General features: G+C 35.3%; 9 protein-coding genes across 25 annotated transcripts; 7 read left to right on the plus strand and 2 right to left on the minus strand.

Annotated features, from left to right (window-relative positions):
• Positions 1-5,119: 5,119 nt before the first annotated feature.
• LOC141619201 (ATP-dependent RNA helicase SUV3, mitochondrial) lies at positions 5,120-20,327 on the plus strand. 3 transcript variants are annotated; one of them, XR_012531619.1, is made up of 17 exons: positions 5,128-5,364; positions 7,211-7,332; positions 7,424-7,614; positions 7,932-8,072; positions 9,320-9,442; positions 10,041-10,118; positions 11,721-11,889; positions 12,155-12,267; positions 12,727-12,807; positions 14,798-14,863; positions 15,842-15,906; positions 16,669-16,767; positions 18,256-18,301; positions 18,397-18,513; positions 19,611-19,702; positions 19,794-20,076; positions 20,156-20,327. XR_012531619.1 is itself a non-coding variant. In XM_074436227.1 (15 exons), the coding sequence occupies exons 1-15, from the start codon at positions 5,201-5,203 to the stop codon at positions 19,897-19,899; spliced, it is 1,674 nt and encodes a 557-aa protein (XP_074292328.1). In that variant the 5' UTR covers positions 5,129-5,200; the 3' UTR covers positions 19,900-20,217. The 3 variants fall into 3 exon arrangements, 1 of the variants encoding a protein (XP_074292328.1); XR_012531618.1 differs by lacking the exon at positions 16,669-16,767 and having other exon boundaries at positions 5,120-5,364; XM_074436227.1 differs by lacking the exon at positions 16,669-16,767 and having other exon boundaries at positions 5,129-5,364; positions 19,794-20,217.
• A 3,707-nt stretch (positions 20,328-24,034) lies between these two features.
• LOC141619121 (VAN3-binding protein-like) lies at positions 24,035-31,453 on the plus strand. Its single transcript, XM_074436147.1, has 7 exons — positions 24,035-24,554; positions 26,279-26,386; positions 28,932-29,370; positions 29,973-30,194; positions 30,282-30,331; positions 30,782-30,839; positions 30,969-31,453. Exons 1-7 carry the CDS (start codon positions 24,213-24,215, stop codon positions 31,181-31,183), a joined length of 1,434 nt encoding a protein of 477 aa, XP_074292248.1. The 5' UTR covers positions 24,035-24,212; the 3' UTR covers positions 31,184-31,453.
• Positions 31,454-33,940: 2,487 nt separating this feature from the next.
• LOC141619122 (protein LIFEGUARD 4-like) lies at positions 33,941-37,669 on the minus strand. Its single transcript, XM_074436148.1, has 4 exons — positions 37,103-37,669; positions 36,175-36,288; positions 35,136-35,293; positions 33,941-34,296 (listed from the first exon to the last, which is right to left on the minus strand). Exons 1-4 carry the CDS (start codon positions 37,347-37,349, stop codon positions 34,090-34,092), a joined length of 726 nt encoding a protein of 241 aa, XP_074292249.1. The 5' UTR covers positions 37,350-37,669; the 3' UTR covers positions 33,941-34,089.
• A 4,996-nt stretch (positions 37,670-42,665) lies between these two features.
• LOC141622544 (EPIDERMAL PATTERNING FACTOR-like protein 4) lies at positions 42,666-43,489 on the plus strand. Its single transcript, XM_074438578.1, has one exon. The coding sequence runs from the start codon at positions 42,858-42,860 to the stop codon at positions 43,161-43,163; it is 306 nt and encodes a 101-aa protein (XP_074294679.1). The 5' UTR covers positions 42,666-42,857; the 3' UTR covers positions 43,164-43,489.
• Positions 43,490-48,075: 4,586 nt separating this feature from the next.
• LOC141620985 (uncharacterized) lies at positions 48,076-48,588 on the plus strand. The gene has a single exon (XM_074437717.1). It carries the CDS (start codon positions 48,076-48,078, stop codon positions 48,586-48,588), a length of 513 nt encoding a protein of 170 aa, XP_074293818.1.
• A 5,503-nt stretch (positions 48,589-54,091) lies between these two features.
• LOC141619203 (DNA-directed RNA polymerase III subunit 2-like) lies at positions 54,092-82,174 on the plus strand. Of its 6 annotated transcripts, none has more exons than XR_012531620.1 (39): positions 54,092-54,305; positions 58,227-58,310; positions 59,116-59,237; positions 59,911-60,003; positions 61,569-61,641; positions 61,741-61,831; positions 61,919-61,971; positions 62,977-63,041; positions 64,405-64,510; positions 64,598-64,708; positions 65,873-65,932; positions 66,611-66,643; positions 66,718-66,768; positions 66,898-66,996; positions 67,159-67,218; positions 67,303-67,392; positions 68,806-68,907; positions 68,979-69,089; positions 69,199-69,315; positions 69,910-70,026; positions 70,271-70,351; positions 73,023-73,127; positions 73,204-73,284; positions 73,371-73,502; positions 73,626-73,670; positions 75,002-75,079; positions 75,281-75,420; positions 75,509-75,599; positions 75,901-76,010; positions 76,361-76,496; positions 76,567-76,697; positions 78,004-78,129; positions 78,208-78,263; positions 79,187-79,257; positions 79,801-79,885; positions 79,960-80,063; positions 81,229-81,357; positions 81,589-81,853; positions 82,041-82,174. XR_012531620.1 is itself a non-coding variant. In XM_074436228.1 (38 exons), exons 2-38 carry the CDS (start codon positions 58,236-58,238, stop codon positions 81,637-81,639), a joined length of 3,381 nt encoding a protein of 1,126 aa, XP_074292329.1. In that variant the 5' UTR covers positions 54,141-54,305; positions 58,227-58,235; the 3' UTR covers positions 81,640-82,174. The 6 variants fall into 6 exon arrangements, 3 of the variants coding, with proteins under 3 accessions (XP_074292329.1, XP_074292330.1, XP_074292331.1); XR_012531621.1 differs by having other exon boundaries at positions 54,105-54,309; XR_012531623.1 differs by lacking the exon at positions 62,977-63,041 and having other exon boundaries at positions 54,129-54,305.
• Positions 82,175-82,442: 268 nt separating this feature from the next.
• LOC141619204 (protein TIFY 4B) lies at positions 82,443-87,288 on the minus strand. Of its 10 annotated transcripts, none has more exons than XR_012531626.1 (8): positions 87,006-87,288; positions 86,773-86,891; positions 85,618-85,760; positions 85,211-85,301; positions 84,944-85,109; positions 84,351-84,414; positions 83,529-84,265; positions 82,443-83,370 (listed from the first exon to the last, which is right to left on the minus strand). XR_012531626.1 is itself a non-coding variant. In XM_074436236.1 (8 exons), the coding sequence occupies exons 1-8, from the start codon at positions 87,142-87,144 to the stop codon at positions 82,892-82,894; spliced, it is 933 nt and encodes a 310-aa protein (XP_074292337.1). In that variant the 5' UTR covers positions 87,145-87,288; the 3' UTR covers positions 82,443-82,891. The 10 variants fall into 10 exon arrangements, 7 of the variants coding, with proteins under 7 accessions (XP_074292337.1, XP_074292336.1, XP_074292334.1 ...); XR_012531625.1 differs by having other exon boundaries at positions 84,944-85,106; positions 85,618-85,790; XR_012531624.1 differs by having other exon boundaries at positions 85,618-85,790.
• A 4,895-nt stretch (positions 87,289-92,183) lies between these two features.
• LOC141619126 (uncharacterized) lies at positions 92,184-103,205 on the plus strand. Its single transcript, XM_074436151.1, has 19 exons — positions 92,184-92,211; positions 92,889-93,234; positions 94,415-94,654; positions 95,032-95,095; positions 95,201-95,330; positions 95,428-95,548; positions 96,254-96,502; positions 96,579-96,663; positions 98,152-98,254; positions 99,302-99,427; positions 99,581-99,694; positions 99,812-99,930; positions 100,045-100,132; positions 100,243-100,335; positions 100,443-100,532; positions 101,064-101,183; positions 101,273-101,364; positions 102,144-102,201; positions 102,911-103,205. Exons 2-19 carry the CDS (start codon positions 93,042-93,044, stop codon positions 102,986-102,988), a joined length of 2,163 nt encoding a protein of 720 aa, XP_074292252.1. The 5' UTR covers positions 92,184-92,211; positions 92,889-93,041; the 3' UTR covers positions 102,989-103,205.
• A 1,049-nt stretch (positions 103,206-104,254) lies between these two features.
• LOC141619127 (uncharacterized) lies at positions 104,255-106,646 on the plus strand. Its single transcript, XM_074436152.1, has 2 exons — positions 104,255-106,220; positions 106,346-106,646. Exon 1 carries the CDS (start codon positions 104,503-104,505, stop codon positions 106,069-106,071), a length of 1,569 nt encoding a protein of 522 aa, XP_074292253.1. The 5' UTR covers positions 104,255-104,502; the 3' UTR covers positions 106,072-106,220; positions 106,346-106,646.
• The last annotated feature ends 975 nt before the right edge of the window (positions 106,647-107,621 follow it).

The raw sequence follows: 107,621 nt of genomic DNA on the forward strand, positions 1-107,621 counted from the left end.
GATTTGATTAATATTAACTACACTAATTATTGATAAGAAGAACATGCTCCTCTAATTAGACTAATGGGGTATTTATAGTGAAAATTAGGGAGGATGCATTAGGGTTAACTAAGGGCTAAACTAGTAATTACACTTTTTAAGTTGAGCAAGGAGACTCGGTATTCTCCGAGAGAAGGGCTTCTCTTATCGTGGCTTGAAGAATGAAAACGTCTTTGCATCTTGAAATCCGTGCGGATGGGAGTCGGGACGGCCGGATCTGGGCTGGAGAATCCGAGCGGACCCTTGGGCAAGACGCTCGGATTGGCGAGGGGGAATCCGAGCGGATTCCTTTGAGGGACGCTCGAATTGTGCTTGGGCGGACGGACGGATTGTGTACAATCCGTTCGGATTGTCTGGCAGCATCTTTTCTTCTTCTTTTCTTCCCTTTTCTTCATGAATTCCTTGGGGATTTCCTTGGGGACTCAAGGATCATTTCTCAACAATGCTCTTCTACTATGCTATGTACAAAGGCCTTCTAGTCTTGTCTCTCCTTGATGCTTGGTCATTGAATACGATCAATTTAGCCTCGTTTTGCCATGAAAATGCAAGATTCTTACTCCTTTCCTACCAAGGGATCAAAATCTCAAAGAATATGCAAAACAAAGAACTAAAGATAAGAAATGACCCAAATAGGCACTAAAAAGCATGGAAACAATGGTAATTCGGGGGCTAAATATGCGCCAATTATGGTCACATCACTTGCTAGAAGCAAAAAAATGCGGATCTAATAGTATTCTTGTTGCTGAAACTCTCGCTTTAAAAGAAGGCATTTTGGCAGCTAAATACTTAGGAATCTCGAAATTAATTGTAAAAGGTGATAATTTATGTGTTATTAACTCAATACGTAGTACTTGACAAATTTCTTGGGAAATTTCTAGTATTATCAAGGATGTAAAATTAGATCTTTAGTTCTTTGATGAAGTGATAATTAAACATTGCTTTCGTGAAGCTAATAAAGTTGCCGACTTTATGGCTTCTATTGGACACTCATGTCCAAACCTCTCGATGTGGTTTGAAAGCCGGTGGCTTCAACTTACCTCTATCATTCGAAAGGATGAGATATGTTGGTCCTATTTATTACCTAATCAAAAAAAAAAAAGCACCAAAGCCGAGTATATTTAGATGCCAAAGCTTGTAAACAACTGTTTTGGCAGAAGAATTTCTTGCTAGAACTTGACAAAGAGCAAGTTTAAATACTACTCCCTCCTATTCTTCTTTTTCTTCCCCTTTGGATGGGGCACAATATTTAAGGAAGTGAATAAAGAATGAATAAAGGACTTTGGTGGGGTTTGTTGAGTGGAGAGAGTGTTGAATAATTAGTAGTTAAATAAGATAAAGCATAAAGTTAATTGCTCCCTCCAAAAAATAGAACAACATTAGTACATGTTTAAGAATGGGATTAAACTGTCCCATTTAGTACATCATTAGTGATAATTATACAAAACAAGGTTGTTTAACAACCATTACATATGGAGACATGCCTCCATTTAACAATAATAAACGTTTTATTAAATCTGGACGTAAGATTAGTGTCTTCTTACACTAATTACAGCTAATTAGGCAACACGAAACCAAAAAAAAAAAAAAAACGGGTGATTAATCTAGACTTCAGATTTGATGATGGGTTTCTCCATTCTTTTCAACCAAGTTGGTTGTCCTTCACACAAAACCCAAGTGTCAAAGTAAGTACCTGACTGCAAATAGCCTTGATTATGAAAATTTGGCTCCAAATTTGGCACCAAATTTCAAATAAGGAGCCAAATTTCACTAACATTTCATTTTATGCGCCCAAATGTTTTCAAATATGATGCAAAGTTCAAGGATGATATAAATAGAAAGGATGATCAACTAAATTCATTTATTTGCATAGAGCCAAACAACAACTTTCTTACCATTTCAGAAACACAACAAAAACATTCTCAATAAATGAAGACAAAAAATCTGGATAATTTAGAAAGATCAAGAATATGTGATCTTTTTCTAGAAAAAAGCAGTGGTGGTAAACCAAAGCATGGTTCAATGTCAGAAATAGCAGCACAATTTGGGGTTTGTAGAAAGACAGTGACCGACATTTGGAATCAAGCCAAGAAGCAGCATATTGCAGGGGATGGTATCAATGTCAACAGCAAACTGAAAGGTAGAAGAATGTCAAGCAGACTCACATTTGACACTACCAAACTAGAGAATATGGAGATGGGTAGTAGGACAACTCAGCATGGAGTTAGTGAAGGGCTGGGTGTTAGTCAATCAACAGTAAACAGATGGGTGAAAGCAAAGCTGATTGACTCACATACAAATGCAGTTAAGCCTCTATTGACAGATAAGAACAAACTTGATAGATTAATTTATTGTCTTTCACAACTTCAATATGATAAGCTTACTAAACAATTTGTTTTTAAAGACCAAAGTAATCTAGTGCACATGGATGAGAAATGGTTTTTTATAACAAAACCATCTCAAAGGTTTTATGTAGGCAAAAAAGAAAAAAGACCCCATAGATGTGTTCAATCAAAAAGATTCATAACTAAAGTCATGTTCATGTGTTGTGTATCAAGACCTAAATATGGTCCAAACAAGGAAATAATTTGTGATGGAAAACTTGGTATATGGCCTTTTGTAATGGAGGTACCAGCTAAGAGAAAATCAAAAAAGTAGTGCGGGGACATTAGAAACAAAGTCTATAGACTCAATAACTAAGCAAGTCACCAAGGAGATGTTGATTACCAATGTGTTGCCTACTATTAAGGCAAAATGGGCAGCTAACTACAAAAAAATATTACGATACAAAGCAGGATAATGCAAGACCTCATCTAACTAACAAAGATGCAGATTTCAAGAAGCATGGACAAGCAGATGGGTGGAATATTCAATTTAGTTATCAGCCTCCTAATTCTCGATTTAAATGTCTTTGGATTTGGGCTTTTTAGAGCCATTCAAGCTCTTCAAACAAAAGAAAAAGTCCAAGAAAGTTGACGAGCTTGTTGAAAACACGGTGAAAGCATTTCTGAGTTAGAATCTTTGAAACCGAACTATGTGTTCATTACATTGCAAGCATGTATGCTAGAAATTATGAAGCTAAAAGGTGGGATTGATTATCCGATTGCCTCATATGCACAAGTCAAAACTGGCAGCACAAGGTATACTACCTGAATATCTAATGGCGATGCGAGAACTAGTGAAAGAGTGCATCACATATGTACAAAATCTTGGTTATGCAAGCTCAATAAGTGAATTGTTGGAATCAATTAGTCTTGCGAGAAAATATTTCAGAACTAACGAGAACATGCGGGTTCCGTAATGGCCCAACAAAGTGAAAATGATCATGTTGGTAACATTCTCAAGAGGGTGTTATTAGTAATGCAGTGCAGGTTGAAAATTTACAACAACAAATGGACATTGACATGCGTGCATAAATCAGAAGCAGATGAAGCAAGTTTTTTGGAGTAAACAAAAGCATAACAGAAGCATATGAAGCATCCAACTATGAAGCAGAGCAGACAAGTTTTGAACAAGTGAAGATAAGCATACAGTAGTAAATCAGAAGCAGATAAAGCAAGTTTTTTGGAGTAAACAAAAGCATAACAGAAGCATATGAAGCATGCAGTAGTAAATTTTAGGTTGTTTTGAACTTTGCATAAGTTTGTATGAACTTTTGGGCACATTAAGTTTAATGAAATGTAAATTGGGCAGTGCTAATTTGGTAAGACTTCAACAGTTTGGAATCAGATGTGGACATAACCAACAACACTCCTTGCATAGCCTGCATCACAAATTATTGTGGTGGCGTAATGCATGGAATGTGTTTTATGCTCTCAAATAAGATCATTGAGCAATAACAAGGTCAATAAAAGGAGTATAAAACCCATATTAGGCAACTTATATCATCACTAGTCCATATAAAAAAAAAAAAAAAAAGTTAAAAGAATCAGGGAAACAGAATTAGACCTCCCCAAACAAAGGTAACGGTTGAGAATCAGGGACAATAGTATCCCATTCCCCATAGGTGTCAAGAACAATATCAACAGATTCAAGTATGTCCTGACTATAACCAGCAACATCAACATCATCGTCATCTGCAGTAACTCCATCTCCCTTCACATCATCGTCATCTTCAAGTTCTAGGGCAAACATAGGCCAATATTTTGACAATTCCATCAAAAACCAACGACGATGCTCTTTGGTTTCACGCCTCTCCACCATCTTCTTCATTCTTCTCTCAGAATCAACCCGAACAAACTCCGCCATTTCTTCCCTACGTTTCTGAAAATCATCATCGATCTCAGATTCAAGCACCGCAACACCACAATCAGTCACAATATTCCCATCAACATCATTTCGAATCACACCCTTCAAATCTTCATCAACTCGAACAAAATCATCATCAACTCGAACAAAATCAACAGTGTTGTTGAATAAACAAGGACCGTCTTCATAATCCGAGTCAACAAAACTCAGATCTGCTGTAAACTTCGAAAAGTTTTCAAATTTATGGCGATTTAGGTATAAATCCATTGACATGGTGATTGATTGAGAGAAAGGAGAGTGGGAAAGTATGGATCAGTGATGAGGAATAAGGTTTGATGAGAATCAAATGAAGAAATGAGAGAAAATGAGTGAGATTTACAGAGAGAATGTGAGAGGCGATGGCGGAAGAGAGAGAGGAGTTCTTAGGGTTTCTGATTAGGGGGGGCTAAATATGGCGGGTGTCATTAGGGTTTTATGATTAGTTGGGCCGGATTACTATTTGGGCTGGGATTAGTGTTAATGGGTGGGTTAAGTAGTTGGGTTAGTAGTTGGATTAGGAAATAAGTTGATGGCATAAATTGTAAATACTAAAAAGAAGTAAGGATAGAATGGTAATTGTATAGGTGAAAAACTTACCATAATAGGAAAGGGGAAGAAAACCTGAATAATCCGTTTTAGGAAATAGGGAAGAAAATAGAGAATAGGAGGGAGTATATACGTTATGGCCAAGAGCAAGGTTTGGGCTCAGTAACCGGATTCATACAATTAACCTGAGCCAACCCACACTCTAGTCCACATTTAAGATCCAAGATCCAACCGAAACTCGAATCGACCCGGCCCGACGTACAAGAACCTCTACAATCAAATTAACCTTACAACGAACCATAATCGCAAGAATCAACATTTTTATACTCTCATGGTTCGAACATTTTGCCGCCGCCTGCGCCACCTTCCCGCCGCCGTCTCCGGTGGCCGGCGCACTTCGCTCGTCATCATTGTTCTACCAGATAATTATCGTCATTCTTCGAGAAACTTCAGCAGTTCTTCCAATACATCAACTTTTGATTTCACCGATTTAACGTATGATTAATCTCTTGCTTAATTCTTTTAATTAAGAATTCGAAATGTTTTCCTTAGTATTTTCAATTTAATCGTTTGATTGAAGAATATAGTGTATGTTTGAGCACAATTAGTTTTACTTAGGTTGAAATATTCGTGTTGTTGTCCATGTAATTTAGCATTATCTTGCTTAATTATTGTAATTATGAATTAGAAATGATTTTGGTAATATTGCTAGTTTGTTTTTGATCGATTTTAGTTTAATCGCGTTGATCGAGGTATTTATCGCCAAATTGTGTTTGAGCACATTTAGTTTGATCTGTTGAGCTGTTCGTGTTATTGTGCATGAAATTTAGCATCTGATGTATGATTAATTGATTATTCTCTTGCTTAATTTTTGTAATTAAGAATTCGAAATGATTTTTCGTAATTGTTGTTAATTTCTCGTAGTTTTTTAGTTTAATTGTTCACAAAATCTCATTGAAGACGGCACGTATCCGTCACTTTGGAGTGACGGATACCATTTCCTCTCACAGATGACCCAAATAGAGGAGAAAGGGAAGCACATGGGGTGCCCCCACCTTGTCCCCCCTATCCGTTTTGTGAGTGACATTACCTGTCACTTGCTCCGACCCGTCTTCAACAAGACTAACTGTTAATTGTTTTGTTAAAGAATTTATTGTTAAGGTGTGTTTGAGCGCATTTAATTTGATTTGTTGAGCAATTTGTGCTGTTGTGCATGTAATTTAGCATCGTGCTTTTAGTTGAGGTGTAGTGCTTGTTTGTGGTGTTTAATTTAATCTCTTGACGCTTTAATTTAGGTTCGTTCATCGATTTGTGTCATTGTGATATGGACCTATGGTGTAGACATTGTTGAGTTTGCTGCAATTCGATGATGATATACATAAAAATTAGTAGTAAGGTTCACTTGTGGTAGTTGGTAACGCTATGTTTAGATTATATGCTTGAAAAACATTCTGCGACGTTAAGAATGTTTCAGCTGAGCATCAGTAGTAACTAGTAAGTTTCGCCTATGGTCTTGTGGTAAGTGGTAAGGTTATGTTTGGATTATATGCTTCAAAAACATTTTGAGACGTTAAGAAAGTTTCAGCAGAGCTCTTTACATCTTTGGAATACAGATTTTTTTTTTCTTAAAAAAAATCTAAAAACTTTTAGGAAAATATCTACTGATCAAACATCAGTATGGTAATGATCAGGCAGTCTTATCAAAAAGCGCTTGCTTTTGAAACTCGTGTCAAGAGAAGTCCTTTGTTGACTTGATTTTACATTGGAATACAAGTCTGAGTGAAAAATGTGTACATCTTTCTTTGTTCCCTTGATTAAGTTAATTGACAGTGTTGCTAATGGGTGAACAAATCAAATAAAATGTGCTCAACTTGAATAGCTCAATGAATCAAATTAAATGTGATGCATCCTGTGTCGTAGGTTTATGTTCATTTCTCTTTTGATATTCTGTAGAGACTGTAGAGAGCTATGTGCTTTTTTAATCATGACAAACAGAGATTCAGTTGGTCTAGTGAGGTCAAATGAACGGCCCAATTGAGTAGTCAAAATTAAAGCTGTTTGTTGAGAAACTATCTATGTCTTTGAAAGTGACCCTACTGAAGCCTTCCGCTACTTTGACATTGCTGCAATATCCGAGTTGCAAAACTCTGTCCAAATGATTTTTAGAACTAGATTATTTGATTCTGTTGACGGAGTTCTTCATCGAAAATTGGTTTCAGTTACATTCTGGACGTAGGTTTACCTGTTTATCTTGTACTCTGTGCCGTGAAAAAATGATTTGGTTTGAATTTGAGACTACAATAATTTTTACTGGACTTTTTTTTCCCTTTTTTTTTTCCAGCCGGCCTCATACATGGTACCCAATTGCTCGTAAGAAGAAGCGCAACGTTTTTCTTCACGTGGGGCCTACAAACAGTGGTAAAACATACCACGCTTTAAAACGTTTGGAGTGTAGCTCATCAGGTATAGAAGCTCAATTTGTTAACATTGATGGTAGTTGTTAACATGCATTTAACAATGTTAAGAATCTTTGCTTATGTTTTACATTGTGCAGGCGTATATTGTGGCCCTTTAAGGTTATTAGCTTGGGAAGTAGCAAAACGTATGAATAAAGCTAATGTTCCTTGCGATTTAATCACGGGACAGGAAAGAGAGGTAGTAGAAGGCTCTAAGCATATTGCCGTGACTGTTGAGATGGCAGATGTGACAACGGACTATAAATGTGCTGTTGTTGATGAGATTCAGGCATGTTCACTACTTACGCGTTGTTTCATTTTGGCATTTTTCTAATACAGGCTAATGAAACTATTTACTACCCTAATTGACCGAATGGAAAAAAGGTCTTCTGGCATGTTTTTGGGCACGTGAGTGTTGATGGATTCCGTGTTAATTCCTCTCTGCCGTGAATAAATAAACCTTTTTATTCCTCATGGTACAAGAATTGGATTCTCAAGGAACTCCTTTATTTTATTTTATTTTATTTTATTTTTTACGTGGAGGCATTTGATATACAAAGCTATTAGGATTATTTTCCTCAAAGTTAGCCATTTTCTTGTTTCCAGATGTTGGGCTGTAAGACCAGGGGGTTTTCCTTCACTCGTGCTCTTTTAGGACTCGCCGCAGATGAACTTCACTTGTGTGGAGATCCTGCTGCTGTACCTCTTATTCAGGAAATATTGAAGGTTACTGGGGACAATGTGAAGGTGATAATCTTATTCAGATATTTCTGATACCATTTTTTTTAAAAGTAAATTTACTTATAATTACCACGAGGCCAACAAATAAGGTTTTCAAATGAGTCAGCGTACCTGAACCAAATTAATCAAGTTTTTACCAGTATTAGCTTTTCTGTATTAATTTGTTGCAATAATTAGAAACTGGAGGAGTAAATTATCATGACATCTGAGAGATTGTTCCTTGTTGGATGTAGACAACTACACTGAATAAGTGTGGGAGCTTCTTCAATGGAAGTTCATTGTTCCTTTGGCTCGCATTCCTGACTGCTGAACCCCCCTCCCCACATTGTGTCAGTGTCCCACACCGTTGCCTCCTTTCCCGTCTTCCTGCAGTCTTAAAATTTTGTAGGAAATTGTGACGCTCGAAGGACCCCTTCTTGTAATGAGCATGTTGCCTTAATGTCAGTGCGGTTGACCAATCCTTCCCCTTCTTTCTTGTGATTTTCCTGGAGGCTTACACTGTTTTCTTGTGAAAGCAATTCAGACTGTAGCTTCTCGCCTTCTGGGATTCTCAGTTTTCATAGTCCTATACCGGTTCTGGAAAAACCTGGAAGCCCTACTATTAACTTATTGTATTAAAATTAACGTCGGAGTTAAATTTGATCGACCTCAGATTTTTACTTTGGAAGGGAAAGAACTCAAGAAGGGGGAGACCAGCAAACCTCTATGTTTTTCTGATCAAGTTCTTTTGATCAGTCAGCCAGGTAGTTTGTAGGACTATATAATAGTGAATACCTAGAGCCAGTCAGCCAGGTAGTTTGTAGGACTATATAGGCGTTGTGTTAAAACTTGGACTCCTACATTAGTTCAGCCATGATTTTATTTTGAAGGCAAACAGGGTATTAAACCACATAATGTTGGCCAAAAGTTGTAGCAAGCATTAAATGGCGTTACTTTGTCAGGCATATATCAGATTATGTTCCAGCGTTAGGGAGGAATTACTGAACATTTTTCTCGGCGATGCTGTCTCTCTTGTCATTTAGTCGTCCTTAAGTTCATTGGATTAACATCACGAGAAAGTTTCATCAACAACAATTATAGTTTCCAGAGGCGGATTGTGGGTTAATGCCTCATAAACGAGAGGAAGAAGATGATCTTTAACGTATTCCTGAATGCTAGTAAAGTTTGATTTAAGTTTTTGTTGACCTTCTCTGTAACTGATAAAAGTATTTTCTCTTAGTTACTCTAATTTGCTAGTAATTCTTGTAGTGCAGATTGAATATTACGACAGGTTATTACCGCTCGTACCATTGAATGTGCCACTTGGATCTTTCTCCAACATAAAAGAGGGGGATTGTCTTGTTAGCTTTTCTCGTCGTGGAATATACGATTTCAAGGTGAACTACATGTGCATTCTCCTCTTGTAATGCTAATGATCATTCTAGTATCGCCCTTAGGCGCTGAAAAGATTTGTAAAAGCTACAAATTTGGTGTACCTCAAAAGTTTCTATGTTTCTGTTTATTTGTCTTAAACTTGTTCAAAAGTATCTATATCTGATTGATTAAGGGAAGCTGGTTTCTGCATGATATGCGATAAATGGTTGATATATTGATGTTTCCCTTTCCCATATTTTGTAAAATAATAGCCAATGGATTTGGTGATCTGCAGATTATGGAGTTTTCCGAAGGGTTTCTGTATTTTTTTTCCCTCTCTTTAGCAATAGTCATTTAAGAAAAAGTGAATATCCTTTTGGATATGTACATAGAATAGTGAATTTGTTGATTCATTTTTCAGATAATGTTAGTTTATAATCTATACATGTACAAGTGAAAAGCTTTAGTGGTACTTCTTATCACTTCTTCACAGCGCTGATTGAAAAATGCTTTTAAACATATCAAATGGCTAGTATACCTGTTGCATATAGTTTTCTTCAGTTGTTCGGCATTTCTCAGTTTGGCTTACGTTAAAAATTGTTTTCTCTCTTCTGCTGACAGAGAAGAATAGAAAGTGCGGGACAGCATCTTTGTTCTGTTGTTTACGGTTCACTTCCTCCAGAGACTCGTACACGACAGGTAACAAATAGTAGTTCTTTTGGAATTTTATGTTTTATGCAAATCTTTATCATCTGAATGTTCGGCTGTGTTCCTTGCTTATCTATGTTACTCCGACACGGATACGAAGTATCGTATCCAATACGTATCGGAGTATCCGACACGTGATTTTGAATTTTAATAGATACGGGAATACGGTCAAAGGAGTATCTTGACTTTTTTTTAGACACGGATACGATACGTTTTATATATATTTTTTTTATTATATTTGAGAAATAAATAAAAATATACGGAGTACTTTATAGTGTATTTTTTTGGTTTTATACAAGTCTTGTTATAGAGTATACTACCCATATCTCTCTCTATTAGAAAAAGAAAAACTATAAAATACTATACAATAGAAATTATTAAAATATTATTACCTTTTATAGCTGTGTATCATTAACCCAACTACCCACCTCCTGCCCCACACTTCTCTTTTAAAAAATAAATCCCTAATATTTCTCCTTTTCCACGCACACCGCTCTCCCTCACACAAAGATCAAGATCAATCTCTTTCTCACACCAAAGATCAAGATCAAGATAAGATCCTTTCCATACATAAATATTAAAATATTACAGTTAAGTCTTGTTTTTCCATCAAAATTAATATCAAGATCAAGATGTTTCCATTGTCGTTGCCGTATACGTATCGTGTCAGTAATTGGCGTATCTGATACGTATCCCGTATTGTATCCCGTTTCGTATCGTATCGATACGGAATACGCCACTCAACAAACTTGTCCGAGTATCATAGTTGCTTACAAGCTAGGAAGCATGGACACTCTTCCCAACCACTTACAAATATGATGTCAGACATTTTAGCACAAGGCTGGTGATTGCTTTTGTCTCGTAGTGGCCTGGATAAAGCTGATGATATTTTGAACTGAGTTCTCAAAATTTAGTGTTGATTATTGAGATAGTTTAACATAATTAGAATCATTTAAAAAATATTTATCTAAATTTGAGTGCTCGGTGAAAGACAAGATGTTTCTTAAATTCTTTTGAACATCAGTTTATTACTCCTTATTTCTTATCAGTTTTTACTTTATTTTTTTCAGCTTTTTTTAGTTTTTTGTATACATTTGACGCAAGCTCATCTGAAATCAGAAATGGTGTGTATATTTGTGGGAAAAAAAAAAGAAATCACAAGTGAAAGTAGATAGACTTCAAACATGGGAAATCAACTCAATTACAGATTGTAAGAACTGAGTTTTAACGCACTTTGTAAACCTTTTAAAATTAAGGCCGCATTGGCGGAAACAAGTTTCATTTCATCCGCCTTAAATTGATACTGTGATTTTGCAATGTTACTACATCCGTGACCGATACTGAATTTGCATATCATGATCTCATGTAAACAGGTTTCTGATCCTGAAAGATGGATTATAGTTATAAGTCAAAACTTGCCCATCATGATTATATAAATAATGTCTTGTTTGTCTGGTGAATGCAGCATATTTGTAAAAAACACCGTTAACTGTTATACATATTATCTTTGTTTATAACCATTATGATTATTGACACTCAAATTTGGCCTTCGCACGAGAAGAATTCGAGCTCATAATTTACGTCTAAATGCAGGCAACTCTCTTCAATGATGCTGCCAGTGAGCTAAATGTTCTTGTGGCTAGTGATGCAATTGGAATGGGTCTTAATCTAAATATTTCTAGAATCATATTTTCGTCGCTGAAAAAGTTTGATGGCTTGGAGACACGTGATTTGACTGTTCCAGAGATCAAGCAAATTGCAGGTTGGTATTTGTCCCTGTTGTCAGGGTTTCGTGTTTTCTTAAACTTACCTTTCAACTTTTGCAAATTTTCAATTGTAGTATGAGACACCAATATGAGAAGTGAGAACAGTGATTAAGCCAATAACGAATGTACTTCACTTTTTATTAGATAATTTGGACAGTTTATTATAAAGTTGGCTTATACAAGCACTTCAATATTATGCTTTGTTTCTCTTGTAGTTGTCTTGTAGTTTTTTGTGTCTGAGACGGTTTTGGATGCTTGTAGGAAGAGCTGGGAGGTATGGATCCAAGTATCCTGTTGGTGAGGTAACATGCCTGGAAGCTGAAGATCTGCCTCTTCTTCACTCATCACTCAATTGTCCATCACCGGAGCTAGAGGTGAGTAGTGTCTTTTACAGCTGCAGAAAATGTACATTTATGGGGTTTTTGTCATAAAACGCGTAATAGCGTCACTAAAATATTTGTTGAACAACTTCTTGAATAGAAAGGCCTTTCATTTAGCAGATCTATTGTGCTTTAGCTGGTTCAAAATTTCCGTCCTTTCCCCATGAAGGCAATGACTCACTATTCTTTTGGCTTTGAGATAAAATCAAAAGCAAGTTGGCCCTAAAACCATTTTTCATACTAAGTCACTGGAAACAACTTTCCTATTATCATGAGAGCAATGTTGCATTTTTTTTATTGTTCAATCCCCCCGGCCCCACCCCTGCCATCATTGGGGCAGTTTCTCTTTTGAGCATGGAATTGATAATGAGCTGTTACAGTTTTTTCGCAGTTCAAACATATTCTGCCTTTTGATCTCACTTACTTATACTGCATATGCTGTATGATTGACAGCGTGCTGGACTATTTCCTAGCTATGATCTATTGCTCATGTACTCCAGAGCTAATCCGAAAAATGGCTTATACCACATATTGGTAGGTTACCAGCTATCTTCTTCTCTTGGAAGTATTTTTATTGGTCTCTCAATTGTTTATAACATTAACGTCTTGTTATTGCAACTGCTCATATGCATGGAAAGTTTGCTTCAGATTATGTTACCTCATAAACCAAACAGCAGAACTTGAAAATATTTTAGAAACAACTACTTGAACAGGTTTTGAGATCACGATTGGAAGTCTGAAACCATTGTAATACTGTTGAATACGATAGAAACAAGTACATGAGATGCTGTGGGATTATTACTCTTTTGTGAGAACATTAAGGGCGTTTGGTTGGGGGTCTAAAGGAAAAGGAAAGGTAATGAAAACTCCCCATTCCCTTTGTAGTTCTTTGTTTAGTCACTTTTCCTTTACCCTTTACCCAATAGCCAGAAAAGGGATTACCCCAAATCCTTCTAAGTTGATTCCCCCATCCCCCCGAAGGATATCTCATACCGTTTCCCTACTATTTGAACACCCAAGTCCACCATTGACACTGTCCACCAACACCCACTGCCTTCTTCCATACCAGCGCCACCACCGCTGGAGCCGCCTTCCTCCGGCTAACACTCTTGACCACCTCAGTCCAGCCCACCAACTCCAATTCGTAACACCACACTAATAACCAAAAAAACCCTCCCATAACCCTCGAAATACCCTCCCCCATTAGTGTTTTTGGGGGTGGGGGAGGGTGGTTCGAGGGTATGGAACTCAATGGAAGTCGGTGGTGGTTGCCGGATAGCAGGAGGCACCGGTGATGGAAGTCAATGGAAGTCGGTGGTGGGCGCCGACGAGAGGTGGCAGGGGGCGACATTAGGAGGTGGATCTGAGCTTGTAGTGGTGATTATTTAATATGGGTTGTATTTTTTTTATTCCATTACCTTTTGCAACCAAACAGATCCCTTTCCTTTCATTTCCCTTTCCCATTCCATTTCTCATATTCTAACCAAACACCCCCTTAGTGTTATATGGCTGGAAACCAGAAAGGCACCACTTATCATCAACTGTTTTTTCCGCTTTGGTATATAGAGTTTTATTATCTTCTTGGGAGATTAATGTCAATCTCCCACACGCATTGGATATAACCAATCGACAAGTAAACCGTAAAAGTAAATAACTGCAAGCAATAATCAAATGAGACGGTATTTAGGGTCAAACCCAAGGCTAAACCCTCCAAAAAAAAAGGAGGTAAACTCCCTAGCCAAATAGACGAGAATCCTTTATATTGAATAGTACCACTACAACGCAACCGTTTTCGAATTATATACTAATTCGGAACCCATAATAATATAAGATAACAAACTCTAGACCTTCAATAATACCGGTCACCTTGTTTGATTGTATTTTGTGAGATGATTTTCCAAAAGATATGCATTCGTATATACAACATTGTGAAATGACGTTAGATTATAGTATCATAAAGCCATCTCACATTATACACAAATGAGTTAAACAATTCATTTGTTTTCACCAAATGTTAAAGCATTTTTCACGTAATGTTAAGCAAATGCATTATCATTCATTTAACACTACTGATGTTACATGTACATCATCAATAATTGTACATGTAACACTTGAGAACTTTAATACCTTGTAAACCTTGGGTTTCCGGGAATATGCAAATGCTGAATGTCCCAGTCTTGGATTTAGACTATTGTATTTATAATTTTAAGTACTTAATGTCTCTCATGACCTACCAGCTATTTTACAAACACCCTTATTTAATTCATAGTTATACTTTGAGGGAATCTTGTTCAAATTACTGATATATTAATATGCAAATGCTACAAGTGTCATGTGGTGTATTTTTATTGATCTCTGTCTGTAATTCATCATGTTTTGTAGCAATGAATTACGGAGTTTGATACTGAAGAGATTCACAACTTTTGTTGTAAAATATTCTGTGATTGTGAATAGTAACATCGTATATTAATCCCTGTACATTGTTCAGCCTTTCTTCCTGTAATGTTGGTTTTTGTCTTGGCAGGAACACTTCTCAACAAATTCAAAATTGTCTTCAAGCTATTTCATTTCCGACTGTGAACAATTGCTGGTACCTAAATTAATTTTTTGCTCTTTCATTTTTGAGGATGTGTGGGAGCTCCAACAGAGCAGCTTCCACCGTCCCAAGTCCCAACCTCGGATGTGGGTCTGATTTTATTCAACCCCAATCAAGTGGCTGTGCAGGTTTATGATATAATATTTCTAGGCCTGTAGTGGATGTAGCAAAAAGTTAAAACTATTTTTCTTCTGGCAATTCTCAGTGATGTGCTTGATAATTTCATGATCCTGAATCCTGATGAATATATTGAAAAAATTGTTTGTTTTCCCTCCTTCAATTTGAAGTACAAATCACTAAGGCAAATTCTAACCCTTCAAGCTCTTGTGTGAGTGTGTGATCATATGGAGCGTCACCTGCTCCTTCTCATTGCTTTTTTCCATTAAGTTTTTGAAACTTGTCATACAACATCCTCTGTAAAGTGTAAACATAAGTAACAAATGTATTAGGGACTTCAAAGTTTTAATCTAGAAATAGGGCTGATGTTGTCTTTAACTCTTCAGTTCAGCGTATAATAATGCTTTTTGCGCTACTAACCCCCAAATCTCCGCGGCTCCATTTGGTTATAGCTACGATTCTTGAATATTGCACCTACATGAAACCACTGTAGTGGATTGATGTCAGACCTATCTTGGTGGCTATGATCTATGGACATGTCATGAGGGATTGAGGGGTATGTTAGAATGCGCCTCTTAGATTGTGGCTATGATCTATGGACATGTCATTACAACCATATCAATCAAATTGTAAAAGCAGTCATTTTATGACTGTGCTAAGAAGTATAATGTTTGTTACCTTAGAATGTTATTTGGATACAATTTTTGTACCCAGGTCTCTATTTAAGTATTTCTAAGATCAGCTTTCTTATCCGGAAACAGAGCCAAGTTGCAACCAAATTTAGTCTGTTTTTTACATTATGCAGTATTGTTTCTCTAGGAGTATTTTACTGCTAACAAAAGCTTGCTGATGCAGAAAGTAGCTGCTATCATTGACGAGCTGCCTCTTGGTTTGCATGAGAAATACATCTTTTCTATAAGGTATCAACTCTTATACACACACTCTTCTTAATTGTCGGAGGTTGTTTGATATTTTTGACCTTTATTTACACTGAGCTTGCTCTGATCCTTTCCTTTTAAAAAACGAAGTACGCAAAACTTAGGGTGCAAATAAACTACAAAAGCTAAAAGGTTCCAAGATTTTTGTTTGCCCACTGTGTTCACCATGAATATTGATACTGGTCTCTGGCTTAGGTCTGGCTTGGATTCAAAGTCTTATACTTTCTTGTCTTGTAAATATTATTCCCTTTATTCATGCCATTTCCATATGTTTGATTAAAATATACCTCGCATATATTCAAGTATTCAACAAACATCTGGAAATGACATGAATGGAGGGTGTATTCATAATTCTGAGTTCTCTGGAAGTATTTGCACATCTGTGATGTGATCATTACATTCAACTGTCACCAAGTACCCATTAGGGACTTCTTTTCTTTTGATCAGCATTTGCCAACAGCCTCGAAATCATTGTAATTCCCTCAGTATCAGTTCATCTAGATCTAAAATTCTAGATATCTAGCCGCATGGGAAGAATCTATGAAATTTGGGGCTGATTAGTGTCATCGAATAACAATTTTGGGCTGTTTTTTCCGAACATTTTCAACTGGGCCTACACGGCAACCTATATGGACGCTATTATATAAGATTATCGTTGTGGAAGAGTAGTTTAGAATTTTAGATGTGCACAGCAGCTCCTCGCCATATGTTCTGGCCCCGTATAATTTTCTCTCATTCCTTTAGGATCATCTTATCACCTCCCTCACATCATCAATGTGTCCAGAGGATAACTACCAGCATTAATTGTGGGGCAAGTGAGGAAGGATGAACAAAGTTTATCAGGTAAAGTAAAACTCGTATAATAAAGTTTGATTCTTAAGGTCATTTCTTGCAAGGGCTGAGTAATTTGAGTCCCAGTTGGCATCAGCCATGATTGATTGCACTCTGAGCACTGCACCTTATCGCTCAATAATTACCAGTCACCCTCTTTACTTCCTTTCAGATTAGTCTTCACACTTTCCTTTCTAATCCATTTCACAGTTTGCCTTATTCCCTTTGAGGTAAATAGGTTAATCCTACTTAAACTTGATATTTACAAGAATTATAACTCTTCGATGCCCCATTTGCATACCCCTTGTCACTATGTTACTAAAAATGCCACTCAGTTCTTACTTGCATACCTTTTAGCACTTTTTGTGTCTACTTGCATACTTTTCATCGATCTTCCTTTCAGGGAGTATATGTTAGTCCATATTGCACTGAGAGTTGCAGTTGAGACTTGAGAGATGATGAGTATGGTGAAATAATGGAAAAAGATTGAACCAATATCTAAACTAGAAAAATTAGATGGTTAGAGTTATCATTAAGGTATATATATGACTTATGAGAAGTACTCAAATTATTTTCCTTCTTGAATGGCCATTTTCTAGAAAACCAGAAACCACATGCTTAGCGTATTCGTTGGGAACTTCTTAATAAACTTCGTAAGGCACATACAACCGACGCACGCTTGTGCTCAGAGAACATTTGTTGGCTGTGAGACCAGAGACACAGAGAAATCATTGGTTATTAGTTATTTCTTCTAGCCGACAGCAGGTCCTGGGCTTCCAACACTATTGTCAAGTCTGAGAGTTGCTCGTCCTACAATTCTTGAAAATTAGCCTCAGCTGTTACATTCTTTTTCTTATTTGTGTGATTCATTTTCTTTATGTATCTTTTACATAGTGAGAGGATAGTCTTCAAGTTCGGCCTTGTCTTACTGATGTGTGCTAATTGATCAGTATCTTTATCTTCATTGAAAACTGTCACATCACGATCTATATTTGAAATAATAGAATTAATGCACATGTTTGTATCACTCTTTCCATTTCACTCTGCTAGCTTTATTGTTCAATATCTCACGAAAAAACACCAGCAACACACTAATTGAGTAAAAATAGATACTGTTTTATTTGATAGTCTTCAATTCCTGTCTTACGGCTATGTGCTAAATTGATTAGTGTCTTTATCTTCTCTAATCAAATAATAGAATTAATGCACATATCGTTTGTATCACGCTCTCCATTTCACTGGGTTAGGTCCATTGCTCAAAATTCTCCATTTCACATATAAACATTTGAGTAAAATATATTGAGTACTTTCTTTCAGGTCTGATGCTCTCCTATAAAATGTTAGCATTTTTGTAATGCATCTTGAACCTTGACAGCCTGTGGTCTGCGGCACTAGTGTGTACTATTTTTGGGCTTCTAGCATAAACTTTGGTGTTTCGACTAGTCATAAAACATATTGTAGATACAATGCCTTCATGCTCTGCCTGTTTTCTATTTTCAGTCCAGTTGATGTGGATGATGATATTTCGTCACAGGGACTTGTCCAGGTAAATTGTTCTGTTTAATGTTAAATTGTTAATACATGCCAGTTTTACCTTTAATACGTTCAGACTTGAGTAACAATGTTCCCTTGAAAAAATAGTTCGCGCAAACCTACGCAAAGAAGGGTCTTGTTCATCTGAAGGAAATTTTTACACCTGGGACACTAAAAGTGCCTACGTCACCAACAGCTCTCAAGGCGCTGGAATCCATTCACAAGGTGAGAATCTTCTCATGATTCAAATGAACTTATGCTGTTCACGGAAGACTTCTTGATATGCATCATCGCACTGGCCTTCAATTTCATGTAAAAGATACCCCGGTGTAAACTGAACTATTAACTCCGACTTTTGATAATCCAAACTATGGATGGTCTTCTTATAATACTCCACCAAACTTCATTTAATCTCAAAATAAACTGAACTATTAACTCCCATCTTCTGATAATGACTAGGTGATCGACTGCCTGCTAGTCAGGTCACTACGCTTGTTTTTTCCTATGATAGTAACAATATACTCCAAACCACTATGCTCACTACCTTCTCGCCTTTTCTGACCACTATACACCATTACTACATGCACCCCGCCTTTTTCTACCCCCTGTTTCAAACCACCACTCAAGCAACCTACACCGACTGTCGTCGTCCATTTCTCCTCTTTCATGCACACCTCTTCCCTTCAATACCCAAGACCACCAAATACCGACCAAGAGACAACCTTCGCCTCTCCCCATCAACACCGGAATTGCGCCACCATGAGGGCCACCTCATGACCGACGGATATGACAATCTCACCCATGACTGACGGAAACCACCATCCATGACAACCCTCACCGCCTGTGTACTCCGACGCCATTTACATCAGATTCCTCCTGCAACCACCTTTCTCATCAATGGACTAGACCTGGTTTGGGTTGTGTCGAGGCAGCGTGAGGGTCGAGACCCTCGTTGCCGCTGTCCCTAATCAATCGCCATCATGTATCGCCTCAATGATGCGTGTTTCTGAACTCTAACCCCCAAATTGATTTGGCGGAAATTTTCAATTAGGGTTAAATTATTTAATATGGGAAAAATGTCATTTGGGATTTTCTCCGTGTTCGGTAAAGCGGGTCTGTGAATACACATCGGGGTGGTGAGTTTGAAGGTGGTGGTTGTGGTCTGTGAATACACCTCAAATCATTTTTTAACTATAGCTTAGTAGTTGTTAGTTGTTTTTTTGTGCCAGATTCTTCCCAAATGTATGGCAGCTTGGCAAGTACCACTAAAATTTAATAAATTTACACTAAATTGTATATTTGTATGCTGCACTTGGTTGTAGGTCTTGGAGCTGTACGTATGGTTAGGTTATCGCTTGGAGGATTCATTCCCAGACCGTGAGCTAGCAGCATCACAGAAGTCTATTTGTAGCATGTACTCAATTTCATATCTTAGTTAATACTTCGCATTCCTCGGGTATATTCATATATATTGTAGTGACATTCTGTTCCAAATGAATTTGCAGGCTGATAGAAGAGTTTCTGGTGCAGCACGGTTGGCAGCAGCCAAAACCGAGACTTGTTACAGAAAAGCCATCTATTGCATCGCATCGTAACAGACGAATTAAGTAATTAACTGATAGTTATTGCTGGAATACATCCAGCAAGCATTCATTGAATAAAGGACCAACATACTTTATTTGGAGACGATAAGCGTAAATGGAAATCAGAACGCCTTCTTGCTAATTGAAACGGAAAGCAATATGGGTGTGAAGATATGCAACGTTCCCGGTTCATCACGCTACATTGGTTATTTTGATAACATCATACTGTACACAACTTCATTTGTTTGAACATTTTGTTTTCTTGAGTTTCTTCATTTACATAGAAAATTTAGTTTACCAGCTAATGACATTCATTTTTTTTATATTAAGTAGGAAATTCTTGTATTATTATAAGTAGTTTTTAAGTTAAAAGACTTGTAATTGTAACTAACCATTATGTGTACTTGAACGAAACATGATATTAATAAATTATGTTAAGATTTTTGTCAATCAACAAGACAGCCACCGTTTTGCATTAGCGACAGAACCAAAAAAAACTTGATAACACTGTAAATTTTATCTTTTTTTTAATCAGGGAGGGGAAATTTCATTAGCCAAATCAAGTCCCGTTAAGTCAAGAATAACACTCGGTAAGATATATCTCAATACATTTTAATAATGTATTTGCATTACCAATCGTTGGTTGGCGCAGTGGTAGCATGGGGTTGCGCTTGGTAGGGAGGTCTGCGGATCGATCCCCCACAATTGCGATTGGGAGGGGTTTAAATACCGTAATCCTTGGACACGCCCCGAAATCCGGATTAGTCGGCCCAATGTGGTTCGGATTACCGGATGGTTTAGACCAAAAAAATAATGTATTTGCATTTGAACACTTATTGGCACTCAGCAAAAAAATCCAAATAATTCTCTACAAATTCTTTTTTAGACGGACATATTTGTTTTAAACTAAAATGAGTTAAATAGGATGAATGAGACAAGAGTACTTAATTGAAAGTGTGTTATTTTGATCTTGCTTAATCTTGCTTGTGGTCTTTTCAAAAAGACCACGTATAACCGCTCAGCCACTCCCTCTTATTTTGATCGATTGTGAGAGGTATTTGAAAAGACCGTCTACAATGAGTTCTTGTGAGAAATCTTTCAGTAAATCTCTCTTGTGACGGATCAAATATCACTTATATGGGTATATAAGACAAAAATTAGAGTGCCTAAAAAATCACAAATGATTTATCTTTATATATCCATGTGGGTATTATTTGATCTGTTATAAGCTTATGACGAATATTGTCAGTCACACCAATGAGATTTTGTGAACAATAGGTCTTGGTATAGACGGGTGGGGCGAACAGATGGGTAAAGACCTCTAATAAAATGAGTTGGGGGGGACACGGTGGGGCACCCTCATCTGCTTCCCACTGTTGAATGTAGTAGGCAATGTTGTAAAGTTGAAGTATAGAAGACCTTTTGTCTGAGTGATAGATTGCATAGAGTAGTAGCGTTGTACTCCGTATGTGGAGAGTAATAAATACGTAGAGTGTATATAGGTATCAGAAATTCAGAATTCAGAGCCGTACGCCGTCTATAAAAAGCAAATACATGTATCATGAACAGAAGAAGCCTATGCTATTGCCTAATCTTTACAGATTTTGAACAGATGCAATAATCTTTCTATTTAAGTGGTTTTTATGATTGATTGATTTGGAGGTTGCAAATTGCACTGTCTTTATGTAAGCTCAGCCTAGGCTCACTGATCCATGTTTTGGGTTTACAAAATCCAATGTACTAACTTATTGACTTAAGTTGTACTTCCTCCATTCAACTCCACTCTACCACTTTGCTTTTTCACGTTCGCCAACGCGTGTTTTACGCGGTAAATATTGTTAGCTACGTATTTGCAAAAATTATAAAAGTTAGATATTTTTAATGTACTTGTAAAGACGAATCAAACAAGATCTCACACGAATATATTTTTACTTATGTATTGAGAGAAAATCGAGATTGAATGTGCACACGTAAATAGTGTCGAAAATAGAAATAGGTAGAGTGGAGTTGAATGAAGGAAGTAGAAACAAGCTATGAGTTACACTCGGTGTTAAGTGTCCTTTGTGACACCGCGAATAAAAACGTTCCACGTGTAAAGGCAATGAAATACCGAGTGTAACTCTAGCCTTTTCGAGTGCACAAAATTTCATTGAAGACGGCGATATCCGTAACAAGCTTGTGATGGATACCATTTTCTCTCACAAAATACCCATGAGATATGAGTGGGGAAACACATGGGGGTGTCCCATCTTGTCCCCTCTCCCTTTTTGTGAGAGGTCTTCAACTTGTCAAGATGCTTTGTTTCGAGTGATAGAAGACTTTAGTCCATGTTCTTTTACACGAATTCTTATTTAAAAGGGCGCTATTTGTCTTAAACTTAAGACGAATTAAGTAGTACTGGTTCTTTTATACTTAAATTTTCATAATTTTTTTTGCCTTGAACTTATAAGAACTTAATTTTTTAAAACTTAACGTATGAATTCTAAATTGAATTTATAGGAGCTAAAATTACACTTAATTTTTTTAACTGAATTTATATAGGAACTTTACTCATAGGATCTACATTTTTCTAACAACAAGTATCATTGAAGACAATCATATTCGTCAGAAGCCAAAAACAGGTTAAGTAATTTCCAAATGGGTAGATAAGACAAAAGCAGAATGTCTAAGGAGTAACATTCTGCTTTACAAGTTTCATACTTGAGAGATATGGATTGAATATCCATATCATTTCATAGTTGTTTGGGTTGGTAATATTTTACTCTAGGAGGAAAGGATTTGAAAACTTTTGTGGAGACTTGGAGTCTGGAGAGAGTAGGGAATGAGATTTTAGGAGTTGAAATAGAATTAGAACCATCAAGTATCTAATTTCATTCGAAAATTATCGAACTACCGCCAAAATATACTTCCTATAGCTCAAATCCATCTACACCATTACAAAACAGTTAACCAATAAATCATATTTACAAGTTTAAATCTTACAACATGTGGCTTCAAAAAAGCAGTGTTTAACCAATAGGTCTTGGTATAGACGGGTGGGGCGAACAGACGGGTAAAGATCTCTAATAAAATGGGTAGGGGGGACAAGGTGGGACACCCCCATGTGCTTCCCACTTTATGGCAAATGGATATTTTGTGAGGGAAAATGGTATTCGTCTATACATATGGACGGATAGTGTCCGTCTATAATGAGAATTTGTGGTGTTTAACTAGCATGGTGATACTAAATAGTACAACACATTTAAAACTTTTATGTAAACATATGTAACATGTTATCTTAGGTTGAAAATCGAGTTTCTATATTGACATAATTCATCAAGCATATCCAGAAAACATTTTTAGTAATCATATGAAATAAATCATACTCCGTACTACTATATATCTATAAAATTAAGGAAATTTTGCCAACTAATTAGATGCTCGATTTAATCTACTTTCAAAATGGTCCCCCATCACTATCATTCAACTTAGAATAATGAGATGATGTCACCGATGGATATCACATTCTCACATACAACTTGTATGATCTATTAACATGATCGATCTTACATAAGAGCATCTAATAAAGTGATACCAAAACTCAATACCACTCGGTAACGCTTAACATGCTAAGCTTGCTCATTTTACTCAACTCCAAAAATGGTCCCCACCTCACTAATCTCCCTCCACTACTAATAGCAAATTTTAGCAATTGTGAAAATGAGACTAATCCATCAACAAAAACAAAGTAAACAAATGGACAAACTGGAGTATAACTCTATAAACAATCCAAATAAACAACCTCCCAAATCACAAATTCCTCAATCCCTCAACAACAACAACAACAACAAAAACATCACAAAATTACAACAAATTTTCTGACACTTTTGTCCTTTATACATACAATTATACTACTATCTCCTGGTTTAGACGGTCTGAAATAAAACGAATCATATATCACTATTTCTTTAATAGAATATAATCATTTGATGATAAAATGTTATAATTAAAGTTGTCATTTTTTACTCTAAAAATAATAATAATATTTTATCAAAAAATAATACTCCGTAGCATTTTATCGTGAAGTGATAACATTTAGTCGGTCTTATTTGAGACGGAAATAAGAATGTGGGTTATACCATTCCTCCCTCCCTATAAAACCCACCCCACCACTTCCACACACCACTCCACTCCATCATTCCTCTCCTCAGTACCTGCCAAACCCACTCTCTTTAAATACTCCATTTCATTCCATTCCGACTCCTTAAAAAACCACAACGACCTTCTCGTTCTCGTTCCGATCTTCTCTCCAACCTTCTCGAACAATTAATTAATTAACTAATTAAATATAATTTATATTACATGGACCGAGGAGTGGCAATAGCTGCCGGCCGGGTTTGGAAACCCGAACCGGTTACAAACTCGGATTTATTATTTAAACCACCGGAAACCCCGAAAGAACCCATGGAATTTCTTTCAAGGTCATGGAGTGTTTCCGCTCTTGAAATTTCTAAAGCATTGGGTACACCTAATATGTTTCTTTCTAAAGGCGGTGGCGGCGGCGGTGGCGGAAGCGGTGGTGTTGGTCCAATTTTGGAAGATATTATCGGAGAGGAGACGGTGACGGGTGTTAGTGGAAATCCGTTTGCATTTGCTTCTTCTGAAACTTCGCAACTTATTATGGACCGTATTATGTCTCAGTCTGTAAGTTGTTTTTCCGTCTCAATTATTTGTTTATCTTTTTTATTGACGGTTTTATTAAAAGCTGTATTGTCTGAGTTATTTGTATATCATTTTTATTGACGGTTTTATTAAGCTGTATTGTCTCAGTTATTTGTTTATCATTTTTATTGACGGTTTTATTAAGCTGTATTGTCTCAGTTATTTGTTTATCATTTTTATTGACGTTTTATTGAGTTGTTTTGTCTCGGTTATTTGTTTATCATTTTTATGGACGGTTTTATAATGGATTGTACCATGACTCAGTCTGGAAGTGTTTTGTTTGTCGCGGTTATTTATTTATCTTTTTTCTTTACGGGTTTATTGCGGACTGTATCATGTCACGGTCTATAAGTTGATATCTACTTATGTTCTGAATTTGGAAAGATAATTTGTTGTGTTGGAAATTTACTAGGAAATTGACGGGTTTTTTTTGACATTTTTGTTTGGGAATTTATCTATCTGGAAAATAGTAGGCATTAATTCCAACTTAAATGTTCAATACTATGTTTGGTATGAAAAATTGTTGGAAATATTTGTTTTTCTGCGAATTCTTGTATAAGACGGCTTTACAATTATAAAGTTTATATAGATTATAGGGAATCCAATTTTAGGATGCTAGAGTGGATTGGTTCGAATTAGGAAATCTAATTAAATTTTATAATTTCAATGTGTATAAGGAATGTTTTGAGTCTAGAAGCTTACAAAATCGACAAATATTTAGGCATTACGTTTGGAATAAATAGAATTGATAAACAACTTTATAACAAGACAGAGTTTTCGGAGTCGGTCTTATATTTATTTCTTTTTTTTTATATAATTATAAAATATAAATATGCTCAAATACGAGAATACGAACTATTTTATACTTTCTCCCATCCAGACCAAAGGCACGTTTTGTTATGTGTCTTTAGTTACATATTATTAAAAATTATAAAAATTTGATATTCTTATAACATTCATGACGATAAATCAAACAAAATCTCACATGACTATATTTTGTCTTATAGAATAAGAATAATAAATATCAAAGATTCTCTACGACCATGAATAGTGCCAAAAAGCAACGGTAACCTTTGATCTGGATGGAAGAGAGTATAATCCTTGGTATTTTTTAATCAAATTTAAATAAATGAATAAATGAGTCGGAGTGAGTAAACTAAAATAACTGTTCTGAATCATAACTCGTCTCGTAAAAAGTTCATTTCGGAATAATATCCCAACAACAAAGTCATACCCCCCACTAAAATGAATCATCGAGGATTGCTATCTACCTCCTCTCCCACCTTCTCCCTTTGCCCTCTCATTATTGATTAAATTAATATATATTGTGTGGGGTCGGATGACAAGTGAATGAGGCTAAATATACTATATTTAAATCGGTTATTAAAGGAGAAGGTAGAAAACAGAAGGTAGATAGCGATTCATCATAAGATAGAAATGTCAAAGAGAAGGTTGACAACTCGGAGTTTATGATGGAGTGGACTATTTAAAAGAAGAATGATTAGTAATTGATATTCTGATGCATGCTTAATTGTATTGTAATGTAATCATGAGTTATTGAATAGTGGAATACTGCATGCTTATGTACATTGGAGTAAAATCTAATACACTGTGATAACAAATGAGTGGTTTTTAATTTTTACATAAAAAAATCGTCTTATATTATGAATTTATGATACCGTCTTATTTTACAATTTGTGAAACAGCAAGATGTATCACCGAGGACATCCGGAAGACTATCACACAGTAGTGGCCCACTTAATGGCTCCTTGACCGATAGTCCTCCCGTCTCTCCTGAAGTCGATGATTTTAAGGTCCGTTTCCTCCTCTTCTTTTATCCTTAACTTGTACTCTTTTTGTTCGAGACATTTGTGTACATGTGATTAAAGTACTCATCATCTCAAAACGTAATCTTACATTAAACGAACTCTTGTTGTGCATGTTAGATTGAATCTATCTTTCCTGAATTCGATCATTTATTAACCTTTGAAAAAAGAAAAATAAAATGCTTAGTTGTCCTTTATTAATGCACTTCATTAATTATTTTCTACCATTAAATGACATGTACAACCCAAATCGACAAATAAGAACGAAAAATTTGTTTCTCTGAAACGATTTTAATATGAAACGGGTATTATTACTAATTTATTATTAGTAATCGTTTTGTTTGTTCAATTGGTCTCTCTTATCTATGATCTTTGACTCGTTTAAGTTCGAGACAGACACATTTCCGTATTAAACAAGAATTTGTGTTGTTTAAATATCTTTAAATTTTGTTTTATTTAGAACCAAAAGTCAGAAATATTGTCTGATGGTCTCTTTGGTGACAAGCACGAAAACTGACGAACTTAGAGTACAGGACGATTTCTTAAGATACTGCCCAATTTCTCTCTCCAACTTTCATCTTTTTTTGTCTTTAATTATTTTATTTATTTTTTTCAATTTATTTATATATTTTAATTTACTTTATCAGAAAAAAGTGAAAGGGGAGTGCGTTTTGCACTCTCACCTAAGTAAAAATCCAATGATTCTTTGCTTTCAGTCTTTGGTTTTATCCCAAAACCTTCTATTTTTGTGTTTTTTTTTATAACTGTTTTCCATTTTTTTACTGCCCTTTGAAGTTTCACATGTATGGCAAACCCTTTTTTACAAGGAAAGCTTGTGTGATATGGGCATTTATGTTTACATGGTTGTGGAAATTTTGTACTGTTGATTGATTGAAAGGTATCTTTGCAAATGGGTGTCAATTTTCATAGATGAAAATACTGGTTATTGTGCTAGTACTTGTGGCCATTGTGTGCATGGAATTAGTGTTTCGATGTGACTAGTGACGGAGTAAGGATTTGTGGTTAAGATCTTATTTACGGTTTTAAGATTTTAACCTATGTTACTCCGACATTTCACTTAGCTGATACTTCACTTAGCTATCGTGTCGCGTGTCCGACACCTATCGCGACACTTCGACACTTTTAGCAAAAAATTGAAAAATTCGCACAAAATTGCTGTATTTGACGTGTCACACGGGTATCGGAGAGTCGGGGTAACACAGTTTTTAACAATAGTTGTAATTTTCTCAAAGTGACCCCGATCCATGACCGAGTTATGAAGGTTTTGGAGTTTATTGCGGTTGCATGTAACCGTGTTTTAAAATGATATTGACTGTATTTCGAGATTAGGACGCATAATCAATATTGTGACCGAAATCAAGATTGAATGATATGATCTAGATGGGCGAAATAATAACGCATTTAATTAATAGATTCTAAGTATTTAACTTATAGAGTCAAATTTTAATTGAGATAGGGGGGACAACCTTTGCTAGTGATTTGTCACCGGACCCGTGTGATTGTCCCGTGAAATTATGTATGCGCGTGTAGTTCGTTAATTAATAATAATAATAATAGTGCAATATATTTAACAAAAAATAGTTATTTTAATTGAGATGAGTGTGACCGCCTTTGTTAGAAATCTGTCATTGGACCCGTGTGCATTGATCACTTAAAATTGTATTATGCCGTGGAATTATGTCTACCCTTATAGATCACTTATAACAATATTTCGATAAAGCGAAAAATGGACATTTCAGAATTAAAATGGTCCATGAAATAATTCACTGTAAAATGTGTTATTTTAGAGGGGTCTGAGATGATTTGAGGTATGAAATTGAAAGGAAGAAATGTTTACGTTTTGCTGTATAGAATTGAAAGAATGTTGTGACCACTTAACACTATTGTTTGCCTCGAGATAAGCATATACTGAGATGATACAACCAACTTTTGACATCCATTTATTACATACCATTGAGTTGGGTTTGCGTGATGTTAACATATACTCTACTGTATATATCTCTGGTTTTCAGGAATTCAGTGCGTGTACCTTGTTAAAGTATAACCTATTTCTTGTTAATTTCAGTCAGTTTGCATTTATAGACCTTCATTATTACTTCCATCTAATGCACATATCTTCAATAGTAATTTGTTTCATTTGATTGGGAGTTGTGTTTGTGGTGAAATCGATGTTGTAACGTCCTAACACGTCAATATATGGTATGCAATATCTTTTTCGAGCAAAAACGACCCATGAAAGCATCCCAAGAGGTTGAGTCGAGGGTTCCGATTCTGTGTCACATATAGATATCTCTTGAAATTTTACTTGTAAAAATGCGCAGTTGGTGATTTCACTAGAATCGAGTGTAGATAGATCTAAAATCTGTACCATATTTAATTATTGCGTGATGTAAATAAAACTTAGCCTTTAGAGAGTTAGAATTTTGCTCATTTAAAAAGTTGTCACAAAAATCGTGTATTGGAGAATTACAGGCTGCCATCATTGATTCTTTTTCTTTTGGCTGAAATGCAGTACTGTCGCTTCGGCAATCAAAACAACACCCAGTACAGATCAAGTAATCAAAGTGGTCTTAGCAGTGGTGCGGGAATGGTTCCTGCGGCGGGTGGAAAGACAGTAGGGAGGTGGCTCAAGGACAGAAAGGAGAAAAAGAAAGAAGAGACCAGGGCCCACAATGCACAGGTGCATGCTGCTGTCTCGGTAGCTGGGGTTGCAGCAGCAGTGGCCGCCATCGCTGCTGCCACTGCTGCCTCATCTGGTTCTGGGAAGGATCAAGAAGCGGCAAGGACTGATATGGTGGTTGCATCTGCTGCTACTCTTGTGGCTGCTCAATGCGTTGAGGCGGCTGAAATTATGGGTGCAGAGAGGGAGCATCTAGCTTCTGTTGTTAGTTCAGCCGTCAATGTCCGGTCTGCTGGTGATATTATGACTTTAACTGCAGCGGCTGCGACAGGTATTTTTGTTGAATCAATAATGTAGTTGATTACTTCATCTTCACGTTTAGCTGCAGTACCTTTGTTATTGATGTACTAAAATTTAGTTTGGTAGTTATTCGCTCTTGAATTTATTATGCGGGACATAGAGGTACCGCTTTTAAAGTTCTAATTGATTAGTTAAGCACACGCTACGTACTCTGGTTATGTCATATGACTTGGGTCGGATTAAGTCAGCATCAATATCATCCATGACTTGCTCTACCCCTAAAAATATTAACTGGTTCATTTTATACAAATTTCGTGTGAAAAACTTCACTAAACCGTTATCCTCTATATCCTAGTACCCCCGGTTAGGTCACTTCAAAGTTTCTCCTCCGTTGTTTTATGGATCGTGTTGTGTACATGCTTTTCTCTGAGGAAACGCTAATGATGAATGATAGGTCTTTGGAAACAATTTCTTTTTAGATATACGAGCCAATTATTGATGCAAATCATTTCAATCTTGATGAAATACAGTTCTTACAAAAAAAAAAAAAAAAAAAAAAAATTATCATATGCTTTTCTCATTCTAGAGCATTATTGTTGAAATCTGATGTATTTGGGGAAATGTTGTGTACAGCGTTGCGTGGGGCAGCAACACTAAAAGCAAGAGCCTTGAAGGATGTATGGAACATAGCAGCCGTGCTTCCAGCTGAGAAAGCGGCGGTGTCTGGGAATAATGGCAGTAATGCTTCTAGTTGCAGCCACAGTGGCGAGCTTGTTCCTGACGAGAATTTTCTTGGGATCTGTACTAGAGAATTGCTTGCCAGAGGTTGTGAGCTTCTGAAGCGCACCAGAAACGGTATGTGTGATTATTATGATGCTTTTAGAATGCTTCAAACTTTTTTTTAATTATTTTCTGCCTATCAATATGCTATCGCATGTGCAGGTGACCTTCACTGGAAGATCGTCTCTGTTTATATCAATGGAATGAACCAGGTACGCTTACTAACGTGATTTTCATTACAGTACCCTACCCGCGTCTTTTTCTTATATTATGCCATAACTCTGAACTCGACGAATAGTTGTTATATTAATGTAGCCGGTAAAAGAGGTCATATGGTACAATATAGAAGTTCCTTTTACTCTTTATTCTCGACGAATTTCTCTTTAAAGCAAGGATCTTAGTTCTTTAAGGACAAGTATATTGAAACAGATAAATGTAACTTGATTCCTTAAAAAGATGATTAGTTGATGATTTCCGATATTGATTAGTCGATGATTTCGGATTCAATCCAATGTAGTAAGGCAAAGCTTGAGGAATATCTTTTGTTACTCAGAAAAGCAAACAAAGTTTAAAGTAAAAGTAAAGCAGTTGGGATCAAAGTTAGTCAGTCATCATTGTGATCTCCATTTATTTTAACTGCTCTTTTTGAATGTTCATTGCAGGTTATATTAAAGATGAAGAGTAGGCACGTTGCTGGGACCATCACTAAGAAGAAAAAGAGTAAGTTTTTCTTTACTTTAATCTTTATTTCATCCTTTTCATAGGGATTTGAGAAAGCCAAAAAAAAAATAGTCTTTAATTTTAATTTAAAATCGTTTCGTTTTATTCATTTTGTTTTATTTTCCGTAGATGTGGTGATTGAAGTCATCAAAAATATGCCGGCCTGGCCCGGCCGTCACTTACTCGAGGGTGGCGACAGTCGGAAGTACTTCGGACTAAAGACGATTTGCCGCGGTGTGGTTGAATTCGAGTGTCGTAACCAGAAAGAATACGAAGTTTGGATCGAGGGCGTGTCAAGGCTTCTAGCTTTCTCGGCCGAAAGGAGCAACCGAAACCGGATCTAGATGATGATGCCTAGTGTGTAGTAGTATTTTGTGATAAATGTGATATCTATGGAACTTATGGGTTATATGATGGATGTTTTTTGCAAGGGAATTGGGTATAGTAGTCAAAATTAGGGTTTTAGGGTTTATTGGTAATTGGGGGAGTCTTGGCACTAACAAAATGTTTTGAATTTGGGTGGGGCTTATTTAAGGGTGTTTTTTCTATCCTATGTATAAAGTAGTAACTAAACAAAGAAAAGTTTATGCAATGAGCTCTTCTTTGATCTAAAATTCTAAAGTGTGACGGCCAGTGTGGCCACATACATAGCACTATGGTTCAAATTTTCTTCCTCGATAATATAATCAGTGGTTGAGACGCCTTAAAATAAGTTGTGAATCTGTAATTTTTGAAATAATCTTTAAAATCACCATAACTTGTGAATCAAATGTGACACGTAAAATCGTTTGAATACCATGGTGAATCAGTTGTGACATGTGAAATCGTTTCACTTTGAATATCATGGACGACATTCATCGAACTTTGTGAAAATGGGTCTCTAGGGACCAAGGAGTTGATTTTCTAAGATTTCAATCCGATACTCCCACAAATTGAAATGTTGGGAGTCGGATGTACACAGCCTCATCTTTGATTAGCAACACAAAAACGTTCTTTTCAGATGACTCAAGATGAAAATTACGATAAAAACTGCATCAAAGTACTGAGACTGCACAATAGAAACATTTCGATCCAACCCAATCTAACAAAAGCATGAATAAAGCTCAAAAAATGCAAAGAATTGATCTTTGATCTTCTTTACTGCGGATCTCATCAAGTTTCTAGGTTAGAATTAAAGTGATCATCACTGTAAAATATGTGAAGGATCAAAAGTTTAAGGTAACATGTGATTCAGGATGCAAAGTGTTGTGATAAGGTATAGAGGATGCAAAAGGAAGATCTTGGACTAGGCAGTCAATAAAGAGTAAAGAAACAGACAAAACCATAAATATTATTCTTCCTTGATCTTTATTTTATGCTATGGTGGGCACACATTATCTTAACACCAATTCTCATTTGTGATGGGTACTATTCCGTCACAAATACTATTCACCTTTGCGACGGGCCAAATGTGAGCAGTTTATGAGAAAATGTGACCATTTTTTTAAAAGTAACATTTTATGAACAGTACTTGAGTGGTTACATTTTATCAAAAAGTGGTCACATTTGTCCGTCGCAAATTATGACCGTCACAAGGAAGAATTGCTGTTATCTTAATACTCCTAGTACTTTAATGCAAATTCTCATTTCAGACGGGTGTTATATGTCGGAAATTAAAACCATAAAATGATACTCCCTCAGTCCTTCATTTTACACATGTTTTTCCCATTTACCTTTTTAAGGTCAGAGTTTTAGAGCTTTGATCATGTATAAACTACAAACTATATTATTTCATAATTTAATTAAGGGTAATGCTAAATACAACTCAGTGGGTTGTGCAAAAGAGAAAATAAATTCTTAATATATGCATTAATTGTATTGGTTAATATGTAATTTAGTTCTTAATTCCTAAATTAATACCCAAATTAGAAGGTATTTAATGCTTAAATACAACCAACTGGGTTGTATTTAGCATTACCCTTAATTTTTACATAGTTACATTTCATAAAAAAAAAAAAAAAATCTTTCATAAAAAATTATTTTCAACCGGTATATATAATGGAGTATATAAGTGGATAAAGCGATGGTTAAACTGCGCCAAAGAGTATATAAAGTAATTGGGAGTAACGTGTGTAAATGAAGGGAGGATCATTTTTTTACGATAAAAATGTGAATATTTTCTAACAAAAAGTTGTCGGGAATTTATTGTTAGAAATTGACAATTATATAACCTTAATCATATTCTTCCTTGTCATTATTTTATGCCAAGCTGGGGTCACATTAGCTTAGTACTTTAAATGGTTAAGAGCCAACTAAATGAATAATCATGATTTCAACTGTAATCTTCCACTTAAATGTCACTTTCTATCTAATCTAAAAACTATGAAAATGGCACTATTTATGACTAGAATCCTTATAATAGAACAAAAACTAAACTTATTGAATTTGATATTGATTGGATAGAGATAATATTCTATAAATGTTATTATCATTATGTCATTATGTTAGTAGATAACACTAAAAAGACAGCACAATAATAGTGAGAAATCAAAATCACAAATACTTATGTAAGACAGTTTTACACAAGTTTTCTAAAACGAGTTCTTTTAATATCTTTAACCCACAAGCGTTGTTATGTAATGATCTGTTTTACACTATCTTTACGTAAAACACGTGGCAGTTCAGGAAGCCACGGATATCGCCGTCACAAATGAGAATTTGTGATGAATTTATCAGGCAATCTAGATTCTATGTATTGATACTATTTCCTAACATGCAACACTTGTGCCAAGTCAATAAATCTAAGAGTAATTTTATATAATGGGTTTTTCTATCATGTGCCCACTAGGCACATGTTAAGAAAACCAAAAATGAAAATAATTAATGCTATTTTTATGGGTAAAAGGTAAAGGTGGTTATTTATTTCAATTTTCCATGAAAATAGCATTAATTATTTCCATTTTTGGTTTTCTTAACATGTGCCTAGTGGTCACATGATAGAAAAACCTTTATACAATTAGTTAGATTTTTTTTTAACTAGACGAATTTATCAGGCGATCCATATCGATCCTACTTCCTACTTCTTATCATGCAACACTTGTAAGTTGTAAGTTGTAAGAAGTCGAATAAAACTTATTAATCTATATACAACTCTCTCTTTAAAACATTTTTACAACACAAATTTATTTGAAACCGTTAAAATTAATAAGAGAAAATGCACGAAATTTAATGTAAAAAAAAAATGTAAAAAAAATGCATAAAAATAGACTAATTAATTATCAGCTCCTTCTAGTATAGCAAGCAAAGCAAGAAAAAGGTTGATGATGTCCAAATAAAGAGAGACTGCAGCAGGTATGTATTCGTCGTAACTGTAACGCTTGATCAAATTATCTGTGTCGTATATTATGTACCCTGAGAATAATATTGCTGCTATGCATCCGTATATCATCAATGAGATTTTTCCAAGTGGAATAAAGATCTGCACACGGAAAATAAATATCATGAAATCGTCTCATATTATATGAATTAGTGCACTCATTATAAAATCGTCAGCGGATTTTGGAGTAATTAGTAAGGGTGGCTGGTGTTTAAACTGCTATTTTATGTGTGAATATTTAAGACTCAAACATTAAGTCAAGGAAGGTCAGGAGAAATTTTACAATGAAATGTGAAAAGTTAGCGGGGTTGGACCCCTCTCGATATAACTAAGGTCCCCCACTGGTCACTGAATGCACCGTTTTTCAAGTGATTATATTTACATTTGGACTTCAAACAAATTAAGATGGAAATAAATATTTTCTTTAGAGATGTATGATTCTTGTTAAGGCGTTTAAATGATGTGTGTTTTTTTCCGGGCAACAGTAAAGATATAATGTTTACATACTAGCAACACGACTCTCAAAATCATACATACATATCACATTACTGAAAATAAACTATGTTTGTGTAACGTTGTATGCACAATTGTTGAAAAGGTGTTTAAATGATTATTTTTCTTGTTTAAATCCAATCAATTGTTTTTGGTAAGTATTTGGCTCATCGATCAGTAACTCAGAAAGTTACTCGGATATACCCGTGACTCCGTGAGAGTACAAGACTATGATGTTGTGTCATCATAATGTTATTACCGGATTATTTTACCTATACCTATAAACTGACAATGTTTTAAGAGACGGTTACAATTTTATTACTCTGTACAAATTGTTATAAAAGACCCTTCGCAATTTCAACTTATACTTTTATGAATAAAAGTTACCGTCATTATGAGACCGTCTTATATGAATATATGAGATTAATGGGCTCGTATGTGAAACAAACCTGGATGAGCATAAAAACCATCAAGACCATAAAGCCAGCAAAGAGGAATGGGCCAAGGAAGCTGAAGTCTTGTCCTCTTTTTGCAGCCCAAAATGTATAACAGGTTAGACTTACTACAACTACGCATGTCAATATTAATGCCTCCAACACTATTCTCCCTGTTAATTCAGCCCCAAAAAAAGAAGTCAAATTTCAAGTTACCACCTCAAAAAAATCACCAATAGTATTTTATTATATGGCAAAACTTATTTTGAACCAATTTAGAATTAACAAGGTAAAAAAAAAAAACGGAAGAATATTAATCGATTGTGTAAGACTGTTGTATGGTACATCATTTGTTATTATTGTCATCGTCAAATAATAAGTTGTATAGCATAGTTTGAGTTTGTCATATACTACAAGTCTATAACGGTCTTATTTAAATATTTGAGCGAACAATCATACTAAGAGACCTTTAAATTTTGGTTCACTCCAAGTAATAACATAACAACTACCCCCTCCTAGTCACCAGGATCTTTACGTTGTTTTTTTTGTATGTTCAACAGGTTCTTTACGTTTTCTTTTTTTGGGTCTAAATAAATGGTTAAACAATAAAAATACTCTTTAAGAGTCACCTGCGCATGTAAAGCCCTAAAAATCGGCATCAAAAGCAAATGTAGAGAATTTGAGGAATGAGAGGGAGAATTACCTTACAAGTACGAAATGTTTTAGTCCGTAATTAATACGGAGTATGGAGTAGTGAGAATGTACTGTTCCGTCTTATTCATTTATTTACCTTTTTTATTCATTGAGATGGTGGGTTTTTTTAATCAAAGGTAAATAAATGATTAGGACGGGGAGTAAGTGTTTAATCAAACACAAGTTATGTTTAACAATGACATAATAGTTGAAAGTAAATTGCAAGAAACTTTATGATTTACAGAACTACAGTGTGTCTATACTTAGCAGTAAAGTCACTCAAATACCAAACAATGTAGCAAGAACAACAATTACTGAAAACAATTGTTGAAAAAGAAAGACTATGTGATTTCTTGCTTACCTTTAACAAAAGCACAACTCATACCAACACCAAATGCAAGTGCAACCGTGAATAAACCAAGTAGTATGAAGTTAATCGGGTGTCGCTTCATAAACGCGTACAACGGACACATTACTGTCCAAAACAAACAAACAAACAAACAAACAAACGAAAATCAGTTAATTAAACGAAGAAACTCGTCATCTCAACAAATCAGTTTAACTGCTAAAAATACAAAAACGCGAATTTTTTTTGGGGTGCAAAGGGAGCTAGGACTAATTTAATACTGACGGGATTTGAACCCAGGTCATAAACACCAGTTTACATAACTTTATCAACTAAGCTAATTGTTTGCATTTGCAAGGAACAACAAACTAAGAGCTAGACCCTAGACGACGGTACGTCTAGTAGTAACACCTAAGAAACACACATACGTACGTAAATTGGCATCTCGGAGTTAGAATTTTCGTTTTATTAACAAAATCTGTTAGGGAGTTAAATACCATGATTCCATATGCGATCCTATTCCCTATTCCCTAACATTAAAATCAATGTCGTACCTTTTCCAAATCGCTCAGTTTTCCGAGAACTACAATTTAAAAAAAAAATTGTCGCATTTGGATTCCGCTACTAGGAGTTATTGTGTGTTAAAGTTTTTCGACCGAACAAACTTTGAGTGAGCATATCTCCTGGTCACGAATTCCAAACTCGTCAAACTTTTTTTTCAAATCGTAGTACTCGGAAAGATGATTGATTTGAAAAAAAAAAAAAAATATTTACTTTCTGAGTTCGTAAACACGAGTTATTGCCTCTTTAAGTTTTTCGGATAAAAAATTTGGGTATTTTGTGCAAAGTGGCCAACTTCAGGGTACCGCGTGAATTATCCGTAAAATTAATTAATGTAAAAAAAAAATCAAGAAATCGAAAATAATAGGAAAAAAGAAATTACTTATAATTGGAGAAATAAGAATAACAATGTAGATAGCAAGGCCGGCACGAGTGGAAACCAAATAATGCGATATCGGACGAACAAAGATGACGGTCGCGGCTACCGCGGCCGTAAGAAGCATTTGAATAGAAATAATTACGTAAACTTTTCTAATAAACGCCCATCTAAATTGTGGATTTTCCAACATGTTTGGATATAATTGGTCACCGGTTACGCCGGTCTCGATGTCTCCGAACCCTTTCGCCATCGTTTTGAGAACTGAGAAGATCAAGACAATGTAATTTTTTGTCTAGGGTTAATCTTCAAGAATTGGTTAATGGTTAATATTATGGAAATTCTTGATTATTCTTCGAGATTAAGATTTATTTATTAATATTGTGATTTGTGATGATTATGGATAATTAATGATATGAAAGATATTGTGATTTATGAGGAAGGAGATGAGATGAGTTGTGATTTGTGAGATTTTTGGAAGGAAATTTGTTGTGAATTGTCAAGAATTGGAATTGGAATTGGAATGCAACAAGGTTTGTTAACAGTTTTTACGTTATAAGAAGTTGCTATTACGGGGTGATGTTTGGTGCGTGTAAGCTATAAACGAATTCGGCCCGTTTAGGAGATAGAAGAATTTCTCTCGTAAGATCAGCCCAAAACATAAATGGGCCTAATTAGAAGTTAGAATGACCTTCAAAGAAAGTACATGAAGTTTCGTCATCCGTTTAGCTGATAAAGTCATGTGAGATTGAGAGGTAATACTAACATATACTCCGTATAAAAAAGTCTAAGAGATTCCCGATTGAAAAAAAAAGTCACTCCCTCCGTTTCAGTCAATAATTTACACTTGCTTTATTTTCCCTCACAACATAAAGCAAATGTAAACTATTCACTAAGATAGAGGGAGTTTTTGTTTTCAAACTAGAGGTTATCATATGAACCAAGCCCATTGGCCCGACCCGGCCAAGCCCGCTCTTTGAAGGGCTTGGCCCTTTTATTTTAGCCCAAAAAAACCCAATGTACTTTTGGGCCAGGTTTCAGCCAAGCGTTTAGCCCAAATCTTGGCCAGGCCCGACCCATCATTATTAATTAAGGAATATTTTTTTTATAAAGTTTGTTGAAGGAGCACGTTATAAATAATTCTATAAAAACTCATGTATATTATTGAGATTTAAAAGCGATGTTTACGTAACATAAATCATACGTATCTACTAGACATGATTAAGCATTCAAGTGTGTCGATGGTTGTCTTTATTACTATATTTTTGTAGATTAATTCATGTGCACTTCATCATACATTTTACGATTTTTTATACAGTGTGTTTTGAAAGTACTAGTTGAAGGTATTATTGTACTTATTTAGTTCGATAAATCGTAAATTTTAGGGCCCAAAAAGCCCATTTAGACCCAAAAGCCCGATTTAGCCCATTAGGGCAGGGCTTGAGCTCGCTAAATAGGCCCTCTCATTTGGCCCGACCCAACTCAGCCCGCACATATAGACCATTTTTGTCATCCCGACCCAACCCAAGCCCGCATGGGCCCATGACCAACTCTAGTTCAAACTTCAAAGGTATCGCATGAATTTTCCACTATTACAAAATCAAATATAACGCACAGATTACCAATTTACTACTTCCTTCGTTTCAATGAGTTGTACACGTTTACTTTTTTGGCATTATTCATAAGTAAGGAGAATTTTCATTATAACTTTTTATATATAACATAAAAGATAGTCATGTGAGATCTTTTTGAAATTGTCTTATCGAGTACGTTATTAATATCAAACTAGTAGAATTTGCGCGGTTTTTTAGATAGGAATATTAGAGAATTTAACAATTATACTATTGGTATTTAACTACATTTGAAATTTAATTATAAAATTTACTATTAATAATATTTTGTATTAAGAGCTAGAAAAAAGATTGTTCAATACTTTTACTCCGTATAAGATTGTCGAAACCAAAATTATTTTATTAACTTTGTTTTTAAAAAAATATTGTTTTTAATTATATCATTATATCTACTAAAGCCGTTATATAAACTACTAAAAAAAATTAACCAAAATTTAAGTTTTCATATAATATGGAGCAAAGATATATATTAAGTTAAAGGGTAAGAAAAAATATGTCATAAGTTTTTCTTTTTAGAAGGAATAACAATTTATGAATACTCTACGTTTGTATCAAAAGATAGAAAATAGAATTAATTAAAAAATGTTTCCTAAAACATGTTCTTGGCCGTAATGTTTAGTTTTAAAAATAATAAAAATAAAAATATTTCTACCACATTGTACATATAATTAGTGCAATTTCATATATGTAATAAAATAAGAATATCATATTAATATGTCTATACAAATAAAAAAAAATATTATCCCATTTTTTAAATGGTATAGAATTATTTATGTATGAAATTAATCAGTATGGTGCACTTGATATTATGAAGCCATTTATAGTATAAGTCAAAATTAATCAGGATGGCCCAGTTGTATATATGATGTTAGAAGCCCATTTATAGCCTAATTCATTTAGGCGGGAAAACTTAAAGATCTCTTATTCTTTTAGTTTAAGGGATTTTTATAATTTTTAGTAATATGTAGTTAAATTAAAGATGTGATTAAAAAAAACGTGTATTGATGTACGTGTATAAAGCAAACGTATATAACTCATTGGAACGGATGAAGTATAACGAAAAATTCACATTATATCCTAAGATTTATCATTTAACACGATCTTTTAAAATTCGGGAAATAAAATTAAACTGGTCCTAATTCGTACTCTATTTACGAATTTAAAAAATGACGATTTTCACCCAATAATAATATTCCATAAACCTATAAAAACACAACAGTACATACTATAAGGGTCCACATAGTAGAGGAGACAGCAGTAAAAGAGTCCCATACTCTCACAGTCACACACGTACGTAAACACACGGGCGATGTGCTGTCACTCTGCCATCTATTTTCTCTCTCGTGTCTTACTCACTTTTACCCTTCTTCTTTAACCTTTATTACTACTTTTGCCACTTTCCCTTTTTATTGCACATTTACCCGGACTAGCCACCTTTTTCTCTTCGGTTTTTTACTATTTTTACCACTCTAGACTTGCAAATAATTGGGTCTTCTAGTTGTGGTAATTTTGAGGAGCAAAATGTACAGGACGGCGTGTTACAGTAGGTAATTTTCTGTACACCTACTGTGTACATTGTGGTAGGCTTGCTATTTGGTCTCGCGTGTGTATAGTAGGGGTAGTTAAATTAAATTTAATTTCAAAGTTTTGGGTAAAATTTATGGTGTGATGTCACCTTAGATATTACACAAATTCTTGTTTTAGATGGATACTTTTGGTCTTATTTGTTAGACGGATAAAATGTTGCCATTTTTTTAAAAAATGTAACCAAATGATTCACAAAATGTTATGACTAGAGGTGTCATTTTTTACCCTAAAAATGATGTGAACAATAATGGTAACATGTTATCAGAAAATAACAATATTTTATTGTAAAATGATGACATGTTACCCGTCTTATTTCAGACCAAAAGCAATGGTCTTAAGAAAAACGGACCGTAGATATTAAGGGTTTTGCTAATTTAGACCATCTCCAAACAGAAGGTCGAGTTAATCGGATCACCAATATTTTTTCTCTTAATCACATCTTAATTATCTTGACCACTTTTACCCTCCCAAACAGAAAGTCACGACCTAGGTCAGCAATCCAATCATTTTCCAGTTTCCAGCCAATGAGAGAGCGTCACCTACTGGATCACCATACTCAACCAAATGTCCCATTCCCTTTGTTTTGACGGTTGTCCTTTTTTTTCTTTCCAACCAATGGGAGAGTGTCACCTACCGGGTCACCAACTCAACTGAAGGTAACCAATTGACCCTAACTACTTCAAGGTCGCCAAAATCATCCCCTTAATCCTAATTTAAGGTGTCATTAAGGTGACTTAACAAGGTCACGACCAAGTCGGTGACCTTGCTTGGGGATGGTCTTAGGAATACTTCTAAATTTGTGTAATTGCAATTTTGTTTTTTGGCAACCATTAAACCGGGTTAAGATTACATTTTTATAGCCCTTTTAGATAGACTATAAGCTCGGTTATTACTTATTCCATTTCAATCAATTCTATACATTTATTTTATACACGCGTATCAATGTCCGTTTTATTTTGTTCATATCTTTAGTTTCAAATTAATAAAAATTATAAAAAATTGGTGTTCATAGTGTACTTGATAAGACAATTTAAACAAGATTTCATATGACTAATTTTTTATGAATATATTAGAAGTTGTATCGAAAATTTTCCCTACTTATGAATAATGCTCAGTAAATAAATATATAAAATTGATTGAAATGGAGGAAGTAAGACTTAAGAGTAAATTTGTAGGGGTAGTTAATCAAAGTTTAGGGTAAAAATTTGTGGTGTGAGACTGCGATATCACCTCAGATCTTATAGGTTTACTAGCTTAGGAGTACTGTTAGGTAATTATCATCGTTTAGTCAAGTTAACTTTAGTTCAGAGCGTCATCACATAACATTTCATTTTGTATGATTTCACATTTGGTAAGCTATTACAAAAATTCATATATTTTGTTTTCGAATTAGTTTTATTAAAATAATGATTGGATAGATCAGAGTTGACTCAACTTTAAACTAATACATTATCAAACCATTACTCGAGAAGTCATCGATTTGATTATTAATTTTAACATCATCTACTAACTCAAATTTAATTTCCAATACATTAGATTGAATTTCTTAAATCGGATCCACTTCTAAATTTCAACTATCTAGATCGAACTTCTCAAATCGAATCCACTTCTAATTTCAACTGTCTAAATCGAACTTTTCAAGTCGGATACGCCTTAACCATCCCAACCCTAATCTGAAAAATTCTTGTGTCCTCCAGGAGGACAATACTCCTTACCCTCAAAGGCAATCTACCAAATAAAATATTATAATAACTTAGGTGTAAGGAGTACTGTCTTCCCAAAGTACACAAGAATTTTTTCCCTGCTCTATCAAAACTAAAAAGTATCCCAAGTCCCAACTTTCAATCAAAATCCCAAATGCGTAACAAATTGCCCAATCAAGTACCCACCATACATTACCTACCTACCCAAATTCTAAAGCACACTAGCAAAGTACTCCTACCAAGATGAGAAAAAAGATTCTACATCAGATGTACTACCTCACATTTAATAGCTTTTTGAGTTTTTGTATATTTTTTTTGAGTTTTATAGAGAGTGTAAATTACATTTTAGCTTTATGATGTTAAAAATCAAATTTGTATAAGCTTATATGTAATTTTTTTGAGTTATAATGTAACTTTTTGAGATTAATGTTTAAGTAATTGACCTCAAAAACTTTATAATAAAACTCAAATTTTTTAAATTAAAACCCAAAAACTTTATCTTAATGCTCAAAAACTATACCAATCTGATGTATAATCCACTTACTCAAGATGGAGTAACCGAGTAACATGGTAAATTCTTAAGTTTACCTTGGCATGTTTCACATTAAGCACAATCAATTGTGGGTCCCATTAACACCTCCTCACTTTCCTGTCCAAAATATTAGCAAAAAAAAACATCAACACTCTCATGTCCTCTCACTCATAAAGCATCTGTCTTAGTCTTTGACTTGGACTCACAATCTCAAATTCCAATTATTTCAAAACAATTCTCCAATCTCACAACAATCATCAAAAATCCCACTTATTATATCATTATTATTGGTTAATTTTACCAATTTAATGGGCCGGAACCGATACCGGTTCTCGGCCGCTATCTTATTAGCTGCTCTTCTCTTCATTTCTTTCATTCTAATGACAATTAAAACAACCCCATCTCATCGAGCTGGGATATTGAAATCTCCCAGCTCGACGAGACGGGATCTATTGGGGCCGGGTTCGGCCCCACCTACTTGTAGATCGAAATGTGGGAAGTGTACGCCTTGTAAGGCGGTACACGTACCGATTCAACCGGGTGTGAGTATGCCTTTGGAGTATTATCCTGAAGCTTGGCGATGCAAATGTGGTAACAAGTTGTACATGCCTTAGGATAAATACTTGTACTACTAGTATAGCAGCTTAGTATTATCGTTATTGTTATCGTTATTGTTATTGTTATCGTTATTGATAAAATGATAAGATTGTACTGAGAAAAATAGTTTTTTTTTTTTTTTATTATTATTTTTGTTGTTGTTTTTAGATTTGTAGATGAAAGTGAGGTTGGTTGCAATGAATGTTGGTTTTGTGTACGCAAGATTTGATGAGGAAACAAAATCAGCAGTGCAATTAATGAGTAGTACTGTGTTTCAAGTGGTATTAATTAATGTGGATTTCTTGTAAAAAAATAAAATAAAATAAAATAAAATTAATGTGGATTCCTTGTGTTTATTTTAGATATTTTTAGTGCTAGCTAGTTAGGATCATGGAACATCTATATTTCGTTCATTATTGAGTTATGTATTTTTGGAATCGGTTATACTTTTGTTTATATTTAAGATATTTAGGAATTGGGTCCTTGTTTATGGACTATGGTGGGTATTACTATAATACTATTGTTGTGGTATTATGATTGTATAATATCTATATCGTGTTCATTGTGGAGTTATGAGTTATGTATTTTACGAATTGATTGGTTATAATTTTGTTCATAATTAAGAGATGGGATATTTAGTGCTAGCTAGTTAAGATCATGAAACATTTATATCTTGTTCATTTTTCAGTTATGTATTATACGATTTGTTTATACCTTCGTTTATATTCGAGAGTTGAGAATTATATGTCATTAGGAGGGATGGCGCGATGCTAATGCTAATATTCACGGGTCCGTATTTCTGGTGGGTATTATTATAATATACTACAGTTGTGGAATTATGAATTTGTACCATCTACATCTGGTTCATTGTTGAGTTATGTATTTCACAAATTGGTTATGTCTTTAATTAAGTCATTTTTGAGTTTTGTATTATACGAATTGTTTATACTTTTGTTCATATTCGAGAGTTGAGAATTATAAGGTCAAAGCCTCATAGGAACGCGATGGCAATTGGCAACATTCACGAGTTCTTATTTCTGGTGGGTATTATTATAATATACTATAGTTGTGGAGTTATGATCATGTACCATCTACATCTTGTTCGTTGTTGAGTTATGTATTTTACGATTTGGTTATATCTTTAGTCATATTCGAGAGTAGAGACCTCGAGAATCATAATGTCACCAACATAATGGCTTAATTCACGAGTCCTTATTATTTCGTGTAATATTACTATATAAAACTATCATTGTGAGCATTATGATACTTAACATCTATATCTTGTTCATTGTTATGTATTTCACAAATTGGTTATATCTGCAGTAATAATCAAGAGCCAATCGAGAACTCGAGAATTATAATGTCACGGATCCGTGTTTCGGTCGTGTGTATTACTATTTTTGTGGAGTTGTGGCATTAGAAGTGCCCTATAGAAGTAGGTTGTTTTCAAGAGTAGATTAGGAATGTTGTTTGCATTGCTCTATTTCTATGGTCACTTTAGGACCAATGCAAAGAATCCAAACGTGGGTGTTATTGATCTTAGCTTAGATTCCTAGTGCCTTGGTGACAACTACCAAATGAAAAAGATTGTAATGTGAGAAAGACCATTCCCTAAACAAAATAAAGGTGCAACATCTGTTGTCGATTTGCATCCTTTTTTTGTTGCTACATCACAATCACTTCCTCATCATTGCATTGTAATTTTGGCTCAACTTATTTGAATTAAGTTTATTTCATCGAACCGGTAATTTATAATTTAGAAATCTGATAATGACATTGATTCAAATTGATTTTAATTTTGCGCGTATGATTCGAAACAAATGTATGCGGTTTACGCTTGACTAATACAGTACTAATGAAAAGACATACTAACTAATTGTATAATGTTATGCGTTGATCAAAACATTAACAATACAACAATATTCTACATACATTTGAGCATTTGCTTAACACCAATATTTATATCTGTTTTTTATTAATTAGTTTATCTTAAGACGGATATATGTAACCGTCTTGAGGTTAGAATTTGTGGGTAATTAGTTTATCACAACAATATAAATGTGATAACTGAAGTTAAAATTGAATATTTGACTAATACCTTTTGCGCAGAAGTAGTGATTAGCCCCCATAACTTTCATCAATTGTGAGATTAAGCCCTATAACTTACAAATGTAGCAATTAGGCCCCATAACTTTGAGTTAAAGTGAAATTGAATCCAATTTTTCAATTTCCAATCAAAATTGCACAAAAAAAATCAATTTCATCAATTTATATAATGTATCAATACAATAAATTTTTTATACATTTATAAATTGTATAAAATTTATTATACGTTTTGGAAAAAAAAATATTTGAATGAATTACATAAAATTTATAATTTGTAGAGAAATTTCATATGTATATATCAATTATATTAAAACTGGTAAAAATATTTTATCTAAGAACTATGTTAATTAATAAATTATATAAATACTTTTAATATATTAAAAATTATTTAATGTACAATGAGTCTAAATATAAAATGATTTAATGATATATTTATGTTAAAATTAAAAACAGGATTGAATTTCACTTTTTGTCAAAGTTATGGGGCCTTATTGCTACATTTGTAACTTATGGGGCTTAATCTCACAATTGGTCAAAGTTATGGGGCCTAAGCACCACTTTCGCGAATACCTTTTGTAATATATTTCAATTCTCTTCCCTAACTTGGTCATTCTCTTTATACTAAAAGAATACGGGGTCGTTCGGTTCGCTGTTTAGGAATGAAATGGATTGGAATGAGAAACCAATGAAGTATGAGGTTCAAACGCCATACCTTTCAAAACTTGTTTGGTTCATTAGAAAAATAAACATAAAGGTATGAAGTTTGAATCCATAGGGAGGAGACGAGTATGAGATTTTAAGGGGTTGGAATGGAGCTAGAATCCATTGAGTATCTAACTCAAATGCTCCAACCAACCATTGGAATGAATCAAATCCATTTCAATGATGCCAACCAAACACCCCCTAAGAGATTTTCAATATTTTTCCGCCTAAATGACAACTACTCTATAATTGGGTTTCATTATGTCATATCTAAAATTGGGCCATATTATTTAATTCCATGTACGGACTAATAAATATATAATTCTAGCCCATTTAAAAGTGATAATATTTTTTGATTAGACATATTAATAGAATATTTGATTAGACATATTAATAGAATATAATTGTATTGATTATAAGTATGATGTTAGAGCAATATTTTACTATTATTATTTTTATAAGTAAATATGATTACAATAATTCTTAACGGTTAGTCAGTTATATTACGCCTTTGGTGGATATAATAATATAATAACAATATGATATGCTTTGTCGCACACCTAATCAAAGATAAATACCCTAAACACAAATGAATGTAGTAATAGTGGTCGACTACAAGGAGACGAAAGTTGCTAAATAAGTTGGCTAAAAAATTTCCTCTTGAAATAAGTTTAGAAATCTACATTATGAAATTAGATATTTTATGTATTTGTTATCAAAATTTTCGTATAGAATTATGTGATTTTTTCAAGTATTATTGTCAATTAAGTAGTAACCTAATGTACTTAACCTACTGCTTGAGATAACTCATACAAACTAAATGCACAATTGTTAATAGTGTAATAATATACTAGTGTAGATCCCACGCAAATGCGCGGTAATTATAGACTTTTTAATTTTTTGTATATTAGTTATAGATTTTAGATTTAGATCTCACGAATTTAAAAAAAAAAAAACTAATTATACCCCCTCCTATTCTATATTTTATTCTCTATTTTCTTATTCGGTCATTCGGGTTTTCTTCCCTATTTCCTTTTTTGGGATGATTTGTGTGATCGAAATTTAATGATATATGAGGAAGTGTGTTTTGTGTGGTCCAAATTCACCTTGTTATTTCTTGTGTAAAAATGGAAGGAGAAGAAAATATAGAATAGGAGGGAGTATTAAAATTAATCAAAAGAATTAGTTTAAAAAAAAAAAAACTTTTTTCGTCACAAAGTTAATAATAGGAGATACAATTATTATGTATGAATTATTTTAAATGGAAAATTATTTTAATAAATGAAAATTTAATTTGTTTCCATATATAAGTTTCAGCACTTTTGAGGGAAAACATTAGAGAAGTTGTATTCTTTTACTATATAGGAGGATTTTTACTTTTAAAATTTGCACCTCATTAATATTTATCAGTTCACTCCATTGTATTTTGATATGAAACAAAAAAAATTAAAATGAAAAAACTAACAAAAAAATTATTTAAGTTGTAAATTTTAATTGTCGGGCTCTGTTTGGTAAAAATAACTGAAAAGATAGTTGAAAACTATAAAGATAGTTGGAAACTGAAAAGGTATCTGAAAACTAATAAACTAACTGAAACCTGAAAAGGTAACTGATAAGGTAGCTGAAAATTATAAACCGATAAAGTAGCTGATTATATAAAAAAAAATGTTTAACAAACTAACTGAAAAGGTAACTGATTTTGATGAAATGACGTAAAAGGATATGATAATAATTTAATTGTATAAATTTAAGGGGAAAAACGGAAAAACAAATCAAATTAGTTATCTAAAATCTCAAATGCTACTCTATGTAGCATTTCATTTCAGGTAGCTTATTTGGTTAAATAAGCTACTTGGCAAACGCTTACAAAAAAATAAGGTACCTGGAATTTTGGTCAAATAAACCTTTTTGACCAAATCAGGTACCTGAAATATCTTGTCAAACGAAGCCTTAGTGAATATTTTTTTGTCAAGAAGCTAATAGTAAGCAAGTGTCAAGTTATTCTCTAGAGTAATAATTATTGCATTACTGAAAAATTTAGCAACTTATCAAACTAATAGCGTGGTCTTCGAGGGTGGGCGAGTCCGGGTGGAGCAGATTGTGCGTAGGGTGGATGATGTTATGGCGGAGATTGCGGGGAACGGAGAGGTGATTAGGGGTCGTGAAGGTGTGGGTGGTGGCAGGAAGGGGGAGACTAACACGGGGTGGAGGGCACCGGAGAATGGTTGGGTGAAAATCAATGTTGATGCGGATGTCAAAGAGGGAGTTGGTGTCGGAGTTGGGGCAGTTTGTCGCAATGCTCAAGGCAAGGTCTTATGGGGTCTGTCGCACAATAGAAATGAGGTGTGGGAACCACATGTGGCGGAGGCGGTTGCGGTGTTGGAAGGGCTGGAGGAAGCTGTGCGTGCGGGCCATGACTCGATTATCGTGGAAAGTGATTGTTCGCGCGTGGTGGATGCTCTCAAGACAAGGAAAACGGGTCGAAGTAGTTTCTTTCTAGTTATAGACGATATTTTTCGTATTTGTTCTTCTTTTGGTAATGTATTTTGGTCGCATACTAGTAGAGTAAACAATGAGGTTGCTCATGCTCTTGCGCATGTGTCACCGGGTTTAGTTGGTGAAACCGTGGATTGATCAGTTGCCGCCAGTAGCTGAATCTTTGCTTGTTTCGAAGTAATGAATTTACCCAGGTTGGGTTTCGAAGTAATGAATTTACCCATAATGTTAATAAGCATTATTGTAAACGAGTGACTACGACTTATTTACAATACAGCAATTGATTGGTTAATTATTTTCTAAATACTTATTAACATTATTAAATTGTACATATTCGTAAATCTATATATATATATAAAAGAGAGTTTTTTCGAGCGATCTGAGAGCGTCCACATCATCAAAAATAAATTTAGGAAAGTATAATTTTTGATGTAAAAAATAAAGTGGAGAATCTTTTAATTATTATAGTATGTATATTTCCTAAATTATATTCAAGTGATATTTCCAATTTTTATATCAAACTTTTACATTTCATTTGTCAAAAAAAATATTGTTAAAAAAATTATGAAAATAATATAATTAGCTTTGTGGTAAAAAATGCTATCATTAGAGTATAAATTTCATATTATTTGCACATATTAAAGATGGTGTACTTCTTAATACGAAAAATTGTGTACTTTTTAGTATGTTTTGTCCCACATTGAAAAATAAGTAGGTGTGGTGAATATACTACATATAAATAGTAGAATTGTCCCACATCGAAAGATTAGTATAAGGTGGGTGATTCTATAATTATAAATAGGAGGCATACTTGGAACTTAGGCATCAACCCAAAATTTTTTGAGTCTCTTAAGTATTGTCTTGGAGAGCTCTTAAAAGTTTATATCATTATATTTTCTACCTATAGATTTTATATGTCCCACATTGAAAAATAATGTAGATGTGGTAAATATACTACGTTTAAATAATATAATTATAATTGTGTTAAAAAAATTCTATCATTAGAGTATAGGATCATATCATTTGCACATATTTTAATTATGATAAAAAATAAATAAAAAACAAACGTATGAATATTAATAGATAATATAGTATTTGCTTATTATTAAATCGGGTTGGATGTCGAATTAGGTTAAAAAAATATGGTGTACTTTTAAATATGTTATTCGTCTCACATTGAAAAATAATGTAGGTGTGATAAATATATACTACGTATAAATAGTTAAATTGTCCCACATCATAAGATTATCATAAGGTGGGGTGATCCCATGATTACAAATAGGATTTATCCTTGGAACTTAGGTATCACCCCAAATATATTGAATCTCTCAAAGTATACTTATTATATAAGAGACTTTAAACATAATCTTGAATTAAATATTAAATTTTTAAAGTTGTAACATTTTTTTTAGGTGGGAGAAAGATCGATAAAATGGTCAATATTATAACGGAAATTTTTCATGGTACCCTCGAATTTTGTTAGATTACACATAATACTCCTAATTTTAAGTTTGTACATATAATACCCTTGTGTTTACTTTTTTCATAACGTCGTTACTCCTATGAGTAACTAGATGAGTAATTGAGCATGCCATGCTATTTGTGTTTTGTTATTTAGGTATTAAATGTTAGTTTATTAAATAAAATATGGATTTAAGAATTACATGATGAAGTGTTTGTGTAATAGATAACAAAATTAAAGAAAAAGGCGTCAAAAGTCATAGGAGTAATGACGTTATGACGGACGTTGTCAAATGGTATTCTGGGAAAAAAAAAGGTGAACACAGGGGTACCATTTGTAGAAACTTAAAATTAGGGGTACCATGTGTAATCTATCAAAATTCAAGGTTACCATGAGAAATTTCAAATATTATAATGATATAGTTAATTAAATTTTCATTTAAAAGAGAGAGATATTCGTACCAACAAAACAATAAAGAGGGTATTATTTTTTAATTGTTATTTTATTGTCACGCCATCAAACTTAACGTCTATTTAACAGCCTTTATATTAGGGGGTACCATGGGAAAAAAATGGAACTTCAAGGATACCATAGGCAGATTCTTAAAAGTAGGGGTAACATGGAAAATCTGACAAAATTAAGGGGTACCACGGGAAATTTCCGTATCTCAATTATGATAAAAAAAAATGAAGAAAAACAACGACAAATATTAATGGAGAGTACTTGATCATATTATTAAATTTAAATATAACTATTAGATATAATGAGTAACAATTAACCGTATTCGGGATCTGGTTGAATGTCGAACTAAGTGCAAAAAAGATGGTGTAATTATGAGTATGTTATTTGTCCCACATTGAAAAACAATGCAGGTTTGATGATATACTACGTATAAATAGTAGAATTGTCCCACATCAGAAAAATAATCCAAGTTTGGTGAATATATTACTTATAAATAGTAGAATTGTCCCACATCGAAAGATTAGTATAAGGTGGGGTGATTATATGATTATAAATAAGAGTTAACCCACGTATATATTAATCTTTTTTTTTTTTTTGAAAGAGATATTTTAATAATATGTAAACAAATCATTAGACATAGAATATAAACATTAAACCCTTATATTTTTTTTTACATTATAAATAAGTTAATTACCCCGTTGCAACGCACGGGCATTCAAACTAGTTTTGAATATGTTCGGGTTGGGCCGGTCCGGGCATAAATTCGGGGCGTAATAGCGGCTCAAACCCGGCCCTATTATATTGAATTGGGCGATGGGCGGCTCGATTTTCGGGCCTAAAATCGAGGCCCAAGCCCGGGGAAAAATCGGGCTGGGCCGAGTGGGGCTAGCAGGCATGGGCCATATGATCAGCTCTAAGTAACACACATGATTTTATTTTCCGGGTTAGGATCCTCTCCATTTTCTTCTCTCAACCCCATTTAATAATAATTTCCTTTATAAGTTTCATTTTCCATTTAATATATATATATATAAAAGAGAGTTTTTTCGAGCGATTCTAGAGCGTCCACATCATCAAAAATTAATTTAGGAAAGTTTTATAAATAATATTTTCCACATAAAAAAAAAAGTGGAGAATCTTTTAATTATTATAATATCTATATTTCCTATTTTATATTCATGAGAAGTTTCTAATTTTTATATAAAAACTTTGACATTTCATTTGGCAAAAAAATGTTGTTATAAAAATTATGAATATAATATAATTAGATTCGTGGTAAAAAATGCTTTCATTAGAGTATAGATTTCATATGATTTGCACATACAAGTATTAAAGATGGTGTACTTCTTTTAATATGTTATATGTCCCACATTGAAAAACAATGTTATTGTGGTGATTATAATACGTATAAATTATAGAATTGTCCCACATCGAAAGATTAACATAAGGTAGGTAATCCTATGATTATAAATAGGAGTCATCATTGGAAAAAAAGATAGATCTGCATAAAATTAGTTGTTTAAGAAAGCTTTTGTGGGGCTTACCATCGATGGATGATCGATGGAAGCCCCCGAATAATAATGGAGGCTAGGTTTTTAGAGAGAGTTTTTTTAGAGAGAGATAAGACCGAATATGGTCGCTTTTCGATATTGACGTACGTAATTATCCCTAAAGCATGTTTACAGTTGCAAAGCTTGGGGGTTCTTTTGTACTTAGAAGATATCGTAATTCGTAAATGCAAGGAATAATCAAATTGTAAGTATAGTCGTATGACATACTATCTACTTTATCAGTTGCCATGAATCCATCACAATGAATCAGTAATGGTTTTTGATCAAATTGTAAGTACAGTCGTATTTGACATACTATCTACTCTATCAGTTGCCATGAATCCATGAGAATGAATTAGTATTGGTGTTTGCTTTGATTACTACGCAATCATTGATCAACGGGAGTATGGTGGATAAATATTAATAATATTGTTCTCAAATTTTATTGTAAGACCGTTGTATGTACATATCTACGATAAATTAAAAAGTGACCACTTTTCACTTTTTAGTAAATACTATATGATTTAATGTTCGATGATCAAATTATCCATTAGAGAAATGCATAATATAGAAAGGTAAACAAATGAATGAGACATGTAAGAGAAAATGGTAAACAAATGACCGGAACAGATAAAGTATGAATTGGCTCTTATTATTGATGTTTCAATTGGTTACAAATTAGAAATGTTTATTTAAGAATCTGAACAAGTGTAATTCAGTGGAAAGAAAGTATTGTCTCTGGGCTAAAAGAAATGCTAGGATTTTCATGGAGCACAAGAGATTTATTGAGCAATTATAGTAAACCATATCAAATATGTAATTAGTGTAAGTAAGCATACTACATAGAAACTTTCATGTAAAGTCACATGAGATTGTAAATAGTTTAAACGGCTACTAATAGTCACAAATTTTAAACATTACGAAAGACTATACAAAGATCAGAGAAATTTTGGACCTATTTCTATTTTAGCTTGCAAATTTGTGAACATAACAGTATTTAACGAAAAAAAAATTTGTTAGGGGTCGTCCTTAATGCATAGCTTGGCAGTAAACGTAGCAAAAGGGTAACCGAGTCGGTTTCAAGTCGAGTAATTTCGGGTCGAGTATTTAGGGTTAGCAAAAGTTCGGGTCAGGTCAAGTTATTTCAGGTTTGGGTTATTTTTGGATTGATTTGTTATCAAGTTATCAAGTTATTTGGGGATGGATAAACATTTGGGTCGAGTTAAATAGAGTCATGTTGATTCGGGTTTCAGGTCCTTTACTCGGGGGCCAACTTCGAGTCAAGTTTTTGGGTTGGGTCAGTAAAGTCGGGTAATTCATAGAATTAACTTTAACTAAACATATTGATCAATGTATTAGAATGCGTGATTCAATTAACACACAGTAGAATTGAGTCCTTTCATGACAGGAATAAAGTTTGTTATAGTATGTATTCAATATCGTTGTTTGCTAAGTAAATTATGTTTTGGAAGTATAAATAATGCCCTTAATTGCTCTCTTATGTAGCCATAACAACATGCCAACCCTATTCTTGCTTATCGTTAGTGTGATTCATGCATACAAGCTTTTTTCTATTATCATTGTATTCGACGAAATAAGACATAAAACGATTTGTGGGAAACTTTTCTAGAATACGACCACAATTTTGGTTATCATTAAGTTAATAGTTATACTCTTTATTCGTATTAATAAGTCGCAGTACGTCATCGTCGTTTGTCTTACAATTCCCGGCTCTTGGATAATCGTTGAGTACATACGGCAATCAATGAGCAAATCAATTCGCATCTTCTTGGTTCATATTTAATACGAGTTATTTCAATTGGCCAAACAAATTAAATATCAATTGCTCCGATGATCATGGATCATTCCGCGTTTCTGCACATATTTTAATTTTGTCAGGTGCGCTTTACCCGAATATAGAGATAGATGGGGAATGCAACTTATATAATGTAATAGTAGAACACTTAAGTTAATCAAGAAAGAGATGGTTAAGATTGAAAATTTTGGTTATACAAACATTTTTCAGTCACTACATCATACATGATTGAACATTACAAATAGGCCCGTGCATCGCACGGGCATTAAATCTAGTTTTATGAATAAATTTAGAACCGTTGTATATTTGAAGAAAACAATCTTAACCGGTATTAGTATGGACTCGAATTATGGACTCATATTTTACTGTCTTTCTTTACCAAAATCCCATTTCTTTACTTAAACCCAAAACCCCCACCCCTAAGCTTTAACCCTAAACTCACCTCTAACCATAAACTGAGATTATACGGCAGCCGATGACGGTAGTGACCGGCGAAGACGACGACCAGCAAGAAGGATAAATCCCTCTTTTTTTTTATTCCTAATTCGAATCCATCAATTATTTAGTAAGTATGATTTTAATCTTTTTATTGTTTTTAATTTCATATGCTTATTTGAATTGAATTTCATACGAATTTGCTATTCAGTTTTCTATTCAAACGAATTTGCCCTTAAATTAGTATTGTATTAATTTGCTATTCAATTGATATTAATTTGTTCTTAATTTCATATATTTCGTTTGATTTTACTGATGATGATTTGTCGAAGAGTGTGCTAGTTAATGCAAGTGAAATCAGTGGTGTTTGAATTTTATTTTTGCGTATACCTTTCCAATTACAAAAAAAATGCATCAATTACTCTAGAATCTAGATAATTGTCCTCTTATTCTTTTGGGGTAAATCCAGTAGAAGAGTAAGAAGATTATTTGTCTTAAATTATATACTTTATTTTCAATTCTAATTTCTGGGTTTAATAATTACTCATGTCAAGTTTCTTGTCATTATTGTCACTTTCTGGTAAATTTATTGGTTTTTTTCTCCTTTTCTGGGCTTTTCAATTAATTATGTGTTTGTTATTATTCTTTTTTGTTATTAAAAATGTAAATATTGTTATTGGACTTTAATATTTATTGTTTAGTATATTTAATATTGGAAATCATCGAACAATGTAGAGGACATTGTAGATGGACTATCCTGACAATAGTCATAAAATTTAATTACTTGAAATAATTGTTGTAATTATAGCTACTTGAAACCGATTTATTATATACGGAGTATACAAATGAAGACTTGATAGAAACCAAGTATAATGCTGTGTTAATTCCCATATAGAACATGGGTACTGAAAATCAGGAAATACAAAATGTATTTTTTTGACTTATTGACTTTCAACCATAGAGCGACACATAGGCTTTGTGGTTGTTGCTTTAATAAATAAGATACGATATCAATTCTATTAAAAATCGATCTGTAGTAGCCTACACACGGTAGATTGTCGTGAAAACTAAGAGGGTGGTGGCAAAGGCCAAAGGGTAGACAACTTTTTTTTATATATATGGTGGCCGAAATTGGTAGTGAGATAAGGATAATGTCATAATTTGGAGTGGGTATAATGCAATTCTTTCGTGTAGCGGAAGAGGCTTCGTGGATTTTGGGATGAGCCATGTCGGGTTTTGAGCGAGTGGTTTGCTACTTTCGCTTAAAAAATAATATCTACCATGAGGGGTTGTGGCCTGATTTTAATAGTGACCAAAGGAGTGGTGGTCGAATTTTAGTAGTGAGATAATGCAATTTTGGTGGTAATTTGGCCAAGAGGCTGGTGGCCAATAATTTTGGCGGTGGTTGACCAAAGGAGTTGCGGCAAAACATTAATAGTGGGTTTGCTGCAGTTCTTGGGGTTGTGTAAGGTTGAAGAAGATTAACTCTTAATTAAGGCGTTAACTTTTATCAAGAGCCTCACCCTACCACATTTGAAGACCATCTCAATCAAAAATTTAAGGTTATGATCGACTCAATCAGTCAATGAGTGATCATATATCTTATATCTTGTGTCATTGAAATTAAGAAACCGTTGCTTAGGAATTAGAAGATGAGTTTTTAAATTCTAAATTTCCAATTAAAGAAGAAAAGAGTTGGGAATTCGGGTCTTAGAAAAAAAAAAGAGGGTAGAGAGTCAGGGTGAGAAATTAGAAAAGCATTGCTTTGTTTTTACTAAAATAGATATTTTTTTTCTTTTCCTACCATTATTATTATTTTAAAACTCTGAACAATGGCCCCTTTCTAGCTTGGGTCCTAGGCCGCCGCCCCTCCAGACGCCCCTCAGAACCGTCGTTCCGTATAGTTTTGGTATTACAGTATGGTGAAAAATTGGTGTTCCGTTATAATATGATATGATATGACAATTTTGATTGTTGAGTATCACGGATTGCTGTATGAATAAATTATAAGTTTATGGACTAGGGGTTTGATAGTGTCGTCAGTCCGAGTTTTGTAGTAAAGGATGGCGAAAAATTGATGATATGACAATGTTGATTGTTGAGTATCACCGATTGCTGGATGAACAAATTATAAGTTTATGGACTAGTGGTTTAATAGTGTCGTCATTCCGAGTTTGGTAGTAAAGGATGGCGAAAAATTGATGATATGGCAATGTTGATAGTTGAGTACTTGAGTATCACCGATTGATGGATGAACAAATTTTAAGTTTATGGACTAGGGGTTTAATAGTGTCGTCATTCCGAGTTTTGGTAGTAAAGGATGGCGAAAAATTGATGATATGACAATGTTGATTGTTGAGTACTTGAGTATCACCTATTGCTGGATGAACAAATTATAAGTTTATGGACTAGGAGTTTAATAGTGTATCATTCTGAGTTTTGGTAGTAAAGGATGGTGAAAAATTGGTGTTTCGTTGGAGTATAATATAACATGATATGAGAATGTTGATTATTGAGTATCACAGATTGCTGGATGAACAAATTATAAGTTTATGGACTAAGGGTTTAAAAGTGTCACCATTCTGAGTTTTGGTAGTAAAGGATGGTGAAAATTTGGTGTTCCGTTGGAGTATAATATAAAAAAAATGATATGAGTATGTTGGTTATTGAGTATCACCAATTGCAGGAATGAATAAATTATAAGTTCAATGGACTAGGGGTAAATAATGTCGTGGTTCCGAGTTTTGGTAATAAAGGATGGTGAAAAATTGGTGTTCCGTTGGAGTATAATATAAAATGATATGAGAATGTTGGTTATTGAGTATCACCGATTGCAGGGATGAATAAAATATAATTCTATGGACTAGGGGCTGCGTCGTTCCGAGTTTTGGTGATAAAGAATGGTGAAAAATTGGTGCTGTGTTTGAGTAAAATATGATATCACAATGTTGATTATTGAGTATCACCGATTGGTAGTCCTTTCCTTCAATTTTGCTGGATGATTCTCCTTTACATCGCACATTTTTGTGGATAATAATTAAATGGCATATCCTTGTAAATCGTACTTCCTCCACCCAGGGTATTTGTTTAGCTATTTTATTTTATGGTGTCTCATTCATTTGTTTACCTTCTATAATTACGAAGGTTTTTGATGAATAATAATTTGATCATCCAATTGCACTATTATCCGCTTGTCATCCGTTAACAACAATCACAAATGCTCCTATCCTCTCTCCTTGGTCTTTGTGTCAAAAGTAAAGGTAAACAAATGACCGGGACAAAAGAGGTATCTAATTGATAAGTGGGTGTGTTTGGTCGCTATAACTTGTGGCTGCTTTGAAATACAAGTTTAATCATTCTTAAAAAGGCTGGTAAGTTTGGCTTTTCAATGGAGGGGTTATCTTACTCAAATTCCTTACCTTTGAACTATGTCGTCTGTTAGCATTTTATATTCTACATGGGCTTATTGTTGGATAATTGCAGCATAAAATAATCATGTTCAAGTTTAGGATTTGATTGTATGAAACTTTGACAATTTAGTTGATACACAATCTAGTTGTTATAGTTCGAGATAGTATAGTTCGACTATATATAAAGAAGGCTACTCACGATAGCTTGGTAGTATTATTTGTTCTCTCTCTTTTTGTGCATGGGCGTCAACCGATGGTGTCTTTTAGTATGTGGGCGTCATCCCGTAGGTGTGTTTTAGCATATGGGCCTTATCCTATTTGTGTTCTGTGTAAGAATACGATACCCACAGAAAGATTAAATTTGATTATTTTAGTACGAAGTATTTTTATTTCAGCAATGAGACTGTTGTAGTTTGCAGATTTACATGTAACAAGGCCATTTCAGACATTTATACGGTTGTTAGTTAGTATTGAGTTTTGACAGAAGTGCAGGTAAACATCTGTCAATAAAAAATAGTTTTTATTTTATTTTATTATTCTTTTTAACATATTTATCGGAAGAGTCTTGAATTTTGTGTGTTATGTTACACAAATAGACATATTCAGCTGTATTAATTTTTTTTCTTTTTTCTATCGCTCAGTAAGTCAGTATGGACCAAGAATTTCTCTGCGCACCAATAAAATCATCCGTGGACAAATTTCAACTCATTTCTGAATTCTTGAAGGTAACCGTCTTGGAATGGGCAAAAAGGTCTTATGTTTGTGTACTTTGTGGATTATTTTATCTTGTAATTGGTTCCCAATAATCGTGTATCTTGTAGAGTGTCATATAAGTCATCCAAAAGATGGAGGGATTTGTTATTCCAAATAATTAAGGGGAACACAAGTAGTAGATAGATTTTCATTTCCAGTGGAGCCAATTACTCAATATTCTTGGGTGTGTATTATGATGGAATAGTCAACTGACTTCTATAACTGGCGGCACTTATTTCTATTGTGGAATAGCCATTATTTGATGCATGTCTCAAACCAATTTGCAATTTTGTATTTTGGGTCATGTGGAAACAATCTTCCAACCTCCCCATGTTGCTATGCTAACAAAGGTAAATTTGCTTACATATGATCCCCTTTGCCTTGCGGTTTGCGGGAGCTCTTAAGACATTAAGAGTAGTTTAGTAGTTGTAACATGACGTGAATACAGTTTATCATATACTCCATTGAAGATGAACTATTGCTGCGTGCTGCGATATCATCTCAAATACCTTTGGAGGATTTTTTGACAATCCATAAAATGACAAGTTTATTTTTGGAACACTTGTAAGGCCGATCCATTATTTGAAGATTGCAACGGCTGGATTGATATTGTACATTCTCGTTAATTTAATTTTTGAACTTCTCACTACCTCTTTTTTTTTTTTTTTTTTTTTTTTTTTTTTTTTTTTTTTTTTTTTTTTTTTTTTTTGTCTAGGAACCGTTGTTATGTAAAAGGCTGAAAAGAAAGCTTACATGGATTTTATTGTTTTTTTGTAGGTACGAGGATTAGTGAGAGAACATTTGGAGTCTTTCAACTATTTGGTTACTACTGGGATACAAAAGATTGTTGAAGTTAACAATGAAATCAGAGCATCCACTGATCCTAAATTATACCTTAGGTCTCATGCTTTCTCTTGTAGTGTTTTTGAAAATAATGTTCTCTCTAAATAATGCCATTACAGTTTTGATGTTCGTTCGTGGCATATTGTTTCTAACTTCCATGTCAGTGTCATCCTGGAGCTATCTGTTTAAACCCCCCCCCCCCCCCCCCCCAAATAGCTAAATGTCATTAAGTTTGTTTGATTGCTGTAATCTAAGTTTTGTATGGAACATGAATGTATCATGTACTAGTGTTATCTTCCTGTTCAATCTGTTCAGTTGTGCGTATTTTATTTTTTTGATTTTGGAAATTCCCTCATCCATTGTGTTAAAGAAATTGAAACATCAATTTCCTTATAATCTAATGTGAAAATCGCAAATGTTCATGCGGTAGGACTTCAATGCATTAACTTTTGAGGCATTTATATGGTGTAGCAGATAAAAACTGAAAGTATTGCGGTAGCTTGTGCATGTTGTTAAAGGGAAGGTACTCTTAAAAGGTTGAAAAGCTGAGGGTGATGTACAAAATATCCCTAAATTTTTTGTGGTTTGTATAATGTTTGAACTACCTGAGTAGGTCACTATTCTGATAATGTTTTCACATTTTTTTAAAATGAGTCGCATATTTTTAAGTGCTTTATTTTACTTATTGTGTGGTTTGATGCACTAAGGTTTCTTGTTGTAATATTGCAGGTTTAAAGGCGTAAAAATTGGTAAACCCTCAGTTATCTCAAATGGAGTTGAGGTGGATATGTTTCCTCACTCTTGTAGGCTCTCGGACCTAACGTTAGTACTCTTGGGCCTTGTTACCTTCGTGCATAACAATTTTTGTCGTGTTTAAAGCTAATGGATGTTAAATTCTGATCTGATATGACAACATTTCTCCCGTATGATTGATATTTCCCACTCGATTACTCGTGCATGTTTTTATGCATATGCTTGCCTCAACTATACTACATTTTCATAATTTGGGCTAGTCTTGAATTGATTTGGTAAATTTCGATTTTCTGGTGCTATCCCCTCCCCCTCCCCTCTCCGCGTTATCAACTACTCTATAATATCAAACTCATATTTCACCTTATGTAGCTTTTCTTCGGTCTCGCTCTTTGTATCATTATTTTGTACCCGTGTATCATTGTCTTGTTACCAACTCAGAGATAATTTTCTAGATGCATCAACATTTTGAGTTTTTTTTCTAATTATTTCATTTGCAAATGCTTTTTTTTTCCTTGTATGGCTGCACATGCAAGTGATGCAACGCGACATGTATTTCCACGACATTCATGTTTTGAATTTGTATACCTAATTGTTTGACAATGAAGGTTCACTAATAGTTTTCACTTTAGCCAACTTGTTTTTGTAGCCACATTCCCATCAAATTCTCAGCCATTTTGTCTAGTAGATGAAAAATAGCAAATAAGTCAAAACCTAGGATATCGTCACATATGAAATAATTGTGCCTATTTGGTTATGTTTCTGAAAATAAGAAGAGACTATTTACTAGTGGATGGTGGTTGGCATGTTGAGGAGTGATCCTGATGTTTTCAGGTTGGGTGACTCCATAATTAGGTTTTATTAGAAGTAATGAAAGGTGGCAGATGCTATGTATTTTATAGAGTTGCGTAGTATGAATGGAATAAAGCAAGATGGCTCACTAAAGTGACTGCGCTTCTTTCTATTGCGAAGTACGTGTCAGTCGATGCAGTTTTCGACGCAATTTTCATCTTGGGTCATTCGGAAACAGTGTCTTTGTGTTGCTAACACAAGGGTAAGACTGTACGTCCAACCCCCCTTACCCCGCAATTTGCGGGAGCCATTGAGGCACTGAGGTATTGTTGTTGTAGTAGAGTTGCGTAGTGAGATGGTTATATTAAAATATGATTTATGTATACCCCCTTGTCTCCTAATAAGATTCACCCTCTCTTGGACACAAGAATTGAAGAAGGTAATGATGTATGGATATAAATGGAAGCTGAAAAATATGTGAGGTCACAAGAATCACAAATAACAGACCAAAAAAGGAATAAAGCAAAGTGCGAGGCTTATCTTGAAACAGCCTGAAAGGAAACTGTGAACCTCACTGGCAGGGAGTAATTGTTTCCTGACCTTTTGTTATGTAGAATACTTTATTCCTGAATTTGATTCTATTTTTTGCTAATGTGAATGGTGATTTGTCACGGACGAGCAAAAGTGTATGTGTTTGAATGGTGACTTCTTGTAGTAGTTACATCTTGACTTAGTATTTTGGGTCTATGTGTTAATCCTGTATATTGGCTAACTTGATGGTTATTCTATATGTTCTGATCCCTGGAATTAATCTTCAAATTGTTGTCATTTGTTTCCTGTACCAGCTATTCAGCACCTATACTAGCTCATATAGAGTATGTATATGGAAATAGTGGGAATTTGGAAATACGTGAAAAGGTATGTGAGTTATGTCTGCTTATGTAGTGCATATATGCATATTATTGAGTATTAACTACAACCATCATGTTTATACTGATGTTAATTTACCTGTGGCAGAAAGATGTAGTGATTGGACGAATGCCTGTGATGTTACGCAGTTGTTGCTGTGTTTTATACAACAAAGATGAAGAAGAGCTAGCCAAACTCGGTTAAGATTTGTTTGATTTTCTATTTTGCAGTTTGTAGTTGCAGTATTTTCCCATGATTCTCATCTTTTTTATTTTCTTTTCTTTAGGTGAATGCCCACTTGATCCTGGAGGGTACTTTGTGGTGAAAGGGAATGAAAAGGTATTTTAATCTTCTTATTGGTATATAGTACATTTCCATATTTCCAATGAGCTCAAGACTCCATACTCTTTGGTTCTGGATTATGATGGAATAAATTAAAATGGCTCACTAAAGTGGATGCACTTCTTTCTCTTGGAAGTAGTAGTCCTTCGAGGCAGTTCTAGACGCTATTTTCATCTTGGGTCATTCGGAAACAACCTCTTTGTGTTGCTAACACAAGGGTAAAATTGCGTATATCCAACCCCCCTCACCCCGCAAATTGCGGGAGCCATTGAGGCACCAGGGTAATGTTGTTGTTGTACTGGTATATAGTACGGAGTAATCAGTATGGATGGAGGCTATAGAGCTGATTGTGAACTTTGGCCTTATACTTGAATCTGTATTTTGTATCCTAGTTGACAAGTTTGTCATTCTTGAACTTTGGCTATAGGTTTCCTGCTTCTTATTATCTTTAATTGGCATTAGTCACACCATACAAATTAGGGCGAGGTGAAATTTTTTGGATGTGAAATACTTTCCCCTTGCATAAGGGAGAGTGAGTTGGTAATTACCATTAAGAAAAAATGGCATATTCATTCACGTGTAATTTTGTTTAACGAGAGCGTTGAAAGTTACTGTTTTGGTTCTTCCATTATATGCGGATGCCAAAAGAATAAGAATCTTTGCTTCTTCGGAACATTTGCTATTATCCTTTCCAAGGTTTTGAATGTGTTTATACTTACTATTCTTATATAAATCTGTTATTAACTTTGTTTCTTACAGTTTCCGCTATCTATGACGTCTCATGCTCTCTGTTCTCATATTGCACTAAACCTCACACTGATGGATTTTAAATAAGTTTCATGTCAATCGACCACAAATCATAGTGGGACTAACGGCTTTTTTTTAACTTTCTCCAGTGTTCCGCATTACCAAATAGGCAAATACTGGATCACGTCATTTAATTGTTATATTACTTTTGTTGCATAATGGTTGTCTTCATGTCATCCACATTTTGTTTTGCAGGTGATTCTGATCCAGGAACAACTTTCAAATAATAGAATAATTATTGATGTTGATAAAAAACAAAAGTACGTATTTTTTACTAATTTGTTTATTCACATACATGTATTTGAACTCTTCTCTATCGCCTGGATTTAATTTTATCTAGATGCAATTAGACTTTTGTAATGTTACACATGGAACTCCGTTTAGAAGAATTAAGATGGGTGAAAAAGAAAAAGGAGAATTATAAGAGGAAGTGGCCTTTCTTTGTGAGGGTCTCTTTTGCTTCTTGACTTTAAATTTCTGAATCAAAGTACGAAAAAAATGAGTTGGTCTTAAAAGTCAATCAGTGCAGCACTGCAGCCTAAGGTGTCCGCAGCGCTATGTCTAAAATATATTTTGGTATTCGTCACCGTGGTGCTGGCCTACATTTCAGTTTTTCATGAACATATATGAGTGGGAGAAAATGGTGTGTAAGCTATTGCACTTTAAACGAGCTTGTATATACTCCTGTATACACTTTTTGAATTGGTATATGAATTATGTCTGATTATTTTATTTTATTTTTTGTTTGTGATTTTGAAGAGCTCATTACCAAATTTTATTAATCCCAATAGCGGGCGGGCTGGTATGTGGAACAGTGGCGGATCTTGGAGCAAATGATAAGGGGGTCAAGTTTAATTATGTGTGAATATTTAATATTAATCCTTGAGCCAAAGGGGGCCGGATGATAAGTTTACACAGAAATATGAAAAACAGCGGGGGTCGCCCCCCCTCCTGCATAACTAAGGTCCTCTGATGTGGAAGACCTGTATCCGGAGAATGCATACACAATTTAACATATTCAATGCATATCATCAAACCCTGTAATTTCTTGGAAGGTCTATAAGTTTCAACTTTTAAGGAAGAAATTGAGTGAACTATGGACTGTGTCTCTTGGTATCCTATGTTGACACTTCAAAATGCACTAATAACAGATAATAATATTTATAACTGGAACTTTTTTTGGTTTACACCTCAGTGCACCATTTCCGTTGGGTCTATGACTAGTATGTTCTAGCTGTGTGAGAGAAGTGTTCAATTTGGTACACTAGCATGTAAAATGGTGGAAGTACAGCGTTTCTCGCTTTATTTGTGCGGCAAAGTATTTGCAATGAGCAAAGCTAGGATAAGCAATACTATGAAGCAGCCAGTTACTTAGATGCTGGTCGACAGTCTAGCACAGATCATCTTCATGTGACGCAGTTTGCTCTATGTTAGTATGTTGTTGTAACATAACTGATCAAAATACAGTTTGACTGTCACTATTTCTTATTTTGTCTCCACTCCTGTCCCCTTGGTTAAAATACAGTGTGACTAATTCAGAACCTTCATTTCCACACCTGCAGTTTTTGATGTAACCTATAATTGTTTTTCTTTTGACATTGGCTTCATATTTGTTTTTGTCAGTTTGATTGCATCTGTTACAAGCAGTACTGCCACCCTAAGGAGCAAAACTGTAATATTAATGGAAAAGGAGAAAATATATCTGCAACTAAATAATTTTCAGACAAAGGTAGTGTCTTCATGCTGTGTATAAACCTTACCCTGAAGTAGTACCTCTGCACGTGATGGTCTATACCTTATGAATTTTGCAATATAGGTTCCTATAATGGCAGTGATGAGGGCTATGGGAATGGAGACGGACCAAGAAGTTGTGCAAATGATTGGAAGAGATCCACGCTATAGCAAGTTACTCATGCCGTCAATTGAGGTAACGTCAAATTGTTGAGAGCATGTTTTTACCAATGTCAATAACTGAGTAACTACGGAAAATTCAGTAATTACCTTATTGCCTTTATTTGAAGTCTTGTGTATATAAGATCAGATACTCACTACCGGATTCGCTGTGAGTACGTCCTTACCAATTCGCGATTCGCTCTTATAGAATGTGTGTTATATGTATTTTCAGTAAGCAACATGATAGAATTCGCTTTTAACAATTCACGATTTGTTAACCATGGTCACATGTAATTCTTGCATTCTAGCCATAGATTACTAATATATGTAGACCTGTCAAAACATGACCTAAACCGTAAACCAGACCTGACCCAGTTTTTAGGGTCAAAGACCAGTAAATCTTGACCCGTGTCCCGAAATGACCCGAACCCGAAATAATCCGTTATTTTAGGGTCGAAACCCGAGACCCGATGGGTCAAAGTCTCAAAGATAAATTTAAACATTATTAAAATATTAATATTTTTACAGAGTGTTATATTTGAAATAATAAATATAAAATATAATTATTTTAATATTTTTAATTAAAAAATTAATTTTAAAGTCAAATTTATATCACTTTTATATCATTAAATAAAAAAATAATTATAAAAATAATGAATATTATTAATCTTTTATATGGTTTAATTTTTAAAAGTATGTTCTTTTGGCTGAAGAATGATTAAATAAAATACGTCATCAACTTTTTCGTGACCCGTATTCTGACCCGACCCGCATGACCCAGACCGGGTCACGACCCGTTTGACAGGTCTACTTATATGTGACCCGACACTAGGCAGCAATAGAGGAATCTAATATTGAAGTGTATATTCTCCGCTTTTCCTGGAGCTGAAGTCCCTATTTTCTTTCGCTTTGGGATAAGATGGAAAAAAGCAAAATGGCTACCAAAATGTCGTTAGTTTTTTGTTTTGTGAAATAATAGACGTCTGGTGACTGACTTCCCAATGCAATTTTCATCATGTTCGTCCACTCACGCTGTAACATCTGCTTTCGTTTTCACACAAACGGATGGGGCTGAGTACATTCGACCTCATACTCCTCCACTGAGGTGGATCCTTTGGGGCATTAGGTTAATGTTGTTTTTTCCTCCCCCCCTCTTCCCTTTTCCCCTTTTTTGATATCATATATGTGGGTTCCTCAGGAATGTGCAAGTTGTGGCGTAGAAACACAACGGCAGGCTTTAGCGTTTCTGGAGAAAAAGGTGTGTAATCTTGTTTATGCTCAAGAGGGCTTTAAAGATCTGCGTGTAAATTTAATTGCTTTGAATTATCTGTTAGTTATGTTCTCCAGAATTATCTCAGTGTGCAAATTGGTTGATTGAGAAGTTCTTAAGTGCTCATTCTGTATTATCTGCTACTTATCAACTTAGAATTGGCTATCTGAGTTCCTTAAAGGTTCATTCATTTTATTGTCTTTTGGTACGTCTTCTTTATCCGGGGAATGTCAATTCACAATTTCACATCAGCAACTGGTTCATTTATTATTTTGAGTCGCTAGTGTTGGTTATCTGGCGAACCACTCCAGGCTTCCCCTTGATAAAAGTATGTGCAACAGCAGATAGGAGTACGTCTAGACTTTTAATTTTAATTAATTGCTTCTGTACTGTGCTTTGCCGCTTTCTGCATCAGTTTACAGAACTGGTTTGTAAAAAAATTTGAACTGGAATTTGAATTCTGTTTTGGAACTCTGACTTCTGAGCTTTATGTAATTGATTTCTCATAGTATAGGTTTATATTTCAGAGCCTATGAGCGCTATGCTTATAAAAGTTGGTTTTGAATTTGCTTAATTTCTCTTAAATTTTTGCATAAATTCCAGGCCCAGGCATGGTCTTATGAGTGATTTTCTTGCATGCTAATTTGAACTGTCTTTTGTTTCCAGCTAAAAAAACAACAGGGTTCCGGGAATGAAAAGGTGCATGTTTCTAACTTAAAATCATGGAAATTTTCTACCCTGCCTCTATGTTTCCTGACAGTTTTTTTGGGCAGGAAAATAGAGCGTTGACGGTCCTTCGTGATATATTTATTGCTCATGTTCCAGTAAGTTGTATTAATTGCATCTTCAAAATTTGCATTTCTTCTAATCTTATATTCTCCAAGGGGTTTTCATTTCTTAAACGTAATACAAATTTGTTTTATTAATATCCCCTTGTGGGTCTTGTCCTATAGGTACATGAAAATAACTTCCGTGCCAAATGCATATATGCGGCCGTAATGTTGAGGCGTATGTTAGAGGCACATTTAAATAAAGATGCAGTAGATGACAAGGTGAGTTGATCTGCTGTTCCTGATGGCCTTTCCATTTGTAGCTAGCTATTGCAATTCAGGCCCTTTACTTGGAAGAATATTCTATCAAGTTGCTTGACATCTTATGGTTACGACTTGTTAAATCTTTTCGTCTGACTTAAGTTCATGATATATATGTGCTAGGATTATGTTGGAAACAAACGGTTTGAGCTCTCAGGCCAGCTGCTGTCATTGCTTTTTGAGGTAGTGTCTTTGAACGAATGGATGTTTCTGTGTCTTTTTATAAAGCAGTCTCTTAACTACATTAGACCATGCTTCACATTTCAGGATTTATTCAAGACAATGATCACAGATGTTGCAAAGAAGGTGGATGCAATTTTAGGCAAGAATCGTTCTAGTAGATTTGATTTCTCTCAGGTAACAACATATCTCTTTTTGGGACGAATTCATCCGTTGAGTATTTGTTTATCTGAGTATATATGGTACGAGTTATAAAGCTACTAATTTTTAGTTCTGTTATTGTCTTCCCTAGCAGAATATGTACTACGAAATCATCTTCTGACCTGTTTAGATTTAAGTGATGAAATTATTTGTTTTTGGTTTAGTGACTAAATTTGAGGCTTATTTAAGCTTGTGACTTGTTTACTACACAATACAATTGGCAGATACAATGTTCTTTTTTCTTATAAAATTTCCTGAAGATAAAAATATTCAATGCACTCCATTTCTCTTGTTTTCTATTTTTTTCGCATTTTGAGGTGTGAACACCCTTGGACGGTTCCAAAGGATGATTCATGTAAGCCGACCCCAAATTATTTTGGGATTAAGGCTCTGATGTTGTTGTTGTATGGACGAAGGAGATGCAAATGGATATGAAGTTATGAATTTTAATTTAGCTTGCCTTCCATAGTCCACTTGTTGCCATCGTTAACCATGGGTACACACGATTCATAGTATGGTTGTATCATCCATCCGTGATCAGTTTGAGTCGGTATCAAGCTTTGGCTCGTATATTAAAAAACAAACACAAGCCTGAGTATGAGCTTTCCAAATCAAAGCTCGATCTTGGCTCATACTTTTTCTCTTTGAGCATGATTAGGGGTGTACTAACTGGAGTCGATCTTACCTCAAGCTCCGATGAGCTCGAGGGATTGACTCATTTTTGAGCCTCGAACTCGGATTCTTTGCTCGTCGATTCTAAGAAAGTGAAACAAGATTTTTGCGGAGAGGCCTTTGCCGAGCTCCGTGTCTGCTCATGTTCGGTCAATCTTGGCTCGGGCTTGGTCAAACTGACTCTAGGTGAGCTTTGACCGAACCAATTCCGAGGACTTGTTGAGCGGGATTAGCTCGTTTACACCTTTACACGAGGACATGATTGGTAGTACGGTTACACATACTAACATGACTGCTACTTCACAATATGGGCACACATCCATCCAGTAATTGAAGAAATATCGGATTTAAAATAAGCTACGATTCTTGATGGGAAAAATGGCACAAAAGAATATTATTGTGATTTTTTTTATGGTGACAAATTTTAGTAACCCTTTGATTACTCGTGCCAAAAATGGAGCAAAAGATTATTACTGTAAAACATGAATCTCAAACTACATAAGCGTCTACTCGTCTAATAAAGATTGCTAGAGGGAGCACCTTATTCATAATTTGGTGGTGCAACATGCGAACATTTATTTGTATCTTTTTGAGCACAAATCTGGCTTTCAATAGCTCAGTTTATCTTTCTTGTTGAATGGCAATGGCTTATGATCTGAAATTCTGAACCCCTCGTATGCTTTTTAAATGATTGTTTTTTCTGTTTCCTATGTATAGTATGTAGTTAATGATACGATAAGTGCGGGCCTAGAAAGAGCAATCTCAACTGGCAACTGGTATGCCAAGAGGTTCAGGGTGGATAGGAAAGGCGTGACCCAGGTAATTTTCTTCTCTCATTTTTCCGACTCATGTTTGCGTTTCACTTTTATTGAGCTTCACTAATGTGACAGGCACTCGCGAGGCTTTCTTACATTCAAGCGTTGGGATTCTTCACAAAAGTTCAACCACAATTCGAAAAGTCTAGAAAAGTTAGTGGACCCAGAGCTTTGCAACCTAGTCAGGTACCAGTTTTATGGTCTTCCTAACTAGACTAAATAGATTTTTGTTTGGTGTAAGTGAATCTGTGTGTCAACTTTATTGACATAAAGATACGTATGCTCATTCTTATAGTGGGGAATGCTCTGCCCATGTGACACACCCGAAGGTGAATCTTGTGGATTAGTAAAAAATTTGGCATTAATGACTCATGTTACTACTGACGAAGAGGAAGGCCCATTAATATCCCTGGTATGGCATATGCTTTTTCTTTTGAATTCTGATATCTTTTTCTTTATTTTGTAAGCTATCAAGTCATGATATTTTCAAATTTCTATAAAGTAAAAACTAACAAGTGTTTGTAAATCAGTCGGTAGTCCTTGTTGCATGTCGGTACTTGGTACTTGATTAGTTCTTAGATGTCTCGTAAAACACTACAGCAATAGGTGGTTTGTTCTACGCCTTTTGTTTATCGTTTATTTATTTAAAAATTGATTATGAGTTATAATGCATACCAAAAGAATTCCGTGGATCTTACCGTAGCATTTGTACTACATATCCTAGCCCTCGTTACAAACAAAAAAGGAATTATGGTTGCATAAAATTAAATTTTTGAATATACATGTTTGTTTGAAAAATTAGTTCGGTTTGTTTCCTTAAGGCTGTCGCCTCGCTCCTTGAGCCTTGTTGCCTTGGGACCTTATAGCCACAGTGCACCTTGCACCCTTCACAAACTGTTATGCTTAACATACCAGAAGTATTAATTACAGTGTTCCTGCTTGGGCGTCGTTTCCGTGGATCTTAGTTTAGTACTGTACTGTGTCTTATTCCTTATATCCATTACAGTGTTCCTGCTTGGGCGTGGAAAACCTTGAGCTACTCTCTCCTGAAGAACTTCACTCATATAATTCATTCCTTGTGATTTTTAATGGGCTCATTCTTGGAAAACATAGAAGGCCACAGGTAAGAATTATTAATTAATTTTCGTTTCTTGCTTTCTGCTCCATGCAATGCCTGATCCATCCCTCTCCTGTTACCCATAGCCTTCTGAAGTCTGAATTCCTGAACATGAAGCTGTAACGGAAATTGTTATGCTTAACATACCAGAAATATAAGTGGAAAGAGCTTCTTGTTATTTGTTGTTATGCGTGCCTAAATAAAATTCATCTTTAAGCAGAAACTGATTTTGCTTTCATTTCCTGATCAGAAATTTGCCTTCGCCTTGAGAAGATTGCGGCGAGCAGGAAAAATTGGCGAGTTTGTTAGCGTGTTTGTGAATGAAAAACAGGTAGGCATTTGCACTTAGACTCCTGTAAGGTTTGTTTCTCTTGTTTTTTCAATGCCGAAAGTATGACATTGTGTCATGAGACTCATGACTCATGAATACCTGTACTGCTTAGTGTTTTTTTAAAATTTTATTTTTTTAATTTAACAAGGGGTCATGCAACTCATTCCTAACTCAGACTGGATCTACTGTTGATGGTTAGGTGTTGGAGTTTCTTGTTTATCAGTGAGAGCAATTAAAAGTGACCTGTACCATGTTAGACTTGAAAACCTGGTTTGTGCTGTGTCACTTGTTGTTTATATGGTAAAAGCTCTGTACACTTGTTGGAGTGTGATGTTTCCGTGTCTATATAATAGTCAGAGACACTTGTTTGACCACGTCCCTGTTTCTCAAAATTTCAAGATTTCAAAATTATGTGCCGGATACTCTGACAACATGTCAGACATGATACTCATTGTGGATTTGAGTAACATCGGGCCAGACCAACAGGAATAAATGGTCAATAAAAGTTCTGTGGCCAGACTTCCATATATGGTTTTTATTTGTGGTGAATAGTGATTAATCTGATGAACCCCTTAACTTCTTTATGTCGTCCATGTTTAAAAATGTGAGACATGCTATAGTGTAATGGGCTTCATTGACCTTCGGCTGTCGAACAAGGCGTGTAGTTTCCATTGCAAGATTCTGGATAATTGTTTTTTCACACTAAGGCATCTTGATGCCATATTTGATTAAGCGAATAGCGGTAAGTATAACTTTTAACAATCAGACTTTGGAATGACCAGATCTAAGGAAGCACATAGAGGCGTGTTTATTGTGTATCTCATCCTTAACCCTGCCTTGATATGGAAAATATCATCTCATGCTCGGTTAAATTTAGAGCTTGCTAAGACATTACCTAGAACATCAAAACACCTTAGGTGCGCCTTATTTATAATCTGGTTAACGAAGGTAGAAGGACAATACTATCTAATATTCATAACTTTTTCTCATAGTTCTTTATAATGCCTTTCCCTTTTCCTCATCGTACCTAGTTTTTATCTTACTAGTCTGTGTTAAACCTATTTCAATTACAAAATGGGGATCACTACACAATTTAAGATCTAAATTAGAAATTTGTTTACAGTAACACTACACCTCGCATGCATGAGGACATACTTTGCCTCGCTCCTAAACCTAAGATGAAATCGTATTAGATCGAGTGAAAAAATCTTATTGCCTTTGCATCTCAAGCTTATCGCGCCTTTGCTCCCACATTCCTTCTCCCTCTTAGTTTTCATCCACCATATTTTTGTCTCTTGCCTCTCTGTCGCTTATTCCTTTGCATTGATAGTCACATGTTTGATTTGATTGAAGAGATGTGTTTTCTTGTGGTCGAGTATGTTTACATAATACGAAGTAATATATCAATTGGCTAGGAAATCAACATAAAAAAGTTTCCAAGTCGTAAATGGTTGGTATCTCTTTTTATTGTTAAAAATGTTATTACTATGAAACTGGACCTGCCAATTATACATTAGGGTGCTTAACTTACCGTTATATTTCTCTTTTAGATGATATACCTAGCTTGTTCTGGTTGAGTAGGTTAGTCTTACATGGTATAAGTTCTGATCATACCATTAAGGGGGCGTTTGGTATGAGGTATTCAGGAAAGGGAACGATTCATTTTCATTCCCTTTCCTATTGTTAATGTTTGTTTGATCCCTTTTTCCATACCCTTTTTCAGTTTAGTTTTACCCCCTATTCCAGATTCCCCCAGCTCCTTATGGTATCTAAAACCCTTACCTTATTACGTCTTATCACCACCCCTTTTCAATCATCAACACTCACCACCAACACCCATCAACATTAGCAGTCCAGCACCACCACCGGCGACGGTGATGCACCGTCCTTTCGCCACACCACTTCAACAAGCTGGTGACCTCGTCCCACCACCCACCCACTCACGTTGGGATTCAGAACCTGACATTATAAAATCCACAACTAACCCTATAAAACACTCTACCACCCTTCGAAACCCTTTTCCCTACCTACCAGATTTGGTGTTTTAGGTGGTGGGAGAGGGGAGAGGGGGTTTTCGAGTGGTAGTGGAGGGGTTTTCAGGGTGGAAGGTGTATAGGGGATGGCATTATGGGTGTTTGATGGGGCTATTTTGGCGTGGTGAGGAGTCGGTGGCAGAGGAGTGTTTCTGGGGTATCAGCGCTGCCTCTGGTGCCGGTGTGGGAGGAGGGTGTAGGTGGTGGTGGGTGATGGCCGTGGAGGTGGTGTATGTTGGTTTTCATGGTGATGATTCCCTACCCATTAATATCCAACGAAACACTTCAGGGTATTAGAGGTGATCCCTTTCTTAGTGATATATCTAGTAAACTCTTTGATATAGTTTCCGTGATGTTCGGACATTTTAGGTACACTTTATTTATTCTGAGACACTCTTTTTTTCCTCTCTTTTTTTTTTTTTTCGTTTTTTATACTTTTATCGTATTCCCATTACATTGTTTTACGTCTCATTGATGCTCTCACATTTTTGGACTAATCTTATTGTTGAATCATGTAAACGGTGTTCCAATTTTTACACCTAAAATGTGAAGTAGTTTAATGTTTTTCAGTTAAAAATTCAGCTAGGTTTTTCAGTAAATTCTAACTCTCAAACCAATCGTTTGCATCATTCTCGCAGCGCTGTGTATATATAGCATCAGATGGAGGTCGTGTCTGCCGTCCACTTGTAATTGCTGACAAAGGTGTATCAAGGATCAAACAACATCATATGCAAGAGTTGGCGGTGAGTTAGATTTTAAGTTCGATATGACCTGCAAGTTTGCAATTATATGTTAATCATATCATTCTTCTCTCAATAGGATGGAGTGCGTACTTTTGATGGCTTCCTGCAGGAAGGTTTAATAGAATATCTTGATGTTAACGAGGAAAACAATGCCCTGGTTTGTCATGCCTTAACTTTATTAAAGGATAATTTTCAATTCTTTTATGGGATGTAAACTGACTCATACTTATGTTTGTTTGTTAGATTGCGTTGTATGAGGAAGAAGCAACATCAGAAACAACTCATTTTGAGATCGAACCCTTTACAATATTAGGTGTTATTGCTGGCTTAATTCCTTTTCCTCACCACAATCAATCACCCAGAAATACATACCAGGCATGCATTTTGTTCCTTAAGTCTGTTGAGTGGACAATATAATCCTACATGGTTTGTTTCAAAAGCCACATAATTTTGTCTTTATTCTTCTGGTAATTTGTATCTTGGTTTTCTTCCTTCCAGTGTGCTATGGGCAAGCAAGCCATGGGAAATATTGCGTATAATCAGGTCTGCGGCCTCTCCACATTTTTTCCCCTTTCCATTTCTGTTCTTTCTGCTGCAGAATTATTTTTCTGTTATCATGTTTATCAATGACCATAAAGTGAACCAATATTGTCTCTTAGTTTTGCAAGTGTGTGTAGTGTTTTGTGGGGGATTAAGGTTAGTGTAAGATAGTTCAAGGCTTATGTTTTGAAATGAACATTTTGGTAATTAAGGGCTTGTTTGGATTGGGAAATTCGGTCGGAAAGGAAGGGAGGAAAATAGGGATATCAAATCCCTTGTTCAGTTAGCAGATAAGATAAGAGTGAAACTGAGGGATCCGTACATCCGTTTTCCCTCCCCTAAGCCTCATCAAAATCTCTTAACATATAAAAAGATATCAAATCACTTTTGCATGTTTTCATATGAACATTAAAGGCCTAAGGGGGTCGTAAAAGAGTTTTCCCCCCAAATCTACTTCTGTGTTGGGTGGGATTTTGATTAGCTTGGGGAGAGAATGGCTCCACTCCATTTCCTTCTACCCTATTTGCTAGCAATGCTAACCAAGCAAGGGATTTTGAATCTCGCTCTCCCTCACATTCCTTTCCCACCAAACCCTCCACTCCAAACAAACCCTCTATATATCAAATCGCGGTGTCATTCTTTATTATAGTTTTGTATGTAGCATCATGGCTCATGCACCTATTTTATCCACGTATCACGACTACTTCATTTGCTTCATTATTCAATTGTGATGTACATTAAGATTCCTGTATAATTGTTCGTTCTTGTTTATGGGTTGTCCTTTTAATTTAGTTCGACAATAGGGTCAATTAGAGGAGAGCTTTAAATCTCACAAATGATATAGGGAAAAGGTGTCAATTGGTCTAGTGAAGTACTCCCTCCATCCCGGTGAATTGTTATCTATTTCAATTTTGGGCAAGTGGGCTAGTGTGTGCAAGTGGACATACTTTCTTTATTTTATTGGTCTATTTCACATTTTTTTTCTTTCCGTTGTCTTTGTGTAAAATGACATTGATATAATTCACCAGGACAAACAGAGTACCATTCAGTTGGCATAAAATTTGACAAATATTTTAACGTGGTTAATCAGCAAATAACCTATCTATGTCTCAAGTCAGGCGTGGGAAATTTTATTGATAGTCCCCAAAACATTTGTTTTTTTTTTACCTCAAAATATTGTAAAGTTGTACTATATTTAAGTTTTAGACTCATGTGTCTGACCCTGCTTTATCTTTATTTTGTCGGTCTTTCTAACGCCGTGTTTTTGAAGTTCTTGCTTGTAAATGTTTGTGTGAAGCAGCTTATTAAATTTGTCATTCTTTGTTGTTTTGTAGCTGAACCGGATGGATTCATTACTCTATCTTCTAGTATATCCTCAGCGGCCTTTGCTCACGACGAAAACAATCGAACTGGTTTGTTTGCTCTTATCCCCCACACCCTTCATTTACAATTTACTTTGATTATGTCAACACCACTATGTAAATGTATGTGCTCCTGAACCTGTCACCCCTTTGAACATGTGTGAATATGGAGTTTTCACAAGGTGGAAACCCACAACGACAAACTCAGGATGGCTGATCTTCGTTTGATTATTATCTTTTGTATATTTTCAGGTTAAATATGATAAACTTGGTGCTGGACAGAATGCAACTGTTGCTGTAATGAGCTATAGTGGATACGATATAGAGGATGCTATAGTTATGAACAAATCGTCATTGGATCGAGGTTTCGGCCGTTGTATAGTGATGAAAAAGTATTACTCAGCCGCCTGCACTTGACAGTACATTTATATATCTGTCAGTCTTACATGAAAGTTGACGTCTTTTTTCAACATGTGTTAGGAAAAATACAGTTATGCAGCGGTATGATAATAATATTGCTGAAAGAATATTGAAACCTACTAAAGAGGGATTTTTAGCAGAGAAGATGCAGGTGCGAAATCTATATATTGTGTCCGTGCAACTCATGCAGTGTAGCTTCATCCCTGTGAATTTTATTTGTATCTTTCCTGTTATCTTATTCGAAATGATTATGAAACTCAGAAAGTCTATGCTATTTTACATATTCAAAGTTTATATTGGTTGAGGCCTGAGGAGGTGTTATATGGTTATGTCTTGAAATATTGGTGGAGGATATGATGAAGTTCTGTTTATAGTACATTTATTTATCCTGTTTTTCATGTTGGTGCTGTTGTTTTATTTGTACTCACCTCATTATTTTTTTTCTTGTTTAGGCGTTAGATGATGATGGTATTGCTGCCCCAGGACAGATTATCCGACAAGATGACTTTTTAGTCAACAAACAGACACCAACAGTTACCAGGGGGCCTCCTCCTTCAAATAGGTGGTTATATAAAATTATAAAGACGTTTCTAATAATTTGGTCATTTTTGTTGTTCTATGCACTTGCATTATATATGCTTAAATTAGTCTAAGGTAGTTACGTGCCAAAAACTTCTTTTGATAACAATATGGATAATTAGAATTACATGACCCTTCCCTAGTGCCCAAAGGCTCCCACCTAGAACGGTTTTAAAAGGTCCTGAATGTACAGTCTTACCCCAGTGTACAAGGAGGGGTTGTTTTTTAATGACCCAAAATGAAAATTGCGTCAAGAATAGCTTCGATTAACTGCCTCTTTACTGTAGTATATCAGTGGTCCGCACTCCGAAGTAACTTGTCTGCATTTTTTAGTCAATATAGGGGATCCGCTTTGAAACATGGGGGTTTTGATGGAGACACAGCAGTTGTAGATAGAGCGGCACTTTTCTCTGACAAGAATGGCAATATGTGCATCAACTTTATTATTCGCCAAACTCGCCGACCAGAGGTAGTTGCATATTCCTTATATACCTGTGAAGTTTGTCAGTTATAGAATATTGACCGAGTATTTAACGCAGGTGGGCGATAAGTTCAGCAGCAGACATGGGCAGAAAGGTGTATGTGGTACTATTGTACAGCAGGAGGATTTTGTTTTTTCAGAACGTGGCATCTGCCCTGATTTGATTATGAATCCTCATGGTTTTCCAAGGTAATTTTACTTGAGCTAAATTTACAAGTTCTTAGTTTCTTTGTTCTTTTGTATGCTGTGTAAAAAAAGTAGCGGGGATGAGAATACCAATGAGTCTTTTTTCAGCAGCAGCTTTTCTAGCTATCACCCAGAGGTGGGAGAAGGTGATACATCAATGAATTAGTTTGTCCTGTTTATGCTTATAGTTGGGCGCTCTTCCTTGTTTATGGTGTCCGGACCTGTTTTACTTGTTTCTGGAACAAGTTCGAGTTTGTAGAATGATATGTAGCCTGAACTACTTCGAAATATAAAGATGATTGTTAGCAATCTGATCTGCCATTGAATTCTGTTCTAGTTTAGATAATTTGGCTTGACTTCAAGCCGGCTGAACTCCGAACCACGCAACGGAGATCTGGACCTGTGTGCCATATGCTTCTGTATTGTCCACACAAATGGTAGATTCGGATTCTGAGATAGAGGCTCTCTTTCACAAATATGCCGGATTGAAATCTAAGCTATGTAAGATGTATAGGAATTGATCTTTTATAGTCTGGATGGATGGTAATTTGCCTGAAAGGTATGAGACAGAAAGGGTAGCTGTGGGATCATGTTGTATTCTAGCAGTCTAGCTCTTCCACACTCCTCTTCCTCCGGCTCTTTTTCCACCGGTCATTTGTCTGGCATCATTATGGACATGCAGTTTCAGTCCAAAGATTTCGTTTGAGCTCTTTGAATGACTTTATTTCTCCCCTGACAATGCTGGTTCGATACAGCTTAAGAAATAGAGGTGAAAAAATATCACCTGCAAAACTTTCATTGCACTGTACATATGACTGTCACATGGCGAGTCCAAGCCCATCCTCCAGTTAACTGACAATATCACTGACCATACCACTGCTGATTTTGTGATTCTGTCAGGTTAAATTGAAAATGATTCCTAAATGTTGCCCCTTGCATCCCATTTATATTGTCCTTATTTGACTCTGGTGGTCATATGACATCTATTTTGTCGATTTTTTTGCAGCATATAATATGGAATTTGTTATTTCGAAAATCAAAATGACAAATCTTTCATTGTATCACAACATAGATTTGAGTAGTCGTTTGACCAACAAAGTCAAATAAGGACGTTAATTGAGGATGGATGTAGAATTGACATTGTAGAAATGACTTGATAGTGATGTTTAATAAGGACGTTAATTGAGGATGGATGTAGAATGACTTGATAGGTGATGTTTGCAGAAGTTGCCTTTCTTTGTTTGGGTGCTCACACACACACACACACACACACATACATGTACAGTCTGTGATGTGTCGTTTTTTGTAGTCGAATGACTGTAGGTAAGATGATAGAGCTTCTGGGAGGTAAAGCTGGAGTTTCATGTGGGCGTTTTCACTATGGAAGTGCCTTTGGGGAGCCAAGTGGTCATGCTGACAGAGTTGAAGTTATAAGGTATATTATGCTTCTTCGATGCAAGAACAAGTTTTCTAACGTGCTGTGTTCCTAAGACATTTTGTTTCCTTATCATAGTGAAAGCTTAGTGAAGCATGGATTCAGCTACAATGGAAAGGATCTTCTCTATTCAGGTCTTCCATCTAATCTGAACACTTTAAATTTTGCATCATAAAAAAGAGACATTTGATTTTCCCTTTGTATCACAGTCAAGTCATTTTTGTTGCTTCTGCCTTCACTTTCAGATTGTCACTATATTAGAATTTGAATAATAGAAACCAAGTCATCGATGTTTATAAATGATTTGTTGTGACCACTTAGAAATCATGTGGTCCATGTCGCACTCTTCCACAGTTCCACTTCAATTAACCTACTTTGATCTTCTGAGCCATGTCTTCATCGAAGTCCCCATCCTTTTGGATAAAAACATGAAAAAAAAAAAAATGTGGAAATATTTTTTCTAGGGTGCTTATTATCCATTAGCAAATCAACAAATCCTCTCAGTATTATTTTGTCCAGTTTTACTTTCGTAGTCTTAATGATGTCAACTTTGACCAAGTTTTCAAACTAAATTTTTGATGGTCAAACATTAATTGAAGCTACTTTTGTTAAAACAATGCATCTCAAACAATTCGCTGAAATAATAGTTGAATATATGACTGGCTCTGCTCTAAGCATCTTAAAACAGATGAGATGTTGTGCATATGTTTAATTCCTTCACCAGAGGGAAGTTCTCATTTTTCTGTATGTAGTCACTTTATGAATTTGGTTGATTCGGATAGCTCAAGCATTGAAATTATACTTTAAGACAAATAACATTAAGAATGAATAGCCTTGGGCTCCATTGAAAATGGAAAAACGAAATCATATTGCAAGAACCATTTTGAATTCATTACGATCGTGTTAGGCTGTAACGTGTTCTGTTTATTTGACTTTGCTGTAATTAATTATTGATTGACCAATTACTGTGATTATATGTTTGGTAGTGTTTAAAAATTTAGTTTTCGCCAGAGCTAATTGTTTGAAAGAAGGCCTAATCTATCTGCTTTTGCTTCAGGCATAACTGGCTGTCCACTGCAAGCATATATATTCATGGGACCAATTTACTACCAGAAATTGAAACATATGGTGAGATCTTCTACCCTTTTGAGTGATACGAAATGATACTTATTTCTTGGTATACAAAGGGATAGCCTCTTATAAATTGCTGATTCAAAGATTGTTCTGACCTCACTCTCAAGTCTCAATGCACTAGTTAAATTTGTGTCATCTTAATTTGGATTAGCCTCTTATAAACTACTAAGTGTCGCTTTTCGTCAAGGTCATGATGTCGGCTGTCGCAGCTTAATCTTGTTTAATGCGGCCAATGTTTCTGAAAAAAGGGGTAAAATTTCATAGTTGTTTTGAAAGCTGGAAATAATTACTACGGAGTAGTATATTATATTGGTTCAGAAAATCACAACTCACAAGAGGTCTGTCATGAACGATTCACGTGGTTCTTTCATGGAGCATTTTTCCCTTGCCATCTACTCCCTCCTTTCCGCTTGTATCGTTTGAATTGACTTTGGTGGTCAAACAATGTAGATTAACATGTTCTTGAATTATTCTTTGAGACAAATGCCTTCGTAAAAGATTATCTGTGAAAAACTTCAATTTTTATGTTGCACATAGGTTCTGGATAAAATGCATGCAAGAGGTTTCGGTCCCCGTAGCGGGCTAACTAGGCAGCCTACTGAAGGAAAGAGTAAAAATGGAGGTAATATTGATCTGGCACCTAACTGTGAAAATGTTTCATATTAGGAGTTCCTCTAACACTTGTTACATGCGCAGGACTAAGAGTTGGTGAAATGGAGCGTGATTGTTTGATTGCTTATGGCGCTAGTAATTTGATGTATGAACGTTTGATGATTTCTAGTGATCCTTTTACAGTTCAGGTAATTTTCTGTTCCTCTTTTCTTTGCAACTTATATATATGCAAATAGAAGGGGGATTTTTTTGAAGTTGAAAACCTTGTGGGCCGCTGCTCTCCACCCTATTAAGTTGAAAACCTTGTGTTTTAATCATGTCTCCATCTTATGGAAGTTCCACATCTTAATTTTCTTATCTAATCTAAATTCTCGAATTTGATACTCCTTTCAATGTAATTTGTTATACAATTTATATAGAACTTAGCTCCTCTTAAAATTCTACGTTCTATAATGTAATGTATTACCAACAAATGTTGCAATTTTTACATTTTAAAAGTAAAGTTTCTCTTGCGAAACAAATTTTTCTTGCATTGCATTGGCAATTGCATCAAATTATTCACGCCCCTCAGATATTTACTATCTTCCCTGTTTCCCGTTACTTTTTCTTTTATTTTAATTACTTCATAACCTTGAATAATTATAGAAAGATAGGAATAGACAATGGGAAATAAATATAGAAAGATAGGAACAGACAATTCATAGCCTTGAATTCGGACCTACAAATTTGGGCTTAGAATAGATTTTAGGCTTTTTTATATCCAAACCTAGCAGTAGTAGATTCGCACACCTAATTAATGGGTGGATTAAACCCCGACAACCTTACGTAAATGCTAAGTTTACTTTTTTCCATCTAGCAGCCGGATGATTAATCCAACGATTTACGTTTGTCGCAAACCTAGATTGATATTCAAACTTCAAAGTTCAAACGACATATTCTGTTAGTGTATTTATACACTACTTTTAATATGATTATAATGGATAAACCCTGTTTATTATTTCACTAATCTATAGCTATTTTTCAAAAGCCTATAGTCTTGAATTCTTGATTATATTCGCGTATGTGGCTGAAGCATGTTCTTTTTATGTCTTGGTTATTTATGTTGAGTTACTAATATGTTAAAATGACATCTTCTTGGATGGTCCTTCTTGACAAACAATTAGTCTCACTTCAGACGGATATGGGATATATCCGTCTAAAGTGTAGATCCCACTTGTTGTTTGTCTTATTATGAAAGTGGTGTGATATTTGACCCGGCTACAACTTTAGACGAATAGTGTCTGTCTAAAGTGAGAATTTGTGCTCGACAAATATCTTTGAAATGATAAAAATATGATGCATTGTTGTATGCAGGTTTGTAAACTGTGTGGACTGTTGGGGTACTACAACCACAAGTTGAAGGCTGGCATATGCAGTGCTTGTAAGAATGGTGACAACATATCGACCATGAAGTTGCCGTATGCCTGCAAGCTCCTCTTTCAGGTAAAAATAAAAATATTCTAATTATTGCCAACATTTATTTTTCAAGAATTCGTACATAATTTGGGTGTTAGAACCTAGACGACACACTCCAGCTTATATTCTCACGCTGAAAAAATCTTTCGAAGATGTAAAATTAAACAAGTTCAAACTGTTTTGTAGGCATCAAGGCGATATCAACGTTGATTCTTAAATTTCAATAACATTTATGGTATATACTTTATTTTAATGCAGGAACTGCAATCCATGAACATTGTTCCTCGTTTGAAGCTAGCTGATGCATGAGCCTTTCTGATTGAATACTGTGGCAGCCTGGCAGGGGTGAAGAGACGGAATGAATAGGTCCGTCCGCCCCTAAAAGAATTTATTCGTCAAGGAATTCACAAAAGCGTTCACAACACGCTACTGATCGTGTGTTTGAGGCACCGTAGGCCAGCTTTGCTATTACTATAGCAGTCGTGTGCATGGCCGTTGTACACATAGAACCTAGTGATAACTAGTTAAGCCATTATTGACAAGGAAGATCATTTGATTGCCGGTATCCTGGAGGATGTTCGTGATCGCTTCAATTTTTGCTTGAGTCTAAGTTTTATTCCTAGGAATCTTAACATTATAGCGCATGGTTTGGCTAAACAAGCCTTGCGTCTGTAGAACCCTTATTTTACAGCTGTCAAAAAAAAAACTAGTTAAGCCATTATTGAAATGCCTCATGTATTATCGATTAGGCAGTAAACCAGAACAACATATACAGTATGTTAATACTCCAATAGGGCATTGAAGCCAGTATTAGCCACCTCTTCACAATTCATTTTTAAAGACGGAACTTATCATCCATTGTCGATTTTATGATAATCGTTTGCAAATCATTAGACCCCAATGGGGGCTCCTCATTACCGCAAGCGTATTCTGCTCATCATGACTATGAAACACACGGCTTAGGAGTAACGATTTACAACCTTGAGTTTTTCGGCAAATTTATGATCTTGTTTTCGGTAGTTGCCTGATTGTATTTCTGCAACATTATTACAGCACAACATAGCAAATGACGATGTTTTTTCCAGTGCATTCTATAAGTTACGAGATACATCTTGCAGGGCAAGTGACCAAAGAGCTTTTCATCAGGGGGACTGTTCATAGTTTATACATACATTCAGCCATGCTCAATCCACAAGGGGCGGTAAACTAATCTACAGAACCTTACACCAAATTTATTATTACATAACATTCAGCTAAACCCTAAACCCTTCGAGAGGCTTTGTGCATCTTAAACCTCTAAACATTGCATACAGACTTGATATACAAAATTTGACAAACATTATAACCTAGACCATTGACAAAAGCATACTCACCGGAACTCCAAAGCAGTCTAGTTAGTAGTAGTACCACAGGTGGAAGCCTCGATCGGGTGGGATCAGGAGGATTGCAGAATGCGGACCTTTTGATGATGGCCACCTAAAATAGAGGGATTATTTTATGTTTATTATAACCATAGTGAGCAATTTTCACGTTCCCATGGGCCACAGGGCCTGCAACACGGTTAAGCTGCAGACAATTAAAAAGTCTGCATCAGCCAATGCAAGTACTTGTAATACAAAGGATAACCAAAACGCCTGTATAGTCCAATGAAAAGGGAAGAGAATAGCAAATACAAAACGTAGTTCATCAGTCGCTATACTGATGACGTGCCTGGCCAATATTAAGCCTTATCTTGGAGATTTGACAAATGTATGGCAACTGCCACAGACCCATGGTATTAGATACTGGCTCTTAGGTAATGTATAGACCAATAATTGAGGATTTTTAACAAGTAATATTCAGCCAACACAGTACGCAACTACACATAGAACTTGTACTTGATATTTTGCATTGAATTGAGAGTCCATGGTATCAAATTGCGGTATCAGAATCGATTGCAGCAATTGTTTCGGTATAGTATAACGCCAATTATCAAGTGTGTCGGTCAAATATCAACTACAGAGTATTCTTTAGAGATCCTCCTTACTAATTAAGAAAATACTCCCTCCAATCCACTATTTTCTTCCCTATTTCCGTAAACGGATTATTCCGGCTTTCTTCCCTATTTCTTTTTTTGGGTTGATTTGTGTGGTTCAAATTCATAACATGTGGGGTAGTGTGTTTTATGTGGTCCAAATTCAATTTCTTATTTCTTGTGCAAAAAGGAAAGGGGAAGAAAATGGTGAATTGGACGGAGTAGCAGATAAGCTTGAGGTATAACGTATGGCTGGTATGAACAATAATAAAGCAAGGTGTATTAACGATATTTTTTTCTTGCCATCTTGTCATAGCGACATCATCAACCATTGAATATTACTGGAGTCACGACTGATATCTCATTTTAACACCATGAAGGCATGCACACAACAGCCTTGTCCCTTTAAAATAGACAAATTGTTCCCGTAGATCATCCCTTTCTTTGAGCTCCTAATATGTTAAGGCCACTTCCTTCATTAACACTCCTTATTCAGCTAAAAAGAATGCATGAAAAGTTGTGCAGGAAGCCTAACACAAAGCGGTAGGGGAGCAAATAATTCAGACTGCACAAGCATAAAAGTTGCTACCCCCATCCCATTTATATTATCCCCATTTGACTATGGATCAAAATTAAGATTTAGTGATGGAAAATCATTGTTATCCCCTTAAAAAATTGCATGTAGGATGTAGAGATACCATATTACCCTAACCTTTGTCGTTCAGATCAACAGAAAGACCGAAATTCTTCAGAGGATTTTGCTTCGTCTCAATTACTGTATGTGGAACCCCAAGTTGGCTTGTAGTACTAGTATTGCTCTCAGAACTCTGTCTGATAATAACTGGTGACTTCAGATGATGGTTCAAGTACATGTCCGGGCAAGAAGAAGTTCCAATTTTCCTCTTCATCTTGAATTTCCCCCTAAAATTTCAGAATCATAGAAAAAAGTATCACAAACAGATACAATATGCGTAAGAAATAAAAGTATTCAGGCCAAACAAGATACCTATCTTTTCTCTTGTCTAAGTATCTCCGCAATGAGACCTGTCTGTTTGTCTGGCCTTCAACATCTGACATGCAGTAGAAAAAGTTGGCATAACCTCAATGTATTAAGCGAAGGAAAATATGATTCTAAACATCAGATTGTATGTAAAGCCACAGTTATTCAGCGGGATACTAGGACACTGTAGATATATTAAAATTCTAGGAGTAGACTAGAACATAAATATTTGAACAAATGCATGGCGGCTTTAATGATGATGTTGCTGTTATTGTCCAGAGAATTAATTTAGTTTTTCTCCAAATGAGAAAAAGGGATCTGACTTAGTGCATTTCTAATACAACCAGTTGATTCCCCATTTGGGAGAAGAGAGAGTACGAAAAAGATACTCCCTTCGTCCCAACCATTTGCTCACTGCCTTTGATTAAAATACTCTTCACGGAGAATAAAAAGGGTAAACAAATGAATGGGATGGAGGGAGTAAATGCTTTACTTCACCAGTAACAAATTCAATCCCAGCACTTCTTGATCAAATTCATCTCCTAAGTTATTGGTTTCGAATGCACAAAATTGAACAGATATATCAGGGTCGATACTACCTGCTAGCATGGACTGGAAACTTGGTGCATCTGGAGTAGCCAAATTAAGTTTAACATTTGAATTAGGTTGTTGACATGCGTTCGCATTTGGAAGATTCTCATCACTTGGCTCATCCTGACAAAACTGAATAGGGCTAGCTGCCAGATGCATTATCGAACATGCCTGCTGTAACAGCTAAGAATATTAGATGAAAAAACAAGCATGAATAACAACAATGTGTCACTGATATCCACATCCTGTCATTGTTTTCCAAATAGAGGGAGTACCTTATCAACAGGGATTCCGTCACTAACATTGACCTTGCCACTATAGAAAATTGTTATTTGATCAACTTGTAAATCGGGTGGATTTTTGCATCTGCAGAGAAAATAATGTCAAAAAGAAGTAAATGATCAGTTCCTTTCGAAAGAAAAGGTAAGAAGTCAGTACACAGAGCAAGTCCAAAACAAGGTGGTGGATGGGAGGGAGATGAAATGTTAACGCTTTCCTTACAACGGAAATTGTCCCCCTCCATTTCCCTCCCCTACACGCCACTCTTTTCCCTTCAACTCTCCATCCCAAACAAGGCGTAAATCTCTAACGGCCCCCCACCCCAATGAAAGTAATAAGTGCAATATCTGTTACACTGCAACCAGACAAGCAATAACATGCACAACTAATAGATGACAAAAACCTGTCGGTATCGTGTTGGATGTCATCAGCACGACACTCCCCTTTTCTCAAAAAGTCCAAACCTTCTGGCCCTTCGTGCTGATTCGGACATCTGTCCTCCCCATCCTCTGTCACTGACTCTTCTATTTCAGCTGGACTTCGATCCTTTACCGAGCAAGATGTATTAGAATTCACCTACAAATCGCATACAAAATTCAAAATATACCATTCCAGCGGATATGTTTATGCTTCATTATAGCATAAATTCAGGAGTGATAAACCTACCATAATCAAAGCCCTCAGATACTCGAATGAATATTAAAAATATGGTTCATTACAATCTTGCCGATAGAAACTATTGACTAAACATTAAAATAGCGCAGAACGCAATCAACTTAAGCATCAGCTACACCCAAATTCTTATCAAGCTAGATAAATACTTCCTTTGATCTTCCCATGTCAAACTTTCGAGCTACCAAAAATGACTTTAAATGTTCATATTGGAGTAACTTTAAACTAGGCCAACATAACAGCTTCTCTAGATTCTTTCAGTTAATTAAATTGTTTCACAAACTTACTAAGCTTCTTCACAAACTTCTTGAGTTACTTGTAACTTGTTAGACTACTTCCCAAACTTATCAAGCTTCTTTACAAAGTTACTAAGCCGGGAGTAAAGCTCCTCGTGAAGGTATTGAGCTACTTTACATAGCTACAGACCTAATAATTGAGCTCGTTTGTAAACGAATTGAGCTCATTACAAACCTAATCGAGTTAGCTCTTTCTATACAGGAGTCGAGCTCCTTCACAAAGTTACCAAGTTACTAAGCTCAGTAAGCTCGAAAAGCAGTTCAACTCTGTAGCTTAGCAAGAGCACTAATAATTCAACCCTTGAAAACTCGAGACTACTCTAATTCTCATTACTCAATCAATTAACAGGCAAAATACAAAAACCTAAGCATATACATAACCAGCATTGTAAATAAAACAATTAAACGGTGACGAACACACTGCAATACACATTAATCACCCACAGTAACAGCATAATTAGCGGTTTTGACAGCGGCGAAAGCCAAAGAAGAATCAAGCAGAAGCGATTTAAGCATATATATATAACCAGCATTTTAAATAAACTAAATAAAGAACAAGAAACACACTGCGTAACAAATTAATCACTCACAGTAACAGCATAATTAGCGGTTTTGACAGCGGCGAAAGCTGGAGAAGGATCAAGCAGCGATTTAAGAGAAATAACTTGTTGAATCGCCTGAGATTTGTTCCACGAAGGTCGTCTCATACCTATATATACAAAATACAACAACAATTACCAAATCAAAACACAATTACTGCTCATAATATACTCCATTAAAGCACGAAGCTCCATTAATGGCGGAAATGAAGAAAGTTAGTTACCTTTTTCTTTGAGAAAACGACGGCAATCTTCGCGAGTGAGTTGAGAAATGTCGTCTTCTGTGAGATCGTATACCGGTTTGTAGAGGATGGATTTGACGGCCGGCGACGTCGTTGTAGTGGCGGTGGCGCCGCCGTTCATGGCGGCGCGCGCGGTGGAGAGAGAATAGAGGAGGAAGAGAAAGAGAGTGGTGAGTTAAACTGTTCAAGTGAGGGTAGTTGGGAGTTGGGACACTTCACCCTAAGCTGACACGTACTGTCTAATTTCAACCACCATGTTATATACTTCCTCCATTCAACTCCACTCTACCACTTTCTTTTTTCACGTTTGCCAACGCGTGTTTTACGCGCTAAATATCGTTGACTACGTATTTGCAAAAATTATAAAAGTTAGATATTTTTAATGTACTCGTAAAGACGAATCAAACAAGATCCCACATGAATATATTGCCGCTTACGTATCGAGAGAAAATCGAAATTGAATACACAATCGTGAATAGTGCACAAAAATGAAATAGGTAGAGTGGAGTTGAATGGAGGAAGTACAATGAACCGTCTTTCAACGTAAAACGGTTTGTTAAGAGCATCCGCAAAGGTTAGGCTCCCCATAATTTCTCTTTCCTTTTTTTATTTGTCCACCTCATTTTCCACTAACTTTTCTATTTACCCTCCCCATTTCATAACTACATTAATGCAACAATGGGGTTCCCCAATTTACACACACAAATTTGGGAAGCTCCCCAAAAGTAACAAAAATTGCCTTACTTTTTTGTTGGGAACCTTCCCTAAAAACAGTGGAACCCAAAAAAATGGGGAGGTTGGTGCAACAATGGGGTTGCTCATTTAAGGAAAGAGAAGGCAAAAGGGGAGCTTATTTCCCTCCTTTGCGGATGCTCTAAGACCATCTACAACAAAAAGATCTATGCCTAAACATGATATTTTTACGTTCATCACCATACAGCAACAAAAAGTATTAATCTAAAAATGACTTTTTGTCACTCTCATCCAAATGTGATGAGTTTGACAATGAGTTGTAGGTGTTGGTAAGTATTTTTTTTTAATTTTTTTAATGTGATCTTGTTGTTGACTGGAAGCAAAGACCAATTTAACATTAATTGTTGTTGTGTAAAGTTTTTGCAAAAAAAATCATCTTGTGATAAGATGAGATGGAGGGGTTGAGAACCCACAAAAAACAACAAAAAGTTTTTGTTGTTGTGGATGCTCTAATTGGCTAAAAAATCGTTTTTTATTACTCTCTCCGTCCGTCAGTTGTTTACGTATTCTATTTTAAGGTTTTTATTCATTTGTTTACTTTTTTATATTGTTATGTAACTTTTTTTTTTATGAGTAACTTGATTATACACGTTTATTATGTCTACTTGTTATCCAATAACTAATACAACAAATAGTCTTCTCCTCTTTCTTTAATTTTTGTGCCAAATCAAAGATAAACAAATGATTGAGGCGCAAAAAAGTACTACTAGTAACAAATGATTATACTCATTTTTAAAATAATCGATACTCAATTTATGATCATTTGTACTCCCTTTGTTTCAATATGTCTTTAATTATAATACCTCTCACAAAAAAAAAAAATTAAAAAAAAAAAGAGACAAATGAGGTGTAGTGTGATGGCTCGGATCGTCAGAAGGGGTGAGTAAATCAATGTTGATGCAGGTGTGAAGAGGGATTGCGTTGGGATGTGGTTGTACGTCGAAATGAGGGTATGTGAAGTGGTGGACTGGTCGAACATTGGCATGACTAATAGGGAAGTAAACGAGTCAAGTCGAGCACGAACCAGCTTGTGCTCAAGAAAAAAAAAAATCGAGCTCGAGCTTAAAAAAAAAGAGCTCATTACCATGCACGCGAGTTTTAACCCTAGCTCGAGTCAAGTTCGAGTTCAACATGAGTCTATATATAATTTTGAAATTATTGTTTTTTTTTTTCCTTTCAATGTTTTCAATAACAAGATTCGAAGGTTATATATATAATATTGGACAAATCAATGAAAACATTTGATATGGTTATACGAATATATACCGATAATAAATGTTTTTATAAAATAAAAACAATGTATTATTTTATCATACAAGTTTCGAGCTATTCGCAAGTATTTCGAGCTAACTCAGCGTTAGCTAGGCTTAACTCATTAAAGGGGTGTTTGGTTGGGCCTGAGGGTATTGGAATGGAGTGAAATTGAATGGATTTGACTATTTGAGTCATTCTAGTATTTGATTAAACCATTTTGGAATAAAAATTCACTTTTTCTTTTTGTCGCCCAAAAATTACTAATATCGCCCGTGTGAATTACTAAATTACCCCTATACAATTAGATCCTTACAAAATTACCCTCTAAAGTCAACACTCTATTACTACCAAATTAGTACGTTTAGTCGTTTACACTCCTCCCCACCAGACTACTTGATTTGAGAACCTTTTAACCATTTGACGACGATGATGGCTAACGACAGCGGCAGTGGCGGCAACAACAACAACACCAAAGGCAATTTACTTTATTTAATTTTAATTCATTTAATTGAATTGTAGTAAAATTAATAGAGTCGGGTAATTTAATTGCAAAATCTGGATATTTGGTTGTATAATTTGTGATTGAGTGTGTAAATTCCATACTCAAATAGTCGAATAATCAATTAATTCGCAATTGAGTAAGTAAATTCCATACCCGGTTGAGTCTTCTAATCCAGCATAAAGAAAAAAAAAGAAAATTAACGTTTCAAACAAAAAAATGAGACGCAAGGATATCGTGTAAATAAGACGAAAGAACTATGGATGTGTCGTGTAAATCAGACGACGAAGCCGTGGTCATGTCAGTGCAAAGCAGATGACGAGTTTGTGGTCATGTCATGTAAATTACACGACGACACCGTGGATATGTCGTTTGGTCTACACGATCCCACGACGGTCGTGTCCTGATTGGGCCACGAACGACCTTCACGTTAGGAGTCACGCACGAACACCCACCTTCAACCCTTACCGGTCACCGGAAAAGTGCAATGACAGTCTGATGTTCAACTACGGTGCATAATTCTACGTCCACTATAGTCCATACACATAAATAATAAATCTGCTAATGAAGATCGGAAACAAAAATTGAAGAAATTGTACGATCGAATCCGATTAATGTACCTCGTTTCTAGCTTGTGAATCGTTGTCGTTCGTGATTGAAAATTTTACTCCTGTAATTGAGTTATTAGGTTGGAGATAAATAAGAGAGGAGATATAATTGGAAAGTAAAAAATGAAATAGACTAAGCTCTAAGGGTAGAATTGGAAAGTCAATGTCATATTTCGGGCGATATTAGTAAAACACGGGCGACAAAAAGCAGCTCCCTAAAAATTTCACCACAACTCCTTTGAATCCCATATCTACCTTCTCCCTTACGTTAACTTCATTCCTTCTTCCATGCAATTCTAAAGTGAAGAAACACAAGAAATAATATGTATACAGTATGCACTCGTTCTAAATCCATTCCCCCCAAGGCATGTTATTCTATTCTAATTCAATATGACCTCTTGAACCAAAAGCTCCCCAAGTTATCGAGTCGAGCTCGAACTTGAACCAAACTCGCACGAGCCGAACTAAAGTTGCTTGCGAATTGTTTTGTCTCACTATCACTCACACCCCTATGCGTGAGAGTGGAGCAAAGAAAAGCTAAAGCTATAACGGTAATAGCTTTTGGAATGGATTGGAATGGATTCAAGCCATTCCAATGTTTGGTTGGAGCATTTTGGAATGGAGTTAGATACCTGATGGATTATAACTCCATTCCAACCCCTTGGAATCTCATACCCATCCTTCTCCTCAAGATTCCAACTCCATTCCATCCCACACATTATTAGGGGCCGTTTGGTTCAAAAGGTCGGAATGGATTGGAATGGAATGAGATACTATGAGGGGATGGATTTAGAACCCCATACCTATTATTTATTGTTTGGTTCAATCTAAAATTATATGGAGGGGGGAATGGAGTTAGAAACCTGAGTGGAAAGGTGGGTATGGGATTCCAAGGGGTTGGGGTGGAATTAGAATCCATCAGGATTCTAACTCCATTCCAAAATGCCCCAACCAAATGCTAGAATCACTCAAATCCATTCCATTCCATTCCAATACCCCCAACCAAACACCCCCTTATTTCCATTCCCGGATTGAACCAAACAACTTTAAACAGGTATGGGGTTCTAACTCCATACCTAATTGGAGTTAGAATCCATTCCATTCCATTCCATACCTAATGTTTGAACCAAACGCCCCCTAATAGTTGACCCTGCAAAGGAGAATGAAAACATATGTCGCGTATCGAGAGTGACTACTCTACTACTCCATAGAAGCTCATGTATCAAATGCAAGACAACACAAAATCGATCTAATCTTAAATGTTATTTACTCCGTATTTAGTTTTGATAACTTCAATTGATCTCTTGTTCGTCGCGAAACCAATAAAATCAGCATAACTCTTTGGTGGATATGTTGTAGGAGTACATTTTCATTGGTAATTTTCCTTGAGTAGTTGTCAATTTCCTATTTTTATTTGTACCTAACTAATTAAATCCCATTTTGTGGAAATTCATACAAAACAAAAAAGGAGCTTACAGAAAACAAATAATCTCCTATATACTGAAAGAATAGGAAAATCTTCAAGTTTTCCCGCTTAAAGGACATTTCCTTTTTTGATAAATCTTTTATTTACCTTCCTATATTGATATAATCCCTTACTTAAAATTTGTCTATAAGATTTTTGGGATAAAAAATTCGTTCTTTGTGTGCTAAATCATAACTAAAAAATGGGTTTTTCTAACCTATGCCCATTAGGCATAGGATAAGAAACCCAAAATAGAAAGTAATAAATGTATTTTTTTGTAAATCAAAGTAAAAGTAGTTGATATTGCAATTTCCCATACAAATATCATTTATTTCTTTCCTTTTTGGGTTTCTTATCCTATGCCTAGTGGGCATAGGTTAGAAAAACCGCTAAAAAATATACTAATAAAAAATTACAAACAATTTCATTAATTTTGTTTGAAAATATATACATTTGAAGGCATTACTCAATTTTTTTTTATTAGTTTTATAGTTCAATTTTTTTTTTTTTTTTTTTTTTTTTTTAAAAAAAAAAAAAACCTCTAAAAATACCGCACATTCATTGCGCGGGATCTAAACTAGTACTGTAATAATCAACTAAAACAAACTAGTTTTCAACCCGTGCAAAATTGCACGGGTATGTTTTTAAGATTATTGATATTATGATTAACATTTCAAAATGTTAACCAAAATATATGAATATTTTATACTCTATTTCTTTTGTAATGATAATAGGTTAAAACACGTGAAAAACTTGCAAGGGTTTGAAACTTGCACATGTTTAAATCCGTGATATTGAGATATTGTAAAAATTGAAAAGGGTTTACAATACAATTCAAGAAAGATAAATGTAGAATTAATTAAAACAGTCTAATATCATTCCTGTAGTAAAAATTTGTTTTGTATTTGTATCAATTTTTTGTTATTTATTGTAATATAATATAATAATATAAATTATTCATTATTCATAAATAGCTTATTTGTTAATAAATAGTTAATTCGTCAAATTATTCATACATATTTTCATAAAAATCATAAATGTAATATAGTTAATAGTTAGTTCGTAAAGTTATGAATAAATATTTCCGTATAAATCATAAATGTAATCATTTACATACAAAAAAGTAATGTACAAAACATGATCAATGATGTTTTTTTTAATTAATTCCTTAATTTTTTCATGGGTCCCGCATTTGACCATTTTTTTTTTTGAAAAAAAAAAACTTTATTTGCTGACGTGGACGCATAGAATTGCTCTAAATGATCTTGTATTTATAAAGATATAAGATAAATAACTTATTAAACGTGTTTTATTTCACCAAAACCCGCGAAACCTTCCGAAACCTGCGACCGAGTTACATTGACTTACCAGTTACCACCAACCCAACTGAGTCGAATCGGTTACCGACACTCAACTCGGACGAGTCGCATCAACCATCAATGGGTGGCACCCCTTCGACGCCGCAGAAACTGAGTCACGTTCCCGACGACTCGGCCGAGTCTCTCATTACCGCGTTCGTCGGCGAAAAAACGTTTCCATTGACGTCGGAATTTTGGCAGAAATTGCTCGACGTACCTCTCGATCAACATCAATGGCCTCCTCATCGTGTTCGTCAAGCTTGCGAATCCCTAGGTTTGATTTAATTGTTTTGCTTGATTAATTATCATCGCGTTCTTCATTATTTTGATGAATTTGTGTTTGAGTGAGATTCATTTCTGAAAAATTACGTATTGTGTATTAATTTCGTTCATTTTGATCATCTTAAGCTCGTTTTATTGCGGAATGTAGGTTGTGTACTCGTGTTGATGTTTAGGAAGGCGTTGATTTATTGATATTTGAGTAGAAATAGCTTATATGAATCTGATGATGTGATCTAGGTGTTTCGTTTTTGTGATATAATATGCGCGTATTTGAGTTTCCTGACATTGTAGGAAAAGCGATAGTTGATGATACTATAAGTGTGTTTGGCTCGGTGTATTCACCATTGCAGATTACAGTTTGATCATCTTAAGCTCGTTTTATTTAGTAATGTATGTTATGTTGATGATTGGGAGGATTTTGTTGCGGTTGGCGTGATTTGTAGATATTCGAGTAAAAAAAGGCTTATATGAGCTTGATAATGGTGGTTCTAGGTGTTTAGCCTCTGTGATATGAAATGCGCGCATTTGAGTGTCTCACATTGTAGGAGAAACGAGAGTTGATGATATTATAGGTCTTTTAATTACGTAATGTATGATATGTTGATATATAGAAGGTTTTCGTTGCAGTTGGAGTTGATTGCTTGATATTTAAGTAGAGAAGCTTATATGAACTCGATAATGTGATCTAGGTGTTTACACTTTGTGACATGAAATGCGCTTATTTGAGTGTTTGACATTGTATAAAAAGCGAGAGTTGATGATGAAACTTAGTTAAGTTTCACTTCTACTAGAGTTTCAATATGCAGTGGAATAGCTCCCGTATCATTATAACAATGTCAATGAATGCTCTGATCATTCTAACACAATGCTTCTGCATCAATTGATGATATTGCAGCGGTGTTTGACTGTTGTATTCACTGTTACAGATTACAATGTGTAAGTGACAATAACGGCATAATAGACTAAGTTCAATTGATTTGTGCTTTGCTAGGGTTCAAGTTGTGCTGTTTTATTCCTACTTTCCTTTCTGCAGAGATACACTTGTGACACTGTTCTGCCATATGCATTGTTTCCTTTGATGCCTGGTTTGATGGTTTTAAACCCTGATGTTTAACGGTATGAAGAGTCCAGAACTAAAACTGAAACTGCATTTTTTATGCTCCCTTTTGCAGTACAGAACAACCAGTATACAAGGCACCTGGTGAAGCTCTTGATCCACTTTGCATGCTGTTTGCAAGATTGCACTTCAGTTTCTGATGCTTCATCCATTGCTTTTGCAAAAGCTTTGAACGCGACGTACTTGTCATCTGTATTTTTGAAATATTCTATAGAAAATAGCCAGACAGATAACTTTGAAGACTTGTACCTTGCTTTGGATGATAACGAGGCTGTACCAAGCGGATTTTCAAAAGGTATAGTTATCGACTTCAGTGATGTGTCAGATATATGAATGTCCTATAGACTGTAGATGTTTTAGTGAATATCTTCCACCTGCGAAGCCCAAAAATATATGTAGTAAATAGTTGTCAAGTTGTGTAGCTTAGGAGTACATTTTGTGCCTATACCTGCAAATTTGCAATGGTGAACTGAAACTAACTTTGTGTATATATTTAAATTTAAGTCCTTCCTAATTATTGGGAAATCATAAAGAAGGGCAAATCAAGGTATTAAATATTGATTTTTGTCTTGATCCCATAATAGGTTGTTGCAGTTTATTCAAGAGCATCATTTCTTATGTTTGACTAAAAAAATGTCGCAGACTTGACTGAATAATTCCCCTAAATTGCAGATCAGAGTGTTGAAAAATTTGTCATACACAGTGTGCTTAACTTTATTTGCGAAGTTGAGGCGAGGTATGCTAGTACTTATAAAAAATCAATTCACAATCATGACTCATGAGATGCATTTTGGTGGCTCTCCTGATGCTACTCTTTTTTTTTTTTTTTTTGCCATGCTAGTCCTCACTCATACCGGCTTCAATATGAATTGCTTAATTTCATGATGGTTGCCATGTCCACTCAGCTTCTGTCTGAGCCATCTCCGGGGCCCAAAGATGTTCATCCATTTACCAATGCTGTCATGGTACAGGTAATGACCAAATTTGCTCCTTGCACATTGTCTTTTTGACGATCAAGTGATCTTCTCATTTACATGGTTCACAGAAAGCCCGCCTTCTGATTTTCAGGAAGCTTCTCTTGTTGCCATGGTTGTTCATAGGCTGTTGCTAAACTACATTTCCCAACCTCAAAGTTCTGTCAATGCGTCATCATACTCAGGTGTTTTGCAAAAAGTTGGGTCTACTGCAGGTAATGGTGTTGTTGATGCTTATATGTCCTCTTGCATTGCGGGTACCTAAACTCAGAGAAACTTTAGGTAGGAGATAAGTGGAGTGTTTGGTGGGAACAAAACATTGCTCTTTTTGCCGCTTTGGGTAGGGTGACGATTCACAAAATATAGGCAATTGTGAAAGTTATTTACCTTGCATTTATCATTGTATTTTATTTAATAGTGTAAGGTAATTCCTATTTAAGGAACTTAAGCTCACCGAGGCACTAGCCAAAAAGTCTTGGGGTACCTTCTGTGCGCCTTTTGCATGAAGCACATAAGAAGGTGCTCTACTAGGCAATTTCCATATCTTTTTATTATGCTCTTCCTGTTTCCCAATCATACAGTTTATTTTCTTGCATGTTAACTCTTTAATTCTAAAAAAAAATGCTTTGAAGATACAAAGTTATTTGAAATAACAGTGTGCCTTGTATGCTTAAGGTTCGTGCCCTTGCCTTAATTCGGCTCATGCCTTTTAAAACTTGGAGGTGATTTCTTAAGTCAGTAGTATTGCAAACCTTAGGTAATGTGCGCACACCATAGGAACTATGTGACTAACAAACGACCAATTACTTTGGTGGTAACTCAATATCATTTACACTCTGTTACATCTTTTTCAGAGAGCAAGAGATGTAGAGTGCTTAAGCAAATATATACTGATTGAGCTTCATTCCTTGTTCTCACAGCCAATTTGGTGTTAATGCCACTGAATCTTTTTGTTGGTTCGAACAACGAAGCGTCAAGAGTTTTTTTGGGGCAGAGCAGCCTACATGTGCTTCTTGTTCTTGTATATTTCCGTAAATGTGTTGTTGATGATGAGCCTTACGATGGTAAAAAGGAAGACAGTGCTGCTTCAGATGATTTGCCTGGAAAGAAGACATATTTTTCTGAAAATCCATACTGCAAGGCTTTGGAACATGCAAGGGATGTTGAATGCAAGTGTTCATCCTTTATCTTTGCTCTGCAATAATAAAATATTGAGGTTATGCTGATTAGGTTTTTTATTTGCAGTTGATCGGGAAGATGTTGAGGGAAATGCTCGCAGTTGCCCGCTTGTCAGGATATCCTTTGCATCTCTCTATGATACTCTAGGCATGTGAGTGCTCTCACTCCCTATTTAGCTTGTGAAATATATATGTAGGAATATTTTAGTCTTCTCATTGTAACCCACTCTCTGTTGTTAAATAATCCTCTTCTTCCCATTCACCCTGAAATTTTTCTATACCTTTGTATTATAAAGTAACTATTTTCTTAGTTTCTTACATTGTGTTCTATGTATCTCAGTAGGTTATGTTATACTTCCTCTGGCCCTAAACAAGTGTCCTAGTATTTTTTTTTTTTTGCTTGGCTGTGTTCTTTTCAGCCACAAACCACTTTTCTTTTATTCATATGTGAGAGTCTTTATACCCATGTAGTGTGTACAGTCATACAATCGAGTCGTTTAGGAAGGGATGACATTTTTGTCGATCACAAGTTTGTAAATAAGAGTTACGTTCTTTGTTTGCTTGAGTGTTTTAGGGGATTGTTTCGCTAGGGAGGCAACCTCTTCGCTTTAGAAGACTCCTGCTCCATTTCTCTGAACCGGTCTGCTCTAATTTAAGAAAAAAAAATCTGTCACCCTCCCAAAACTAATTAGAAAGCAAACTTTTCCTAGTTCCATTCTTTAATTTAATTATGTACTTTCCATTCGGATACCACGCTGTCATGATGGTAGTGTTACTAATGTAGTTAGAATATTTGGTCCTTCTTTCATGCTTTACTGTTGCATATTGCAATTCTAAAAGGCTTGCCGTGGGAATAACTTGAAAAAGATATTATTAGCAATTTCAAATAGACACAAGCAGTGCTATATACAGTGATTCAGATTTGTTGGTGCCATATGAGATGAAGTACTTGCATGAGCAACTCATATATGGGCAATTGCTTACAATACACCAATGTTTCATTTCTTCTAGATGAAGTGGTGTACCATTATATTATGAAATTATGACACCTAACTTTTTTTTTTTTTTTTTTTTAAATTCCTAGGCGTACCTAAAGGTTTCTAGTCTTCAAATTTTTCTTTCTTCCCCCATTCAGCGGAAAAAAATTTCAATCTGGTATGAAAGTTGATAAAAAGGATTAGTTTTGTCCCCTTTTCAATTTGGCTGAAATTCTTATTTTGTACTTAATTTGAAAGCAGCAATATAGGATTGCTGAATTTACTTCTCGTTCCTTTTGAACCATGAAACTAGAAGGGTGGTGTTATATGACACATGTTTGTCACTCTTTAATAAGTGCTGCGTCAGTGCCTTGTACCAGTCATCCTAACAATATGAAGGTTGACATGAAAAGAGAATAGGTATTTTCGTACCTGTGCTCTAATTGTCATCGGATTGTATGGTTGTTGCTGTCATCTGGCTTGTGTTTATAAATTAATGTGATGTTTCTAATGTCTTTGGCCGTATGGTCTGGCAGTTTTTCAGCTTCTTCAGTCGAATTTCCAGAATTTTACCTATCACTTCCAATTAAATGTTTTGCTGCCTAGTTCTGCAAATGATGAAATCAGTCCCTAGTTTGATTCTTCTTCATTAACCTTTTTCAGGAGCTTATCTGATGAAGCTGCTGGCCTTCTTCTGTATTCTTTAGTGCAGGGTAATGCAAACTTTCTGGAGTATGTTTTAGTGAGGACGGATATTGATACCCTGGTATGCTGTCTAACCTCTACATTTTGTCGCTAATTTATAAGTTTACCATCTCCCAACGGAGAGATTGTGGGTTACATTATTGTGTTGCTAGACTTCAAAGACTCTGCGTGTAATAGTACTCCGTCCTTTCTGATCATTTGTTCTTGTTTGGATTCTGCCAAATAAAAAAAACATTTTACATCTTTACCTTCTTTTGTCCCAGCATCATGACCAGCAATGCCACATACCACTCACCAGCAATAGAAATCAGTTTTTCCCTGTTTCTATTCTCCATTCCGGATATCCATGAAAACTCGCAAATTTTTAACGATTACTGTCGCCATTAGACATTTATGAACTCCTTTAAACTCATTCTTGTATTTCCGTTCATGAAACATTGATTGTATGCTTTCTGAGTTATATCTTAGCAAATATACTGGGAGGTAGAGAAACAAAGTCCAGAAAATTGGAGTTAATAGCAGTTAAATCAGAATCGAAAAGGCACTATAAATTAGTGGACAGCGATGTGAGGTGGTTGTGGTGGTCAAAAGTGGCTAGATTGAGTCGTGGTTGACTGGATGGTATGGGAGGGACATCTCATCCTAGTTGGCCGGGAGGCAGAGGTATGTTGTGGGATGATTGAGGACGGACATTGGGTGGTGGCAAGGGTGTTCATGGGCCGGTCAAAAGTGCTTCTTGGGTTTGTAAAAGATACCAGATCTGGTCATGGGGGTTGATTCTGATATCAGGGTGGTTGGGAGCGGCCTTGAAGTTAGGATGGGAGACTGGTGGTAGAGTGAGGTGGGGTGGTGAGTCTGGTGAGTGGTGAGAAAGACATAGGTGGGGATTGCGTATAACTGCCATTTCACAAACCATACACTAACTAAAAACTTGCGTAAAACGAAAACGTTTAATGGTGACACTCAGAAATGGAATACATAAATACCCGAACCGCAAAGGAGTAGTTTGTATTTTAAGTATCATTTGTGATTTTGCAGACAGCTGTTGCATGGTCCTGTACAAGGCTAATAGAAACTCAGTTCTGATTATTTTAATATGTTGAAACAGTTAATGCCTATCTTGGAAATATTGTACAATGCTCCAAAGAAGACATCAAATCAGATCTATATGTTGTTAATTATCCTTCTCATTCTCAGTCAGGATTCTACTTTCAATGCAAGTATGCATAAGCTGGTAAGATACCTTGTTGTCTTTGATTGCTATGTCCAAGTGTGTAGATTGTTGGGTATCTTATCCTTCTACTGGCTTACGCATCTAATCTGTACTATAGCTCTATTTTCTTCTCTTGTTCCTCTCTTCTCACACTCGGGTTCTTTGTTGGTTCAGATGCTACCAGATGTGCCTTGGTATCAAGAACGTCGCCTTCATCATACATCTCTTGGTTCTTTAATGGTTGTAGTACTAATACGAACCGTTAAATACAACTTATCTAGGCTTCAGGTAAATAGGAAAACTCCAGTTTGAACAGGATTTTCTTGTAACTTCCATTGTACTATGAAGTTGTTCTTGTCTCTTTGGTCCTTGTTTTATTAATTATTTTGAGGTGTTTTCTGGCAGGATGTTTATCTCCACACAAACTGTCTAGCAACATTGGCAAACATGGCTCCTCATGTTCACTGTCTAAATTCATATGCTTCACAAAGACTTGTCAGCCTCTTTCACATGCTTTCGCGCAAGTATATCATCTATTTTATTTTTAAATAAACAAAATTCATATTCTTTCTCTCCCTAGCTATAATTTTGTTTGGGAACTGTTAGTAATGATTGTAGCTTGCTTCTACTGGTGCCAGATACAGCAAGTTAGAAGAAATACAAAATAACAAAATGAGTGTAAATAAAGTTAATTCCATGTATGGAGAAGGCATTCTAGAAGATATGGTACGTTGAAGCTTGCTATGGTTTCATTGGCTTTTATTACTTCTGGCTTATGCTTTATTCAGTCAGCTTTATGACGCTACATCGCTGGATTGAGTTTTTCTTTTCTGCAGTCTGTGGAGTTGCATATTTATACTGATTTCCTACGGATCGTTCTGGAAATAATAAATGCTATCTTGTCATATGCCCTTCCACGAAATCCTGAGGTATAACTTGCTGACCTTTCTAACGCCATATTTACATCCGGCTTCCATTTGTATTGCCCATATATGTTATTATTTTCTTTATCTTCTATATTTAATGTGCCCACCAGGTAGTTTATGCAGTATTGCACAGACAGGAGGTATTCCAGCCTTTCAGAAATCATCCACGATTTACTGAACTGCTTGAAAACATATTCAATGTGAGTTCTCTAAATGCACCCTTTAAATTTCTTGTATCCCCTAAGGATGACCTTCTAGCTCCCTTTTGCTGCGTAGGGCTCGCTTGGCGTGAGGTGACTATTACCGGAGTAATAGGGCTTACAATAAGAAGAAAGTAGATTGGTGGCTAGTTGTGGTAGTGGATGCCGGAGGGTGAAAAGAGGAGGTGACGGGTGATCTATTTCTCCCATATGGGGGTAATGCGAGGGTAATGCATTACTCTAGGAGAATTGGGTACTATTCCCCCTCCCTCCCCTTTTATGGGGTAAATATTACACTCTCGTCCTCTTTCCATTTTCCACCGCCACCACTGTCGTCCATTTTCATGTTCATTTGAGCTCCATTATGTTAGTAGCAATGAGCCCTAAACCAAGCAATCCCTTTGGAAGAAAAAAAAATATACTAATGAATATTTCAACTAAACTTTGTTCAGGTTTATTTGGTTGTTTCTCGGTTTGCACAAATCCATGCTGTGACATTTCTTTTCTTTGTTTTCTTTTTTCAATGCTTAGGTCTTAGATTTCTTCGAAATTCGTATGGATGCACAAGAAGAAGATGGTGAGTGGTCAGTGGAAAAGGTTCTCCAAGTTATAATCAACAACTGTAGATCATGGAGAGGTGATGGCATGAAGGTTGGATAAATATTATTATATGGTCTATTTATGCTCAAGACAATGTTTTATTTGCCTTTTGTCATTTACATGAAACTACCTTTTGTCAGATGTTTACGCAATTACGTTTTACGTACGAACAAGAAAGTCATCCAGAAGAGTTCTTTATTCCATATGTTTGGCAGCTTGTCGTTTCTAATGGGTATGCTCCGTCTCCCTACCTGCAAGAGTCTATTGTCCATGGTTTTTCGTTTTTTTTTTCAGCTCTCCTTTTCCTGGGAGGGGTTCCACGTATTTAATGTGCATTAATGGTGTTTCTTTACTGACGCCAACCGTAAAATGGGTTCTAACTATATCCCATGCTTGATCGGTGCCTTCATTGACTTGGTAAATGTTGACCCGAGAGACACAAATTGATAGGAGATAGAGGTTTAACTGCTGGCCGCTGCAAATTGACGGCATTTCTTAGGGCTTCCCCAATTCTTCGAAGACACCACCCTGTAGTCAAGGAAAAGGTGTTTCAATGGGTTCAACCTCGTTATATTCATGTTCATCACCAAGATGATATGATCATATGACTGATGATATTTGGATCGGGCGACAGCTAATTCACAATATATGAAATGTCGCCCTTTAATTTACATTATTGGTTTATTCCATCTTATTGCAAAGACGAGTTAGTATTTGCCTGATTGCCTCCGCTGGAAATGGAAAACAAAAAACAAGATGATAACTATATATGATAGGTTTATCACTAAATCTCATTGAAGACGGGCGGTATCCGTCACAAGTTGTTTATTGAGACTTCTTGTTTACTGCATTGGTAGGGACAGCATGGTGAATAGCATAAATTGTCTAAGTTTTCTCGTGCCAATCAGCAGAGTCAACTGTGAATTAATCTCCTCATGTATCTAGTGTGCCTGTTGTGCTCATGTCTTATTAAGATCTCCGCTATAATTATTTATTTGTATTTTTCTGCAGTGAATTCGCCTTCAATTCCAACAAAGTGAAGTTGTTTTCAGTTGATCAGCTGGCAGAGGTAAGTGCTGATTATTCCTTGCTACTCCGTATTAGTTTAAAAATAAGAAATTTCAGTTCGTCATTCCATTCACATGATATTAAATTTTGTCCGAGAATTGAAATATTGGATTGTAGGCCGTTGGCCAATTTTGATATAGCATAAAAAACATGACCATTTTCGTCTGTAACATTGAAAACCAACCTGAATATTATGGTCCATATTAAAAATTTGTCCATTTTTAAAATAATGCTCAAAAATAAAGTATTTGTCTTTTTGGGTCGGTTTTAAAAATATTTGTCAAAATGTTATCCACGTAGCTCGGGTTTTCAAAACCTGAAACACGGAACAAATACGCCATTACTAATGGCGTGTTTATAGTAAGTAGGAAAAAAAACTTCTATAAAATGGGCTAAAGGAAACACGCCATTGAAAATGGCGGGTTTCAGGGAGGAAACATGCCACTCCCAATGGCGTGTATGTATAATATATACTCCCAATGCTAATGGCGTGTTTCCTTCATAAAACACGTCATTGGTAATGTCGTGTTTGCTCCGTATTTTAGGTTTTGAAAACCCGAGCCTGCGTGGACACCATTTTGACAAATATTTTCAAAATCGACCCAAAACGACAAATATTTTATTTTTGACCATTATTTTAAAAAATCGTTCATTAAAAAATAGTGACCATTTGTGCTCATTATTCTTATATTGATTTTCATTTGAAACAGAGTAAATACATTGAGGAAGGAAATGTAGAAAACCAAAATGGAAATGCCAGTACTCAGGAAATCGAACACAATCCTTAATTTTTGTGCGGTAGGGAGCTGTATATAGTGCTAAAATGCTAAAAAGCGTTTGTAGATAGATAATTTAGTCGAGATTATTTGTAATTCTTCACATTCTTTTGTGTTCATATGTAGAAGATGTGTGAATGATGTTGATATCATACTTGTATTCATATTCATATTAATGAAATAAATAACCCGAGTGGATGCTCAATAATAGTAGATGTTTGTGGCGGAATCTGGGCAAGTTTTCATGATCTCGGTGGTCTACGTGTTCAAGCTTTTTGATTAGTTGATGACATTTTGTAAGAACATAAATCTGGAATGAACCACATGAAATCAGCAACTCTGTTCCAACAAAATGTTTCGTTTACTTTTGATATCATTTTTGATTAGTTGATGCAGATACATATTTTGTGTGGGGTATCAGGATTTTGGACCCCGGGTAGTATTATACAGATTTCTGATAATACACAACTTTAATTCATCGCTCAGATTCCATCCATTGAAGTTGATTCAACTCATTTATTAGCACTAATTGAATAGTTTATTTTATTTTATAAAAGTGGATTATTTCACGTTGTGACATCGTCTTTTTCTATAATATATGCAAATATAAATTTGTTTAGGTAGACTACTGACATAAGAAGTATTATTTTTTTTGGTAATAGAGGCTACTGACATACTATTAATTAGCAGCAATTCTTCCGTGTGACTGAAATATCCGTCACAAGCTTGCGATGGGTCAAGTATTATCCATGTGGCTAGATAAGACGAAATACATTGCTATTTCCTAATCCCTAAACACTCCACTTTTGTCTTATCTAACCACATTGGTAATACTTGACTCGTTACCTTTTTGATATATTGATAAGTAACAATCCATTCCTTCTACTAAGCTAGCTAAACCCTATTTACCTCATCGCCTCGAAATGCTTGACACCACATTGTTGTCACCTTATTTGAACCTCATTTTTTACATTTTTGTGTACTTAGGAATCTCAAAGTTAATTGTGGAGGGTGATAATTTATGTGTTATTAACTCGATTCGAGGTACTTGGCAAATTTCTTGGGAAATTTCTAGTATTATCAGGGATGTGAAATTGGACCTTCAATGTTTCGATGAAGTGATAATTAAATACTGCTTACGTGAAGCAACAAGGTTGCTGACTTCATGGCTTCTGTTGGACATTCATGTCCAACTCTCTCGAGGTGGTTTGATAGCCGGTGGCTTCAAATTACTCTCTCATTCGAAAGGATGAGATAGGTTGGTTAGGATCAACCCAATTTTCTTACTTAAAAAAAAGTGTATTTCTCCCTAATCTTTCGAAAAACGGTTTTAAGGATTATAATCATTTATCTCCTTTAGTTGTTAAGTACGAGATTGGCGGGAGAAGAACTATTAATTCGGCAACTCCATGAACACAAAGCTCTAATTCCCCTTTTCATTTCTTCTGGTAAACCCTAATTCATACATTTCTGGTAATTCTCCTTTCCATTTCTTCTCTTCATTAATTCTACGATTTCTGATTATTATGGCTTCGTCTTCTTTTCGATTGCGATTTCAATTTCAATTTCAATTTCAATTTCAGTTTCACCCTCATTTGCATTTCAATTCTCGTCATTTCTGCAATTCTGCTAATGCTAAGCTTATTGCTATTCATGATCCTCGTAAATTTACGGAGTATATTATAGAACAATGTAAATTAGGGCGTGTTGATTACGGGTATTCTCTTCTTGTTAATTCTCTTAAGATTGGGTATTCTCCTGACCTTAGCTTGTACAACACCGTTATCCGTAGTCTCTCCAAAGCTAATCTCTTAACCCAAGCCCTGAACCTCTTTTCAACCATGAAAACCGAGGGCATCAGTCCAGATGTGTTTTCCTATAACGCATTGATTCGAGTAATGATCAATCGAGGTCTTAAGGTGGAGGCTAAGGAAATATTGATTGGGATGATTGAGAGCGACATTGCACCCGATGTCTGTACTTATAACATGTTAATTCGCATGCAATGTAAGGACATGTTGATTGATGAAGCACACGCCCTTATACAGCTAATGACTGAGCAAGGCGTGGCTCCTAGTGTATGGACTTATAATGCTTTATTGATCGGGTATTGCTTGTGCGGTCAAATGGATAAGGCTGGTGAGGTTTTTGATTTAATGGTACAAACTCAGTGCCAACCTACCGTGTTCACTTATAATATTTTGATCAATGGATATGTTCAACTTAAAAGCATCGACAAAGCCCTTGACGTATTTCAAGAAATGTATGAACATGGGATTGGCCTGGATGTTGTGACCTATAATACTTTGATCAATGGATTTGTTAAACTTAAAAGCATCGACAAAGCCCTTGACGTATTTCAAGAAATGTATGAACAAGGGATTGGCCATGATGCTTGGACCTATAATACTTTGATCAATGGATATGTTAAACTTAAAGAAATCGACAAAGCCCTTGATGTATCGAAAGTAATGGTTGAGCAAGGGATTGACCCTAATGTTGTGACCTGTACCACTCTCGTAGATGGGTTTAGTAAATGTCATAGGATCCCACAGGCACGTCAGCTGTTCAACGACATGCAAACGTATGGAATAAAGCCAAATGTTGTCACTTATGGTGCCTTATTAGACGGGCTATTGAAAAATGAATCTATTGATGAAGCGAAGGCATTGATCAAGGAGATAGAGTCTAATGGAGTTGCTCCTGATATTTTCATCTACAATATCCTAATTAACAGTTTATGCGAGAATGGTCAGGTTAAAGATGCTGAAAACCTTGTCTCTGTTCTTCTATCAAGGGGTATGGTACCCAATCGTATAACTTATACGGCATTGATTAAGGGGTATTGCAAAAAAGGTTTTATGAATACAGCTATTGAGCTCCTTAATAAAATGAAGCAAGTTGGATGCCCTCCTGATGGTATCACCTATAATACACTTATCAGAGGATTCATTTCCAACGGCGATTTTCAAAATGCATTATCTTTCCGTGATATAATGGTTAACGAGGGATTTGAGGCTGATCCTTTCACTTATTCTTTGTTCCGTACCTATTCATCGCATTATAAACCAGAGAGTTTCTCCGGAAGATGCTAAATTCTCAACTTGAAGATTCATAATTTGTAATGGACTTCTGTAGTTTGATGCTGGATGTTTGCCTCTCTTGAATAAGTAGTTAAGTACTGCCTCAGTGCCGTCTTCCTGTCATCCTGAAAATATGAAGGTTGAACTGGAAAAGAGAATAGGTATCTTCGTACCTGTGCGGCTGTGCTATAATTGTAATGGGATTGTATAATTGCTGCTGTCATTTGGCTTTGAGTTCATAAGCTAATGTGATGTTTCTAATGTCTTTGGCCGTATGGTCTCGCAGTTTTTTCAGCTTTTTCAGGAGCTTATCTGATGAAGCTGCTGGCCTTCTTCCGTATTCTTTGGTGCAGCTTAATGCAAACTTACCGGAGTATGTTTTAGTAAGGACTGATATTGATACCCTGGTATGCTGTTAACCCTCTACATTATGTAAGGTTAATTTTTAAGTTTACCGGCCATCTCCCGAGGGATGGATTGAGATGTAAATTATTGTGTTGCTAGGCTTCAAATATTCCGCGTGTGATAGTACTCTCTTCTTTCTCGTCATTTGTTTTTGTTTGGATTTGGCAAAAAAGAAAAATTACTTTGTTACTTCTAGCTTATGCTTTATTCAGTCAGATTTGTGATGCTATGTTGCTGATTGAGTTACTCTTTTCTGCAGTCTATTAATTAGCAAGTCTATTGTCCTTGGTTTTTCGGTTTTTTTTTTTTCAGGTCTCCTTTTCCAGGGAGGTGTTCCACATATATAGTGTGGATTACTGGTGTTTCTTCAATGACTCCAACCGTGAAATGGGTTCTAACTATATCCTATGCTTGATGGGCGCGTTCAATGACTTGGTAAATGTTGAACTGAGATACACAACTTGATAGGAGATGGAGGTTTCACTGCTGGCCGCTGCAAATTGACGGGATTTGTGCCGCGGTCATGGGTCATGGGTCAGTGCCGCGGTTCATATTCAATGCAGTGACCATTTGTGCTCATTATTCTTGTAATTATTTTGATTCGAAGCAGAATAAATACATGAAGAAGGAAATTGTCAGGAAATTGAACTCATTCTAGCGTTTGTAGATAGATCATTTAGCCGAGATTATTTGTAATTCTTCTCATTCTTTTCTGTTGTTTATATTGTAGAGGATGTGTGAACAATGTTAATATCATACTTGTATTCATATTAATAAAATTGTTTCGTTTACCTTGGAATCGACTTTCTCTATTTGCATATGTAAATGGTGTACAAACTACAAAGGGAAAGTCATTGTGCAGAACGTATCCAAAAAGGACGAGTAAATTAGGAGCCGTCGTATTGCCACTACCAAAAACGTTAATGCCACCAACCAAGGGAATTAATGATGTCAACTCGTGAAACTATCCGGGATGCGTGGTATAAAAGACGGGATAAAATGAAACGTGACCATGTAAGTACGACCTTCTGAACTATTTAAATTGAAGTGCATAATACACAGTTTTTAGGATTTTAGGGTCCCGGAACAAGTCTGTAAATCACACAGACTGCTCATCAAGTAGGTTTCCGGTCACACAAATTTTGAAGAAAAACAGA

This window comes from Silene latifolia, chromosome X (assembly GCF_048544455.1).
Source record: "Silene latifolia isolate original U9 population chromosome X, ASM4854445v1, whole genome shotgun sequence".
Taxonomy (NCBI): Eukaryota; Viridiplantae; Streptophyta; class Magnoliopsida; order Caryophyllales; family Caryophyllaceae; genus Silene; species Silene latifolia.

Bases quoted from the DNA above. Each gene is read 5' to 3' on its own strand.
- LOC141622544 (XM_074438578.1), top strand. From the start codon at position 42,858: ATGGGCCGGAACCGATACCGGTTCTCGGCCGCTATCTTATTAGCTGCT.
- LOC141620985 (XM_074437717.1), top strand. From the start codon at position 48,076: ATGGCGGAGATTGCGGGGAACGGAGAGGTGATTAGGGGTCGTGAAGGT.
- LOC141619127 (XM_074436152.1), top strand. From the start codon at position 104,503: ATGGCTTCGTCTTCTTTTCGATTGCGATTTCAATTTCAATTTCAATTT.
- LOC141619204 (XM_074436231.1), bottom strand. From the start codon at position 87,144: ATGAACGGCGGCGCCACCGCCACTACAACGACGTCGCCGGCCGTCAAA. The intron at 84,415-84,943 runs GTAGTATCGACC...ACTGCATGTCAG, and splicing joins TTTCCAGTCCATGCTAGCAG to ATGTTGAAGGCCAGACAAAC. The intron at 84,266-84,350 runs GTATCTTGTTTG...CTGAAATTTTAG, and splicing joins TTAGACAAGAGAAAAGATAG to GGGGAAATTCAAGATGAAGA.
- LOC141619122 (XM_074436148.1), bottom strand. From the start codon at position 37,349: ATGGCGAAAGGGTTCGGAGACATCGAGACCGGCGTAACCGGTGACCAA. The intron at 35,294-36,174 runs GTAAGCAAGAAA...CTGAATTAACAG, and splicing joins GAGTTGTGCTTTTGTTAAAG to GGAGAATAGTGTTGGAGGCA. The intron at 34,297-35,135 runs GTTTGTTTCACA...TTCCGTGTGCAG, and splicing joins TGGTTTTTATGCTCATCCAG to ATCTTTATTCCACTTGGAAA.
- LOC141619121 (XM_074436147.1), top strand. From the start codon at position 24,213: ATGGACCGAGGAGTGGCAATAGCTGCCGGCCGGGTTTGGAAACCCGAA. The intron at 24,555-26,278 runs GTAAGTTGTTTT...TTTGTGAAACAG, and splicing joins ACCGTATTATGTCTCAGTCT to CAAGATGTATCACCGAGGAC. The intron at 30,195-30,281 runs GTATGTGTGATT...TCGCATGTGCAG, and splicing joins TCTGAAGCGCACCAGAAACG to GTGACCTTCACTGGAAGATC.
- LOC141619201 (XM_074436227.1), top strand. From the start codon at position 5,201: ATGGTTCGAACATTTTGCCGCCGCCTGCGCCACCTTCCCGCCGCCGTC. The intron at 5,365-7,210 runs GTATGATTAATC...TTTTTTTTCCAG, and splicing joins TTTGATTTCACCGATTTAAC to CCGGCCTCATACATGGTACC. The intron at 18,514-19,610 runs GTGAGAATCTTC...ACTTGGTTGTAG, and splicing joins CGCTGGAATCCATTCACAAG to GTCTTGGAGCTGTACGTATG.
- LOC141619126 (XM_074436151.1), top strand. From the start codon at position 93,042: ATGGGTGGCACCCCTTCGACGCCGCAGAAACTGAGTCACGTTCCCGAC. The intron at 96,503-96,578 runs GCAAGTGTTCAT...TTTTATTTGCAG, and splicing joins ACATGCAAGGGATGTTGAAT to TTGATCGGGAAGATGTTGAG. The intron at 98,255-99,301 runs GTATGCTGTCTA...ATGTTGAAACAG, and splicing joins GGACGGATATTGATACCCTG to TTAATGCCTATCTTGGAAAT.
- LOC141619203 (XM_074436228.1), top strand. From the start codon at position 58,236: ATGGACCAAGAATTTCTCTGCGCACCAATAAAATCATCCGTGGACAAA. The intron at 60,004-61,568 runs GTTAGTACTCTT...TTCCTGTACCAG, and splicing joins TGTAGGCTCTCGGACCTAAC to CTATTCAGCACCTATACTAG. The intron at 66,644-66,717 runs GTGCATGTTTCT...TTTTTTGGGCAG, and splicing joins AGGGTTCCGGGAATGAAAAG to GAAAATAGAGCGTTGACGGT.